Here is a 140723-nt window from a genome sequence, read left to right on the forward strand (position 1 = left end):
AACACTTTAAGGTCATGAGCTTAAGCACAATTTGTTCTGTACTTCAATCATGATGTATCTGTGTATAACAATATTTAAAGAGTATATTGGTGGATTATCATTATTATCTCATTACAATGTTATATTGCATTTTCCCGTCACACATAGCATGTCTAAAAATGTATTCCTTTCAACATAATAGCCTTTATTTGCTTTTTTAAATATTTGAAGTGGTGTTTATTCTCCTTTCCTATTTTCTCCACAATTTTTAAAGATCATAAATTATGCAATGCGACATACACAGTAATAAAAAAAATCAGTGAGGGTCATATCTTTTTCACAGCACTGTGCTTGCTGTGTGGATCAGTTGTGTTGCTGTCACATAGCTTCAGTCTCTGGGCCAGGGGTCACTGTCTGTGAGAAGTTTGGTGTGTTCCTGCCTTGTGTCCAGTGAATCCAGGCAGGCTCTGGGTACACTATGATACAGAAGATGAATGAATAATGAGATTGTATGCTTCTTAATGTCTTTCTGCAGCTATTAAGCTTTTTAATTAGGAGCCAAAACTTGAATTAAGAAAGGGGAAGGCCAAATTATATATATATATATATATATATATATATAAAATACAGAACCTTCCAAAATTTAAAGGAGCAATCTGTAATATTGACACCAAACATTTAAACTATAATACAGTTTCACAACTGGAGAGAGCCCTAAGCCTCCTCCATCTCCTGGCCAGATGTAAAGCTCTACCAGGTTGCCAGTTTGAAGAAAAGTGAACGAACAAGCAAGAGACAAGTTTAAAATCTTTGAACTGTAATAGCTCAGAAGAATGTGCCATAACCAACATATTTACACAAAAAAATTGTTCACAATTTCACTAAATCGTTTATCTACGCAAGAGAAAAAAAAGTGAATGAACAGACACCATTTCCTTGCATTTATAACCCTTTACTGTCCAAATCCACCTTAATATTTCGACTACAAGGTCGGTGTTACTTATTGATTTTGCCTTCCACCAAAAATGTCATTCAGGAGGCAGAACTTTGCTTTTTATTCACAATTTTCATAGTCAACCATTTGCTTACATGTGTTCGTTTACGAGTCTTTATTGGTGTTATTCACCATCTTCTTAAATTCTCTGTTCCACCTTAAGAGCCGAAACTAGCTTTATAGATGTAGAATTTTTTTGAAGCCACTGTTATTCTAGTTTATCAGTTTAAAACACACAAACCAATAGTATGTGCTGTCACTAAACATTTACCTAAGTGAAAGGCAAAAATTGAAAAAGCCCCTGCAGTTTTCGCTGCATTTACAAGTATTTACTGTCTAAACCACCTTAAATTTTTTTGATTAGACAAGGCTGGTGTTATTTTCCCTTCAACCATAAATGTCATTTTAGGAGGTAGATCCTTGCTTCTTATTCATAATTTTCATATTCAAGTGTTTAGTTTCACCTTAAATTGGTCAATTTAAGAGTGTTATTCTCCAGCTTCTTATTGAAGCTAGCAATAGGTTTATGAACAAATCTTGTTTTGAAACACTTCTTATTTCCAATTTCATCCATTTAAAACACACAACTTTCAAGTGAGTAAAACATTTACCTACTAGGGAAATGCTTATAAGTGAATGTGTGTGTGTCTGTGTTGCCCTGTGAAGGACTGGCGCCCCCTCCAGGGTGTATTCCCGCCTTGCGCCCAATGATTCCAGGTAGGCTCTGGACCCACCGCGACCCTAAATTGGATAAGCGGTTACAGATAATGGATGGATGGATGGATGGAAATGCTTATATTTGCTGTGTACTACTAAGATTGATTTCTCCATAGAGGATCACAGGAGCTCTGCTCCGGACTGTACTTCTCAAAGAGAATATACTGTTTCAGCAATGCTACAAGCGGCAGCAGTGTTTTAGCTTTGATTATTTCCTTAACCTATGTGAGCACACACTGGACATTTTATGATTAAAAACAGTAAATATTTTACACATTGCTCCTTTAAGCTATGTAAACCTGTTTTTGCACCAGAACTGTCACCATAAGACAAACAGCACTTATAGGAACACTATATAATAGTTTTACCTTAACATTATAGCTTCAGTATCATTGTGATGCTTCACTGACCTGTAATAGTGAGCCTCTTCCGTTGCTACTCTGGGCTCAGCACTGCAGAAACTGTTTTTAACTATTGTAGCAGGGTATGACCCCCTCTTTAGCATCATGAAAGGGTTCTTCAGGTTGATGGAGAATGTTGTTTATAGCACCTTTTAGAAAAAGGCTCTGCATGGCACCAAAAACGGATCCTCTATTACAGTGTCAAGCTTGTTACAACACAAGAACCGTTTTTGGTGCCATACAGAACCCTCTATAGCACATTCTCCATCATCTTAATCAAGCCAAAGGTTCTTTCGTGGTTCTACATAGAACCATTTCCTTTACCAAAGAACCATTGTAGGACCATCATTTTTAAGTGTATATTTTTCTGTGACATAAAAGTAGGATCTGGACGCCTATCAGTGTGACGTCACTCAGGATTACATAAGCGGGCAGAGGTGCACCTACAATCAAAGCTATTGGGAATGCGTGGAAGGTGGGCGCGCTGGAGTCAGAGACATGACGCTGAAGCTGGTGTACCGGGGCATGCTCGTGCACTCCACGCGCGACACACCGCTGGAGATCCTGAAGGATTACTTGCTGGGGGTCGACAGCAAGGGGAAGGTACGTGAGGAAATAAATAAACCAAAAAGCCTTATGCTTAAGTTTTTTGGCAAACCTGGTCCCATGACAGGTTGATATTTTAAGTGTGCTTTAAGGAGAATTATTATTTTTTAAATATATCTATAAACATATGGCACCTTTTACAGTTTCTGTATGTCATCGCCAACGGTTACCAAACATGTTAAACTGAACACATGTAGAGAATGGCTGTAGAAAGCCGTCGTCGTTTTATTTCAAATAAGAAAAGCAAAGATTTTGCGTTTTCTTTCCCTGTATGAACTTAAATTCACGTTGACCACTTTTGTATGTTAATAATATTCTAATAATCGTTTTCCTGCAATGTTTTTCTTAACACTGGTGGGTTTGGGCTTTGTTTAAAAAATAAAAAATAAAGTAAACAAAAAAAAAAAACTAAAATCTATGTTCAAGTGATATTTTTATGTGCCTACAAGAAACAGTGGTGTTAGGGACTAGTTTTACCCCCTAAAGCTACACTAGATTCTCTTTTCTAGAAGAAATGGTTAAAATGGTAAAAATCTGTAGTTAAACTACAATTTGATAGAACTGTGTTTCCTGTTGATTTCTGTTGTGGACTATGGCCAGGAACTTTTTACACACTTTTTATTTCTTGTAAGGAAAAAAACGTATCCGACATTTTAATTAAGTTGAAGACATGTTAGGAGCAAGCCAGTAATAAACTAGAGGTCTTCATTTCCAGGAGGAAACGCTATATGTTTCGCCGCTTATCTCCCCGTGCCCCGTCGTTCCTCGCAACCGAATCTTAAAAGCATAAAAAGACGGCCGATACATTTTGAATGCCACCTTTAAAACATCCACCTTAAGAACCCCACAATTGTATTGAGACGTCCACCTTCAAAAATGGCCACTTGAAATAAATAATAACATGTTCAAAACACAGCCAGTATATTTTGAACGCCGTGTTTTAAAAAAATTCCACCTTAAGAAACCCATTCTTTAATTCTGCGCTCTGAAAATACGTTTGCCTATCCCAGCTAACAAAATGACGTCTTGAGCACGTCCTTTAAAGTTGAAAGGACGTCAGAAAATGACATTATATGAACGTTATTTTGTAAGGTCCCAGAAACCGTTCAGAACGTCCCCAGCACCTCATAAAACTGCGGTTAAGCCAGCCGCCGTTTGAGAAAACACGGTTAAACTAGCCGCACGTCAGATTTCAGTGCGCGTATACTAGTGACAGAGCGGTAATACTCAATGCGCGTGAAGACCTGAGCTTATGCCCTTCATTTTAAAGAAAGTAACAGCATTTAACCGGTTTATATATTGGTCATTTCTAGTAAGTAGTCCAAACAATCAACAGATATCAGTTCAGAGTTTAGTACACTATGTAACTATGAAGTATGAAGTGATTTTACTGTATAGTTTTTATGTAAATGACATTCAAAATCCCAATAATTATCCATTGTTTTTAATGTTAACTCAAGTTTACTGCTTTATAAAATGGTTATTTTGAATAAGTAGTCCACACAACCAATATATATCAATTTAGTGTTTGCCATACTATGTACCTATAAAATATGAAGTGATTTTACTGTATAGTTTGTATGTAAATGACATTCAAATTCCCCATAATTGTCCATTGTTTTTTAACATGAGGTTCACATGTCACATTTAACATCAGGTTCACTGCTTTATAATATAGTCATTTCTAACAAGTAGTCCACACAACCAACAGATATCAGTTCAGAGTGTACCACACTATGTATCTATGAAATATGAAGTGATTTTACTGTATAGTTTTTGAGTAAATGATATTCAAAATCCCTATAATTGTCCATTGTTTTTTTAACATGAGTCAAGTTCACAGCTTTATAATATGGTAATTTCTAATAAGTAGTCCATACAATCAACGGATATCAGTTCAGAGTGTACCACACTATGTACCTATAAAATATGAAGTGATTTTACTGTAATTTTTTTTCTGTAAATGACATTCAAAATGTCCCATAATTGTCCATTGTTTTTGAACACGAGTCAAGTTCAATGTTTTATAATATGGTTATTTCTAACAAGTAGTCCATAAAACCAACAGATATCAGTTCAGAGTGTACCACACTATGTATCTATGACATATGAAGTGATTTTACAGTATAGTTTTTGAGTGAATGACATTCAAAATCACAATAATTCTCCATTGTTCTTAATGATGATATAAAGCAGTGGACTTGACTCATGTTAAAAAACAATGGACAATTATGGGAATTTTGAATGTCATTTACTCAAAAACTATACAGTAAAATCACTTCACAATTTATAGGTACATAGTGTGGTACACTCTGAACTGATATCTGTTGGTTTTATGGACTACTTATTAGAAATAACCATATTATAAAGCAGTGAACCTGACTCAGGTAAAAAAAACAATGGACAATTATAGGGATTTTGAATGTCATTTACATAAAAACTATACAGTAAAATCATCTCATACTTCATAGATACATAGTGTAGTAAACCCTGAACTGATATCTGTTGATTGTTTGGACTACTTACTAGAAATGACCAACATATAAACCGGTTAAATGCCGTTACTTTTGCTTTAAAATGAAGGGCATGAGCTCAAGTCTTCACGCTCCTTGAGTATTACCGGTTTGTCACTAGTATACGCGCACTAAAATTTGACGTGCGGCTAGTTTAACCGTGTTTTCTCAAACGGCGGCTGGCTTAACCGCAGTCTCATACTACCACGTCTATAGGACATCCTCATAATGGCTTTAAAGTTGTGAATAGGTGTAAAGATAACGTTATATGGACGTTATTATTTTAGGGTCCCAGAAACCGTTCAGAGGATGTCTTTTCTGACGTCCTCACGTTTCAACAACGTCCCCAGCACTCATAAAACCACGTCTATAAGACGTCCTCAGAATTGCTTGAAAGGATTGTACGTCTTTTTATTTTGAAGGACGCTTTTATATGGAAACTTAAATTCACATTTGTAAAATAAATACATTTTAGAAAATAGAAATTACTTTTCTAAATACATTATCATTAAAGTGACAGTAATTGTTTAATCAATAATGAAAATTATTATTGAAAATGATTATTTCAGTAATGAAACATTACACATGACCACATTTTGTGTGGCTATCTAAATTATATTGTGCTATAAAGTTACCCAACAGACAGAATGCATGTCTAAAAAAATTAAAGCTCCACATTTTTTTGTAAATTGTACAAATTACACAACATGTTATGAGTCACCTTGCATGTTATTTTTTCTTGTATGTTCTTTAAGGGTTATTTTAATAAATATACAGACTCAAATTTCAGTCATCTCTTCAGTAAAGTTAATATTGAAAACAAACACACATAAAAAAAAAAAATTGTATTTAATATTTATTGATGTCATGTTTTAAATTTATTTTCACATTTTAATGCTTTATAGGGCTGGGTGATATGGACAATTATCTCGATATATATATATAACTGAATGATGTATGATCTATTTACCACCGAGCCCTGCTTTACTGTACTTTACAGATGTTGTTGCTCATGTCCTCCAGCAGTCATTTGTCCGCCTGAAGTGATCTATTGGCAAAATTAAATACAAATTAAAATAATCAAAACAAACAATCCAACACAAAACTAATACAGAACAGATTTCAAAGATCAGCAGTAGGAGCTAGAACCTGAGATTATTATGTAACTAATTCTGCCAGCCAGAACATCTGCCTAATGCTGTAAATGTAAATTTATACAGTGCTCTGCAAACGTTTAGGCATCTAAGATAAAAATAAATTAAATAATTTAAATTAATGCATTCTCAGTGAGCATGGTGCTTGTATAAAGTTATGTATAATTACAGTAAATACAAAAAAATAATAATATAAAACAAATAAGAAATATAAGATCTTTTTTTTCTATAAAGTTGTAGGTGTGAGTGAGTTTGAAGAACAATGTTTTGTTCAGATTCTACTTGATTGTGTCAGGATTCTCTGGGGCGCACTGACGTAGGCGGACGCACACGCTGAAACACAAATGACTTTATTTAAACAAAAAGATAGAGACAGAGACTTGATAACATAACCGACTTGGCACGATACAAAGAACGAATGACCGACAAAGGGAAGTGAAGGAAGGGGACTTAAATACAAAACACAGACAAGACGCACCTGAGACAGATAATGAGGGGGCAGGGTAACAAATGAGACAAACGAGGAGGTGGAACAAAGGCGGGACTAGAACAACAACAAAACAGAGCCATGTGCTGAAAGAGGACATGGCCGAGAAAACAGACATGACAAGACGAGGGCGTGACAGATGCCCCCCCCGAACGCGCAACTCCCGTGGCGCGTACACCTAAACCCCCCAGGAGCTGGAACAGGAGAGGGCATGGAAAACAAGACAAACTAGGACAAGACAAGGAACAATTAGGAGACAGGACTCAGGACAAGACAGGAACAGACATAGGAACTGGGGACACGACAGGACCGGATATATGAGACGGGACACGGGACATGACAGGAGACTGACAAAGGGGGGCAACAGGAGACTGAACAAGAGACTGGAACCGACTGGACAGGACGGGAGTGGACACATGAGACTTGACTGGAGACTGGGGTTGTATATTAGACAGGAACTGTGACAAGACTGGGGACTGAACAGGTTTGGGGACAGAAGACTGGACATGGGCAGGTGAAAGGACAGGGGACTGGAATGGAGACAAGACAGGTGACTGAACACTGGACGGATACGGGGACTGGACATGAGGCAGGACAGGTGACAGGACTGGGTGCTGGGAATGGATGGGAGTAGAGACTGGTGACGAGACAGGGGACTGGACAGGAGACGGGACTTGAGACAGGACAGAGGGCTGAAACTGGGACTGAACAGGAGACGGGACTTGAGACAGGACAGAGGGTTGAAACGAGGACTGGACTGGAGAAGAGACAGGTGACAAGACACTAGAATGCAACGGGGACTGGACATGAGACAGGACAGAGGGTTGAAATGGGGCCTGGACAGGACTAATAGAGGACTGGACAGGACTTGACAGGGGAACAGGGACGAGTTCCAGTTCCTGCACACACCTACAATATATGTGAGAGAAACAAAACAAAGTTGTTATTAATAACATAAATATTACACATCACCCTAGAGCATGGTTAAGAAACAGCTATATGAAACACTACAGAAACCATAATTTTAAGTGCAAGATATATAGAAGCAACAGAAGACTTGCTATGTCCCAATTCTATTGTAAACAAGTCTATCCCAGCTAGCAAGGTAGACCTGGGCCAATTCTGGCTCAGGCTCGGAACTGTTGGCTGGCTGCCGTCTCGGTGTGAATGCGGCACACCGCGTCTGGCCCAATTCTGGCTGCACGTTGGCACTGTCGGCTGGCGAGGCGATTGCCATTGCAGTTAGCACACTACACTGATCAGAGCATTTTATTAAATACTGCGTATTAATCGTATATGGCCCACATGTAAAAAGAAAAGAACATAACTGGAAACTGTCTGGAAAACGATGTAAAAAATGTTAAATAAATATAATCATTATTTTATGATGTTAAATGCCATACAGTTATATGTAAGCTGTTAATATTGTAATAATTTAGAATATTGATGTAAAAACGGCGGCATGGTGGTGCAGCAGGTAGTGTCACAGTCACACAGCTCCAGGGACCTGAAGGTTGTGGGTTCGATTCCCGCTCCGGGTGACTGTCTGTGAGGAGTTGGTGTGTTCTCCCCGTGTCTGTGTGGGTTTCCTCCGGGTGCTCCGGTTTCCTCCCACGGTGGATTGGTGACTCCAAAGTGTCTGTAGGTGTGAGTGAATGTGTGTGTCTGTGTTGCCCTGTGAAGGACTAGCGCCCCCTCCAGGGTGTATTCCCCGCCTTGCACCAAATGATTCCAGGTAGGCTCTGGACCCACCGCGACCCTGAACTGGATAAGCGGATAATGTATGAATGATGTAATGACTGGGAGACGAACGACAGAAATGATTATGATAGATAGGGTTAATAAAGAGACAGTGCCGTGCTGAAGGGAGGAAATTGTTATTTAGGTTTTTGAAAACAGAAGGTGGCAGAAGCGAATAGCTGTAAAAACACTGAAGAAGAAGACAATGAAGATTCACACTCTTTTCTGTGACAGCGGCGCAAGCAGCTCTCACCGGCCTCAGGGTCCAGCTTCATCCCGTAAATATTTCAATTTAACCTTATATTTTTGGATACATAAGTATTTTGGTATCACCCAAATGTAGTTAACATCATTAATGTTATGTACAATATTCTATAAACTGCTATACGCTACATACATAATATTGAAGTTTTTTTTTTCTAATGACAAACTTTAGCTAACCTGTTTAACTCTAGCTAGCTCTTTTTTTTCCTCTGACATAGAATACATTTAAATGACATGACAATCGCTCATACGTGAGTTATTTTAATTTGAGTAATTATGTGGTTTGATGGCGTATTTTATAAGATGATGTGAGCATTTTTGTGGGGTTTTTATGACACAGAACCGCATACCTCAGTATAAGAATAAAACTGCTGAAACATGTTAAGAAGTCATAAGGTACTAGCTAAGTAGGTTAAAATACATTCTCAATTCTGGTATTGGTGTAATGTAATGTTTTAAATATATAATTCCACATACACTAATTCTTTGTTAGGGAGTAGCAGAAGGAGGTTAAATTGAAAACGATAGAAGCCTATTTACTGAGAGAAAAAAATAAAAGCATCTGAAGTAGTTTTTTTTTGGAGCTGTGAAGTTAGTTAAATTTTTCAAAATTAACTATGAACATGAACTAATTCATTTTCTTTATGTAATTATGTAAAGATGGTGTCATGCCCTCGTCTCGTCATGTCTGTTTTCTCTATCTCAGCACATGGCTTTGTTTTGTTGTCGTTCATGCCCCGACTTTGTTCCGCCTCCTTGTCTTTACCCTCGTTATCCGTTTCAGGTGTTTCTCGTTTGTTGTTGTATTTAAGCCCCGTTGTCTCACGTCCTCTTGTCGAACATTTCACCTCTGTTTCGTCGTGTTCCTAGTCATGTTGTTTCTGGTTCTCGTTCTTTGTACTGTGTCAAGTCAGTCCGCCCCCCACGTCCCTAACAGAATGTTCGACCAAACTAAGGACGCAGCTAGCACAAAGACTCTGTTTGACAGGGCGATGGAGTGGAGTAGCCGGCTCCAGCTCATGCCTGGCGCAGTTCCGTATCCCCTATCGGAAAAGTCAACCCGTGAATCGAGTAATTGCGCCAGTGCGAGTCGAAGGAGTCGGCGTAAGAAACGTGCTGGAGTCACCCCCTCGATGGTGGATTACCCCCTCAATTCCGGGGAAATTTTAGTGAGGCTAACAGGGGCGCACCTCTGGGGGATCCATGGATAAAGAAATCCCTTAAGAGTGCACCCATCAGACCCCCTAAACCCTTAACAGCTGCAGGGCCCCCTGCCTCCGTGGACGTTGCTGCAGGGCCCCCTGCCTCCGTGGACGTTGCTGCAGGGCCCCCTGCCTCCGTGGACGTTGCTGCAGGGCCCCCTGCCTCCGTGGACGTTGCTGCAGGGCCCCCTGCCTCCGTGGACGTCGCTGCAGGGCTCCCTGCCTCCGTGGACGTTGCTGCAGGGCCTCCTGCCTTCGTGGATGTTGCTGCAGGGTCCCCTGTTCCCAAGCACCTCTCTGCACTCCCTCCTGACCTCCAGGAGAAGCTTATAAGCCTCATGGCACGTCTGGAGGTCTCCTTGAAGGCGGCATCCGACGCTCCTGTCTCGGTGAACGCGGCTTCCACAGCCGCTCCTGTCTCCGTGAACGCGGCGCCCACCGCTCCTGTCTCCGTGAACTTGGCGCCTCCAGCCGCTCCTGTCCTCGTGAAAGTGGCGCCTCCAGCCGCTCCTGTCCTCGTGAAAGCGGCGCCTCCAGCCGCTCCTGTCCTCGTGAAAGCCGCGCCTCCAGCCGCTCCTGTCCTCGTGAAAGCGGCACCTCCAGCCGCTTCTGTCCTCGTGAAAGCGGCGCCTCCAGCCGCTCCTGTCCTCGTGAAGGCAACTCCCTCAGCCGCACATGCCCCAGAGAAGGCGGCTTCCTCAGCCGCACATGCCCCAGAGAAGGCGGCTTCCTCAGCCGCACATGCCCCAGAGAAGGCGGCTTCCTCAGCCGCACATGCCCCAGAGAAGGCGGCTTCCTCAGCTGCACATGCCCCAGAGAAGGAGGTTTCTACGGCCGTTTCTGCCCCTGTGACTGTGGCCGTTTCTGCCCCTGTGACTGTGGCTACGGCCGTTTCTGCTCCCGTGACTGTGGCCCCGGCCGCTCTTGGTCGTGTCCATGGGACGACCCCAAGGACTTCGGGGCCGATACCCAGAACTGTGCCCAGGCTGGTTCCTCAGACTTCCCCTCAGACATTTGCCAGTCCTGGGCACCCCCATGTTATTTTGGTTCCCCTGTCTGTCCCTGTCCTAGTTCCTGTCTCTCTCCTTGTCTCTGTACCCATGTCTGCATTTGTCTCTGTCCCAGTCCCTGTCACTGTGTTCATTTCTGTCCCCGTAAATGTTCTGGTCCCTGTTCCCTTGTCAAGTCCTGTCCATTCCCTTTTGCAACCCTCTGTCCGGTCTCCTGTCCAGTCCCAGCACCCAGCCTCTGTCCAGTCACATACCCCTGTCCAATCTTCTGTCTCCGGTTCTGTCCTGTCCTCAGTTATGTCCACTTTTTTTGTCACCAGTCTTTGCTCCTGTTCGGTCCCAGCACCCAGCCCCAGTCCAGTTACCTGTCTTGTCCCAGGTCCAGTCTCATGTCTCTGCTCCTGTGCTGCCTCAGTCCCCGTTTCAACCCTCTGTCCTGTCTCAAGTCCCGTCTCCTGTCCAGTCCCCGTTTCAACCCTCTGTCCTGTCTCAAGTCCCATCTTCTGTCCGTTCCCAGCACCCAGTCCTGTCACCTGTCCTGCCTCATGGCCAGTCCCCGTATCCGCCCAGTGTTCAGTCACCTGTTTTGCCTCCGTTCCAGTCCCCTGTCCTGTCTTCTGTCCAGTCCTTGTTCCCTTCCAGTGCCTTGTCCAATGTTAAGCACCCCGTCCAGTCTCATTTGTCCACTCCCATCCAGTCTCATGTAACCACTCCCGTTCAGTCTAGTCCTTTCCAGCCCCAGGTCCCGTCCCCTGTTAGTCCAGTCTTCTGTCCTCGCTCAAGTTCTGTCTCCAGTCCATTCTCTTCGTTTCAGTGCTTTGCCACCCGTCTATAGTTCTTTCGTGTCTCCGTTTCTAGTTTCTTCACTGGTTGCTCCCCTTTGTGAGTCTTCTGTTCTGTCTAGAGTCTAGTCTTTTGTCTCCAGCTCCATTTCCTGTGTCTGTTCCCGTCCTGTCCTGAGTCCTGTCTCCCACGGTTCCTTGTCTTAGTCTGTCTTGTTTTCCGTGCTCCCTCCTGTGCCTGCTTCTGGGGGGTCTAGGTTACGCACCCCAGGAGTTGCGCATTCAGGAGGGGGCATCTGTCACGCCCTCGTCTCGTCATGTCTGTTTTCTCTATCTCAGCACATGGCTTTGTTTTGTTGTCGTTCATGCCCCGCCTTTGTTCCGCCTCCTTGTTTTAACCCTCGTTATCCATTTCAGGTGTTTCTTGTTTGTTGTTGTATTTAAGCCCCCTTGTCTCACGCCCTCTTGTCGAACATTGCACCTTTGTTTCGTCGTGTTCCCAGTCAGGTCATGTCGTTTTGTGTCATTCTCGTTCTCGTTCTCCTAGATTCCAGTTCCCAGTCTCGTTGTTGTGCTTACTTTGTTTAGTGTTATCTAGTCAGTCTGTCTCTGCAGTTTCCCCGTGTCTAGTTTAGCCTGCTTGGCTCCCTGTTTGTTTTCCTTCTGTTAATGTTTCTTTGTTTTGTTATTATTCGTTATTAAAGTTTGTTGTGTTTTAGCGAGTGCATCCGCCTCAGTCAGTCCGCACCCTTCGAGCCTAACAGATGGACTGCAGTAACAAAACTAGTGGGGCAGTGAAAAATGCAGGTGGCAGGGAGAAAAGCAGATAGGAGGTTAATTTAAGTTATTTAGGTGAGATCTTTAGCATCAGTTGTAGCATAATCGTTTGTATAATCGTTCGTACTATAACCTGATAATCTTTTACATTTGAAGTTCTGTAGTTAATGAATTTGCATGCATAAGCAGTTTTACACTTTTTCGTTAAATATTTTAATATAATTTTAAAGAAAATATATTGAAGAGAACAGAACATATATATATATATGTTTAATTATAGAGCTGGAATTCAACAAGGAGTACAACTGAGGTGACTACACTTGAGTTTCTTTCACTACACTGCACGTCCTGAAGGCCCCTGTTGTCCAGGCTGCCAGAGATGAGGATACGGCTGATATTTCCATCATTGTTGAGGGCAGTGAGGTATTGACAAAGTGTGACAACACAGCAGAGGCTTGCAAACTGTTGATGAAACTTATGTATGCCATGAATAAGTGTTAAATGTGTACTTCCACACATTTGAGGAAACTCAAATAAATTTAAAGTACCCTAATTTATGTACTCCGCTAAGACCATATAACAAAACGCTTAAAAATCCAAAAATATTTCACCAGTAGGTTTGGAAAAGTAATTTAAAGCGTTTTGTTATATGGCCTTAGTGGAGTACATAAATTACATATTTTTAAAGAAAAGTCTGAATGTAAATGGCAGTTCTTAGGGTGTAAAACCAATTATTTCTTTGAAAAACAATATTTAATTGCATTTAGGAAATCATGACACTGCCAATTTCAAGTTTCAGTGCCAGTTACAAATGTATTTTCTATTTATTGATTTTATGTACTGTTTGTATACATTGCAATTACTGTATATTTACATTGTTTCAAGGTTGTATGAAAGGCATACTTACTAATATTACATTGTCAGATATGTTGTCATTGTGGTGGTACACTAAATTGTACATATTTGTACATTTAATTAGGGAACATAATTATATTATAATTGTATAATTATAATGTATAATTGTATGTATAATTTAATATAATAATGAAATATTACAAGCATGTATCTCTCCCTCTGGAGAAGAGAATGCAATGTATCTTTAAGGAACAAAACTGGACTTTTAAACACTTGTACCTTTAGTGACCAATAATGTACCTTTTTTCTGAGAGTGTAAGTTATTTAATAAAGCAATAATTTCACCATGAACCTGATTCTAACTTTTTCTGAGGGAAGGGAGGGTGGTGGTGGGGGTCGGTTGTTGGGGCTGGAGGGGGGGTGTATTAACTATTACAACTGACAATGAGCCAGATCTGGGCAGAGACTGGCACTTATGGCTTATGGCGTGCTTCTGGCTAAAACTTGGCCGAGACAATGCAGACTCTGCATGCCGGCAACGGCCCGAGTGTTTTTGTTCTGGCGTGTGTGATTCGGCCCTAGTGTGGGCCGCTACAATTTGGACATGATTTAGAAACACTGTATCATGCAATGTCTACAAAAGGCAATAAAATAAATAAATGTATACATAAATAAAATTACTTTAGTGATAATATAAAAAGCAACAACGTACCTATATAAAACTAATATGCTGAAATCTACAGTATATTTTTCTATATATTGAGAACACCTGTAAGCATACTGACTCTGAAAATAATTTTGCCAAGAAGAGCTTTTTATTTACTTTTTAATTTCATTAGCCCAAGTCTATTTTAATACATGTAAAGTATGACTACTCAGGTAATGTTGGTTTCATATTTGCATATTCAGATTTCTTTCTTCATTAGTTCTCAAATGGTGCATGCAAATGAGTTAATACTTGCAAAGTATTGTTTTTGGGATCCAAGACAAACAACTACAACTCAGTTTATGTCAGAAATGTTTGCCATTTAAAAAACATGAAATAAATTGTTTTCTATGGGCTGCCATCTCCGCGAGAGCTAAGGGACCATTTACAAGCTACATTACACTGTAAAAACGAAGGTGATGAACCACACACATGACATACACTACATCTCTTACGTTGGTAAGAATAAATTAAGTAATAAATTAATAAGTTTTTAAGAATAAATTTCAATAGTATTTGATTACTTAATGATATTGTTTCTAAACAAGTTGTATTTGATCAAGTACCACCCACATGACATACTATACCTCTTATTTAGGTAAATTTAAACATTGCTGGCCCATGGTGATGAGTTTTTGAGTATAAATTTCAATAGTATTTGATCATTTGATGATATTGTTTCTAAACAAGTTGTATTTAATCAAGTACAACCCACATGACATACTACACCTCTTATTTTGGTCATTTTAACCATTACTGGCCCATGGTGATGAGTTTTTGAGAATAAATTTCAATAGCTTTGGAACCTTTGATGATATTGTTTCTAAACAAGTTGTATTTAATCAAGTGTCACCCACATGACCTACTACATCTCTTATTTTGGTCAATTTAACCATTACTGGCCCATGGTGATAGATTTTTCATTATAAATTTCAATAGTTTCTGAACCTTTGGAATTTTCATTGCAAAACAAGTTGTATTTGATCAAGTGCCACCCACATGACATACTACACCTCTTATTTTGATCAATTTAACCATTACTGGCCCATGGTGATTGATTTTTCATTACAAATTTCAATAGCTTTGGAAGCTTTGACGATGGCAGCAGCCCATAGAAAACAATATATTTCGTGTTTTTTAAATGGCAAACATTTCTGACATGAACTGAGTTGTAACTGTTTGTCTTGGATCCCAAAAACAATACATTGCAAGTATTAACTTATTTCCATGCACCGTTTGAGAACTATTGAAGAAAGAAATCTGAATATGCAAATATGAAACCAACTTTACCAGAGTACAGTCATACTACTCCGGTAAAGTTGGTTTCATATTCGCATATTCATACTTCCTTGTGCTAAACAAGCTTGTTTTTACAAACTCTGTATTAACACAATATGATTGAGGATGTGTAAATTTGAAAGTAATATTCAAGCAAATTCAGTTGGTTCTCAGACGTCTGCTTGCTAGCTGTTTCTTTCAGTAAATTCTTAAATAAATAGTTTTAGCAGGCGACATATCAAACAATGTTAAATGTGGAAAGTTTTATTTTAAATGGCGAATGTTAAAACTGCAGTACTGAATTATGTACAAGAGAAAACTGGAACGCTTACCATTGCAACTTGATGTAACCACTGAGTTGGGAATTACTGCACCTAGCAAATATTTTTTTTAATCAAAATACTTGTGAGCTTGAAAACAAACACTGATTTCTATAAAACCGCAAAAATAAACGTATTATTATTATTATTATTATTATTATTGTTATTATTATCTGTATGCAGGGGTTACTTTTTCCAGTTGAATGAAGGGTCCTGGTTTAGTATAAAATAATAATAATAATAATAATAAAAATGTATAGAACCATAAAACACAATATGAAAAAAAAAGAAATAATGAACAATAACGTCATGTTATAACTAGCATGGGACCATATATGTACATTGCTCAATGTACCATGAATGACTTTCTATAATGTCATGTTATAACCAGCAAAGGACCATATATGTACATTGCCCATTATATACCCTGAATGTCATTCTTATAACGTCATGTTATAACCAGCAGAGGACCATATATGTACATTGCTCAATGTCACCTCAATGTTATTCTATAATGTCATGTTATAACCAGCAGAGGACCACATATGTACGTTGCTCAATGTACCCTGAATGTTGTTCTTATAACGTCATGTTATAACCAGCAGAGGACCACATATGTACGTTGCTCAATGTACCCTGAATGTTGCCAAAACCCTCTTAGTGCCAAACAAAACTTCATAACTCAAAAAATGTATTTTCAGACAATGTCAAGTTTACATGTGTTAGAAAGAGGAAATTTCTGTACCATTTCAAATATAAATAAAGTCTGTAGGTGAAAGTATAAGGAAGTTATGGCTAAATGTTCTGCTAAAAATTGAATATCGAAAAACTGTCAAGCATATTCATTTCAATGAATTCCTATGGGAGCGTATGCACCCTCCAAACAAATGTTGAGCCACTCCGAAAACACATTGAACTCTAAGGGAGCCAAAACCCTCCCTAGTGCCAAACAAAAAAATCATAACTCAAAAACTGTATTTTGAAAAGTCTCGAGGTGAATGTATAAAGAACTTATGGTGAAACGTTTGGCTGAAAAGCGAAAAAATGGTTTTTAGGAAGAAAAGTTAGAGTCTGATGACATCACGCACTCTAGCCATCCCCCATTCAAATGAATGGAGAGATTTTCAAAGACGGATAAAACGGGACGAAAGAGTGCAGGAGGTCCGGTGCGCCCGGGTCCGACCATCTGAAATCTCATATCCGTAGCTTGAAAATTGACAAGAGTTAGAGCAATTTGAAAATTAATTCCATAGAAATGACCGGGGAAAAACGGAGCAAAAAAAGATTTTCCTGGTAGAGCAGAGTCAATAACTCGAAAACTGTGGGACTAATTAGAGGAATCACGGAATAATAATAATAATAAGAAGAAGAACAATATATTGCGCTGCAGCAGGCGCAACATAATTAGGGTAAGACTCCACAAAATATTAGTGATGCTGTGTGTGTGTGTGTGTGTGTGTGCGTGTTTTTACAAATCTCGCTCGCCTTTATTTTTATGTTGACTCTAATTTAATGCTGTTACAACTTAAATAAAAATGTTAATTTAATAAACTGAGGGTTAGGGTTAGGATGATTTGTCATTTTTTAAGGAATGAATACACAAATAATTGGGGCCACAATAATTTTTTTAATGTATCCAACTTGAGAATTACATGTAAAAATATATATCATAAATTCTAAGTGTAGTGATTTTTGGGGTTTGTTTTGTTACATCACAGGCTTTGAAGAATTTCCATCTGAGCCACAATTAGTCCTCAGTACATTTTCTATTTACCAAAAAATATAAACTGCAGAGTACAACTGCTACTTACACTAAACTGTTTTGTATACATTAATTACTTTATTGTTAGATACTTATTAGATAAGAGATTAAAAAAGATTAAAAAAGAACTTTAACAATAATTTTCATAAAGGTAATTGAAATGCCACAGAAAAACAAATCAGTAGACATCAGAGAATTGTTGTAAATTTTATTGCAATGGGAACATTTCTCACACTGCACAGTGCAGCTCTCTTTTGCTGAATATGCTTCTGTATTTTCCCACTGTTGTGTGTAGGGGATGTGATGCATTGTCTGTAATGGTGAGCACTTTACAGAGTGTCCGTTTTTCTGACCTCCAATGTGTCTAGTTTGACACCTACAACAGAGCAAGCATTTGTATCAGTTTGTCCGCTTGATTCACTGCATTTTGTTAATGCTGTTGCCCCAGCACACAACAGCACAGAATACTACGGCCTAGTGAGATGCTTTCTTGGCTGCAGCTAGTTGAAGATGTACAAAAGGGTTCCACACAGTTTCTCAGCACATAGATTTCTAGTCCTGCAGCTTCTGGTTTCTTTAGCTTCTTTCTTCACTTGGTTAGCAGTAAATGTTTGCGACATGCTGATCCTCTCCCAGCAATTGTCCAACATCTAGGGTAAAGTTTCCCAGGCATCTATCAGCTGTTACTACAGTATATCTGAGCTAACTGCCTACTGATACCCCTGTTTAAAGAATAGACTTAGGATGAGAACAAACATTTGGCCATAGTGTGTATTTTCCCAGACTTTTCCCAAGTCCAAATATATGATGGCTGGTAAATCCCTCACAGCACTGTTTGGTTTGCACTTTGGTAGACCTTTGTGTAAAAACTATGACCTCAGCACAGTAAAAGGGATTTGTCTGAGTATGAATGGGAAAATATTTATTTGAACATGACATCAGCAAAATGGCTGCCAATGTAAAGATTTGGCTGAGACTTTAGTCTGTCGTCACAGTGTCTTTGTTCACCTATCAGGAACAACAGTGGAATGTCTTTGAACTTTAAGATGCCTTAGACAGCAGTTTCAATATATTCTTTACTGGTCACTGCAGTGGAGTTTTAACTGAATGGGATGAATATTTGTGTTGAATCTCATCATTTAGAATTATAGGTCAGTGTATAAGAGTAGGTTAATATCTTGGATTTATTAATGTAATGTCAGTATTAACATGTCAAAGGTTTGTGGTTATACGTAATTGTGGTCAGTCCATTTATTTAATAACTGCAATGCTTATTAATCACTGCTGTCTGGCAGGTTTACAGAAGAAAGCAAAATATTTATTGTGTTGAATGTAAACTTTATCTTTAGATATTTTGGAGCATTTAAGTAGGTCCATTAATCATTAAAGTAGTTACAAACCCCTGACTGGGCAAGAACCCTACACTACACCTCACAGGTCCAAAAACACTCCAAATAATACACTCACCTTAGCATTCATTGTCCTCCATAATTCAAATCTGGCCAATGCGGTATGTTAATATGCAAATATATTAAGTGACATAAAAAATAGCCAGTTTCCTTTGCCTTGTCATATCACTCTCTTTCTCTCTCTCTCTCTCTCTCTCTCTCTCTCTCTCTCTCTCTGTCTGTCTGCCTGAAAGATTGCCTTTATTGAGAAAGGTGAGAATGTGGAGGGTCTCTCCAAGGAATGGGGGTTCCACACCTCTGATGTCATACAGCTTGAGCAGCAGTGAGTAACGCAATCTCTTCAAGAAAAAAAAGTATACAGAGTCCTGTGCAAAAAAGTTGGCACCTGATATGTTAAACACATTGCTGTCCAAAGAGACACATGCAACTACAAAATATTCCTTTAATAGAAGGAAAAAAACATTTTAACTTTTAATGTAATTCAATGTAATCCAATTTAATTCTAAGTAATTTTGTTAATTGTAGTTTACTAATGATTTACAAATATACAAAAATTGAGAGATATGTAGAGTGAAAAAATATAAACAGATTTTTTTCTGAAAGTATTGACATTTTTAAAAAATGTAATTAAAAACAAAAGTTTGTACTCATTCTTTTGAATTTTAACTGGCAAAGAAACAATTTCCAAACTTTTACTGAACATCTTGATTGTATTTTTCCAGTATGAATACATTTTATATTTGATCCAATAGCATTTTGTTTGCCACTGTTTGTTGTCACCATTTCTTTTATTTACACTTTTTATTTATTTTGGAACTGAGAGTGACACACTGTTACAGTTTTGCCAGTGGGGGTTGGTACAGCCTTAGTCACCAGGGAGACCAGTGTGGATATACAGTTGTTGAAGAATGGTATGGCTGTAAAGCTGGCTTGGAGGGGACTGGGTCTTGGACGCCAGACTTTACTGATGAACATTCCGGAGGTGTCGTGGGCTTAATTCAGTGAAACACTGATGAGGGGAGGTGCCTACCTGATGACCCCTGTGAAGAGTTATGTACAGTGGCTAGGTTTGATACAAAAGGGCTCTGTCCAATGAGTAACCTTCTGTTTAAGGTGTAGCTGGTTGCTGATAGGATCATAAATGGCCATATCTTCCATATTGGTTTGGGTTAGGATTTAATTGGCCAAAGAATACAGGAATGTTGTAGGTGCAGGTAGGAAAAGAGTGGGGTAGGATATTTACATCTTAATCAGTGTATAATTATTAGAACTTCATAATTACTAAACATGTTAAAAATTACTGTCACGCCCTCGTCTCGTCATGTCTGTTTTCTCTATCTCAGCACATGGCTTTGTTTTGTTGTCATTCATGCCCCGCCTTTGTTCCGCCTCCTTGTCTTTACCCTCGTTACCCGTTTCAGGTGTTTCTCGTTTGTTGTTGTTGTATTTAAGCCCCCTTGTCTCACGCCCTCTTGTCGAACATTGCACCTTTGTTTCGTCGTGTTCCCAGTCAGGTCATGTCATTTTGTGTCATTCTCGTTCTCCTAGATTCCAGTTCCCAGTCTCGTTGTTGTGCTCGAGCCTAACAATTACATTAAAAATACTTGGAATGACACTTCATAACGATGTATTACAAAAACTAAACAAATATTTAGATTGTTATGTCAACACAATGTAATTTACTTCATGTACATGACCAGTGATATCTAAAAATTCTTCACACGGGTTTTCATTATTTTTGATTATTGATTATTATAATTTTTATGTTATATATGGCACCTTTGAAGATTACTCACTCAGTCACATCTAACAGAAATTATCTCAGGGGGTGCAAAGAGATGGTGTTCTTGTCAAACCCTTTGCTTAGGTCTCGAAAACCATTGAAAAGACTTGTATACATGTCTCTTTAGTGAGTTCCTGATGCCAGGGTTGGTGGACACACACATCCATGCCTCTCAGTACAGTTACTCTGGCACTGCTCTGGATCTACCACTTCTGGACTGGCTCAACACCTACACATTCCCTGTGGAGTCCAAATACAAAGACCTGGACTTTGCCAAGGATGTCTACACAAAAGTAGTGGTTAGTAGCAATTACATAAGTACTTATAGTGATCCCAGTAAACAATTAGCCGTTGATTCAAAGTTGAAATAACGTAATGACTGCCACCCAATCAACGTTCTCATAAGGTTGAAAATGAAAGTTGAAAAGACGTCCAAACACATACATTGAAAAGACGACTATTAGACGTATTTTGGACGTCCATTGACGTTATTAATTGGTCCCGAAATAAATTACTTGTATAAAACGCGTTTTGGACGTCCACTGACGTTATCAATTGGTCACCACTTAATTAACTTATTAAGATGGATTTTGGTCCATTGACGTTTAAAATATGTCCTTGACGGACAGACTACTTTTAGACCTATTTTGAACGTCCAGGGACATTCCTTGTTTACTGGGATAGTCCTATTAAATAAAAATGTGAAAAATAACATGTTTAATGTGGAATGATGACTACTTGTTTTACCTGATCAGTATAAGGTAGGTGATTCTCACTAAGTGGCCACTAATCAGATATACAATGCTGGTGTCTGATACAGTGTCCATTGAGTGGAAGTATAAACAGTTTTTTATGTAATGGCCAGAGAAAGTAATATTTTTATTACACATACCTCTTGCTCATTTTTTAAATTTTTTATAGAGAAGAACTCTTTGCAATGGCACCACAACAGCGTGTTACTTTGCCACTATACACACAGATGCCTCACTGCTACTTGGACAAATAGCAGGTAACTTCCAGACAAACACACAAAAGTTTTAACCTTTAACCCTTTGGAGACTATCCATTGAGTAACAGTGCATTTTCATGTTTGATTTGTTACGAAAGACGCACCAGTGCTTGTACTTTTGTCCAGGAGAGAACTGTCATTTAAGCTGAACTGTCTTTTAATCTGTTAGATCTTGGATGTTCAACCAATATGACCAAAAATGTGTAACCCCTGTATAATGAGTACATTCAGCTACTTGAATATGCACACCCTTTGAATATAAATATTAATTGTATACATAGAGTTTATATACTCTCCATAGGAAAGCACTGCAAAAACACTCTGGAGCAGCAAATGGGCCCAAGGCTACCTTGCTTAATGCCATGAGTCCACCTTTGTGGTATAAAACCCTCCCTCAATAGGCTGTTGAGCCATGGAACTTAAACACTCTTGATTGCTGGAGCTCTATCCAAAACATTTACGAATGAAATATCAACAAATCAAATATCAATACCGAACTCACTATTGTTCTCATGGCAGAATGATATCAAATGCTCACAACACATAGCACAGTGTTTTCCTAGAAGAGTAGAAGAACTGCAAAAATTGCAAGCAGTTTATATATCAGTCTGCTATTAAAAAAACACCACATTAAAATGGATTTGAAAAAAAAAGGATTAAAAATGAGAAAAAAAAGAACTTTTTTTCCTATTCCGCAGATGAATTTGGGCAGAGAGCTCTTGTGGGTAAAGTCTGCATGGACTGCAACAGTATGGTACCATACTATAAAGAGACACCGGAGGAGTCCATGGATGAGACAGTTCGGTTTGTTTTATTTGGATGATTCAGGGAATGGTTATGTGGTATTGGCTGGACAGTAACATCCATAGATATTGTGGTATAGTATATATAACACTACTGCCCTCCACATAGCAGAGTGGGATTCAATTCCCTGCTCAGACAGGAACGCCATGTTATACTAGTAAGAGTCAGTGGGCAAGACTAGATTTGCCTGCATCTGTAACATGACTGAAATTATAAGTCAAACTGAAAATAAGTCAAACAGTGTAAATGTAAAAAGTAGATGTTTATATATACTATAGAAGAATAGAAGGTGGCAAAACCAATAGACTTATCAGCTAACGCTGATGACAACAACACTAAGAGTTCAACCTTCCAAAATTTGAAAGCAGCTGCAGTTGATTATTTTTTTATCTATAAAACCAGCTTAGAAACAAAAATGCCTCTGTTGACATAGCAACAAGCTTTTTGCAGCAAAACAACACCAATTCTGCTAAGACAACTAAGTAATTGAGTTACATTTAGAAAAATATAAAAGTGTGAATCTGGAATAATTTTTCACAAAAGTCATTGCCTTACTTATATAAGATGAATATACACACGTTCTACTTGAACCTCTTTAACCATACTAAAGGGGGACATAATTTGCGGATCTGGAGACTACCAAACCACAAATTGTTGAAGAAGTTAATCCAGTCCATTTTTGTGGTTTGCCCAAGTCAGTAACCAAACTTACAGGAACATTACAGTAGTGCTGTGTTGTTTAGTCCTTGTAAAATTATATCAATGCATGTCATGAATGTTTCATTAAAACCCCAGGGAATTGTGTTAACTTGTGGAAAAAGGTATACTATGTCCTATATATATATATACATATTGCAATTTTTGCAGTGATATTTGGGATCATACTTAAATATTAATTAATGAATTATAATGTGTCGATTTTATTTTCAAAAGGCTACCACTTAAAAGTCAAATATTTCCATCAAATTCCATTGCTCACATTACTTTCCTTGCTTTTACAGATTCATACATGAGTTACTCAAGAAAGAGGTAAAGTACCAGACTGCTGTTGTTGAGCTCATCAAACATTAATTGTCCAAATTATGTTTGACATATTTGAATGGTTGACACCTTCTTTGTTCAATAAACCCGTTATTTCAAATATCAGTCCGGAAGGGGAAAACACTCAACAGAAAAATATAATACTGTAGTGTCCTTAGCAATTAGTTTTTTACCCACTAGACTCTGGCCAATAGCACCGCGGTTCCTGCCTTCATTTGACTGCAGTAGAAAATGATAAACAACTCCGGTTGTCAGTTGGCTTAACAGAATGTAATTAACAATGAAAAATGTGGAAGTGTTCCATTCCAGCATTGTGGTGGCTGAATTTCATACCAGATCCAATGTAAAATCAAAGGCATTTAAGATATATAATATATAATAAATATTTTAACATCTTTAATGGGATTTACTTTTCCATTTATTTTTACTTCAGTAGACATAGAAAATGAAAAAAGGTCTCCAGTATTTTAATTTTAAATACAAACTAGAAAGACCAATTGATGGAACCTACAACATGCTAGGGGTGAGGGGGATGTAGGCTTAAAATAAACACACTAAGCAGGGCGCATGTCCAAAATGGTTGAAAACTGCTGTTGTAGATGCTCTATAGACCTGTAGATGCTTTATTCAGACCTATTGAACTTTATTTACTTGGTTACAAAATGAGATTATTAACCATAATAAGTAGTCTCACATTGTGTAATTAGAACCTTTTATGCATTACTTAACTTCTGTAATCTCCAAAAGCACTTTTATAATACATTTCTTAGTAGACATCTGAGCTTGTGTCATTTTATAATTAAGCCATAATACACAAGAGGGGGTGTGCTATAATATTAGATATTGGTATATTCCATAAGCAATAGTAGTGTTTCAGCTTTTAACAAGCTGAGGAGTCCAAAGATTTACAAGGAAAATGTCCAGAGTAAAGAATTATACATTTTTAGAGTACCACAGGGTACAATACCAGCAATTTCCAAAAATTCTATATTCTTATAGAGAAAACCTGCATATTTCTTGGTTCCTATGGTATTACAATGACAAAAAAGGGACATAACTACTTGCTGAGGTTAAAACAAAAGCCACTTTACTTTATTATACTCTCATCTGCTACATTGTAAACCAAAATTTAAGTCCAATGTTTTTTAGTTTGTGTGTGTGTGTGTGTGTGTGTGCGTATGAGACAGTATGCTAATGTGAAGCCGGTGGTAACCCCTCGCTTTGCTGTTTCCTGTTCCTCCTCACTGCTCTACACCCTAGGAGAGATTGCCAAAAACAATAACCTGCACATTCAGGTATGTCACACAAATGCTTACTTCATTCTCAATGACAACTGCTTTCAGTACATCCATCCATTATCTTTAAGCGCTTATCCAATTTAGGGTCGCGGGGGGTCCAGAGCCTACCTGGAATCATCGGGCGCAAGGCGGGAATACACCCTGGAGGCACACACACATTCACTCACACACACACTCACACCTACGGACACTTTCGAGTCGCCAATCCACCTGCAACGTGTGTTTTTGGACTGTGGGAGGAAACCGGAGCACCCGGAGGAAACCCACGCGGACACGGGGAGAACACACCGACTCCTCACAGACAGTCACCCGGAGCTGGAATCGAACCCACAACCTCCAGGCCCCTGGAGCTGTGTGACTGCGACACTACCTGCTGCGCCACCATGCCGCGCTTTCAGTACACTTAATTATTTATTTTAAACAGGCAGGGGTTGCACAAAATTGCAAATTTTGTGTACATATAAAATATATCATAATTACATTTAGGTGGCACGGTGGCGCAGCAGGTAAGGACCTAGAGGTTGTGGGTTCGATTCCCACTCCGGGTGACTGTCTGTGAGGAGTGTGGTGTGTTCTCCCTGTGTCTGCGTGGGTTTCCTCCGGGTGACTGTCTGTGAGGAGTTGGTGTGTTCTCCCCGTGTCCGCGTGGGTTTCCCCCGGGTGCTCCGGTTTCCTCCCACAGTCCAAAAACACATGTTGGTAGGTGGATTGGCGACTCAAAAGTGTCTGTAGGCCTTGCGCCCAATGATTCCAGGTAGGCTCTGGACCCACCGCGACCCTGAACTGGGTTACAGATAATGAATGAATGAATAATTATATTTATTAGTATTACTGAGATTTCACGTTGATCAGGAAAACCAGATGCAGCCAACCTCTAAAACTAACCTTTGGAATTGTGGAAAAGTGTTTAATCAGATTTTTTTGGAACCGAAATTGAAAGTCTCCTCAACAAAACGAAAGCAGTATTAAAATCTAACAATATGAAAATATTAAATTTATTCTGCACATTAACTCCTTTGCATGGAAAATGAATATGTTATATTTCTGCTAGTGTTGCAAGGTACCATTTTCTCAGCTTTCGACAGTCACATTTGATTCTTCACCCACACAATGCACTTAAACAAATATAATTAGGTACCATAGTGCTGTTTTGTTTCCAGAGCCACATCAGTGAAAACAAAGAAGAGGTCAAACTGGTGCAGCAGCTTTTTCCAGACTGCAGATCCTACACAGATGTTTACCTCAAGCATGACTTGCTCACGGACAAGGTGACCAGTGTCTGATCATTCCAACAAAGTGATTCAGTGACAAAAAAAACTTAGAGATACATTTTACACTGAATAATGGCATTTCACAGACACTTTTATTCAGAGGCACTTACAATTTTATCGTGTTACAGAGGTTGATCAGTGTATTGTTAGGAGTCCAATAGCTTTTATTGGCACAGGATGGTAAATTTTACTAGGTGCGTAACTGAACCCTAGTCTTATGCATAGAAGTAGTATTATTACATACAACCAACCATATACTTTTTCCACACATCTAAAGTATAAGAGCTTGTTTCAGTCATAGAGGTTTCCCTCTACTCTTGCTCCTGCTTGTTACCATTGAAGACCATGTTTAAGCACAGCTTTATCCATTTTGTTGCCTTTTCTGCAGCTAATGTTAACACACTACAGACTAGTGACATGTACCTTTTCTTTGTGATTATAAGGGGCTCTGGCAATTTTTAAACTGTGATTAGTTAGACCCTGACGACTACTGTGCCTTGCACACGGTGGTTGCTGAGGAAGTTAAATGATAATCTAAGGTTGGCTAGGCTAAAAGTTAAACCAATTAAGAGTTAAAATGATTCCTATACTACTGGAGAGACCAGTGAAGAGTGTAGGTAAAAGTGCAGCACTAAATGATACCGACCAAGGTGTGGGAATAAAGGCTGATTTGGTGAAGGCTATTAATAGCAAAGATAGATCATGTCTGGCAGGGAAGTTGAATTTGTGGTGTCTGCAGTCTGGCTTACTGCTTCTGAGCTGAGGTGAGGGAACACGGGTGGCAGGCACATGAGATAGGTGTTAGGGGATTTGTAGCCAAGTCTGCCACATCCATGCTTGTGCAGTTTGGCATTAGGGCCTGGAAACTAAGGGCAGCTGTGAACGAGTTATCAGAAACAGCTGAAAGGCCTAGTCAGTGGTTGTGGATATATATATATATATAACAACTCAGGATATGAAGTGTTCTTTGGCTTCTAATAATTTTTTTAATAATATAGGACAACAATGCAAAAAAAGAGAAAATTCTAAGCTTTAATTCAAGTGCCTTTATTTGGAGGGAAGAAAAAGCACACATTAAGAAATAAATCTTTTGAATGATATTATTAGTACTTTGTACAACCTCCTTTTGCCAACAAGACAGCATTTAATCTTCTAGAACTTTTCAAAAGATGTGAGAATACAGAAATACAGATCTTCCACCATTCCACTTGTGGAACAACCTCTCTAAATTGTCCAGAGTTCTGGGTCTTCTCCTATGCACTCTCCTCTTCAGCTCACCCCACAGGTTTTCTATTGGGTTGAGGTCTGGGGACTGATATGGCCATGAGAGGAGCTTGATTTTGTGCCTTGAGAACCATTTTTGAGTAGATTTGGCCACATGTTTAGAGTCATTATCTTGCTGAAAGACCCAGTGACAACCCATCTTCAGCTTTCGGGCAGAGGCCACCAGATTCTGATTCAAAATGTCCTGATATTTCAAACAGTTCATGATCCCATGTAACCTTACAAGGTTCCCAGGTCCTTTGGAGGAGAAACAGGCCCACAGCATCACCCATCCTCCCCCAAACTTAATAGTGGGCATGAGGTGTTTTTCTGCGTAATCATCCTTGGTGTCACGCCAGACCCACTTAGAGTGTTTGTTGCCAAAAAGCTCTATCTTGGTCACATCTGACCAAAGCACACGGTCCCAGTTAAAATCCCAGTACCACTTGGCAAACTCCACCTGTTTACGCTTATGAATATAACTCAGAAAAAGCTTTCTCCGTGCATGCCTCCCAAACAGTTTGTTGTCATGTAGATGGCACCTGATGGTTGTTTGGGAGACCTCATAACCCCAAGATGCTACCATTTGATTCAATTCTCTTACTGTGAGCTTTGGAGAACTTTTTTACTTCTCTTACCATCCTTCTCACTGTGCGTGGTGGCAAGATACACTTGAGTCCTCTTCCAGGCTTGTTTGTCCCAATTCCAGATGTTTTGAAATTTTTGATGATTGCTCTGACTGTAGATAAGGGCATCTGCAGGTTAGTGGCTATTTTCTTGCTGCCATTGCCTCGTTTATGAAGGTAGACACATATCTGCCTTACTTGAATAGTGTGTTCTCTTGTCTTTCCCATGTTTAAGAGTGAGTAAGAGAAATAGGCCTCTGTGTAACACCATATTTATACCCCAGTGAAACAGGAAGTGATGAATTACTAATTAAAGGTTCCTAGATACTTTGATCCACTTTATACATCCATCCATTATCTGTAACCGCTTATCCAATTTAGGGTCGCGGGGGGTCCAGAGCCTACCTGGAATCATTGGGTGCAAGGCGGGAATACACCCTGGAGGGGGCGCCAGTCCTTCACAGGGCAACACAGACACACACACATTCACTCACACACTCACACCTACGGACACTTTTGAGTCGCCAATCCACCTGCAACGTGTGTTTTTGGACTGTGGGAGGAAACCGGAGCACCCGGAGGAAACTCACGCGAACACGGGGAGAACACACCAACTCCTCACAGACAGTCACCTGGAGCGGGAATCGAACCCACAACCTCCAGGTTCCTAAAGCTGTGTGACTGCGACACTACCTGCTGCGCCACCGTGCCACCCCCACTTTGTACACTACAGCAGAAATGACATAAATGGTTCAAATACATTTATTTCCAAGAAATTGTTAAGGGTGCCAATAATTGTGGAACAGGCAATTTTATGGGAAATAATTATTTCTTAGTCAGGATTTTTTTTTCCACTTGATTTGAAGGTTGATTTTTTTCTAAATTTTTTTCAGAGTGAGATTATGCTTCTGCAATAAATAATTAATTTATTTTAAGGATTTTAACAAATTTTAACTAGTGATGGCAATAATTATGGAGGGCGCTGTATATATATATATAATGAGTGAGTTTGAAGAACTGTGTTTTGTTCAGATTCTCTTTAATCGCATGAATTTGTTAAACCAACAGCACACATTATTTAAAATCATTATTTAGTAATCGCTAAAACTAGGTATTGGATGATAACCTTAAATAATAACATGGACTGCCACGAGAAAAGTTAAACCAACACATTCACACACAGAATATAACACTTACTGGAATAATGTTAATTGCATTTGATTTTTTGTTGATTGTTTAGCAAATAAACACTTACTGCTCAGATAAATAGGTTTTTAATAATCATAATCTCTGGTGCCTAAAACATTTGCACAGTACTGTATGTCCTTATTATTCTCTTAGAATAGAGGCCGTTATGTATACTTTATCTTAATGTCTAATAATGATGGTTATGTTTGGCAGACGGTGATGGCTCATGGTTGCTACCTCACAGACGAGGAACTTGAGATTTTCCATGAAAAAGGAGCAGCGATCTCTCACTGTCCCAGGAGTAACATCTCGTATGTGCAGCATTTTCCTCAACCTAAACAGATAGATTTGAATCTATGCTAGTGTTGACATAGGTCAATATACTGCACAGATACACTGTATTTCCCAAGGTCTGCAGACAATCCATGTACTTAGTGAATTAAGCTGCTTTAATGTGTGCCCACTGATCTCCACAAAAAAGCATGAAATGAAAGGGGACATTCAGGAGCAGATGCACATGAGCTTAATCCCACAATGCTCAATGCCAGGCATTGGCTGGATGAGTGAACTAGTTCTCTAACGAGATAGCGCTTCAAGCATCTAGAATAAAGCCTTTCCTAGAAGAGTAGACATTGTTAAAGCAGCAATGATGTGCAAATTTATACCCGTTTCCAATAATTCCAGGAGAAAGTTTGAATGAGCTTGTGCCCATATATTAATATATTATACATAACACATAATTACATTTCTATCTTGTGTGTTTTAAAACAATGAATGATGGGCATTTGTCTGACAGTGTGAAAGCCTAGAGTGAGCATTTTACACACTAATATTATGATCGCGTGAATTCATCCTTTTTTTTTTCCTGTTATTACATTCATTGGTAATGATTTCAGCACCACTGGTGACATTAAAGGTTTTGTTGCTTTTCAAAGTAAACTTTATTTATAATAATCACTGCATATTTCTGCAAATGTCATTAGTAGTTATTTGCAGAGTGAAATTTGTTGTTATTTGCAAACTTTAACCTATTTGTATTAAAATATAAACATAAGCACAATAATTTGCATTAGTGGGCAGCACGGTGGCGCAACAGGTAATGTCCCTGTCACAGGGTTGTAGGTTTGAGTGCTTGTTTGTGAGGAGTTTGGTGTGTTCTCCCTGTCTCTGTATGGGTTTCCTCTGGGTGCTCAGGTTTCTTCCCAAAGTCAAATACACTTGTAGGTAGGTAGATTGACTACTCAAATGTATCCATAGGTATGAGTGTGTGAGTGAATGTGTGGTACCTTATGATGGGATGGTGCCCTGTTCAGGGTGTGTTCCACTTTGCAGCCAGTCATTCTGAGTAGGCACAGGACCCACCGCATTTCCCCGAACTGGATTGTGGTTATAGACAATGAATGAATGATTTACAGTGCATTTATATATTAAATAAACAACAGTTGTGCCTTAAATTATATAGAGGTTTAGTCTCTATGAAAGACGTGCGCTTATTTTCACTTAGAAAATCAAACAAACGTCATGTGACCAGAGAAAGGTTTGCAAATAAGTGCACAGTTATATTGATCTGTAATAGATATTAAAGGACAGTTTGAAAAGGACAGAAAACTTCTGATGTATTACGTAGCTATCTCTCTCTGTCTCGCTCTCTCTCTCCAGCTTGGCCAGCGGTATGCTAAATGTTCGTAAAGTTCTAAACAACAACGTGAAGTTAGGCTTGGGCACAGGTGAGTCCTGGTACTTCATGTGTCCACTAGGACACTGCAAACCCCCAGCATAACATCTTTGTCAAACAATACATTAAGAAAGTATTTGAGTTGTCTAAACATCAGCCCTGTCATCAAGAGATTGCCTGTTAGATTCCCAGTAATGCTACTGTCATCCACTAGCATAGTTTGCTCTTTTTCTGGGTGTGTAGGATGGCCTTCCTCTCCCCCTGTCAGCTAACGTAAAGAACAGTTGCTTTCTCATCCAAGCATGTTAAGCTGACCATTGACATCTTTGTGGCAGTTAGAATAGTCCCTAACAAGGTTTTAATGTTTTATCCTTGCTACAGATGTAGCAGGAGGATACTCCCCCTCCGTGCTAGATGCCCTTCGTAGAGCTATGGACACATCCAAGTTCCTGAGCATGCAGGATGCTCAACTTCAGACCCTTACCTTTGAGGAAGCCTTTCGTCTGGCTACGCTAGGGGGCAGTGAAGGTAAGGCCCTTATGCTTTCTTATATGTGACTTCCAGTCATGCCTTGACAACACTTTATTGCTACATCAAACACCAACTCTGCTTTGAATTTGTTGTAGTGTGCTTACAACAAAATAAAACATCCGTAACAGGCAATCACACTGAGGCAACGAATAGACGTAAGACACAAAATAAAATACTAAACACATAATACAATACACAAAACGCACAATTTCAAGTTGTTTTGCGACGATAAATTTACACATTACTTCATTTAAGTAACCATAGTTCTAACCAATCAAGTTACTTTACCCACATCTGTTAAACTTCAGTTATATCTATAAATTGTTTGGCAATTACTACCATAATTCCTATATTATTAAATTGATTTTCTTTGCGAATGTTAAATGAGAGTAACCAATGTTACTTCAAGCTTCCAAAGAGCCAGAGAAGGCAATGCTCGGGAAATACTATTTTGCACGCCTAATGACTTGATCTATTGATTCCCTTACACTTGCAGCACTCTCACTAGATGATCAGACAGGAAACTTTGAAGTGGGGAAGGACTTTGATGCTCTGCGAGTCAACATGTCTGTTCCTGGTGGTCCGGTTGATGTGTTTCCTGGACAAGGGCCCAAGGTTTGACACTTTCCTGAACATTGCTCCCATAAATGTTGCTCTTTACAGTATCTTCATGGTATTGTTGATTTTCTAAGTGAAAACATGTTCTAGGGGGGAGTAAACGTAAATGTGACAGTTTCTTTATTTGCTTTAACATACTGTGAAAAAACACCAACATAACATTTGCCATAACCTTCGTACCAGCCTGATTTTATGAGGATATTTCCCAATATTTGAATTGCTTATCTAGTACAAGTGATCCTTACATACAAATCAGGTACAGTATAATGTGGATGAATTAGAGAAACAGGTTTCAGTGTGTTCAAACTGTGTTCAGTTATTAGTCTTTCGGCTTCAGTTGATGTTTGAGTGCTGCAATGAATCTCATACATTAGTCTAACATACTGACACTGTGAATGACCTTGTGCCTCCAAAATGTATTACAGATTTTTCTGTTAATAATTCTTTACTCTGGTACTAAAGAAATCATAATGTGTTTCCATGTGTTTTCAGATCATTTTGGAGAAATTTCTCAACCTGGGTGAGAGACTTGTATTTTGTTCAGTTGCCTGCTGTATAGGCCACCAGTGGTTTCTCTGTATCCATGCACCACACTGAGTCCATCCATCCATCCATCCATTATCTGTAACCGCTTATCCAATTCTAGGGTCGCGGGGGGTCCAGAGCCTACCTGGAATCACTGGGCGCAAGGCAGGAATACACCCTGGAGGGGACGCCAGTCCTTCACAGGGCAACACAGACACACACACACTCACACCTACGGACACTTTCGAGTCTCCAATCCACCTGCCAACGTGTGTTTTTGGACTGTGGGAGGAAACCGGAGCACCCGGAGGAAACCCACGCGAACACGGGGAGAACACACCAACTCCTCACAGACAGTCACCCGGAGCTGGAATCGAGCCCAACCACACTGAGTTATCTGCATAAATATGTATTTGCCTATACACTACTCTATTGTTATTATCTGTAATTTAGTAAATTGATAGTTTTTACTTAGATGTTCTGAATTAGTCTATAGGCCATGTCTAGAATTCACATACAAAGAAAGATAACTGTTTCATATAAAAACCCAACAATGTTATTTTAATGTCGTACCAGTCATTAACAATAATGTGTATGTGACATTTTTGCAGGTGATGATCGCAACATTGTTGAGGTTTTTGTGGCTGGAAGAAAAGTGGTGCCATTTACAGAACTATAGTCATTCTTTTTGAATCCTAAGAAAACCAGGCAATAACGACACACACCAGGAGCTCAGAAATGGTGATCCACAGGATGTAGCACTGGGAACTGATACAGCTGTATGAAAAAGTTTGGTCAAACGATATATAAGATGCCATGACTTGCCCAAGCCATTTGGTATTTTTCCAGTGCCAATTTAAAATAAGTCTACACTCATAAATGTTTATATATGGTTTATTAATGGTAATGAATTATGGAATTAATACATTAATAGTGATAGTGAATAGTAATAGTGATAACGCATAGATAGACAGGGCACCAGAGACCTGTTTTTGCAGGATAGTGAACCCACATCCATATACACTTTTAAACCTCAGATCTTGCCAGATACTGACCATACTTTGTCTTCTCTATCAGTCAGCATGTATCCTGTTAGCACACATTTGTACACCAGGGGGTCCCGCCCTCGGCTGCCACCCAATCCACATTGCACCAGACTCGGATTACTACCTCTAAGCCTGGCCGGACACCACGAATAAAAGTCTGACCACCAGGCCCTCACCGAGGAGCCCCTCCCGCAGTCCTGGCTCCAGGGTGGGTTCTCAGTAACCCTACTCTGGGCAAGGGAAACTGTGTCCTTGTTGTTCGTTTCATCTGGGTCTTATGGATAACTTTTTATCTGGCCCATTACCTAGAACCAATTTTCCTTGGGAGACCCTACCAGGGACTGTTGCCCCTGACAACATAGCCCCTAGGCTCACATAGGCACACAGACCCCTCCACCACGTTAAGGCGGTGATCCAGAGAAGGGCTGTTTATTAAATAACCCTTTAATAAACAGGCATTTAAACCCTTATAAGCCTTTATCTTTGTAATCTTATTTTAAAAGTGATACCAATTTGCCAATGTGTTAAATTCAGCAAATAAACAGTACATGCATATTAAAATATACATGTTTACAGGATAGCACAAACGTCTGCATACGGTCTCAGGCAGTTTGAATGTTAATGTTTCTATCTGCAATGCTTTTATAGGGTTTTAATGATCATGTTCCTGATTTCCAGTTTTACTGTAGCCTCACTGTAATGACATATGATACTACAACTAATTATATTTTATTACTAAATTTCAAGATTAAAGTAGCACTTTAATCACTTTGTTTTGTATTCCAAGTCCATTTGTTTAAAGGCGGAATGATCAGATATGTTTTATTTCCTAACTTGGTGATAGATGGGGTACGAAAACCATTGAGAGTTCTAGTATATGCTCGATGACAACAATAAATATGCTAAGGCAGTTGCTTAAAATGCTTTTGCCTGTATACACACCCACTGTTTATGGTCTCTGCTTGTCTGTTCGTGCTGTGTATGACAACCGTCTATGAGCTTTTTTCTCTCTGTCTTTCAATGTACCAGACTGCCATATGCAGGTGGCACACATTGATGCATTTTGTAAGATTGAGTTTTCTAATGCACGTCACAGAATCGCCAATAGGTGGAGCTATGATCCTGTTTATCTAAGCTTGAATGAGACTGCAATGCTGAGTAATTCTAAACCAGACACGAAGACTGTAAACGCTTGGGCGGCTGGTTTACTTAAATTGAGCTTGCCTTGGGAGGCTATTTTTGGCACATACTATGGAAAAAGGCAGACGTTCGCTATTATTTTTCATCTGTGGTTTTTGCATTGGACTTTTTCTGTTTGTGGACAGTTAAAATGTAATCACACAAAGCACCTTTAGTGTACCCCCCCCCCCACCACCACCACCACATCCACACACACACACACAAGACTGACTCACTCACAAATACACACACAGTGCTAACAATCCTGCTTTGTGTTCTCAGCCAGGCAGGTCTGTCTTGTGGAGCTAGCAAGTGGCAGCTGATTCCGCTATACTCTGTAATTACCCAACAGCTCTAGCAAGTCACGCTATGGCACAGTGGAGGTTACAAAGCAACAAGAAACCATGTGTATTACCAAGGGGACATGGTATGTTTATGGTAGCATTCAATGCTTTCATAAGAGTTTTTCAGTCTTGCTAAAGGTGAATTTAGATTTAGCATTTAGAGACTTCTGTAAGCCAAAATATTTTCTACTTTACCTTTTTTTTTTCTCTGTCCCCTTTGCTTATTACAAATCGAACGTCTTAATCAACGTTTCAAACTCTTGGTCTGTAGCACAAATGACTTAGTGGTCGTAACCACATCACTCCTAGGCTTTTTCAAAACAGACAGGCAGGTTTAAACAAAGATTCCACAAAAAGACCTTCCATTGACTGACAGGAGTAACTGACTGATATGTCTCTAGATGAAACAGTAGGTTGGGCTTCATATTTCCACAGGTTCTCATCTGTGCACGTGTCAAAAAGCCCCACGTGCCAAGCTTTGTACTGATGACAGAAGTACTGGCAGGAATGCCATTGCTTTCCAGACATGTCCATCCTTGCATGTCTACTACCACTCTATTTCCTGCATTTATATCATACACATTTGGTGGCTCCACCTGCCCTGACATTTTTATCTACAACCTGATGAAATTCTACTCAAGTGCAAACTCAGAAACATGTTTGGAATTCGAACCTGTAACCCAACAATATACTGTTTCATCCTTATCCAAACATGGCTCCCACCAAGCAGATGGCAAAAAAAGTATAAACTCAAGGCACATAGTGACATTAAAAGCCATTATCAGATAATCGATAAACAAAATATGGGAACAGCCAGCCATAGTTTCATCAGCCAGTGTCTTCACACAATATTGTGAATTAACTCCACATATTATCCTGTATTACTTTCATGTTGGACTTGTGGAATGCCAGGGAGCTCACTGCCAACAAGAGTGACTCCTACATGCCAGAAAGGAAAAAAAACACTTTTAGGGATTATAAACTATGGAAGAAGAAAGAAAGGGGAAAAACAAACCAATATAATTCAAGCTCATGTCTGAAAAACTGAGGCCACTGTGAAATTTGTAACAATATAACATCCAATAAAATAAGGTAATAAAATATCATAATCACTTATAAGGGAAACCCATTACCCATTACTTTGAGATTCATATTAGTGTATTTATTGCCGTTTCACGTTTATTAATCACATGAAGGGTCCTGGTATCACATCAAGCCAGAGCTATGAGTAATTTAGCTCTAATATTCCTCGATCACCTCATCAGGGACTTGATGATTAGTTGATGAGATGAATCAGACATGACAAAGGAAAAGTGTGTATTTCTATGACGCTCCTAAACCATAGTTTTATAGGTTTTTACTTGTAGAAGAGAGAGGAAACTGAGGTATTTACTTACATGGGGATCATAAACTTCATATTACTTATACCTTAGACATGTGTTTTTCCCTCACAGGAAAACTATGTGTTCTGGTGTTCTCACGTGAGTCGGGTGTGTAATGTATGTCAGGGGCCCGGCGGCAATGCTGAGTTGTTAGGGTGTGCTTGAGAGAGAGAGAGAGAGAGAGAGAGAGAGAGAGAGAGAGAGAGAGAGAGAGAGAGAGAGAGAGAGAGAGAGAGAGAGAGAGAGGTGGAAACAGAAAGCAGAAAGATTTCCAGAGCTGGTGTAAAAGCTCTGGATCTTGGTCTTAATACCAATACTGGTGCATATACCACAAACATTATAAACCTCTTAAGAATTACATTGTCCTTTTAGAATGAACTGTTGTGTAAATGTTGAACATAAAGCTCAATGACTGCAAAAAAGTTATGGGGGTCAGTGTTTCTCATTCCTATAAGAAACTTCTAAGAATGAAACTACTGGTCTCCAGAGGAACATGAGCTGTTACTGTAAAGAAAATCACATTTAATTACAAGTAAAGAGGTGGGGCAAGGGGGTAGAGAGGGTGGGACCTGACTCGAATTAAACTGAGCGAGACAGATGAGAGACCGAGAGGGAGATGTGGCAAAAGGGTGGAGAGGTAGTGAAAATAAATTGGGGGAACCCAAGAGATAAGTGAGTGCATGTGTATGTATATGTGTGTATGTTTGTGTGTGTTTTTGTGCAGATGTCAGTACCCAGATTGCAATGCCTGTGAGAACATGTGGAGCTAATACAGTTTTACTTAAACACAACACAATGTATGAAGCACACATCCCAAAAACATGGCACATATGTTGATGAACGTTCCATTTTTGGGGGGGGTTTGACATTATTGGGGGGAACCCCTGCTGATTAAAGATTCAAAATTGCATATAAAACATACATATTAAACAGAATGTGATATGGAATCAACAGTGCTGTGTTGTTACTGAGTCATGGCATCAGTGTCAGAGTCATTTCAAATGACACATTTATTCAACATCATTGTTGATAACTAGTCATATACACAGTTGTCAAAGAAGCAACCCAATTAGGAGCAATTACTCTCACTGAAATACAGTTGCCTGCCCAGAGGGTGAATGTTCTCAACTAATGAATATCAGCTGTGGCCTGCTAAATGTGTGGGGCTCTGTGAATAGTTGCTCAACAGGCACAAAGATGGTAACAAACAGGCATTGATGCTGGTATGAGGTAAATATTGCACAAATGCTGTCTATGATAAATAATTAAATTGATTCAAAGCCTAGTCCTGCATTTTCATGCTCGGATGCTAGAGATTAGTTTCCTTCCAAAATCTAGAAACTCAAAACACCCTAATGCATCAACACCTCACTGCTATTTAATATATTTCTGAAAGTACTATGTATAGAGACATACCTATGCATAATAACACTCCCATGTCCCAGTTGTCTGTTCCTAAAAATAGAAGAAAAGGCAAATAGTATGCAAACATGTTCTGAAGGTAGAGGTACAAAACCACATCTTCAGAGGCAACTATTGGAGGAACCTTACCCTGACATGCAAAGACGTTCACAGGGGTCATTAACTTCAGAGCTGCCATAACATAGAATGATATTTGAGGAGAACATCTGAGAAAAATAGCATTAAGAGTGAGTCCTGCCTGCAATGTGTAAACAGGAGTCGGTGAGATACTGATGGATCCTAAGAGTACAAAGTAAACTTGTTGGCAGATGACACTTTTCAGAACTCACCGTCTTATGCTTTCATATGAAATCCTGGAGGGTGAGCCAGTACACCCCAACAAGTGCCAGTATCAGTAAGCAAAACACACAGGTAACAGGCTGGAACTAGTTCAACCAGGTATATTTTTGAACCCTCTGTCCAGGTCTTGCCTAGTCTCCATCTTTCTGTTTCACACATACACCTGACCATTCCTTTCTGCAGAAGTGTAGAGGATCTCAGCATGTGGCTACACCACTTCAGAAGGATTTAAAACAGTGGAGTCCCACACTGCTGTATTAAAATCCTGGTTAAGTGCAAACCCCCCTGGGGTATTATGAAACACGTGAAAATTTAGCTGCCTCACAAGACACCTAAAGACAGATAACATACGTGGAATGGTACAGGAGGTATGATTTCTGCGAAAGAAAAATGCCTACACGTGCAGGCAGGTTAAGGACAAATATAAGACAAAAACACTTTGTCATTTTCTTGTGATTATCGTCACCAACGTGCCATTTTTGAGGTATTGGTACAATGAGTGGTTCCGTGAAAACAGCAAAGAAATTATATTATTTTTATATATGTGTAGCAATGAAGCAATAAAACTGGAGAGGCATAAGCAAAGGGAGAGGATTCCATACTGAGACACACACAGCAAGGACACCATGCAGGGACTGTTGGATACAATGGATACATTTTCATCTTTTTAAAATACTGATCCATAAGACCAGACTGCAAAAAGTTCTGACCATGCATTCCTGCTTCCAGCCTCCCACTTGGATATTACCAACGTCTTGTTTATGGTATTGGTGCATAAAACTGTGAAAAGTTCCAAAACTGCAAATCCCTTGAAGACAACAGGCATTTCACCAATGTTTGGGTGCAGATTTTTTTGACAATTTTTTCATCCATTAAAGCAAACTATTATAAATATATTTTGGCTGTAAAGATGATGATACCATGTTCTAATGTATATTATCAGGGCTTCACATAGTCCTAAATCAGAAATGTTGATCAACCCAAATAAATAAAACAAGCACAGCAGCATGTCAGGGTCAAGAAAAAAACCCATTTGACATATGGTTAAAACAGAAAGTATTTCCCATTTTTATGCTGCCATTTTGCATGTTATATCTTGTTACAGCCCTATGGGCAAATTTTGCAAATGATTTAATAGGATTTAAAACTTTGTACAGTGGTTATTCGTTTTTTTAATTTATACCTTTTCCAGGGTGGCGCTTATTTCTGCAGTCTCACAAGACACAACTGTACCATTTCACCAGTGAAACGAAGCAGACAAAAGGAATTGTTCCAAATTGACTAACATAGAGTACAGACTTGACCGAAGTATCTAAAAAAATGGCAGTAAAATAAAATGGCAGTTTTAAATCATCTTTCAATGACCAATTGCATTTCCACCATCAGTGAGGTACTCCTTTCTATCAAATGCTGTGGGTGGGAGACTGGAATGGATTTTGTTCAAGGCATAGTGAGAAAACTTTTTTGTAAGGTTACTATTAGTATCCCCTTCCAGACTGGAAAGTGTTAAAATTTTTCAAGTTAAGGATAGTTGCATATTATCTGTGCTGCCCAAGTTCAGACCCTTTAGCACTATGCAAATAAAGCTGCAACAAGTCCTTCCCAATATCACACCCACAGCATTTTATAGCCTGTAGTGGACAGTGAGACTGCAGAAGCAAACAGGGTTGTGACTACATTCAATTAGGCAAATCTGGAGCATGAGGAAATGCAAATGAGATGAGAGCTTGTTATTTTGTTTTTAATATATAAGGATTAAACATTTAAGACCATGTCAATTTGGATTTTTCTTTTATTTATTTAAATAATCAAAGTGTCAAAACTTTGCCTTTTCATTTTGACTTTAGCAGCAGTTGTACACCGAAAAATGACATTACATATTTTTATTTTAATTATGTCATTTTTTTCGTTAATTTATTGTTTATTGTTTACCACTTATAAGGATTAAGGTTGTGGTGGATCTGGAGTCTACCCCGAATCACTGGGCATAAGGCAGGAATACACCTTGCACAGAAATCCAGAGCACCACACTCACCTATGGATACGTTCCTATGGTCAATCCACCTATCAAACATGTATTCTTAGACTGTGGGAGGAAACCCACGAAGACACGGGGAGAACACACCAAAGCCCTCAAGACAGTGACCCCAGGCTCGAACCAACAACACTAGTACCTGTTGAACCACTGTGCATGCACAGGGGAAATGCATTTTATACCTACCCGAATTATCATTTTCAAATTCGCATTTGAATTTGAATTAAGTCTGGAATACGCTGCCATAGCTGTATTCTGCTTACCACAAAATTAAAAGCAACTGAGTATTGCTGCTGCGTTATTCGTCATAGGAGGTGAAGCGGATTTCTTTTTTTGTCCCTGCACAGGAAAACCGTGGATTGCTCACATCTACGCCCCGCCCCGGACGTCGCGTGACCAATAGCAATACTCCTCCGCATGGTGACGTCACACATCCCGCCCCTTACTAAAGAAGGAAACAAACAGACTGAAAGAAGAGAAGAGCGCAGAGAGAGAGAGAGAGAAAAGGGACGAGACAAGAGGGAATAAATTTATCGCTATCGTCGACACAAAGCCCTTGGAACAGAACAATCGCCCTCCACCAAAACACGGGCTTTAACTCTCTTTAATCGACGCATTTAGACGTTAAAGATTCTCTGAGGTGAGTGTCGACGACGAATACAATGTTTTAATCCTTATTTAAAAAAAGGATGGATGTGAATGTCAAAGATAATATAGATTAACGACCTTTACGATGCTGCGTTACCATTGCCCAAAACAGACAGTACAAATACACTGAGTAGATTTGATCTTGAGGCTAATTTTTTGCTATAGCTCATGACATTTTTCGACGGGGTGGTTCCTTTTATAAGCTGGTAAACAAAGTCTCTCCAACTTGTCAGCAGCACCATCACAAGCCCATGAACGTGACTTGCCTGGGCGAAGACCTGAGAAGGACAGGCGGCTCCAGCCTATAAACCTACCTTTTAAACCAGTTTAGGTGACTTATTTCTTCTCTAAGTACTTCTATTTAATGGCTTTGTCTTAAAAGTATCCGCGTTATTATCCGGTTCTTCTTTAAAACCGTCCCGTGTTTTTAGCTTTTAGAGACCGAAAATGCGGCATGTTGAACATTTCGTAAAGATGTTTATCTCACACTAAGGGTCGCCTTTTGTTTTGGACTGTTCAGGACAAACAAAACGTTAGGCCATTTGTTTTTTTTCCGTTATAAGCAATGTAGCAGTTTATCCACCCAGAGAACCCCCAAGCTAGCTTGACGAGACTAGCTTTTTGTTCGATGACATTATTCACTTTAACAGTTTGCCAGGTCGTGTTATAACACAGGACATTGTTTTTTCTTTTCTGAGGCGAAGAGGAAGTCGATGTAGCTATTGGCTATCAACGCTTAGACAAAGAAAATAAGGACGAAACTAACCTTGTATGGCTATGCTAGCGACACTCAACCTTTATGCTTTTAGATAGACTGTGCGTGGTGACTACATTGGATTTTACACCTACTGTTATAAGACTATACATTCGTAGTCTTATGGTTAGGTCGATTGGCCTTTCTGACCAAGACAAGTTAAGCTAGACTGGTTAGAAACATTTGTGTCACTTTTAACGACCTAACTTTGAGTTTTGTGTTGAACTTATTATGGATATTTCGGAATTTATATTTCTTCCACAACTTTATAGTTTAATCGTAATATGTAGAGTGGTCTTTTAGTCCAAGCTTAAACAAACTACTCACTCATTTGTTTTTAACAGTTTTTAACTTGCCATATCAGAAGTATTTTAGATTAGTAGAGGGCTGGAAGGCTTTCCATTTGGATGAGTAAGAAGTAGCTTGTTTGCTAACGTTATCTTCCGCTTCGACCAGTTTGTCCTGTAAATAAAGTCACGTAAATATCACCAGGTTGTGTTATTCGACAACTTAGTTTAATTTTCATACTTGTGGGGTTATTTTATATTCGGAGTCGAAGCTTTTCTCTTAAATATCCGATTCTCGTCCTACAAAAAGTTGCCTCACTTTGAGAAAACCGTTAGAGTCGTTTGTTCGTGTCACGCGTGGAAGCTCGCGTGAACTTTTCTTTGTGAACGTGGCACGCGCGACACAGAGTCCCCTTGTTCACTAACGGTTCCATACAATAATTAGCTCACACACACACACACCAAAGGTATGTGGACAACTGCTGCAACTTTTAACAAGCCACTGCAAAACTGTAGCTACATTTTCCTATTTCCATTTTTATATTGCCATAATTGATAACGCCTTAAAGCGTTATCAGCATGAGACAGATGCTTATAATATGCCTGGTGTTTGATGTGTAGATTTTTTTTACTTAACTGTCACCGCTGACGTGTTTACATTTTTGTAATAATATGTCCAAATATATTGTTGATATGTATTCACCAACATAATTTCCTCCATGCTTTGCTTTACGCTATCCTTAGTGCAATCTGGTTGGAATTTATCCTCAAGCCTTTCTCCACAGAGAAAAATCAGTTTTCTGTTGTGCTTTTGTGATTTCATCCAAAAACAGCTTTTATTAAATACTGTGTGATGTAACCTTAGAAAAGCATTAGCAACAGTTAAATGGTGCTCTGGCAGTATTTGTGACCACAGAACATACACACAAAGGGGATTGGTGTTCATGTTAGACATTGGTACTTGACTTATCACGTTTGGGTCAAATGTGAAACGAGCAGAGACTCGTGTTTCCAGCACCCCCTCATATTACCTCAGCTGTGAAGCAACACACTTCTTAAGCTGCATTCCTGTTTTTTTTATAAACAGAGGTGGGTAGAGAAGTATAAAACCACACTCGGTGAAAGGTCTTGTTACCTTGGGTTGTTGTCATTGAAACAATGACTCAAGTAGAAGCATTTGTGACAAAAACAACCCAACACACCAACTGATCCCAAACGTATTGGCTGGAACACAATCATTCCAGCAGTTCGAAAGTCCAAAGCAGGGGGGATTTATGCCCCTCTAGATGATACATGGCATTGGGCATGGTCACAATGCTCTTATGTGCAGGTTTGCTTAAGTCGCACATTCTGTTAGTCTGTTTTCTGTTTTTCTTTGTTGGTCTGTTTTTTTTCTTTCCACAATGTGTCATGTAATATTCCATGTTGTTTTATTATACCTTTAATTATAACAATTAATGGTTTACACTGTTAAAAATGATCCTAGTCATTCTCCACTACATATTCCAGAATTTGATTATAACCAGAACTTACCCAACTTCTTCTCCTTTACTTTTTCTGAATGGCACGTCATATCAACAGCAATGGCCCAGGAGACCAATCAGAGTCCAGTTCCTATCCTGTGCACTACGGGATGTGGTTTCTATGGCAACCCCAGGACGAATGGGATGTGTTCTGTGTGCTATAAGGAGCACCTGAGTAGACAGCAAAGTAGTGACCGCAGTCCTGTCAGCCCTCTGGGTAAGCCAAGACCCCCATGGGTCAGCTCAAATTTGCTGTACATTTGGGTGGAATTTTTTAAGATTTTCCAAGCACATTATATAACAAGTAAGAGTATTAGAATGTAGAAATAAACCTACAAAATATTTAATTTGGACTTTGGGCACAGACTTGTTCAGACTTATTTGCTGTTTTTGCAGCCACATTGTATTGTACCTATATCGTAGTGCTTTTGATTTTATGACAGTAGCAATCAGAATTGACAGCTGCTGCAATACAGTTTCTTTATAAATATTAGGTTAAGAAGAAAACAAAATCATTTGTAGTGTTGTGATATGAAATGTTTCACCGTAGAGAAACATAATCAGAATTGTTCACATTGGTGATGGTAAGAAGATACCTGAGGAGGGTAATGCCCCTAAAATACCTCTCAAAAACTCTTTGGCATGAAGTGATTTAAATCCCATTTATGGTGCAGTACATTGTAAGGCAAAATAGTCCCTAAAGTAAACTTATTTTTGTAGATGTATTATATTTTACTATTTTATACTAACTCAGATTTACTGGTGGTTGTCAGGAGTAAATAAAATAATTCTGTTGTAGACATGATGTTGTCTAGTTCCATTCACTACAAAGGTAAAAAAAAGTCAGGTTCTTTTCAACAGACAATTTCAAACCTATCCATTCTGAATAATGTTGTTTATATCGCAGTAATTGTAAGTTATATAGAAATCAAATTCCTTTTTTGTACCTACACAGTAATATTGCGTCTCTTCTGTTTCAGACAAAGTCCATAACAGAATTATTCAACAATACGAAAGCCGCAGCGCTCCTAAAATTCCTGTCAGTAATGAAACTTAAGGAACACACATGACAAACTTAAATAGATGGCAGCCTTACATACATAAATGAAACGGTATTAGAAAATTAATCGCATCTTACTACCTTTTTTTGCCATGAATGTGGCCCTATGGGCAGATATGGCGTTAAATACTAACTAACTAAATAACTGGCTAATTCTTTTGTTGTGGCGAAGTGCCACTGTCCTGATTTGAGTGTGAGATGCAGTCCGGCTGTTAGTTCTGCTGTTTTGGAGCAATGTTTTTGAGTGATTTCTCTGGGGTTTTTTTTTTTTTGGAACAGCAGGCAGTCCCTCTTCGGAGGCCTCGGCTATGCAGAGATTAGAAGCCAGTCTAAACAAAACAGAACCATCACCTCCAGCTAGCACAGAGTCAATGAGAGAGTAAGTTATGCTTCTTTCTAATACAACTTGGTGCAAAATTCTGAAGAAAATCCCCAATCTGTTATAAAGCACTTAAATATTTAATCTATGAGAGTAAGGTTCACCCCAACTTCAGATATCAAAAATTCCAGTTTGTGTCTATCCTTTCACTGTGAGAAGTCAGTATTGGTCTGAAAGCATGTGGAGTTGCTCAGGGTTAACGGGTTCCCTAAAGTTTGTTCACTCTTTTTAAAGGGAAGATAAACACAGAGAAGCAGAACCTCAATCTCCCCCATAAACATATGGAAATACCTTCGGAATAGCTCTGTGAACTCAGTATGTGCATCGTTTATATGCAATGCTTGAAAATAGGATGATATTCATCATTTCTTCTTCCTCTTCCAGAGTCTTTCTGTGATTTCAGAGACAAAAACATCTCAGACCTAATGTGCAGGTCCACTATGTTAAAAATTGCTGCAGTTTGTTTTCCTCCAAAAATATTGGATGCTATGAGAATATTTGTTTATTTATCTGGGACAATGCACATAAATCAGCATTTCAGTTTCCACATCATAATTAGCTAATTTAATAAGCTAATTTACATCTGAAGTCAGCCTTAAGGCTGAACTTTGAATAAGTGCAAAAAAAAGGAAATATCTCTCACAATGGTAAAGGAAGCATCCTGCAAGTGATGCAACCTGTGATAAATCTAAAGAGTTGACACACATTCTGAAAAATGTACAATTTTACTTAGTGCTTTGACTGAGTACCTGGAATATATAATGTTATAATCATGTGTAGTTGGTTCTGTCTCCTCAAAACCAGTGCAGTTGAATAACCACCTTCAGATTGATGTATGATAATGCATGTGTGTTATTTATTTATTTATTTTACATCTGTTTTTGAAGATAAACATAAATTGAACTTTTTAAACCTAGGAAGCAAGTACACCTTTAATATTTGTTGAGTACAGAAAATAGAAATTAGTGGAGTACATTAAAATAAATGAAAAGAGAATAAGAATACAAAATATACAAATTTATACGCACAAATTATTTAAAACAATCAGCTAATGGGCGTTATATTGTTATGTAGTGGACTTGTACTGAAAATTGAGTGGCTAAATATTGAATTGAAAGGACACACCAGTTTGTCTTTAATCTGTGTTATTTAGGTTTATACGGCACTTGGCAGATGTTATCCGGAGATTTAAAGTTCTAATGATGTTACAGTTTTAGGTAAAGATAGCACTGAAACAGTTTCCTGCTTTGAAGGCAGTGGATTATATAGATATTCACATATGTAAACAGACAGGGAGAAATGTGGCACTGCTGATGGCTGATCATACAAAGGATGGTAAAATGTCCAACATCACACAAGTCATGGTTATGTAATGAAGTTTTAGTTCTGTTACAGTCATATTTGGGTCAGGTAATTGTCCTGTTATATGGTCCATTTAGTGTCCTGTTATGTTTCAATAGTGATGTTATTGTCATGTTCTAGTAAGCTAATAATCCTGTCATACAGTCATTTTAATGTCCTGTTATTGTCATGATATGGCAAGGAGCCATTGGTACGGGTGTGTGTGGAACTCAGCAGAAGTGTAAGACTTTGTGTCATTCTTACAGAAGCATGCCCATGGCCTCGTTGCCTGTAACACAACAGATGACAGAGATGAGCATCTCCAGAGAGGAGAAGAGTCCCCAGAAGTCTCCCACACCAGACTCTGTGGAACCAGGTAATTACAAGCCACTTCACTTTCCTTCTTCAGAGATACTGTCATTGTAAGACTGATTGCTGTAATATTACCCAAGTTTAAATTGGCTCTGGATTCTTCCAGGAAAGTAGACAAAGTAGAATGAAAACATCTCGATCAGAGAATTCCACTAAATTTTGATCTTGTCTGTGTTATTCAGGGGTTGACATGTAAAAACAGTCATTCAGCGTGGTTTAGTGCTTCAGTTAGAATTGTTCACAGGGGTGATGTATGGAACCAGACATCTGAAAAATGTCTGTTTTTCTGCTGTTTAGTTTGTCTTTCAGTCTGTACGTCTTTATTCTCTCTCTCTCTCTCTCTCTCTCTCTCTCTCTCATTCTTATTTTCATGTGTGGGTGTGTAAGGTCTGTGGTGGGCTGTGGTTTTGTGATATAACAGTCATCATTCTCTCAGCTCTGTGGGTTAAACTTCAGTCTGTTTTGTCTCCAAGGCGCAATGAACTCAAACACAGACTCAACCAATGTGAACTGAATTTCAGATGAAAGACAAATGATTAAAGGGAATCTTCAGCCCAGTCAAGGTGTGTGTATTGTGGAATTAATATTGTTTCTGCACTTCCTGTCTCTGCAGTGGTGACCCAACCTACTTCCTCCTACTTGCCAGTGACAGGAGCTCAGGTCAGCGATGACGGAAAGAGTCCAGACACATCCAAACCCAAAAAGAACCGCTGCTTCACCTGCCGCAAGAGGGTGGGATTGACAGGTAAGGGTCCTCCATGTTCTTTGTTAGTCAGGAGTAAGGAGTGTGGATATTTTAGAGATCATAATATTGGATTTTCTTAAAAGAACTTGCTGCAGTTAACAGATTGTACTGGAAAGACTTAAGACTAGCTATTGCAGCATTGTGACCTTAGGCTCATGTGCAGCTTTCGTGATCCAGACGAAATAATCCAACATTAGTACCTGACCTAATTGATGATTTGTTGGCTGAATGCCATCAAATCCTCACCCCAGTTGTTCAGTAAGAAACATCTAGTTTAAAAATTTCCTAGTAGATTAGAAGTTGTTACTGCTGCAAAATGTAGGACAAACAGAAAAAGTTCAACATTGATGTTGGACAAGTGGCTTTTATATATTTTTCACTATTATGTGTATGCTTTCATAACCTTACAATATGTTATGTGTCTTGCCCAGGTTTTGACTGCAGATGTGGCAACCTTTTCTGCGGGATCCACAGGTATTCGGACAAACACAACTGCACATATGACTACAAGGCGGAAGCAGCTGCCAAGATCCGCAAGGAGAACCCCGTGGTGGTAGCAGACAAAATCCAGAGAATATAAACTCATTCATCTTCAAAGGGAGAGGGAGGGAAGGATAGAGGGACAAAGAATCATATGTGCCCGGAAGACAAGGAGAGGAGAAGAAAACAGCAATCCGCCAACATGAATAATAGACTTTTTCTATCACAACCCTAACTAAAGGTGGGGCTTGTAGGGAGGGGGGAGGGCACTGTCCAATGTGAGGATGATGCATGAATGATACTTGGTCTTACATCTTTATTAATTTTTTTTCCCTTTCAATGCGCTCTCTTATCTACAGTGGCATTTTAAGGGCAGTAGTATAATCTTAATTAACATATTTTGAGAATAAACCTAGTATTTCAAAAACAGAGGCAGTATGTGTAAAATTAAATAATATCATCTGGGAGGAATTGTATTTCGAAAATTTAAAAATATTATTATGGAAAATTGTTTATAGTATTTCAACTGTAAAGTCGTAAATGTCCAAACATGCTATTATTTCCAGACAAAAATCACAGTATTCACTAACATTCATTTGTTAAAATTCAAAATACTTTTACTGGAAAAACTTTTATGATTTTATTATTGAAATATAAAAATAAGACTTTATTCTCAAAATATTACTTTATATTTTAAATTAGTTTGTCCTTAAAATGCTGTCATAATTCTCTGCTACAGTGTGTGTGCTTGTCCACATATTTTTTAAAAATCTGTTTCCTAAAGCGTAGATCAGGACACCTTTCAGGAAATTGTTCTCTTTATTTTTGTTTGTTTGTTGTTTCAGCACATGACGCTTTGTGCCAAAATGTGGCCATATATCGTAGTGTAGCATGGGTGTGGACAGGCATTCGTTCAAACGTATGTACTCCAACATTGTGCCACATTTTCACACTTGGTATTTCTGCAAAAGGGGGTACTGTCCCAAATCCGTTAAGTTCTTGTTTGGGATCTATAGGCTGTTAATATATATCTTTTTTTTTTTTTACTTTTTTTTCTTGGTGTTTCACACAGCTTGAGGTCACAATGCTAGGCTATCAGTCCACCATTTATTTATTTATTTTTTCTGTATAATTTCCGTACTGTGAACATGCTACTGTGATGTCCCACCATTTTCTTTTTCCACTGGAAAAAGGTTTAGTGGTCAGAATCCTCCTATTCAGCACATCCTTTACACTTGTTCTTGTTTTCACCTGGATTTTGTTTGCAGCCACAGTCTTCTGGTCTTTTTGCAAAGGTAGGATACTATGGGGTTTTGTTTTTTGGTTTTGTATTTTTTTTTCTTTTATTCTTTTGAGTGGAGTTAGTTGTTTGATTATTCGAGTGTGTATGAGAGTGTATGACAGGGAGAAAGAGTGTGTGTTTTGGCTGAAAACAGAAAACCTAAATTTCGGAAGGGAAAAGTTTTCAGTGGGGAGGAGGAATAATGTAATTTTAATGTGGAACGACTGCAATGTTTTCTCTTAAACAACAAAGCTATTCATATGTGTTGTGTTCACAAAAAAAAAATAGAATCTATACCCAAACACTTAATTCAGGCTAACACTTGGCTAGTTGCCTGAAGTACATATAGTGTGTTATTTGCATTGTGATTTGTGTTTTTTTTTTTTTTTTAATCCATTGTTTTTCACATGCAATGTTCAGAATGACACACTTGTGAAAACAGTACATGATTTGAGCCTCAAAGAATATAAGTAAATGTTTTGAGTGCCTCCGTATTTACAAAACATTCTTTCCCACATTTTTATCAACATGGCATTTCAAACAGCATTAATGTATTTCTACTGAGTTCCTTCTACTGACATTGGAGATGCATATTTTTTTAGATGGAATTATTATCATTAATTATAGTTAATATAATAATATCACCCCTTAACAATTGCATTACCCCACCTCCCAGGGTAAAACCAGTCCACCCGAATATTACTTCATCCAGTCCTTGTTTAACTTTTGAAACTCTGCAGTAGTATCAGCGATTTTGTGAATGATTGTGAATGAATACTTTTTTTTTGGGCAAGAAACCAATACCCAAATCCATTTGTATGTGCAGTTAGGTAGGTGTGTGTGTGTGTCTGGGAGTGAACAAGAAGATTATGTATTTGTTTGAGTTTTAAATTTCAGCTATTAGTTATATGCAAATTTGTACAAAAATAATTCCTACCATGTTCATATTTATGTCTTGCATTTAATCCTTTTACCTGGCATTAAAGCAAAATAGTATTGTAAATAAAACAAAAATGTACAGAAGGAAAAGAGACTGCTGCTGTGTTTAGTAATGCCCCTTATGCGTTTTCTTGCACAAAGCGGTCTGACCTAATAGAGGCTTTTGCCATTTGAGCCTGACTGACATTTGTTGATGCATTCATGCGTCTTTTACTGGTTTGAGTACCAAAGTGAGGTTTAACTCCTTGATTTTTATCTTCATTTATATTTACATCAATATGTTCATACTCAGAGGAAAAATGTTGCCTTCCAAAGAAAAAATGTTTATCTCCATTTTTGTCTCTATTTTAGTTAACTACATCAATTCAACACAACAGCTGTCCAAATAGAAATGCTCAAATCAGTGTGGAATATATATTTACCATGACATTTATAGAGAGTTAAGGCTTTTAATTCTGTTATAAAGTAACTATTTTGGAGACATTTTTACAGCGATTTACGTCATTTAAAAAAAAACACACACAGGGCAATACCCACAGGACTGATAATGGCAATGGTGGTTTTAGCTTCATTGTCACTCTGAACGAATGTACTTTAACCCCCCGACCCCTTATTAGCTGTTTTGAAAGAGGGGGAAAAAATGGACAGGAAAAAGTCGCAAGGAAGTAATATCAGCCAAAAGCTCCTGTTGTTTGACAAATTTATAGATACACAAACAGTCGGAAAAATATTTAAACATGATTTATCCGCTGAATCAAATCATGATGTATAGTTAACCGGTAAACAATGGCAAGTTCTGTCTAAGTACAAAGTGTGCACAAATGAAGACAAGTTTTGACTTGAGTTGATCCAGACCCTCAGACATTTTGGAGTCAAATAATTGATTTGGGAGTCGACCCCATCATTGTTAAAGACATTTACTTTGACTTTTATCTGTAGAGAACAAAAGCTGCTGGTCAGCAAGATGGCTTTGGAACCATAATCTGAAAATAATTTAGGCTATTTCAGAGCAATATCTGCCCTATGTTGTACAATTGTGAGGAATAAAGAGGTTTTTATTTTTATTTTTATGATAGAAATAGAGTTGACTCGATGTTTTATACCCATAATCATGCAGCATAGTGGTAGTAGTTACTGCTGTGGAAGATAGTCTTCTTTTTGCTGTCTCTAAAATGATTTCAGAGTATGGATCCAGAGCTGTACTAATGGGTTTGGCAACACAGAAATTAGCAGCCTGATTGAATGTGCCTTGAGTTGCTCTGACAACAGCCCCAGAAAACATTTTCATTTTGGATAATGGTTCTATTTTCATTCAAAACTTAAAGAAGGATTAATTGCTTACCATTTTGTTTTCTAATTTCAAAACGAAAATCGACTGGCTAAAAAAATGACCCAGTACGCAGAATTCCATGCCACCCTAGACACCTGCCCATGTCTCCCATGACTGCCTCCTTAGCAAAATAGGCTTGCCTTGTTCTGTTAAATAAAATTCATACATTTTCAGAGACATGTTTGCCACCATATATTGCCCCCCCCCCTTTTCAGACAAGGCCCAGTTTTGACCTTTGTTCTATCCATGTTAAGTTAGGCCCCTTCTTAAACAAGTCAGTTCTATGTTTTCTAACCACTGACTGTTTAAGAGTTGTCGACTCACCCATGAGATCATTATAAATGCCATTTCACAGCCTTGGCCATATGTGCAGTGTGACTAAAGGCTGAGTATTCACTCACAACGACAAACTTGTTTGTGTTAACACGTCCCGTGCCCCCCACCACCACCCCCTCCCTGGTGGCCAGCTAAGCTAACAGACCAAGCTACAGCAGACACACACTGAAATTTGTGATGGTATATTCTTGTAAACTTTAAGGTAAATCATTTTTATTTCTTTTTGTCTTGTGTAACTACTTCATTTTCACAAGGGTAGCCATGGGACCAGAGCCTGCCCAGAATCAATGTCTTACAAAGATTGTTGCTTATATATCGCTGCCTGCAAATTCTTGCTTTCAGAGACCAGCTTATGAATTTTGGGAGGGTGCCATGCCCCCAGTGAACCTCCTTTTAGGGCTTTAGACGATAAGCATTCCGAAATCCTGGTTCAGGAGAAGTCTTGCCCTGCACACATTCATTTTCCCAGCTCTAACACACCTGATCCTATTTAGGAAGGATTAGCTGGACCCAACTAGTAAAAGCTTCAAAAAACACCAAATTTACAAACATAGCTAAAGTGCATTGCATAGCTAATAGGAGGCTAGTATTCTGGAATGTCCCTTTGAAACCGCAACATTTGATTTAGACTTTTACCATTTGCCGTTTAGCTTTTATTTCTAGTTAGCCACAATATCCTTAACATTATACATTGTAAGAAACCACTAATCTGGTTTGATGAGGCACATAAGAGCAGGGAAAATTCTCAGATTTTGCAGGCAGGAGTCCTCCAAGACAGTGGCTGATGTACTTTCGCTTTATAGCCACATTTGCCTTAATCCACCACATTATAATGTGGTGAACCTCATGAAGATTCCTGAAGGTCAAGCAAACGTTTTTGTCAATCACAGAAAAGCATCTGCCCTGAGTGATTGACTCATGTGTCCAGCACCTGTTCAGTGTCCTGGTGCGTATATATGCAATATAGGTCTATAGGCAGCTGCCTTGGCTGTTGTCAGGAAGGGTGACAAGGAATTAGCTTGGTTGACAATGCTAGCCTGACCTAGCAACAGCTGGAGAGGTGCGTGTGTGTATGTGTGTTAGAGAGAGAGAGTGAGTGAGTGAGAGAGAGAAGGAGAGAGACATCCCTCTTGCTAAGAAGTGACAACAGGTGTTGATTTCACACTCCAGGGCCCTAACACTTCTACTGCTGTCCTCTTTGCTTGCCATGTTGTTATAGGCCTGCTGTTTAGCATGGTTCCTTAAAGCAAGCCCTAGACTAGTTCTGTTTGTCATGTGAAATGGAATTAGATTTAGATTTGTCCCAGGTGAGCTGGTCTTGGGTCAGTGAGAAAAGGAACTGGCAGATCTGTGTCAGTCTGACAATGTTCCTGTTCCTCTTGCTGCTTTCTGTGTCAGAGTCTGGGTCGATCTCTCTTTCTCTGTTGGAGTTTGTCTGGAGGGGGTTGGGTGTATTAAGCCTGCCTGAGCTGCTGACATCACAGTGGCAGATGAATGGCCCATAAAGCAGAAAAGCCTGAGCTGACCTAGGGTCAGCTTCCTTCTATTTTTCTGTCTTGTTGCCCTAAAACAATTGTTAGTGAGGTGGGGACACTTGAAATGTCAAAAGGTTATTAGATTTTGCAACTGTATTTTGTACAAAAGCTGGAGAAAAATAATGTCAGTTTAAAATACTGTGAGAATCTCAGAGAATGACCTTATTCCATTTCTTTTCTTTCCAGTCAAAATAATTAGGTATGTGTTATGCAACTTTTAAGGGATATTTTTGAAGAGATTTTATTTAAAATCACCTTATTTCATAAAGAAAAGGAATGCTGAAGGAAGCCTCCTGAAAAGAAAGGAAAAACATTCTGAAATTGTTTATATATATATATAAATATATATTTATTATTTTTTTTTAAATCAAATATATTTTACAGCCGTTTTCCTGGAAAGTAAATAAAGAGATCTCTGCCTTTTGGAAAGCATATGATTAGGTCAGATTTTCACAAAGACCCCAACAAGAACTGAACCCATCAGACTAGTTGATATGTCACCTGGGTGTGTCCAGTTGTTGACCTAAGGTCAGTTTTTGGGGCTAATAATCATAGCTTCACATTCTGTAAGGTGCCTAGGGCCCTTTACTAGGAGTCATTCACAGTTTGGTATGAAATGGCTTATTGTAGAAAAACATACTCCCTTCCTCTCCCTCCCAGCGCCCAGCAAACAGCTAGCCAACATAAGTGTTGTTAGCCTAAGTTTGAAAAGAAGCTATGGAGTTTCACATGCTGCAAGCAAAGATAGACTGGAAGGTCAGCTCACAGATGGTCAAAGTTATTGGGCAATAAACACATAAGCAGACCAGTGAAATGTGAGTAATTGTGAGAACCATAACCAAGAATTGAGGGATGTACATGATTCAGCTGGTAAGTGGTTCTCTCACACATCATTGCTAACTTTATCTTTGTTACTAAGTTCATGAGATAGACGTAGGTTCTATTGGCCATGTCTGACCTCTGGAGTCAAGTGAGGAGAGGAGATTGAGGGTTAAATTCAGGAGATGTGAATAGGGACACAGTACAGTCCCATTAAGCTGTTTATTCTGGAAACATTTTCTAAGAATACATCAAATGTTTTTATTTTTGAAAAACACTATAATTCACTGTTAATTTGATCATGGACGATCAGTGTACATTCACCACACTTACAAAATTTTTCCATTTGGACTGCTGTCAATTGTAGTGTTAAAGTAACAAAAGTTGAATTAAATAGAAATTTCCAGAATTTAACGGTGGTTTAATCCATCATTAAATCATTAAATCTGCAAAAATTATTTTAAAAATGGTCAGTGTGATCAAACTGGTGAAAGTTGGGTAAAGCTGGTGTATTTCTAGTGACATAACTTGTACGTTCATGCTGGTTGACAAGAATTTCAGTTTCAAAAACTCAATTTGTGCTTGTTCTACTGGAGTGTGCTGGATTTTTTAGCAGTGAAATGTTAAGGATTAAGATAAAATTGTCAAGTGGTTAGAGGGAGATAACAAGCAACCATTACTTACAGAAGACACTGGATAACATCAGCCAGACCCTGGTACAAAAATAATGGCCTGTGGTTGCAAAGGTATATATTTTTTTTTTACAACAAACTCAACTCAACCTGTGAATAGCCCAGTGTTCATAAGTGTGTCTGCTCTTGAAGGTTTGGGTGGGGAGATGGTTATCTGTTCACATGGCCTGGAGTAAAGCTCTTGTACACTGCCTTTGTGTGTGTGTGTGTGTGTGTGTGTATGTCTGTGAGCTCCGCCGTTGTTAGAGGAAGTTCACGGTGTGGGTCAGATTAGAGGAGGGGTGGGATTACAGCAGATTTGGGAACTCCATTGACTCACAGGGGCGGAGAGACTGCACAGATTAAAGACTTTTATCTCTTGGTGACATCAGGCACAGTGGCATTATAGTGTGTGAGGGTGTGTGTGTGTGTGTGTGTGTGTGTGTGTGCTCAACAGTGTGCCCTTATGTGCTAATCGCAGCTCTTTGTTTGTATGCTTTCATGTGGGTGATAACTCCTTGTGGTCAAATTAATTTCCCAAATATGATAGACATATTTCAAATTTGTATAATGTGGAGAGACCCAGAATTATGGGGGTTGGGGTGGATGGATGACCATTGGCTCTGTGGAAAGAGGGCAACATGACAGTTTATAAATTCAATTTATAAAATGAAATAAATTCAAGCTTTATAAATGAATTACATATAAATTGCCAAACAGAGCCACCGCAGAACAGAACTGATGGATCTGAGACATCACTGTGTGATTGGTCTACATAAGATCACATTTATAGTATGAGGAAGATGGAGTCTAACACTTAACTGGCCTTACTGCCTGAGTGGACAGGATGGACCCACTTCTCCCATAATCACAGGCACAATATTGGCCAGTGTAAGCTAGTATCAGTATCTAACTGATATAAAGAGTGTTGAGCTTTACAGTGGTGCTGCATTAGCAGCAGTTAAACAAAATCCCCTTTTTTCCCCTTGGAGATATATGTGCTCCTCACATTTCCATGTTGGTGGGATAGTGTGTGATTGAAGGAGCCTTTGGTAACTAGTGAAATTTGTGACAAATAAATACGGGAAAAAATTGGGTAAAAATAAAATGAAAAAAGAATTATGGCAGTTATCTTGTTTCTCGTTTTGTCTTTTTGGTTTCTTATAATTATTGGTCTTATTTTGATATCACAAAATGCTATATATGAATGTACTCATACAGAAGGCAGTAGAAACAACCCACAAAGTCAAGAATACAAAATTAGCATACAATTTGTGCCCCATTTGTGTGGTCCACTCAGGAAAGTCCCAGGAACACACACATCTACTCATCGCTGATTCATCAGATCTGTGACTCAGAGAGACAGGGAGAGAGAAACTGAGAGAGACTTAGAGGTGTGTGCAAGAGTAAAAAGACAAAAGATGTGGGACAGAGAGGCTGAAAGGCAGAGAGAAAGAGAGAATAAAAGTCTATGGGAGAGATAGAGAGATAGAGAACGAGTGTGTGTGTGTGTGAGAAAGAGAGAGAGAGAGAACGAGACAGTGAGAGTGAGAGCGGAAGTGTGGAAACAGGGTGTAATTCAGGAGCCCATTGTGATGTCACTGGGCCATCACTGGCCCCGCCCCTCTCTCATGTGCTCCTGAGGCCCCGCCCCCTCACATGCACTGTGCTCCTGCAAGGCTTTCTTTTGTCATTCGCTCTCGTGTTTAGACACAATCCTTCGCTCTCTTCCCACCCTCTCCCTATGTCTAGCTCCCTCCTCCTCCTCTCCCTCCCTTTTCCTCTCTCTATCCATCAGTATGTTGTGAGCTTGCACACTGTTTTCCCATCTTTGAGAGACTCTGTTTTTTATGTTTTGTTTTTTTTTCTCCCGGTGCTGTTTGCATCTCCCTTTCAATTTGCTTAGCATACAGCCATGTAGCAATACTATAAATCACTATGTAAAAGGCTGCTTATGCTAGCAAAGCTGACAATAAAACAGTTAAGAACATAAGCCTACACAGAGGCATTAAAGAAGTGTAGCATACCTGTTATGAGTAAGTAGCCACTTCTTTAGCTAAACTAATAAGGGCGGCATGGTGGTGCAACAGGTACTGTTGCTCTCAGGGTCCTGGGGTTGTGGATTCGAGCCCTGCTCCGGGTGACTGTCAGGGAGGAGTATGATGTGTTCTCCTCGTGCCCGCGTAGGTCCCCTCGGGGTGTTCCGCCATGAGTCCAGTGATTCCAAGTAGGCTCTGGACCCAGTGTGACCCTGAATTTGATAAGTGGATTTCATTCAATGAATGAATGAATAATAAGATCATAAACAGAAAGGGCAATGATGACCTGTTGCTTGCCAAGTTGTGAGGTCACATCTACATTTCAAAATTTATAATCTTGACGACTAGTTAAACTATATCGCCAACAGTGGACAACTATTCATTCAATATTTATTTTCATATTAAGGGTATCAATAAAGGTTTTAGTTTGGTGTGTTCTCCCCACGTCCGCATGGGTGCTCCAGTTCCCTCCCACAGTCCAAAAACACACATTGGTAGGTGGATTCACGACTCAAAAGTATCCATAGGTGTGAATGTGTGTTGCCCTGTGAAGGACTGGTGCCCCCTCCAGGGTTCGGACCCTCCGTGACCCTGAACTGGATAAGCGGTTACAGACAATGAAAGAGGAATAAAGATTGTGACTCACTCTACTGAAGGCTCGAAAGTAGATGTTGGAATATTGCTGCTGGCATGTCGTTACATTCAGCCATATAAACATTAGTGGGGTCGGGGACTAATGTTGAATGATTAATTCTGGCACTCAAGCTCATCCCAAAATACTGGATGGAGGCCCATCACTCCAGGAAATGCAGTTACATTGCTCAACACTACCTCTCTAGCCTGCACTTGGCATTGAATATGGTGACATTAAAGCTGAAACAGGGTGTAATTATTTATTTGTTTAGGCTTTTAAAGGAGATTACACAAATTGTGCACACACATATTAGTTAACTCCTGTGTCCACTATGTGTGTCCAGTAGCTAAAAACCACTGAATATGAGTCAGCAGTCTATCTGATTCACATCCAGACACATGAGAGTATAAGCCCATACTCATGCAGACTTCTGTGATTTATTATGCAGTGGAATATATCTCAGTATGACGGATGGTCTTTGTTCACAGGTAGTGTTAATTCACAGGTAGTGTATTCATCACCGTGTGCCCTACAGGTACGTCCTCTTTTTGTCATTGCTCAATACTGACACCTGGCGGTTATAACACATACTGCATAGCATTCATGTTAAATTTTTTCCCCCTAAATGTTATTTTTAAATTAAAAAGCTCTTATTCATTAGCGTGTTATGAAAAATCCAGTACTACACTCAAATAAGACTACACTTACAAAGGTTTATAAATGGCTAGAATTTGTTTATTGCATGGTTATTAACAAGGATATAAACACATTAAAGATCATTAATTGTCATTGTCACAGAGATAGAAAGAGCAATATACTTTTAGTCTAGTAGTGAAAGTATCAGAGAACTTACTGAAAAATGTCAAGAATAAAAGAATAAGCTAGGACCTGAAAAAGTGAATGTAGTCATATCATATGTTAAGGTATAAACCATATTATCATCCATCCATCCATCCATCCATTATCTGTAAACGCTGATCCAATTCAGGGTCGCGGTAGGGCCAGAACCTACCCGGAATCATTGGGCACAAGGCAGGAACACACCCTGGAGGGGGCGCCAGTCCTTCACAGGGCAACACACACACACACATTTAATCACACCTGTGGACACTTTTGAGTCACCAATCCACCTACCAATGTGTATTTTTGGACTGTGGGAGGAAACTGGAGCACCCGGAGGAAACCCACATGGACACAGGGAGAACACACCAACTCCTCACAGACAGTCACCCGGAGGAAACCCACATGGACACAGGGAGAACACACCAACTCCTCACAGACAGTCACCCGGAGGAAACCCACATGGACACAGGGAGAACACACCAAACTCCTCAGACAGTCGCCAGGAGCGGGACTCGAACCCACAACCTCCAGGTCCCTGGAGCTGTGTGACTGCAACACTACCTGCTGCTGCGCCACCATGCCGCCAAGAGAGGACATCTATGTAAAAATAAAAAATCTAAAATAAAACACATCTCAACAGCAGAATCAGAGGAGAATTTTCCAGAATAGGCCGTTCTAAGATTCAATTTATGGGACTTTTGGTATCACATAAAATAAGATTACACATATAAAGGTCTGCCCCCTCCAGGGTGTATTCCCGCCTTGCGCCCAATGATTCCAGGTAGGCTCTGGACCCACCGCGACCCTGAATTGGATAAGCGGTTACAGATAATGAATGAAAGCCCTCCCTTTTGAGTCTTTGTCCTCATGTCAATACTTTAACACTTTAACTCAGTACCATGTGCAATACATTCACAAGTAACCATTATAACTTGGGTGGCATAGTGACACAATAGGTAGTGTCGCTGTCACACAGCTTCAGGGTCCTGGGGTTGTGCGTTTGAGCCCTGTTCTGGGTGACTGCCTGTGAGGAGTTTGGTAGGTTCTCCCTGTGTCTGCGTGGGTTTCCTCCCGCAGGGCAAAAACACACATTGGTAGGTGGATTGACTACTCAAAAGTGTCCATAGGTGTGAGTGTGTGTCGCCCTGTGGAAGACAGGCGCCCCCTCCAGGGTGTGTTATCTCCTTGTGCCCAGTGATTCCGGGTAGACTCCGGACACACCGCTACCCTGAACTGGATAAGCGGTTACAGACAACAAAAGAAGAGATTAATTACAATTTGAGTTTCCAGCTTCTTTATGGTTCACCATTGTGGCCATAGTTCAGTTGTGGATGATCTAGTGCATATGAACTTATGACAAGCATTGCCTACAGAGGCATAGGCTCCCCAGCATTGGGCTGTGGTGCAGCGGAACTGTGTTAACTGCAGTGATAAAGCACAGTTCTATCTTCTCGGATGAGTTATAGTGCCAGAACCAACTTTTAACAGGGTGAATAAAACGTCTGGTTACATAATATATATAGAAAAGCCTCTCTGAATTGAATAGAATTTGCATTTTTCCCCTCTTTAGTTTTTCACTTCACTTGCAGTTCCATACACTGCAGTCCCACTGCACTAAATCAGTCTCTCCATTCTCTTCTCCTGAGGGGATTCCACTGAATCCTTTTATGAAGCTTTCAGGCAAAATGTGTCAAGTCTTAGTCAAGATGCCCCATCTGAATTGTGTGTGGGCTTTAGAGAAGGTTTCTTAGCAGAAGCCTATACATATTTGGGATGCTATGCAAAATGTAAATGAAACAGAATGAGATAATGTACAAATAATTTAAACTTTACAAACACACACACAAACACACTATATAGCTATGGACTCGTGTAAACAAGTACAGATCAGCATAAATCCGTAAAGACTAATATTAAACATCTATACCTTAGACCAACTTAGACCAGCACTAACCTGCACAGACTAGCACAGACCACCTTAGATTAGCTTAGACCAGTTTATGCATTGCATTTATGCATCCATTTTATCCACTATCAAATAATTGTGGCTTTTAGCAAACTGCATAGCTATGTTATCATACAAACTTCACACACTATTGCTTTCCTTATTATTATGCTGTATTTTTATGTATTTTGCTAATATTACACATGTATCAAAAATAATACATATATAATATTACAAATTATACCCCTTTGTGCACTTTAATTAATATTATAGAGTTACATGTGTGAGCTAATTAACCACCAAGCCTTTTTTCACCCTTGTTTTCTATAGAACCCCATTAGAACATGAGCTCATCATCTTTTCTTGCTGGTGGTCCAGCATCCCCCGTCCACTTTCTCTTCAAAAAAAAAAAGAGAGTCATAACTCTGTTGAATAATTGAAGAGAGAGAAATTGAGGGGTTCTAGGGTTTCCACTGCTTATTGTTCCCAGGCCAGAGTCTCAATGGAGGTAAAAAGTGAACTCGTCATGCTCATTACTCAGCACCGGCCGAGCATGTACTGGCCTGGGTATCGTCCACTGGGCTGTCACACACTCACACACACACACACACACACATAATGCCTAAGCACCATGCCGAGAGAGAAGCTCATCGCGTCAGAGAGTGAAGGTGTGTGGTAATTATTATCATAGTTACCTTGAGCTTGTTTGTTTTTCTTTACATCTTCTTAAATTGATGAACAATAACAGATTAATCATTCACTTATTCACACTGAATATTAGTGTGAATGTTTGTTTGAGGTGACAATGCATGGTCACCACTTATTACTGTGAATAATGCTTTTTTTTTTTTTAAATATGTATATTAAAGAATTATAATTGTACCCTGGTTACTAACTTTATCCTGGATGTTAACTGTTTTGAAATATATTTCTGTATACTCATTATATTAGGACTTAATTTTATAGTAATAACATTGGGGTTTTAATTTGCACATTACATTTATTAATGCTCCTCTCTGGATATTTATTTTATTAGAACTAATTTCTACAGCTTTTTTCAGCCATTTTAGAATCATTAATACCTGTAGTCATCATTCTGACAACATGTCATATTACGATCATTGGACACATTTGAGTTTGGAAATACTGGCACTGGACACTTTAAAATACTAAACCTCTGGACAGTATTATATTTATATATGGCAGTTGTTTGTTGTGGAGGCCTGACTTTCTATACCCTTTGACCTTGGTGAGGTGTAACAGTGCAGAGAATTGAGGTCATTAAAGCTGCTCTGTGCGTACTGTCTGACACCGGTTCAGTTGTAATGACCTCTACAGCACACAGGCTTCCTATTACAGTGGGTACAAAGGGTCCAGCAACATTTCCAAGCTGAATAGAGACTATTTAACACCACTCTCTTCAGGAACACAAAGTAATATAAGAGTCTTTAGAAGTTCTCACTTCCACGCTATCATCTGTTACAATATATGGCCAAAGGTCATGGGCACCTTCTCATCCAGAAGTTCTATGGAAATTTAGGGCATTCATAGGGAGTCTTTTTCCTTCAAGGAATGCTTTAAATGTAAACATTGGAACATTGCTGTGTCAGTTTGATGGCATTCAGTGTTGGTTCATTGGTTCTGGCATACAACACTCCAGAGAACACAGTTCAGTTCCGCTGTTCTACAACTCAAACCCTGGTTGTTTTATAGCCCTCTAGCCTATATTTGTCATTGAACATAGTGCCATTTAGTTTCAGTTTTATATGGATATCTATGCTTTTTTTTTCATTAAAATCTAATGAACTGGATTTTTGCAGCTGTTACGCTCTGTGGTAAACATTCCCACCCGATATGTTTTGTCCTACATTAACTGTCCCTGTATCGTCTGAATTATGAGTTTGTTTAGGAGTTAAAATGTTAAAGCACAAAAATAAGTCTATTATTAAAAACCCACACACTTGGTTACAATTGTATAAAAATGTATTCGAAGATATGCCACACAATAAGCTTTAGCCAACGTTATATGGAAATGCAGTTTAATATGCTGCTCCCACAGAACTGTGAGGGAATATCCGTTTGACCATGGCAAATCAAACAGCCTGTGGTGTTGAGTGAATGAGGGGATGTAAACATATTGCTAACTATGACTGGTTCTTTGATGAACCTGATATTACATATCATCACTGTCCAATGAATAACTTGTATCTCCGTTACATTATTGCACATTTCATCATAGAGAATTCAAGCACTTCTACTATAAACTTCTGATATGTGGATTATGTCAACTACAGAATGGCAACCCTTCTGAATGTTTAAATGTGTGTTTTTATTATTGTTACTTTATATAATTTTATTTTATCATTACAGTCAGCATTGAGGTGGATGATGGTAAGTCATGTTACTTTTGTATGGTGTCAACGGGAAATCCAGTTTTGTTCTGTGTTTGCTACTTTAAAAGAACAAAGTTTTTGACGATACTAAAAAGACCCACACCCAGCACTGTTCAAAACAGAATGCAGTGAAGGGTGGTGACACTACAGAAGACAACACACCAAAACCACAAAACCATTCACTATATGCACAGAATAACTCATAAAAACATACCCATAAACTACATTACAATTACCACTAAATAAGCAACAACAACAAACAACAGCAACATCCTTTTAGCTCATGGCTAGAGCTGCCAATGTGTGGAGACTGTGGTGGACACTACTGTATTAATCATATTCATACAAGTATAAATAGAACTTCCTTTGTAAATTGACTTCCAGGTAAATTACATTCTGTAGTTCAACTCTTGTGTTTTTCTGTAACCATTTATCAGCGGTCAGTTTCTGACCAGAGAGACACTCTTTTTTAGTTTGGGTGTGATTTTTGGGTGTGACACCAGCTCAGTCTAGCACTTACACTAACACAGGAAACTCAACTCAAGCAAACAACATTTCGATACACTGTGACCACCACTTGCAACACACACACCTATATATGAACAAATGTATGCAGTTGCATTGGATACAGCTACAGGTTAACAAGTTAATTTTTTCTTCAAAGATCTGAACACTCAAAGGACCACCACAGATCAGGACAGAGCAGGATCTTAAGTGGGAAAAAGGGCACTCTTCATCCCACGGCTCTCATACTACACTATCCACCCAGTACTTTCATTCCATAATCAAACAGTCTGTTCATAACAGACCCTTTGTTCAAGTTCTACTGGCTTTACTTTCACCCTTATAATGTTGTTAAGCGTATGTAAGGAGTCACAACACAGAGCAGCCAATCGGAATGTAGTTATTTGTTAAAGCTTTACGTTCAATATATAGTTACACATATAATTAATGCAGTTTAATAGTGTGTTAAACTTTTAAAATCTCTATCATGTGCCTGATCTGAACTGCAAGGACAGGTCAAATCTGAGAATGGTTGACAGTGGCATTGCCATGGCCACCGTGGTGGCACGGTGGCTTAGTGGTTAGTACGTTCGCCTCCCAGCTCTGGGATCTTGGGTTCAAGTCCCATCTGGGTGGAGTTTCCATGTTCTCCCTGTGTCTGAGTAGGTTTCCTCCGGGGGCTCCGGTTTCCTCCCACAGTCCAAAAACATGAAGGGTAGGTGAATTGGCTTCTCTTAAAACTGTCCTGGTGTGTGAGTGTGTATGTGAATGAATGTGTGTGAGCCTAGATATGGATTGGCACTCTGTCCTGGGTTAAACCCTAGTGTCCGATGCAGTCCTCCAGGTGGACGGTTCCTGGTCGAGAGTACGCTGTGCGCGTTTGGCTGCCGCTTCTCACCAGTGTGTGTGGATTGAGTGTTCTGAGCAGTGTGGATTGTAAAAGCGTCCTTGGGTGTCTAGAAATGTACATACATACAAACAAAGTGGTGTCAATATAGGGAAGCTAGCCCAGTTAGCTTGGGTTTGGGTGCCCCTACAGCGGACAAGAGCTGAGAGGTAACTGGCAATGATACTGAAGCCTAGGATGTGTAGACCACACGCACACACACACACACACACACACACTCAGGCTTGAATACTTGAGTACATAGGCTTGAATATAGGCACAAACCCCTAATTGTGGGGCTAAGCATTTTGGCAAACTAACAGATAATTACAATGCTCTCCAGGTGCGTGAGTTTTATTATCATAATTTTTATTTTTATTATCAGAATTAATTAAAAATGAATTAAACATGTTCAAAATCATGCACATATGTTATAAACTATATGGCAAAAACTTAACCACAGCTCATTCAACATTTCTTCTTAATTCTTAAAGGTAATTTTTAGTAAGTTGCTTCAGTGACACCTTTGCCCTTCTGCAGAGGTTTTAAGGTTGATGTCGAACATTACTGTTCCCATGGGGAAATGTAGTATATAGGCGATTTATGTACATATAAACCATATATTTGTATGATATACACAATCTACACAGAAAACTACTATATTTCTGTAGGAAATGAAGGCGAATTCAACCTGTTCTATGTGGAAATGGATAGAGACTCAGAAAATGAAAGACAAAAAATGGAGAGAGAAAACAGAAGTAGAGAACGAGGAAAAAAAGGAAAGAAGAGAGAGAGAAAGACAGAGAGAGGAGGTGCCCAGCGGTCAAGAACGAGGTCAGAGGGGCAGCTGGAACAGTCCCGAAATGGAGGACCAGAAAAGAGAGTGAGAATGAAGGATGGACGAACAGAGGGAGAGACAGAGGAGGTCACAAAAAAGAAAAAGAACAACAAGAATGAGAGAGCAAAGAAGCTTGGGCAGGAAGAAGAAGAGGAGGATAAAGAGGTAGAAGAGGAAGAACATAAGAAGAAGAAAAAGAAACAGATTAAGAAAGCAAAGGACAAAGATAAGAATGGAAAGAAGCTTAAGAAAGATGATGCAAAAGTGAAAGAGAAAAAGAACAAGAAGACTGAAGCAATGTAAGTTATTTCATTTGAAATTAGTATCTTGCCACATTCAAAGTTGTTGTTAATAATAATCATTACCTTTACTAAATAAAGACCTTATTTAGTATATTGTTTTATGTATGTTTATGAAAGATTTATGGGAACAATAAGCCATTTCTATGTGATACAATTACAATATAGTTATGTTTTCATAATAAACTTAACTTCTTAACTTTCTATAGTATTTTTACAATACTATATTTTATTACAATTAAAATACTAATCCAATTTCCAGAAAAGCAATGATATGCAAATCATAATTAATTTACAATACTGAGACTGAGAAATTGTATTTATATATATATATATATATATATATATATATATATATATATATATATATATATATATATATATATATATATATATATATATATATATATATATATATATATATATATTTTACTAATATATATATATTAGTGGGCGGCACGGTGGCACAGCCACACAGCTCCAGGGACCTGGAGGTTGTGGGTTCGATTCCCGCTCCGGGTGACTGTCTGTGAGGAGTTGGTGTGTTCTCCCTGTGTCCGCGTGGGTTTCCTCCGTGGGCTCGGGTTTCCTCCCACAGTCCAAAAACACATGTTGGTAGGTGGATTGGCGACTCAAAAGTGTCCGCAGGTGTGAGTGAATGTGTGTCTGTGTTGCCCTGTGAAGGACTGGCGCCCCCTCCAGGGTGTATTCCCGCCTTGCGCCCAATGATTCCAGGTAGGCTCTGGACCCACCGCGACCCTGAATTGGATAAGCGGTTACAGACAATGAATGAATATATATATATATATATACTGTATATGTTTTTTGGAAAATATATGAAAATATATGAAAATATGTTTGATGCCAGCAACACGTCACAAAAAATTTGGGAGAGGGCAACAAAGACTTAAAAAACAAAGACTTGTAGCATTAAACACTACAAAAAACCCAGATAAATTTAAATGGCAACAGGTCAGTGAAAACAACAGGGTTTAAAACAAGCATCTCAGAGAAGCTGTCTTTGTGAGGTCAAAATTAAATAAAGCTAAATTTTAGATGCAAATTCCTATTCGGTCATTGTTAGATTTCTTAATCATCTTATTTATTTCACTGTATTTGTAGCTCTGAGTCAGAAGCATCATCAGAAGAGGAGGAAGCTGAGGAAGAGGAGTGTGGAGAAAGAAATAATGAAGAGTTTGTAGTGGGCTCTCTAAGTGCGGAGGAGCTGGAGAGGCTGAAGGAAGCAGTGGATGAGAGGAAGAAGCTTAGCACCACACTGAGAGGAAAACCCTGGCCCATGCGCAAGAAACTGCCCACCCTCAGGTAAAGCACACACACACACACAGGTCTAAAGCTTAAGGTCACAATGCTCATGGACCACACAGTACTGGAACTGTGCTCTTTAAGCTGGAATTATGTTTGTAATCCAAAACCTATCCAACATCAGAACCATACTTGGTTTATTTGAATGAATGCCATCAAATTCTCAAAGAATTGTTCCATCACCTTATGTAAAGCCTGCTCAGAAAATATGACACATCTGCCCAGAACAGATGACACATGATCCAAGATGGCAGCAGCCTGATCTCTTTGATTGTGAGGTCTGTGTTTTTTTTTTTCATGTTTTAAGGGATATTTAGGGTTGAATATGGGATATACAGGTGCTGATCATAAAATTAGAATATCATGAAAAAGTTGTGTATAAGCAATATGGATAACTGTACCCTGGAGAGGATTGTGAAGCAAAACCCATTCAAAAATATGGGGAGACAAACAAAGACTGGACTGCAACTGGAGTTTCATGGGATTCAGCTGTCGCATTCCTTGTGTCAAGCCACTTTTGAACAAGAGACAGTGTCACAAGTGTCTTGCTTCCAAAAAGGACTGGACTGCTGCTGAGTGGTCGAAATTTATGTTCTTTGATGAAAGTAAATTTTGCATTTCCTTTAGAAATCAAGGTCCCAGAGTCTGGAGGAAGAGAGGAGAGGTACAGAATCGTTGCTTGAGGTCCAGTGTAAATGCTCCACAGTCAGTGATGGTTTGGGGTGCCATATCATCTGCGGGTGTTGGTCCACTATGATTTCTGAGGTCCAAGGTCAACACAGCCGTCTACCAGGAAGTTTTAGAGCGCTTCATGCTTCCTGCTGCTGACCAACTTTATGGAGATGCAGATTTCATTTTCCAACAGGACTTGGCACCTGTACACAGTGCCAAAGCTACCAGTACCTTGTTTAAGGACAATGGTATCCCTGTCCTTAATTGGCCAGCAAACTCACCTGACCTTAACCCCACAGAAAATATATGGGGTATTGTGAAGAGGAAGATGCAGTACGCCAGACCCAACAATGCAGAAGAGCTGAAGGCCCTGTCTGGACTGTCAGAGCAACCTGGGCTCTCATAACACCTGAGCAGTGCCAGAGACAGTTCGACTCCATGCCACGCCACATTGCTGCAGTAATTCAGGCAAAAGGTGCCCCAACTAAGTGATGAGTCCTCTACATGCTCATACCTTTCATGTTTATAGTTTTCAGTTGGCCAGCATTTCTAAAAATCCTTTTTTTTGTATTGGTCTTAAGTAATATTCTAACTTTCTGAGATACTGAATTTGGGGTTTTCATTAGTTGTCAGTTATAATCATCAAAATAAAACAAATAAACTCTTGAAATATATCACTCTGTGTGTAATGAATGAGTATAATATAGAAGTTTCACTTCCATCCATCCCTTATCCACCGCTTATCTGGGTCCAGGTCGCGGGGGGAAGCAGTCGAAGCAAATAAACCCAGACCTCCCTCTCCCCAGCCACCGCCTCCAGCTCCTCCGGGGGTATACCGAGGCGTTCCAAGGCCAGTCAAGACATGTAGTCTCTCCAGTGTGTTCTTGGTCTGCCCTGGGGCCTCCTCCCCGTTGGACATGCCCGGAACACCTCACCAGGAAGGCGTCCAGGAGGCATCCGGACCAGATGCCCGAACCACCTCAACTGGCTCCTCTCAACATGGGGGAGCAGCATCCAAGCTCCTAACCCTGTCTCTAAGGGAGAGTCCAGACACCCTGTGGAGAAAACTCATTTCAGCCGCTTGTACCCGTGATCTCGTTCTTTCGGTCACTAAATCAAGCGCGTTACCATAGGTGAGGGTTGGGACGTAGATTGAACGGTAAATCGAGAGCTTTGCTTTTCTGCTCAGCTCTCTTTTCACCACAACGGACCGGTACAGAGCCCGCATTACTGCTGACCCTACCGATCCGCCTGTCAATCTCACGCTCCATCTTTCCCTCACTCGTGAACAAGACCCTGAGGTATTTAAACTCCTCCACTTGAGGCAGGATCTCACTTCCAACCTGGAGAGAGCACTCCATAGTTTTCCGACTGAGTACCATGGACTCGGACTTGGAGTTGCTGATCCTCATCCCTACCGCTTCACACTCGGCTGCAAACTGGTCCAGCACGAGCTGGAGGTCCCGGCTCGATGAAGCCAACAAGACCACATCATCCACAAAAAGCAGACATGGAATCCTGAGACCACCAAACCAGACACCCTCCGCCACTTGGCAACGCCGAGAAATTCTGTCCATAAAAATTATGAACAGAACCACTGACAACGGGCAGCCCTGACGGAGTCCAACTCCGACTTGAAACCAGTCGGACTTACTGCCAGCCATACGAACCAGACTCCTGCTCTGTACAGGGACTGGATAGCTCGTAGCAAAGAGCCCAGTACCCCATACTCCCCGAGCACCCCCCACAGAATACCCCGAGGGACACGGTCGAATGCCTTCTCCAGATCCACAAAACACATGTAGACTGGTTGAGCAAACTCCCATGCACCCTCCAGGATCCTAGCGAGGGTAAAGAGCTGGTCCTGTGTTCCACGACCGGGGCGGAATCTGCATTGTTCCTCCTGGATCCAAGGTTCAACTATCAGTCGGACTCTCTTCTCCAGTACCCCCGCATAGACCTTACCGGGGAGGCTGAGGAGTGTGATCCCCCTATAGCTGAAACACACCCTCCGATCCCCCTTTTTAAAAAGGGGAACCACCACCCCAGTCTGCCAGTCCAGAAGCACTGCCCCCGATGTCCACACAAAGACGTGTCAGCCAGGACAGCCCCACAACATCCAGAGCCTTGAGGAACCCGGGGCGAACTTCATTCACTCCCGGGGTCCTACCACCAATGAGTTTCCCTACCACCTTGGCCACCTCGGCCACCTCAGCCCCAGTGATACACGAGCCTTGCAGCCACAACCTTGCAGCCACAGCTCCGTTCAGCCGCCTCAACAATGGAGGTCCGGAACATGGCCCACTCGGACTCAATGTCACCAGCCTCCCCCGGGATGCAGTCGAAGCTCTACCGGATGTGGGAGTTGAAGATCTATCTGACAGGTTCCTCTGCCAAACGTTCCCAGCAAACCCTCAGCACACGTTTGGGCCTGCCAGGTCTGTCCAGCATCCTCCCCCGCCATCTGATCCAACTCACCACAAGGTGGTGATCAGTTGACAGCTCAGCGCCCCTCTTCACCCGAGTGTCCAGAACATATGGCCGCAGGTCAGATGATACGACTCTAAAGTCAATCATCGAAATGCGGCTTAGGGTATCCTGATGCCAGTTGTACTTATGGACACTCTTATGCTCGAACATGGTGTTCGTAATGGACAAACTGTGATGGGCACAGAAATCCAATAATTGAAAACCATTTGGGTTCAGATCAGCGGGGCCGTTCCTCCCAATCACGCCCCTCCAGGTCTCACTGTCATTACCCACATGAGCGTTGGAGTCCCCAGAATGAGTGTTCTCCAGCATCCCCTCTAGGGTCCCCAAGAAGGCATGGTACTCTAAATTGCTGTTCGGTGCATAAGCACAAACAACAGTCAGAGCCCTTTCCCCAACCTGAAGGCGCAGGGAAATTACCCTCTCGTCCACTTGGGTAAACCCCAACGTACAGGCGCTAAGTCGGGGGGCTATGAGTAAGCCCACTCCTGCCTTATGCCTCTCACCCTGGGCAACTCTAAAGTGAAAGAGCATCCAGCCCCTCTCAAGGAGACCAGAGCCCATACTGTGTGTTGAGGTGAGCCCAACTATATCTAGCTGGTACCTCTCAACCTCGTGCACCAGCTCAGGCTCTTTTCCCACCAGAGAGGTTACATTCCATGTTCCAAAAGCCAGTTTCAGTAACCAAGGATCAGAATGCCAGGGCCCCCGACACCCGATCCACAATGCACCAGACCCGGATTACTACCTCTTCCACAGGTGGTGGGCCCATGGGAGAGTGGACCCATATAACTCCTTCGGGCTAAGCCTGGCCGGACCCCATGAGTGAAAGTCCAGCCACCAGGCACTCGCCAAGGAGCCCCTCCCCCAGGCCTGGCTCCAGGGTGAGGCCCTGGTAACCCTACTCCAGGCAAGGGAGGCTGTGTCTGTGTTCTTGACTTATTCATCCTTGTCTTTATGGGTCACTCTTTGTCTGGCCCATCACCTAGGACAAATTTGCCTTGGGAGACCCTACCAGAGGCTATTGCCCCCGACAACATAGCTCCTAGGCTCACGCAGGCACGCAAACCCCTCCACCACATTAAGGTGGTGATCCAAGGAGGATGTTTCACTTTTTGAATAGAATTACTGAAATAAATAAACTTTTTCATGATATTCTAATTTTATTACCAGCACCTGTATATGATTGATTATTGGATAATCTTCAAGTACTTTCTGGTTTTAAAACCTCTGCCATATCTGGGACTTACTTTGAAGATCCACTTTGAATCAGCTGCCGCAGGATTGCTTGAGGCCTAGCCATTTTTTAAAGTTTTTCTTTAACTGAACTTATTTTGAAGATACATTTTGAATCGGTTGTTCCAGGATAACTTTATCTACTAGCTTTGCAGTAGCCATTTACTGCTAGCTAAGCAGTAGCTGGCCCCCAGAAACTGGCCTCCATCAGGCTGTTAGCTTCCAGTCCTGCAGCATCCAAATACTAGGTTCCATCTCTGCAGTAGCCAATTTTCACCAGACTAGCAGCCTCCAGCTCTACATTAGCTGGCTCCATAGGGTACTAGACTCCATCAGGTGTGCATTTGCCAGCCTTCACCAGGTATGTAGCCCCAGCTCTGCAGCAGCAGACCTTCATCAGGCTACCACCCTTTAACCCTACAGCAGCCGGATTCCACCAAACTACCAGCCCTCATTTCTGCTGAAGCCAGCCATCACCCGGCCATCAGCCCCCAGCTTTACTGCAGTCAGACCTCACCACGTTACCAGCTTCCAACTGTTCTGCTAGTTCATACCAGGCTACAAGCAGCAATTGGCTTCCATCAGTCAGTGCTGACTGGTCTTGCAAGTGATAACCTCCCTGCTGGACACAGTGACCTTCAAGTAATATTCTCTCCCTCTAAATTCCATATAGGGATGATACACTTCTCCCTGGCTTTGTTTGTAGCTACTGCTACTGTCTGGGACTTCAGCATGTCTAGTGTAGTGTGCACACCATGGAAGTTGTACTCTACTCTGATCGTTCTAAACCTTTCAACAGCTGCTTTGTTCAGCAAGCCAGTCAGACAAGCGCCGTCTTTTTCTTATGTGAACTCTTTTAAATATGTCGATTGGTTGTGCCTTGTGAGCATGTTTGCTTTAGAGTCTAACTTTGTTCTATCAGAAAGGTCTCTTGCCCAACTTGCAACTATGTCATGCTGCAAAAGGGCATCAGCCAGCAATCATGATGAAATTAGGAAGCGTTGCCTGCTGTTATTTCTACATACTGTTATTTCTTACACACTAACCCTGGTCCTGATATTGTTACATGTAACACCCCCACTGAGTTTAAAGGTCAGGGCTAGGTGTAATCCATTTGAATATTCAAGCTACCAAAGGTTGATATGATGTGCATTTGGGCCAAATCAACTGATGCAGATGTCATTGTTTTGTCTGAAACATGGCTCATTAAATCATTTTCTGACAATGGCATCTCTATTCAGGGATACAATGTCTTCAGGACTGACCGTCCCAAGAAAGGGGGCAGAGTTGTGATTTATTGCAAATCTAAATTCAATGTGAAAGTCTTGCAGTCTAAATCAATTTGTAAACAGCTCGAGTTCCTTGCTATTAATCTTGAGGTGTTAGCTGGGTTTTCTTTCACTGTGGTGGGTTGCTATAGACTGCCATCAGCTGTTGCTGAGGCACTCATCACTTTGATTAAGTTGTTAGCTGACCTGAATTATAGTGAAATAATTTTGACCGGTGAGCTAAATTGGGATTGGTTAAAATCTTCATCTGATGCTTTCAAGGATGTCTGTGTTACACTTAACTTCACACAGCTCATTGAGAGTCCCACACATCCCAATCATCTAAAATTTTCAGACAAATCTTCACTAATCGACTTGTTCTTGACTAATGCCCCTCACAAGTACTCTTCGACAGGTATTTTCGCATCATATATAAGTGAGAATTGTATGATTGATGCAGTCAGAAATTTACATTTACATTTACATTTATGCATTTGGCAGACGCTTTTATCCAAAGCGACTTACAAAAGAGGATCTAACATTCGAACTACAGCACAAATTATACAAAATACCTTACATTAAGTGCAATATGCCAGGAAGTAATAAGTGCATTAAAGAAAGACATTCAGTGCAAAAGATACTCTCGGAAGAGCTGGGTTTTCAATGATTTCTTGAATGAAGAGAGGGTTTCTGTTGCTCTGATAGTGCTTGGAAGCTCGTTCCACCAGCGTGGTACCAGAGATGAGAATAGCCTCAACTGACCTGTACGGGGGGTTGGTCGTGTTAGTAGGCGCTCCTTTGAGGAACGGAGAGGGCGGGCGCTAACGTATGGTTTTAAGAGTCTATTGAGGTAGATGGGAGCAGAACCAGTGAATACTCTGAAGGCCATCATTAGTGATTTGAATTTGATGCGAGCAGCTAAGGGTAGCCAATGCAGCTCAACTAATAGGGGCGTGACATGTGCTCTTTTTGGTTGGTTGAAGACCAGGCGTGCTGCCGCATTCTGGATCATCTGTAGCGGTCTCACAGCACAGGCCGGAAGACCTGTCAGGAGGGCGTTGCAATAGTCTAGACGGGAGATTACTAACGTCTAAACGAGGAGCTGTGTTGTATGTTGAGTTAGGTATGGCCTAATCTTCCTTATGTTGAATAGGGAGAAGCGGCACGATCGAGCTACAGCGGTAACGTGATCTGCGAAGGTCAGCTGGTCATCAACCATGACACCTAGGTTTCTTACAACCTTGGTGGGAGACACTGATAGGGACCCTAGCTTGATGCTGATGTTGTGGAGAATAGCTTGCTTGGCTGGGAGGACCAGTAGTTCAGTTTTGGATAAATTCAATTGGAGGTGATGTTCCTTCATCCATGTAGATATGTCAGAGAGACAGTCAGAGATTCGAGTTGCCACTGAAGTGTCTCCTGGAGGAAAGGATAAATAAAGCTGTGTGTCATCTGCATAGCAGTGATAGGAGAAGCCGTGCGAATGTATGATTGGGCCTAGAGAGGTAGTGTACAAGGCAAAGAGGAGGGGTCCCAGCACCGAGCCTTGGGGCACACCTGTGGTGAGGTGGTGTCGCGCTGATGTTTGTCCAAGCCATGACACACTGAAGGATCGTCCAGTGAGATAAGACTCAAACCAGGAGAGTGTATTGTTCTTGAAGCCTATCTCAGTGAGTTTGTTTAGTAAGATGCAAAGAATGCAAAGAAATGCAAAGGTGCCTAAAACTAAACCCCGTTTTGTGATTAAATGCAACATAAAGGCATTTGTTGAGCAGGGATTCTTTCATGATTTGTGTGACTATGATTGAGAACATACTGAATTATGCAATGATGTACAGATAGAATGGGAGTTCTTCTATAAAGGTTTCTCTTCCCTTGTAGATAAACATGCTCCCTTCCATAGGTATAAAGTCAAAGGGAGAGATAATGGTTTATGCCTGAGTTATCTGACCTCTTGTGAAATAGGAATCTTGCATGGGCTACAGCCAGAAAAACCAGGTCTGAGGCTGATTGGCTCATTTTCAGGCAACCCAGAAATCGTTTCACTTTCCTGATAAAAAAAAAAAAAGCCAAATTTGATTTTCACCTCTCTGCAACAATGGAAAATTTAAATGGTCCCAAGAAATTTTGTAAGGTGGTTAAATCTATTTCAGAAAAAAAAACCTAGTCAAAAAATTAAAGCTGAAATTGTTTTTGCTTTACATGCTTTACATTTATTGTCAAGAAAAAGCTGTTTGCTGCTACATTTCTTCCTGCATTGGATTATTGTGACCTTATTTATATGCACGCCCCTATAACTTGTCTGCAATCTCTGGACTTGGTGTACCATGGTGCCTTGAGGTTTGCCACAGGTTGCAAAGCCTTCACTCACCACTGCACTTAATATGGCATGAGTTGAGTGGCCCTCATTGGCTGCACGTCACCTCTCACGTTTGCATATTTTCATATGTAAAGCCATCCTAGGCCATCTCCCTCAATATTTATGTGGTTATATCTCAAGAACCCAGAGTACTTACTCCCTACGTTCTAATGATTGTTATATGCTTAATCTTCCCAAAGTTCGCACCGATTTCAGTAAGCACTCTTTATTATTGTATGTATGTATTTTTCAGCCACTGCTTGGAACTCCCTGCAGAGCGCTCTGAAACTGAAAGAATTCATTTCTCTTGGAAAATTCAGAAAAAGGGAATTAGAATCAGCCTCTTATCGGTTCTACTCTTGTTTTGTATGACATTTTATTATTCAACCCTACTGATCCAACTAGATTGTCATTTTTCTATACTTTTGTTGTTTGATTTGGTGTTTTATGGTGTAATTGTAAATTGTCTGTTTTAAGTTTGGAAACTAATGCTTTAGGCTGCTGTCTTGGCCAGGCTTCCCTTGACAAAGAAATCATTGTGTCTAAATGGGACTGACCTGGTTAAATAAAGGCTAAAAAAAAAAAGATGCTGGTTACAAAATGCCCAGTGACGTTAAATAATAATTGGCTATATACTGTAATATTGTAATGCTAAAATTGAGTATGTTTTTTTTTTTTTTCGTCCTCCATGTTTTAGAGAGTGTCAGGCATTTGTTGAGAAGTATGAGGGTGCTTTGGGGAAAGGCCGTGGGAGGAAACTCTATGCCTACAAGGTTATGATGAGGAAGGTGAGAGTTTTACACACCTATGAGTGCAAATGAACTTACTAACACTGATCTACTGAAATGCTGAAAATGTCCTAAATGGCAAAACAGACAGGCTTTGTAGTACAGAAGAAATAAAACAGGAATACAGGAATTATACAGAGACAACATTACAGAAAGTAATATTGGACTACAGAAGAATATAATAGAGTAACGAAGGATAATGCAGACAGTGCAGTCTGTGGAATACCAGAAATATTGCAGAAGTACAGACATATATTTCAGAAAGTATTTGGAGCACAGAAAAATATTGCAGAAATACTTTGAAAGATCAGAACATATTTTTGAACAATATGATGCTCACAGACCAAAGACCCCCAAGAAATGTCTAGAGAACAAGTTCATCAGGATCATGTTCTGGTGGGCTTAGACTGTCTGGTCTTTTTTTTTTTTTTAATAATAATATAATACATTTTTATTTGAAAGCGCCTTTCAAGAGACCCAAGGACCCTGTACAATAAAATAATAAAAATAAAAAAGTTAAAAAAGTAAATAAAAGGTAAATGCACATACAAACATAAAATAACCATAGAGACATATACATAGTATCATCCATATGCCAGTTTAAAAAGATGAGTTTTGAGTCTGGTTTTAAAAACATCTACAGATGAACAAGCTCGCAGTTCATCAGGAAGACTATTCCACAGCTTTGGACCCGCAACACAAAATGCTCTATTTCCAATGGTGCTTAGCTTAAAATGCAGGACCTCAAGCAAATGGAGGCTTGAGGACCAAAAAGTATGCACGGGAGAGTATGGTTGAAGTAAACTACCTAGATAAGAAGGGGCAAGTTCATGCAAGGATTTAAACACCAACACAAGGAATTTGGACTGTATACGAAACTTCACTGGAAGCCAATGAAGACGACTTAGGACTGAAGTAATATGCTCCCAAGATCTTGTATGGGTCAGCACCCTAGCAGCAGAATTCTACACATACTGCAACCTGCTCAAAGCCCGAACAGGGAGGCCACACAACAGAGCATTGCAGTAGTCGAGTCTGGAAGTTACAAATGCATGGACTATGGTCTCGGCAGCAGTAAAAGAGAGAAAAGGGCAAATCCTAGAAATATTTTTAAGATGGTAGAAGGCTGTCCTACATGTGTTGTTAATATGTGATTCAAATGATAATGTAGAATCAAAAGTTACTCCAAGATTTCTCACTAGTGTTGAGGTAGAGACAACAAAACCAGGGATACAAACAGTAGTGTCACTAAGCCTCCTGACTGTTGCAGGAGAAGCAATTATGATGGCTTCAGATTTTTTATTATTTAAGCTCAGGAAGTTCTCGATCATCCAAGCCCTCACATCGGTTAAGCATTTCAGCAAGGCACTAGGTGGCAAGCTGAGAGAAGGTTTTGTACAAATATATATCTGGACATCATAAGCAAAACAGTGAAACTGCAGCCCATGATGTCTAATGATGTCACCAAGAGGAAGGATGTACAAAATAAAAAGCAGGGGCCCAAGAACAGAGCCCTGGGGGACACCATGTGACAAGGAGCAGGTGTCAGATCGAAAACTTCCCATTGAAGCAAACTACTGCCTACCAGAAAGATACGATTGAAACCAAGCTAATGCAGTACCAGTTACACCAACCATGTTTTTGAGCCGAGTAAGTTAAAGGCTATGACACACTGTATCAAATGCTGCAGTAAGGTCCAATAGTACAAGAAGACTCAGCAGTCCTTGATCAGCTGACATCAGCAAGTCATTGACAACCCTAACAAGAGCAGTTTCAGTGCTGTGATTCCTCCTAAAACCTGATTGGAAGACCTCAAACAGATCACATGATTGAATATGTTCTGTTAACTGAGCAGCTACTGTTCGCTCCAACAGTTTAGCAAGTAAAGGAAGATTAGAGATGGGCCTATAATTTGCTATAATTTGATCTAAGCCAGGCTTCTTGAGAACAGTGAAGCATTGATAATTTTGGTAATAAAAGAACAGATAAATGGAGAACAGGCTTTCACCTGCTGTGTAGAAAAAGGGTCTAATTGACATGAAGTTGCCCTTGAGAAATTAATAATCTGTGAAACAAGATTGATGTTGACTGTTGATTTACAGTATTGAAGGTGGAAAAATAGCCGCTGCTGAACTGAGGAGATAGTTGTGGAATGTTTAGCCTGGTTGCAGAGGGCTGGAACTGAGAGTAAATTGTAAGTATTTTAGGATTGAAAAACTCCATGAACCGAGAGCAGAGTTCAGCTGAAGGAACCATAGAGAAATTTTTCACAGGGCTCAATAGCTTATTAACAGTAGAATAGAGAGCTCTAGGGTTACTGTGGGCACCATGAATAACATCAGAATAATAGAGTGTTTTAGCTTCCTGTAGATTCTTATAAAACAAGACATGATCACTGTAAGCAAGGGCAGGCACAGTCAGGCCAGTTCTGTTTGAGAGCCGTGCAAGCTGACAACCAGCAGCTTTCAGCTTGCGCAGCTCAGCATTGTACCAGGGAGCAGGCTGAGAAAATGTAACCAAGCGTGTTCCTAGAGTTGCCAGGTGGTTTAAAATATGTGACAATGTTTCGTCATAGTGGGTCACTAGCAAATCAGGATCTAAGCAATCAGGTACCGGGCTCTGACTGAGCATCTCCATAACAGCAGGAGGACTGATATTTTTAACGCTCCGGAATGTAAACTGGCGTGATTGATGTTGCCCTCGCTGTTGACATGATAGTGGAAAGTCAAAGAACACAGCTTTATGGTCAGATACACACAGATCAATGCCTCTCACATTAAACGGGGTTTTACCCATAGTGCAAAGAATGTCTAAGGTGTGGCTCTTGTTATGTGCAAGAAAATCAACGTGCTGAGAAATATCAAAGCTCTGTAAAACATTAAGAAATTCTTTAGCAAACAAACAGTTACCAGAATTGATATGAATATTAAAGTCACCAAGCAGTAACAAATACAGAATACACAGGAATAAGTGTGGAGATTAGCTCAGAAAACTCTGCCATAAAAACCGGTGAGGTTTTTGGGGGACGATAGATAAGCAGAACCAATACAGGTTTAACAGCAGAGACCAACAGCGCCAAACACTCAAACGATGCCATATTTGGGATTAAAACTGTTTTAACTTTGAGGCCAGGGCTGTACACCACTGCAAGTCCTCCTCCTCGTCTAGTTAAACGAGGTTTATCCATGTATTGATAATGTGGAGGCAGTCTGATTGAGCGCGAAAAACTCATTGAGCGCGAAAAACTCATTGGGTCGCTGCCAGGTTTCCGTGAGACAGAGCAGGTCAATGTCATGTTCCTGGATAGTATCTGCGACAAACGTTGCCTTATTATTTAAGGAACGAACATTAAACAGAGCACATTTAAGATTATGATCAGTGCTCGGAGCGTGTAGAGATGTTGTAGACACCTAACACAGGTTCCGGTTATTTGCGTGATCAGTTGAGCCTGTCGTCGCCTGGGAAGATTTATGGCGACATGTTGACCACAGCGAGGGAATATTGTTGGGGTGCTGATAGTAGTTATAAGTCCGACCAAGACCCCGATGACAATATTTAGGTCAACGCAAAATACCAAGGTGACGATGGATCAATAGAGGACCAGGAGTTTTACACTGTGCATTTCGGAGCGTAAAAAGTTCACCAAAAGAGTACCTTATCCTCCTTGTCGTCATGATAAGGCCACAATGGAAGTTGCAGTCATAACAGCCCAGTAGAAGCCAGAGAAATAAACCCGAAATAATCCATATAGCACGGGCAACACAGGTGCTCTCGCGGCAGATGTTAAGCACAGTTACGGACGCTAAACTCTAAGAGAGCTCAGAGCCACAAGGAGAAATCCACAAGGCTCATATTACAGTAAATCCAGTAAAAAGTTCAATACAGTGTGTTGGGTTCCGCAGCACTTTTGCACACAGCGGGCAGAAAAACCGAATACAAACTTTAAAACTTTATCACCGGGGGAGAAGCGGCAGCCAAACGCGCCAGTGTATCTCTCGCAACCCGGAAGCACATTTTTGCAAGAATGTGCATATATATTTGAGCACAAGTACAATTAATCATAAAGAATATGTTGTTTATAAGAAATATTGCTCTGCTGAAACTAATAGTAATACTAATTAGTTAAACTAATTAGTTACTATTAACCTTTCAGAAAAGAGGCCAAATGCTATATTTACTCAATCATTAGATAGGTTTAACTTGCCAATAGGAATTTACAACATGTCTACCACACATTTTGGTTTAATTAAACAAATAAAATAAAATAAAATATATAAATATATATTTTAGGGCATTTTATTCACAAACAAAACAAACAAAACTAAAAATAAATAGATAAAAAAACAACTAACTAGACTGTTACAAGTTTTTCAGGTTAGAGTAAATGTTTTGAAAAAACAGAAAAAGGTGCAAAAAAATTAAAAATAAAAATAATAGTAATAATACATTGAAAATGTTAGTAATAAACTCAAGAAAAGTAAAATTACTAACTCCTTATTATTCTTGGAGACACTGAAATCTTGCATAAAATTAAATAATAATTCCATTTTCCATTATCTGGATGCAAACCCTTTGATGAAAACAAAAAAGTAAATTCAAAGAGTATTTTTTTTAAGTGTAGGAATAATACATGAAGAAATATAATTTAGTATTATAATGAGTGAGATATAATAGTTTTTGTTGTGGATATTCTTTTTATTATAAATTCATTCTTGAAATTAGGAATTTATTCTGGATATATATTTTCAGAAATTCATACTAGATATTAATACTAATAGCTATTTACTAAAGATATTAAATTACTTTTCTGTTTATTCTAAATATTAAGTTTATTAGGAATTCATTAGGTGTTAAGTTTCTTTCTGGACCATAAAGTTACTTGGGGAAATATACTTCAGTTTTATGTGGGTCATTTTATATTCCATTTTTAGCATGATTTATTTAGTATAAATATTTCTAGAAGTGAATGTTCTTAAAATAGAGACGGAATGTTTCAAATTCTGTGCTCCTGTGTGCTTCAGAAATGGATGAAGTTTCAGAGAGATTTTGAGAATTTCAAGACGGCCTGCATACCATGGGAGATGAAGATTAAGGAAATTGAAAGTATGTGAAAGATTTTTCATTCCTTTTTTAACTCTGATTAGCAGGCAGCATACTATCCAGAAGTGGCTCATATTATATATATATATATATATATATATATATATATATATATATATATATATATATATATATATATATATATATATATAATTTATTATTATCTTTATTGTTATTACTGCTCCCAAACACATACAGAATCATAAAACATAAATAACAGAGTAAATTTAAAACAAAAGGTACAGTACAGATACATAAACATGGACTAGGGTACAGAGATGTGATGAGGAAATGGCGAGAGAAATGTGGGAGGCAGATTAAGTTTGGTTTGGGTTATATGTAAGTGAGAACAGGTAAGTTTTAATTATAGAGATAAGTGGATTGTCTACATGAAGGTGGGTGAGAATTTTAAAGATATGGGGTAATTCTGGAGAAAGCTCAGTTAAGCCTGAAGGTTAGATAAGGAGACAGCTAGAAGACCTGCCGAAGAGAACCTGACATTAAGACTGGGCTTATAACACAAAAGGAGATCAGACAGGTAAGAAGGAGTGAGGGTGCTGAGGGCCTTGAATGTGAGCTATGGAATTTCAGTACATTTTTGCAGGTTGAATACTCAATGTTTTAATGCATTTTTCTCTCTGTGAAATATTCAGGTCATTTTGGATCATCAGTGGCCTCCTACTTCTTGTTTCTCCGATGGATGTATGGCATTAACATGATTCTCTTTGGCCTAACCTTTGGTCTCGTCATGGTTCCAGAGGTGAGAAGTTTCAAGGTCAAGCGAATTCAAATTCAAGTGAAATACTGCTTTAACATGTGTCGCTGTGGCAGCCAAACCTAACAGGCATGTGGGCCATCACAAATGATTCTGAACTGAAATGTCTTGGGCCTGGGAAGTTGTCATCACTGCCCTATATCCCAAAAGCCATACCAGGCAGTTAGAAACTCACTTACTGCACTTATTCTTCACTTCTGAAGAATATCTTTATATTTGATCTGAATATTCTTTGAGAAAGAAATGTAGTAAAATGTAGAATGTATGCAGTAAAATGGTGAACATGTAGCATGCTAAAGCAGCTCAAACAGAAGGAGATAGCTGATGAGATAAATGGCTAACATTTAGCATTTTATACTAACTTGACCCAGCAGTTGCATCACTGCTTCTGAAACGACAGTCAACTGCACTGCCCATTGTGGTCAAAGCTAGTGTTGCATGGTAATTTTTAGCCAATATGCTCCTCAGCCAGCATAAATGTGTTAAGTCTCTGATTGACAGATATTCATACACTGCCCAAACATCAGCTAAGACAAGCAAAAGGTGGCACTATATGCCATGAAATACCAACATTATTATCCCTAATGAAATCGTTTTGAGCCTGGAAACAATGACCAGAGAAAACTACCCAGAATTAGCCACTACAAGGATAGATAAGAAGCAAGAGAACTAATCAGTAACACACAATAACAAACTAAAATAACATGTCTCTCTCTTTGCAGGCATTGATGGGACGGCCATATGGGAGCATTCCCAGAAAAACTGTCCCCAGAGAAGAACAGGCCAGTGCCATGGACTTTGCTGTCCTATGGGACTTTGGGGTGAGATACTAGGTACTTCTAGTATTTGGAGAAAAATAAAAAAACGTACTCATGTTCAGTACAATGCTAAAGCATCCAATTGTTTTGCTAACAGTTGTGTTTTTAATCAGTGAATAGCAACATTCAGAGGAAAGGGCATATTATATTCCTTAGCATTAGTGTCTATTTAGAAGTAATTTCTCTTTTGCAGGGTTATGCCAAGTATTCTGTCCTTTTCTATGGCTACTACAACAACCAGCGTGCCATCGGCTGGCTCAAGTTCCGCATGCCCCTGTCCTACTTCTTGGTTGGGGTGGGCACAGTCGCCTACAGTTACATGGTAGTCATTAGAACGTGAGTTCCTTTTTAGAACCTCTTATTTATAAATAAACACAATACAAAACTTCAAAACCTACCATTATGTGCACAGTATTTGGGGATATATTTTTTTAAGTTTCTACAAGTGCGCTATCCAAATAAATTGTTAATAATATTTGACATGCACTAATACTACTAGCTTGAGGATGCGGAAATTCTAAGCAAACAAGAGTGCAAAAACTAAAACTGAAAATATTGTTAGGAAAACTGACAGGCGGCATCATCATTGGATGTGTCTGCAATTAGAAATGTGAGAATCAGGAAATGCAACCAAGTTCTAGGAATGAACTGAACTTGTGAAAATACATCTGTGCAAAGCGAAAACCTGAAACCTTGAAAAATGGAAGCTCTGCTAAAAGCAAGAGTGGACATAGTAAATACTGAAAAATAGTGTTCTTTTCTATGAATATAAAGGCTGTTTTGACAATTAAATGATGGTCTCTTTTTGCAGAATACTGTAGTTTGTCTTGGTTATAGTAGCAGACTGGACAAGCTAAACTCTAGTTTGCAAGAGGGTTTCTTTCCTGGGTCAAGAGGGTAACTTTCCGGAATCACGTTTGGACCTTTCTGCCTTAGACATGTTTAAACATGATGTGTTAAATCATTATTTTAAATTATTACTTAAAATCCATATCACTCAGGAAATTTATGAATCATTTTGGGCAGTTCTTCATTCTAAAACCTGAAGATCTGTACTGATTGATCTGTATTGAGTCCCACTTTTACACTTCACATATATTCTATACAGTATGGCACGCAATGCCAAAGAAGATGGTGGAGGTGATGACACCAGCTTTAATTTCAGCTGGAAAATATTCACCAGTTGGGATTATCTGATTGGAAACCCAGAGACAGCTGACAACAAGTTTGCCTCCATCACCACAAGCTTCAAGGTATGTTTAATGTACTTGAGATCTACCAGTGTGCAAAGCACCCACTTGTAATTGGGGTGGGGGGTCCCAATGTCCTATTAGTATTGCAAAATATAAATTTAGATCGATACCGCATACTCAGAGCATAACATAACTAGATAAAATGTATCATACACCAAGTTTCACACAAAAACAATGCCACCACCTTGTCATTACATATGAGAACCACAGTCCATAAGGCAGACACTATATATTTGTAGCTCTGTATTCCCATATTTTAGTGAGGAGCTAAAGCAGAAGAAAAGTGTTTTGAGGCTCAATGTGAAAATAACTTTGATTGTCAGAAGCAAAAATATAGTCAGCTTCTAGGAACTTGTCTCTGCAAGACAACACAATCTGCAGCATACTTTGCAGAAGAGCACAGCCAGGTATACCTAGTCAGTCCTGTGGTTTGAACCAGTTTTCCACTTGATAACTCACCTCTTCTACTACATCAGCTTTAGGGCTGATGTTCAAATCACCTGGGAGGAACACTCCTACTCTTTTGCACACAATGTGCTTTGTCTTCATTTCAAACATCTTTTTTTGTCATCAGGAGGCCATTGTTGAGGAGCAGGAAAGCAGAAAAGATGACAACATCCACTTGACACGATTTCTCCGTGTTTTGGCCAACTTCCTGGTCCTGTGCTGCCTGGCTGGAAGTGGGTATCTAATCTACTTTGTGGTCCGCCGCTCTCAGAAGTTTGCTCTAGAGGGTCTGGACAACTATGGCTGGTGGGAGAGAAACGAAGTAAAGAAAGGTCCTCCGTTACCAAGACAGTGTCCATAGCAGCTGCAGACACTGAAACAGATCTGGAGATCTAATTCCAAACCTGTGCGTTCCAGGTGAATATGGTGATGTCTCTGCTGGGGATGTTTTGTCCAATGCTGTTTGATGTAATCAGCACTCTGGAGAATTATCATCCTCGCATCGCCCTGCAGTGGCAGCTGGGTCGCATCTTCGCTCTCTTTCTGGGAAACCTTTACACCTTCATCATAGCCCTCATGGACCAGATTAACCTTAAGGTGAGTACTCACTTAAATATCAAGCCTCTAAACTAGGCCTAAGTGAGGCAAACAAATTAAAAAAATTAATTCAAATAAATGTTGAATATGAATGTGCATTTGTTTAACACAATAAACTAAAATTTACTTTTCCATATTATCTGTCTTTTCCATAATATCCAAAGTAAAATCACACAGCTCTGCTCTCTGGTCTACAGTGGTACAGGGAAACAAATTGGTGTTTTAGTTGAAACCCCAGTGTCTTTGTGGCCCACAGTTACATGATCACTGTTTTTCTGAGCAAGGCTCCCTTCCAGTATCAGTGGCTTGCAGTACTCATGTTTTCATGTTTTGATATTTCCAAATAATCTACAGTAATGCAAGACCTTCATTAATTCATTTTCTGTAACCGCTTTATCCTGTTAAGGGTCATGGTGGGTCCATAGCACAAAGCAGGAACCCATCCTGGTTTGAATCCTGTGTGTTTGAACCCAGAACCCTGGAGCTGACACTAACTGTTGCGCTACTCTGTCACCCATAATTCCAGACAGTCTGGCTTTTTGTTTGTTTGTTGGTTTAACAGAGGGCAGAAGAGGAGGTAGTGAAGTTTAACATGACCATATGGCAGGCCAGCCTCTTTAATGGAACCCTACCAGAGAACTCTACAGCTCCTCCTGTCACAGTGGACCCTGCAGACGTGCCCAGGGGCCCTTGCTGGGAGAGTATGGTGGGACAGGTACTTATGTTACTAAGCTTTATTATTTTTTTAGTACAGCAGTTCAGCCAAAAAATTAAATAAACATGATTTAATAATTATTTCAACTTATCCCATCAAACACCAGATATCACACGAACTTTGTTGTTTGGGCTAAATCTGATTGGTCTATCATGGCCATTATTTAGCCCAAAAATAGACATTGAGATTTCAGTTTGGTCAGTCTGATTTGGTCCAGGGGCGGCACGGTGGCGCAGCAGGTAGGTGTCGCAGTCACACAGCTCCAGGGGCCTGGAGGTTGTGGGTTCGATTCCCGCTCCGGGTGACTGTCTGTGAGGAGTTGGTGTGTTCTCCCCGTGTCCGCGTGGGTTTCCTCCGGGTGCTCCGGTTTCCTCCCACAGTCCAAAAACACACGTTGCAGGTGGATTGGCGACTCGAAAGTGTCCGTAGGTGTGAATGTGTGTGTGTCTGTGTGTGTGTCTGGTTTGCTCTGTGAAGGACTGGCGTCACCTCCAGGGTGTATTCCTGCCTTGCGCCCGATGATTCCAGGTAGGCTCTGGACCCCCCGCGACCCTAAATTGGATAAGCGGTTACAGATAATGGATGGATGGATGATTTGGTCCAAATTTAGCCCAGAGGTATTTTTACACACCATTTACCACATTTTCAACCAATATTAGACATAGAGGCCTCTTGCTTAGCCTCTGGTCAATTAAGCTAATATCTGTCAGTTCAAAATTGAGCAAAATGGTACCTAAATCATTACACTCTTCTCTCTGTGTTTTAAACAACCTCACACTGGATTTAAAATTCCAGCCTGGAGCCTGGATCAAACGTCTGGATCTGAACACCTATGATTTCGAGTTTTAACTGTTTACTGTTATTGGTGTAGATTAGTTAGTTCAAGTCAGCTATCAAACCCCAACTGTTGAATAATGACCAGATGTGTTTAACATGTGATCCATCCCAATTCCTTTCACAAAGGAGTTTGTCCGGCTGATAATATCAGACACCATGACCACCTACATTACACTGTTTATTGGAGACTTCCTCAGAGCCGTCCTTGTGCGTTTCCTCAACAACTGCTGGTGCTGGGACCTGGAGTATGGATTTGTGAGTATCTGTTCTTGAGGTATCAGAAGTTTGTGGACACCTGCTGTGACATTTCTTCTACAGTGAAGTTAATAGTTTGTCCCCTTGGCTATAGTAACTTTATACTAGACCTCAGAACTTTGATGTAATGATTTGATGGCAGTCAAATAACATGGTCAGCTACAGATGTTGGATGATTAGTTGTGGATTACAAATGATATAGAATGGTGCTCCATCCATGGATATTCCTCTAACAGACAACTGGCATTGAGGTAGTGACATGTGTATTTGCTCCAGAGCATCCCATTTCATTTCACGTTTTTTTCTATGGAGATTATAGAAGCTGTGCTGTCCACAGCCAGTGGACCTGAAAGTACCAGAATTGACTAAATATCAGGGGGTTCCACAAACCTGTGACTCTACAATGTAAAACCTCTAAACCTCACCCCTGGATCTGCTGTAATGCCAAAAATTGTTTTTTTAGCCATCCTATTCAGAGTTTGACGTGAGTGGGAATGTACTGGGCCTCATATTCAACCAAGGCATGATCTGGTAAGGTTTCATTATTTCTTTGTCACTTTACATTACTCCACTGTATATGTACAAACCCAATGTCCAACTGAATGAATGTAGATTATATTTTTTCCAAATTTGATGCCTAAACAATGTACCGATATGCTACTTCACCTTTTATTTTAATTTGAGAACTGAAAACACAAAATATTAGAAAAAACTGATCCAGATTTAAGCAATTAAACAATGAAACAGTTCAGTTACACAATTGTTCTGGGACTTTATTGTTTTATTTTTCCTTTTGATATTTACTTACGCAGATATCCATAGATTTCATGAAATCCATAGATTGCGAAACATCTAAAATCCCAGCAACACCCATCCATCCATCCATTATCTGTAACCGCTTATCCAATTCAGGGTCGCGGGGGGTCCAGAGCCTACCTGGAATCATCGGGCGCAAGGCGGGAATACACCCTGGAGGGGACGCCAGTCCTTCACAGGGCAACACAGACACACACACATTCACTCACACACTCACACCTACGGACACTTTCGAGTCACCAATCCACCTGCAACGTGTGTTTTTGGACTGTGGGAGGAAACCGGAGCACCCGGAGGAAACCCACGCGGACACGGGGAGAACACATCCCAGCAACAGTGCATTGCTATTAAACTGGTGGGTTATTCACTGATGATTTTTTTGTATCAGTCTCGACACGTCATCACACATAACCAAAAACGCTTTTGCTAGATGCTGATTTTATATGACTGCATGATCATATCACATGTTTAAGAGTATTTTGGGAGAATTTTTAAACAATTCTAGACGGAAATATCAATAGTCCAAAGTTTGCAGGCATCTATTTAAGAAAGACAATGAATTTGATTATGTTAAACATACAAATAAAATACAAATACAAATTGAATTTGCCAATCATTTCAATAATTTTTCTTTTTCATTTCACAAAGGCCATGAAATTAGGTTTGTATAAGTGTATAATATTGTTCTTTCAGGATGGGAGCATTCTATGCCCCGTGTCTGCCAGCTCTGAATGTCCTTCGGCTGCATGTGTCCATGTATCTGCAGTGCTGGGCTGTCATGTGCTGTAATGTGCCTCAGGAGCGTGTCTTCAAAGCCTCTGGCTCCAACAACTTCTACATGGCCATGCTGCTGGTCATCCTGTTCCTGTCCACACTTCCAGCCATCTACACTATTGTCTCCATCCCTCCGTCTTTTGACTGTGGACCATTCAGGTACAGAACAGAGACCAGCTTCCACATCAGTGTTAAGATCATCACAGGTTTACACCCCAGTGATGGCCCCAGCCATCTGTTTCCAAGTGTCCAGGAGAGGAAAATTTAACATAACTAGAAAATGAATATTTGTCAACTAACATAAAGGTGGCTTGACAAGCTGATAGTATTTAAAGATGATGATTACGACTGTAATCAAAAAACACTTTATAAAATTCAGAAGATGTTTCAACACCATTTGCTAGCTCTGCAGTCTGTTTATGTGATGGAAACCAGTCTAATGTAGTTACAACATTCCTATCACAAATCAGTCTCTAGTTTCTCCAGAACTGAACATTCATTCATTATCTGTAACTGCTTACCAGTTCAGGGTCGCAGTGGGTCTGGAGCCTACTCGGAATCATTGGGCACAAGGCAGGAATACACCCTGGAGGGGGCAACACACACACACACACACACACACACGAGTCACTCTTGAGTTTTGGAACCCAGAGGAAACCCACGCAGACACAGGGAGAACACACCAAACTCCTAACAGACAGTCACCCGGAGCGGGACTTGAACCCACAACCTCCAGGTCCCTGGAGCTGTGTGACTTTGACACTACCTGCTGCGCCACCATGACACACCAGAACTGAACGAACCACCCTCAATTACTTTGTTTTCAGCTAAAACATTTAATTACATATTTAAAAACAATTTCAAATTTAAACTAAAAGCAAATATTCTGCTTTAATAGAAGACATTAAACATTATTTTTCATTATATAGTTCAAAGCCTGACTTGAATTCATTCTGTTCTAGTATTAGTTTGGGATTAAAGTTTGGGACAACAGATTAAATGCTAAATTAAAAAGAAGTGGTGGCAGCCCAAAATAATACAGTGAATAGGGCACAGATTAGGACACAGATTTACAGATAAATGTAAATATAAAAAGTCATTGTGCTACGGTTGCAGTGGGAAAACCCGGATGTTTGACGTGATTCAGGAGACTCTGGAGACGGATTTCCCAGCCTGGTTTGGAAAAGTTTTCAGCTATGCCTCCAACCCAGGACTTGTCCTGCCCTTCCTGCTGCTCATGGTGTGAGTATCAATCCAGTTTAAAGACACTGTTTTACCAAGAAGAACACATAGATGGCTCAGGAAATGTAATGATGATCCTCCTAAAATTGCTCAGGATAAGTAGAATGAGATTAAAATGAGATTTTGTTTGTTGTTTAAAGCTTCAAAAGAGAGAATTATAAAAGGCATAATTATACTGCTGTCTAGTGGCCTGAGTTGATTAGAAATTCTGTGCTAAACCTACTTTGCACATGGCTGCCCTCATATGGGCTGCCCTATGTAGTACATAAACACACTGGTTTATTTAGTGACTTCAAATATAAACAAATAAATAAATAAATACAGATTTTCATTAAAAAAAAAAAAAAAACTCTTGTATTTGGTGGTGAAATGGCTGAAAGCTCCTTTATGAAGTTGTCTTGATATTTCAAACCATGAGATAAATAACTGTGATGTGTATATATAAGCCATATTTTCCTTGTCGTTTCAGTCTTGCCATATATTACCTCCATTCCACGTCTAAGACATACAAACAGGCCAATCTGGAACTGAAGAAGAAACTACAGACTGTGAGTTGAAAGGCAAAGCTACATTGAGCATGTCATTACTTAAGTTGTCCAGTAGGGGGAAGCATCACTTTAGTTTGAGCTCAATTTTCAAGTTCAAGTTCAAGTTCAAGAAGTTTATTGTCATTTCAGCAGTATACAGTGTTTACAGTACACAGTGAAATGAAATAGCGTTCCTCCAGGACCAAGGTGCTACATAAAACAATACACAACATTAAAGTGTGACTACTGTAAAGCTAGTGCAACATGAAACAGTGCACACGCATTAAAGTGCAAAGGACATAGAACACAAAACAATACACAACATTAAAGTGCAACTAGTACAAATCTAGTGCAACATAAAACAGTGCACACACATTAAAGTGCAAAAGATATGGCTAAGAAAAATACAAAACAATGTCCCTACAGTACAATACAATACAATGTAATACAAGACAAGGCAAAAACCATAAGTACGGAGGGGGTGAGGGAGAGAGACACTGCAATTTAAAGTGTATTTGTGCTGTAAACGGTAACTGGATGTAAACATGATGTAAACCGGATATGTGAAAACAGTACACTCATTTACAGTCCAACAGACCAGTGTTTGTGTGAAGTGTGTGTGCTTCTTTCAGTCCAGTCTCAGTCTCTAGGTGTTTAGGAGTCTGATAGCATGTGGAAAGAAGCTGTTACGGAGTCTGGATGTGAGGGCTCGAATGCTTCGATACCTTTTTCCAGACGGCAGTAGGTTGAAGAGTGTGTGTGAAGGGTGTGTTTGATCTCCCACAATGCTGAGTGCTTTGCGGGTGTAGCGAGTGGTGTAGATGTCTGTGATGGAGGGAAGAGACACACCGATAATCTTCTCAGCTGTCCTCACGATCCGCTGGAGGGACTTGCGATCTGCCCCAGTGCAGTTTCCAAACCAGACAGAGATGCAGCTGGTCATGATGCTCATGATGCTCATGAGATACAAAGTACATTTTGAGAGTTGGGCTTTTACTGATATCACGTAAAATCAGGATCACGTTATTCAAAATAGCTGAAAAAGAGTATAGGGAATCTAAAAATAAATAACTGTCATTGATACACACGAGACATTGCTGTTAACTACGCTGTCTTTTTGTATGAACAGCAAAACGAGGAGAATAAGAAGAAGAATAAACTGGCAGCTCAGAAAGCAGCTGATGATCTGGAGCAGGCAAAGAACATAGCTGCCGCTGTGCAGCTGGAAAAACAAATCAATAACAATTCATCAGGGAAAGGTGATTTTGAGTGTGCAACCTTTTTTTTTAAGCATTTGCTCTCTTACTTTTAATATACGAAATAGCCTAAGTTATCCTTCCAGTATAACATTAAAATCAAATCAAATGTATTTGTATAGCGCTTTTTACAACTGATGTTTTCACAAAGCATCTTCACAGAATTCCAGTAAAGACAGAAGTTTTAACATGAACTGTAAAAATGTAAAGAATGTAAAGATGTAAAAATCCTCAGGACATCAAGCCAAGGGAAAAACTCCCTCTGAGCTGAGGAAGAAACCTTGGGAGGAACCAAGTTTCACAAGGGGGGACCCATCCTCCTCAGGTCAATCTACCTACAAATTATTGACAAAAATAAAAGGACCCTATACATCACATAGGTCTGCTGTTATGCTCACGTGTACTGATACAATCATAGAATATGTATATAATGATGATGGTTATATTATTAATATTACTCTTATTAATAGTATTAGTCAAATTAAATAGTTAGGAATCCATGAAAATTTCAATGTAGGGTCGGCAGCTAGTCCAAGGCTAGAGCATGGGCAGTTGGTCTGAAGTGGGGAGCAGGAGCTCGACAGCCATCCAGTCAGCGTCCAGCGGGACAGGCGGGCTGTCGTCCACAAAAAGGTAGACGCATGGAATTAGTTTTGATTTGTTTGGGTGTATGTAAAACAGAGAATGTGTACATTTCCAGAGAGATCCAGCAGATCTGACTATAACAGCTCTAACTAAAAAGAGAGAACCAGAAGGACACACAGACAACGGAGCATCATTTGCATTTCTCTGCTATATCAGAATGACCTATAATTCCAAACTTCCTTACGTTTTACATCTAATCTGTTTTTGATTGACTCTCCCTAGAGAAAGACAGCAGAAACAGCAGACAGAGTGGTAGTCACCTCTCTCCAGCAGTCCAGGATTACCGTGGCAAACGTGTGTCCCACCCTTCCAATAGACCCCCTGGACCCCGAGCCAACCAAATGCCAGGACATTTACAAGGACATCCTGGACACACAGCGCCTAGAAAACAGGACAGATCACAGTCAAGTAGGAACTGACTACATACATCTAATCTTTGTGGAGACTTTACAAGAAAGTTACCATAGAATCACTTTCCTTGATCACTAACAAACTCTGCTGTTGGAGATGCAAGATCTCAGAGGGTTACAGAGAACTGCAATGTTGATGATCAGCCGAGTCAGTGGTTGATGTCTGAGGATTGCTTCATTATTTCTATAGCTATAATGCTAAGTAGTTTAGCAGCATATGTATTCAGGTGTTTTCACAAAGGTCTGTACCAAGTTTAAAGTTTTTTCATTATTTGATCTGGTAAGTTTTGACTACAAATTGTAGTTTAGTTATTGGACTAAAGAACTTTCCATGATATACCTACATACTCGTCATCACCTACATGGGCTGTGTCTCCCCATACTTGACACTGATTTGATACTGGTTTGTATAGGGTCTGACCTCAGTGAATGGTCAGGCAGGTAGCTGGAAAAAATGAATAGACAGAGCACTACTACCTGCCACGCAAACTGATTGCACTTAATGTTGTATCCGAAACACACTGGACTTTACTTTCTCGACTATTCAGTGCCCTTCTATTGAAGGTGCGTTTTTTAACACCTTATTTAGTGTGTGGTTTCTACACAGTGGGGAAATTGTTTACATTTCAGCTTTTATGACACAAAAACCTGGCAGCAAAGATAACTTTGTCAAATCTCTGTGATGTATACTGTGATTTCTTATACCGTACTAGTCAGTCATAAACATTACAGATGTTCCCTACTTTCCCAGGTAAATGTTGTTTACTGGATGACCACAGCCTGTCTCAACTTCCTGCAATTAGTCCAAAAGTCCAAATCCAAAAATGCACATGAACAAGCCCATGTTTAATCCAGACTGTTAACACCTCTTATGTTCAGACCAAATTTTGGACTTTTGGTCTAGACATTGGTCCTAGGCACATTTACATCTGCTATTTTGGTTTAGGGGAGCGGCTTTGGAAGAAAAGCTGAATGTTGGTGGTGGAACTGTTTTGGTTGTATTTTCAACTGGCTTAGATGCTCTTTCCTACAAAACCACCTACTCAAGCTTTAAGTGAATGACTTATTGTCAGTGCTAGTTCAGTAACAATTTTGTTATTACTTTTTTAGTTATTTTAGTCACTTTTTAGTTATATTAGTAATTGAGATTTTCCTGAATAAAATAACACCACTCAAAGTTTCTCTCTTATTTTTTATTGGATTGCACTTTCTTTCATTCAAAAGATCATCTTGTTGAACTCATCTCAAACAAGCTTGGTGATACGAGTATATATTGACTGATTGATTGATTCGCTATCATTATTTATACAGCCATTCCATTCAACACTCAATCAACTCACACTGAGGAGAAGCAGCAGTCAAACGTGCATAGCATCCTCTCAACCAGTAACAATCATTCACCTGGAGGACTGCCCCAGACAGAGTGGCAATCCATATCTGGGCAAACACACATACAGACATTCATTCACATACACACTATTTCACTCACACCAGGACAGGTTTTGATCCAGTCCTTTAACCCACCTTTGGAAATCACCACAAATACATTAAGGATTCCAGCCAAAATATTCCAATGTGTATCCAACAGTGGCGAAGAACCACTTTCGCAAATGCAGCTTACTCAAGTATCTACTTAATTAATAATAATGTGGGCATCTAACCTACAGATAACACTGCCTTTCTCACTCTGACAGACATAATATTACAGGTACTCCTCTAACTGTACAGTATCCACTGGACAAATCCCAACCATAAGAACACAGAACCTAGTACACAGACACATTATTAAAATGAACACGCTTGGATTTGATGGACGTGTCAGTTTTGGTACGGTGCCATGTAGAATCACTAGTCATTATTATTATTATTATTATTATGGTAAATACAAATGCTTGATTATTTCCCCTCTGATAAATGGCAATCCTATATCCCTTTTGTCCTATTAATGCTTTTCTGACATGAACCATGAGGTCAAGGGTTTGATTTCCGCTGATGATGCATTTCCATTGCCATTGTGGCCTTCAGTAAAAGCATTTAACCTCTGTGTGTTTGATATCAGTGAGATGCTTTGGAAAAACGACTTAACACTAATTCTAGGGCCACAGCAACCTTACTGTTTAGCTGTAGGAACTCAACAGGAATTTTGGTGGCTGCAGGTAGGAAGAGTGTGTGAAGCTCTAATGGATTGGCATAGGATATTTTACATCTTGTCTTGTGTATGGTTATAATTGCTACACAACTATTACTTTACTATTACTACTACTACAACTATTAATAATGATAATAATAATAGGACTCTGAAACCATTCGCAGGCTGTTAGGTTTTTTGGCATGTCTATCTCATGACTTGGGTATTCCATTGCTTTTTAAACTCTAAACTGACCAGACTCTTATGTTGGTGAAAAGGAATGACTGCTCAAGTTACACAGCGTCTTAAAACTGAGGAAAAAAAGGACAAACAAACATGTAAATAACATATTGATAGAACACCAAGGTCTTCTGTATGCGTTTAATCATAGAAATCTATGTCACGCCTTTACCCTGTGTTGTATTGTTGTATGTTTGTTTCCTCACCGTGTGCTCAGTTAACACATGGCTCTGTTTGTTTTGTTCTTGTCTCTGCCCTAGCTCTGCCTTAGTCCCAACTCCATCTCTGCCCTCTCATTAGTGTTTCCAAGTATTCCTCGTTTGTCCTGTGTATTTATACCCCTTTCTTTGCAGTGCTCCCTTCTCTGGTCTTGTATGTAGATATTTGTTTCTGCTTCTTACTCATGTCGACACCGTTTCACGGCTGTTCCCTGTCTGTTTCTGTCCTAGTTTGTTTCTGTTAGCTCTGTTCAGTTTATTCTAGTTTGTGTTTTTGCCTCCTTGCCTGTTTGTTCTTTCTGTTGGTTTTGTTAATAAATCATTCCTTGGGTGAACATCCGCCTCTCCATCCTTCCCTGCCCAGCCGTGACATCTATTTCTCTTCTTTTATTTATTTGCAATTATGTAATAATTTACATAATCTTTTAAAGTGTAATTATACAATTACACTGACATATGATATTATAATAAGTTAACACATTCTCTATCAACAGAGTCCAAAGTGTTTCATGTAAATGCAATCTTAATAATATGATTGTGTGCAAAATAATAACTGTTCCTCTAATCATAATAAATAGTCAATTAATCTTCTCAACTTACAAACACATGCAGTATATCAAAATATTTTGCCTTAAAATGAGTCAATTCAAATGTATCCACTGTGGACACAGATATTCAATTGTGCACACATACAGTATTTATCTCTACATTACAGTATAATCTCTACATAAAAGTATGAATTCATACAACATACTTGAATCAGCACATGAGCTTGAGGTTGCGCATGCTTAGTTGGCAGGAGGAATTATAAATCCGCCGCAGCGTTGGTCTGTGGAACAATGGAACTGCATTTTCTGGAGTGATGGCACTCCATCCAATACTCTGAATCTCAGAATTATCCAACATCAGTACCTGGCTTCACTAATGCCATCAAATCCACACAACAGTCTTACAACAATTACTGTAAACTCTTCCCTGAAGAATATAGGCTGTTACTACAGAAAACAAAGACAAACTCCTGATCAATACCCTTGATTTCATAAAAAATATTGGATGAGGAGGTGTCCAAAAACATTTGGCTATATAGAGTAAGTCCCTTCAGTTCAGTAGTACAATGTGTGTCAGTCAGTGCTTTATCAAGCCACTCAGATCAGGAAATGAAACGGTCTGTGACAGATTGGGGTCTTGGTTTACCTCAGTGCTATGCCTCAGCATCTCTGTGCCGTTAGCTGAGTTTCCTCTGGACAAACTTTATGCTCCCATAATCCACTAAACCTCTGTTTAGTAAGGTCAAAGTTGTAGACCTACGCCGTGTCTGAAAACTTCTGAACACCTACTCATTCATCGTTTCTTGTGAAATCAAGAATATAGAAAAATGGGGCATATCATTATGCTCTGCAGCAAGTGTTGGATATAGAGATATAAAGCCACCCGCAAACATAAACTAAACTGCATTCTGTGGAGTTACAGTACACTAATGGGATCACTTATTATAAGAAAAAATGTTGGAGGAACAGGGATGTCTATATACTTTTGGCCATACGATTTTGGACACTTGCTCATCCAAAATGTCTTCTGAAATAAAAGATATTTTATAGGTAAAAGCCTGTACTCTTCAGGGAAAAGCATTAGTGATAGTGAATTGTGTTCCATTACTCAAGAGAATGCAGTACCCCTGCTCCAAAGCCCAATGCTGTTTAGACCTCTCTAGCTGCATAGCATCAAACATGATGACTTTAGTCTCACTGCAGCAGCCATATACTGTCAGATGTGTGTAAAAACTTGGTAACTAACTAGCTGAATTGGGGAAAATTAGATTAAATTGTTTTTAATCAGTTAAGATTTAAAAAAAGCTGAGTATTATATATAATTATATTATACTAGATTTTATTGAGTCCTAACATATTATCTTCAATTCTGTTAAACCAAATCGCCCATAAAGCTGCAGAGACTGAATATAGTTCCATCCCTAGATTTTAAAGCTATTTTTAAAGCAAGAGCAAGTAGTATTTTTTTCCCTTAGAATTACAGCTTCAAAGTCAATGTTATGATTCTCTGACCTGGAATAATGAGAATAGAGCCTCTGTTGTTGCTATTCCGGGCTCAGCCCTGCAGAAACTGGACTATGTTACTTTTGGAAGAGGGTAGGAAACCCCGCCCCCCACCCTGCTGTTGATTTCAGGACAGTGCTCTAAAAGTGAACTACACTCTGCAGCTGTAGGTTTAGCCCCGGAGCAAAAATACCAAATCTTACCTAGGGTTCCTTTAAATGCCCCAGGTTTTTTTTCCATGCAGTGGTCTGCTGTCTGAAATGGACTCCCCATTCTCCAGGTGTCCAGTGTCCTGCACACAGATCCGTTTCCCCCTGCCAGAGATTTGCATGCAAAGATATGAACTTACTAATTGTCCTGTGGCCCCCAGTAAGGTATGCATGGGGCTGTATCATACTTATCATTGAGTGTCCATTAAGTGTCAAAATGAATGGGTTATAATACCCATTCCCTCTGTTAAAGGGGTCTAAATATGTAGACATGGCTGGCTATGGCTCTGCATCAATTTCATGCAATCTTGACATTTATTCATTGGAGACTTGGCGCACTAGTCTCATTAACATTGCAGGATCTCATGCAAAATGCAAGCCGCATTAACTATTAATCCAAGACATTTGAGATTTTGTTCATTTGTTCATTTAAATAAGACCTGGGTCCACTGAGAGCTGCCACTCTCCCTGGGTTCAGTTAGTCACATTGAAATATACTATATATCCTACATTTCTTAGGAAATCAAAGGTATTAATAAGTAGTTGGTCCCTCTGCTGCAGTAGCTGTCTCTGCCCTTCTGGGAAAGACTTGGATTAGAACATTGCTATGAGGATTTGATGACATCCAGCAACAACGATGCCCCAGATGTACAAGATGGAGCTCCAACATTTCAGAAAACGTAGTTCCACTGCTCCACAGCTCAATGATTTTGTGCTTTGTGTCTCTCTAGCTAACATCTGCCATTTGGTTTGGAGACCATCAGCTTCCATTCAATTCCATTTGGCAGGGCTTTTTAAGATTGTGTAGCTGAATGCCTGTGTCTGCAAAGTGTGCAAGTTATAGTAGCTGGATTTACTTGTTGTAAGGGGTGTAAACTTTGCTGTAAGCATCAGTTCGCCCATAACTCTCAGATATTTTGGGATGTTGCCATAGTGCTATTCAGATAATTAATACAATGTAACTAATAACAACCAATGACAATATCACAATATCATTGTCTTTGTGTAATTTGCAGCACTGTGCATGAATTTGTTTTTGGGAGATATTTTGGATGACTTTAGATATCAATTACTCACAGAATGAATGGCAATGATAAACACACTGATCTATCATAACATTATGACCACCTCTTGTTGTCAGCTCCACTGACCACACAGGAACATTTTGTAGCTCTACAATTAGAGACTGCAGTCCACCAACACAACCTGCAGCGACAGATGAGCTATTTTCTCTGACTTTACATCTACAATGTGGACCAATGAAGTAGGTGTGTCTAACAGAGTGGACAGTGAGTGCACAGTGTTTAAAAACGTCAGTGGCAGTGCTGTGTCTGATCTACTCAGACCAGCACAACACACACTAACACATCACTACCATGTCAGTGTCACTGCAGTGCTAAGAGTGATCCACCGCGCAAACCATACCTGTTCTCTAGTGGTCCTGACCATTGAAAAACAGGGTGAAAGGGGGAAAATAAAGTATACAGGGCAACAAATGGACTACACTCTATAATTGTAAAATTACAAAGTCCTCCTGTATGGCCAGTGAAACTCAGAAAAAGGACAGTGAGTGTAGAAACAAGGAGGTGATCATGATGTTATGGTTGATCTGTCTGTGCATGTGTTGGATATTTCTCTATATATAAAATCCAAAACTAGATATACAGAGAAAATGGGATGCCTAAAAATATGCAAGACCTTGTGTAACACCAACAATATCCTAATTAGATACACACAGTGCTTAAAATCTTAATTGATCTAATTAATCTATTCTACCATTTGGGAAAAACCGAAAGCAAATTTCATGACAAGAAAGAAAGTAATTATTGAACACACATTTGATGTATAATTAATTTTTTGTTGTAAGATTCAGATGTCCGGAACTGTAAACTGAATGTCAGCTAGTGTTGGTTGTTTCCTCAAGCTTCTGCTAAAAGTGCTTTATCATGGAGTGTCTGAGTTTCAGAAAACAGAAACATGAGTCCAAGGACACACAATGATGAGCTTTCCGAGAAAGAGAGCCATAATTCCTGAGACAGGCTGCCGTGATGACTCTACAACCCGAGTCTGGTGTCCGGTTTCTGCTACATTATTCATGATGCCATGATATGTCCACATAAGCGGACATGTGTCTGACTAAATAAAGAAACATCCAAAAATCAGACATTCCATCAAAAGGTCAAAACAAAAAACAGTGGTAGCTCTAGAATGTTTAGCAGAATGTATTTGTGTACTTAAGCTTACAGGTGTTCATTTTGTTTTATGTACCACTGTGGTGTGTATTCACAGTTAATTGAAAAGTGTAGACTAAATGTAAATGTAATTTTTAAGCAATGTCATAGTTCTGGAATACAGCCTTCTCACTTGTCACTGATAGTAAGCATTTAAAGTCAGTACTGCAATCCAAATTCAAAACACTGGAGATGGTTGTCTGTCCCCTCCTTTTCCTCTTCACCCAGATTTTAAGATCTTGGGGGTTACTGGTTTGAGGAAAACTGAACCTACACAAACGAGTGTTGGAAGAGTTCAAGACATTTGGACCTTCATAGCAAAGAAGGCTGTGCCATCACCAACATGTTTGCACAGAAAATTGTGCATCAATTCATTAAAACATCTACCTACACTAATGAAAGGCAAAAACTTGAACAAGCCGCCAGCATTTGTCCTGTATTTACCAGCTTCGCATTTGACTTTCCATGTCCACCTTAAATGATTCACTAGATGAGGCTGATGTTATATTCCTTATTGATTTCCCCTCCAACTTAAATGTCATTTTAGGAGGCAGACGTCTGCTTGTTAGTTGCAGTTTTCACATTCAAATGATTAGTACCACCCTAAATCAGTGAGTTCATGATACTAATGTTGCTGCTGTTTACCAGCATTTTATTTCATTTTTCTGTTCCACTTTTAACAAGAGATTATGCAAGCCTCAAGTTTGCTTTTGAAACACAACACTTATACCTCACTTTTTCATGTAAAGCACACAATCCACAGAGTTTACACATTTTAATCATGTTATGATTTATTACAATAAATGGTGTTACAGATTGCTTCTTTAATGGATCTACTGATGTGGAATTTCTAGTCCAATATGAAAAATTCTGGCTGATACCTTTAATTTAAACTACTTATTCATTCATTCATTCATTGCCTATAATCGCTTATCCAGTTCAGGGTTGTGGTGGGTCCACAGCCTACCCAGAATCATTGAGCACAATGCAGGAATAAACCCTGGAGGGCCTTCACAGGGCAACACACACACACACACACACTGAACGTGTATGCAGAACTTCCCTAATGAAAAGACATTCAGCATGTATGAAGAACATACAATGACCAACAAGTGAGTTAAAAATTTCTGCATTCTACTTTAAATTCTAATCTGTTCATCTGGTCTTGACTCTGACACAACGTGTCTTGGTCTTGGTTAATAAGCCTCTGCTCTGCTCTTGTCTACAAAACACCTAATTACAGAATTTATTTTACATCTTCATAATCTACTTGTTTAGATGAATGCTATAAAATGATTTAAACTTTTCTCACTTTCAGGGAACATTTCTAAGGCAATACTTCCAGAACCACAATAGAATGTTAAATTGTTGGTGCTAATGAGGTGGATGTCATATTCTAAGAATGTCGTAACTTCAATATTAAGAAACCTGGACAGATTATTGTTGAGGGAACATTCCAAAGTAATGTCCCCAACAACCAAAATAGAACATTATGGGAATGTTCTAAGAACATAATTTTGCAACATTCTAAAAACTTTCCAAGGAAACATATTTGTAACTTAAGAAAAACATTCTGGGAACGTTAAGAAAAAACTGGACAAATTAATGTTGAAGGAACATTTCAGTGCAATGTTCCCACAACCAAAATGGAACATTAGGGGAATATTCTGAGAATGTAATTTTGCTAGCTGGGCTGCTAACGATGTATCAGTGTATGTGTATCAATGTATGAAATGTGGCAATTTCTGCTTATGATAGTCACCATATGATCTAAAATTGGAACTCTTACTGTTCACGTTCTATTTGTCCTTTACTATTATTTTATATTTTCTATCTCTCCTTAAAAAAAAAAAGAAAATAAAGTTATTAACAAAGGGACTGATTAAAAAAGGCCAAAAGAGTTTTGGCATTCAGTGCTAAATAAGGTGGGGTGGGGGTGGGGGGTGTTTTTATTGAAATGCATTTTATTATACATGTTCCTATGCATTTTTTGTTTCCACCGACTGTTTAAATGTATGTAAAGCATTCGAGTATTCTGAAATAATAAATGTTAAAGGGTTAATTAAGGTTGTTAATTATCCTGTTGATTAACTTGCCAGATCAAATTATCTCATTTAAACTAACACTAGGTAAGAATTAGCTTTTTTTGTGTCCTGCTTTTCCCCTACAGTTACTGAGTATAATATACATTTACAGCATTGTCATGAAATCAAATCAAAAGCCTCCTCACAACCTCAACCCCATCTCTTCTAACAAACTGAATGAACGGCAGCAGGGAGGGACAACAGCACCAGTCTCAGTTTACTATAATTCCCTGTGTCCTTAGACCCCTGGATCTGCCACCTTTATCTGTGGAGGAGCATTAACTACCAAAAGCTAAACTAAACAAATGAGTTTTTAGCCTAGATTTGAAGATTGCAACTGTGTCTGAGAACTGAACATTTTCTGGATCATTGTTCCAGAGTTAGGGGGCTTTATAAAAATGCTCTTCCCCCAGCTGAGGCCTTCTGAATTCTGAGAACTATTAAAAATTCAGTACTCTGTGATCTGAGTAATCGTGGAGGCTCATAATAGGAAAAAGTACAGTGGAACCTCTACTTACGAACTTTATCCGTTCCGTGAACGAACCAAGTCCTCTATTCCCGGGACAAGTATTCTTTTTGGGACCTAAAAACTTTGATGATGTTGTTGAAAAGTGAGCAGAAGGTGCCAGGGGTACAGTGTTCAACGGGTCAGAGAGTTGAGAGATGAATTGGGACACACTCATGCTGCTTCAGCGCTGTAGGTCCTCCATTCAACGCGGTGAGCAGCTCAGTGTTTTCCTGGAGCCTCAAACAGAATTGTGTTGAACGTTGTTAAGGTCATATTTATCATAGTCTCTTTATGTTTGTTGAATGTTTCTGTGACACAGCCTTTTGTTTTCTACTGTATATTTAACCGTTATTGTGTGTCCCTATAAGCGAGGTGTTACTCAAAATAAAAGAGGCAGTGAATTTGTTACAGCACCGTTTTATCCGTCTGACCATTATAGAAATGTAAGTCAGTAATAAATATCTAGTTCCCAGCGATCCCTTGTTCCTTTATCCAGTACAGATTACTTAGTGGATAAAATGTTAAGGTGCTTGGTTTTCGAAATATTTAAATACTTAAATGTTAACATGTTATCTTGTTTTCTGGTAAACTTGCGTTTATGTATTAAATATTTTCACTGTGTTTTGGGGTATGTTTTTTCTGGTATGGCGACCCCCTGTCATAACACAAGCACAGAAACATTCCCTTGGGCGCAGGGAGAACACAAGAGCAGTGAGTTGGTGCACTCTCTTGACTGTCCTCGCACAAGGTGGGTTTTTTATTCACGCAAGTGTATTTTCCCATTTGTGAGAGCACTGTTTGTTGCCTGATGTGGTTTTTCCTCACACAAAATTATTTTCTCTGCTCACGAGAACACTTTTAATTGGATCCGATGCCGTAGATCAGGCTGCTTCTCTTAAACACGGCCTATGGCAAGCTGTTTTATCATTAAATAGCTTTCGTCTGACTATCTTTAATTAAATACTGGATATCTACAACAGAGTTTTGACTAGTAACAATTATATTTTGACTAGTCAGAGTGACAGTTTGAAACATCTGCATTTTCAATCGGACTAGAAAGAACAGTAATTGAAGATATCTACAATTTTATTTTGACTAGTCAAAATGTCTTTTAATATATCTCTAACAATGTCAGCAATCATCTGATAAGTCATACATCCTGAATTAGTATTAAAGATATCTCAAATTAGAATTTGACTATTCAAAATTACATTTTCAGATATCTGAATTTTACAGTCATTACGTGCATTAGTCAACCCATGTGCCGCCATAGTTGCCAGGTGTGTTCACTTTAACAGATTTTGGGCTTATTTTTCTGTAAGTCTCTTACAAATATTAGTTGCAGGTTACGTTTTCCATCCCTACCCTTCCCCACATACATCAAAACTAATCCTAATAACACCAGCCGATGCTCCATCAATGAGAAATGTTCATAAGTTTATTTACATGTCAGGTACTGGGGGAAATACAGAAAAAATCTACAACGCTTCATATTCAGATTTTCTGTTCCACATTAAACTGTGCGGCAATTGCATTCTGTCGCTAATAGATGACAACATATGAACATGACTTCTATACCATGGAAATATTAGACGTTTGGCTTATTATCTTGGACATTATCGTCATAGATGAAGCCCAAAAGGCAATTACACTTTAGAAACAAGCTCAAAAAACATCTCACAACTACCAATATTTATACCAAATATAAGTAACTTTACTGAAAATTTAAAACCAAAATACCCTATAACATGCAGACCTGGCAACTTTTACATGGCGCGAAAATGTGATGTCAGCTATGTTTTGACTGGTCAATAATTTAGGATATCTACCCATTCTGACCCATTCTATTATAATTTAAGATATCAGAAATACAAATGTCGAATAAGTTGAAGTATGCCAAGAATTTAAATCTTACTAGTAAGATTTCAATTGTCACTAGTGAAAATTTAATTTCTGATATCAGGAATTTAATATTTACTAGTAAAAATGTTATTCTTGATATCAGAAATTGAACTTTTTACTGACTTAAATTTTTGATATCAATTATTATATTGTTACTAGTGAAAATAAAATTTTGCATATCAAGAATTTATTTTTTACTAGTAAAAATGTTTCCCCTATTAAATTGAATGGGGTAACCCTTGAATTATCACTAGTAAGAATAAAAAATGTTTTTGTTGATATCAGAAATTTAATTTAAGTAATTTTTTTCATTTTTACTAGTGAAAATTAAATTTCAGGACCCACCGCAAGCCTGAACTGGATAAGCCGTTACAGATAATGAATGAATGAATGAATATCAAGAATTTAATTTTTACTAGTAAATAACTACTAAAAATAACTTTTTTACTAGTAATCATTGAATTTTCACATGTGCAAATTGAATTCTTTATATCAAGAAAAAATTATTAAAAGTTAAAACGGCTTGCCATATTAAACCTATATGTAATTTATTTTGAAGATATCTCAAAAAGAATTCTGACTAGTCAAAAATACAATTTTGTATATCTAACTTAGTTTTGACTAGTCATTACTTTCATCCAAGATATCTATAGTTTAATTTCAGATATCTACACTTTAGTTTCAGATATCTTAAAATATATTTAAGATATCCTTAATATAGAGGGAATTTAAGATATCTTTAATTGGAATTAAGTCAGAACAAAAGGCAAGATATCTCTCATTTATGTTTTGACTAGTCATAATTTGATTGTACTGTGACCCTGAAATGGAAAAGCGGAAAAGTTGATGATAATTTAATTGTAGATATAGGAAACTAAAGTAAGATGATGATTAATTTCAGATACCTTGAATTGGAGCTTCCATTGAACTCAATGGTAAATTTGATGTTATTTACACTAGTAAAAATGTAATTAAAGATATCTCATTTTGTTATTTCGCCTAGTCAAAATATAATTAGAGATATCTTAATTTAGAATTGTGTCTAATTATAAATAAATTGCAGATATCTGTAATGTAAATCCAGTTGCACGATTTAATGTTAAAACTGCTTGCCATAAACGGCCAATAAATAAACCCTCCTAAGTGCGGAACTGTTCCCAACTTGCACTCAGTGATTCTGGGTAGGCTCCAGACCCACTGTGTCCCTGAACTGGATTAACATTTACAGACAATGAATGAATGAACGCACAAAACTGAAAACATTCTAGTTAATGTTATAATGTTATTTTTCTAGTAAAATCTTTCCTTGTAAATTTTATTTGAGTAATGTGCGCATATATATTGTAGGATGTCCTTGTTATGGACTGTCCACAGGTTCTGTCCCATTATTTTTACTTGAGACATCCCCTCAGTCCCTCCAGCTTTGGATATGGATCTCCAGGGCAATATCAATGGCCGTAGTCAAGGAGATATCTGATGCTCTGCACCTGTTGCACACGGAAGCTGGACGCTGCTCAAGTACTTTGTACTGGACACCTTCAGTAGCAGAAAACTCAATTGGAATTCATTGACTACAGCCAGCAGAAGAACCATCAAAATGCCTCGCAAGAAAAGTGATATCGCAATAACTATGGATGATGGTGAGTAATCCATCATAAAAATGTATAGCTTAATTTTTATAATGATTTGTTTGAATAAGTGAGCAGTATTTGAAAAACAAACTGATAACTACTTTGTATTTGAGAATTTTCCAACCCTTCCACTTATGTAAAGTACATTTACTTAAGTACATGTACTTCTGCATTTTCAAATACTACTATTCAGGTACATTACTGAACAAAGAATTGAATATAAGCTTGTGGATTTCCTAGGTGTGTACCTTTGTAATTGGTCACCACCAATATTTTGAAGCATTATCATTACTTTATTTAAAAAAAAAAAAAAAGAATTCCAATAAACCTAAACACAGTAGACATGTACACATTTCAGTTCCAGTACTACTAGATGCTGGATTTATTCAGTAGCACTCCTACTGAATACTCCTCCAGCTTTAGAAGTTGCTCAATACTGTAATATTTGTATGGGCTACTAATCTTTGTATTTATATTTTACTTAAGTAATAATTCTTTTACTTGAATATGGACTTAGGTTAACCTGCCTGACTTTGCGTGTTAGTCTTCTTTGTAGATGTTAGTCTGTAGACATTTTTTGGACTGGCAAAAAGCAGTTTTGGCTTTTTGTACTGTTTTTTTTATTTTTTTATTATGCTTTTTGCATAATTTGAAAACACCAGCTGACATTTATATTGAGTGAATATTTCAAAATCTACAGGCAAACTGAAATTAACTTAACTTCCAGTACATTAACTTCCATTATAAGTGAGGAATATTTTTTTTCTTTTTACTGTAAAGTTTATATCATATATTTTGACTATGTTCAAGCAGTAACAGCATTCATGATTCCTGAATTTAGTTTTTTTTTTAAGTTGACAGTTTTCAAAATGTATCACCTATAAAACCTTGTAACAGTATCTTTTGTATATTTTTAAAAGTCATTTTACACCAGCCTGCTTTTACATTAAACAGCATTTTATGATGAAAAGAAAAACATTTTCATGTAAAAGCAAAACTTCATTTGCTTTTACACTGTAGCAAATAATTCTTATTATCAAAATGTAAGATTCTCTATACAATGTTTAAAAACTCTACACGCTGTGAAAACACTATATATTCTTTACATTTGGAGATTTGTAATACAACTGGGAGTAGGACCACACCCATTTTCTACCCTGCTAGATTTACTTTGATCAATCATTATCTTATGTTGCACCACTAACTACAGATTTCCAAATTGCCTCTAGAAACAACACAAACACAAGAACTCTGCATTAGAAATGGAATGAAAAATACTTCTATGCCTCAGCATCTGCAAAAGACCCTCAGATCACTATGTGCAATACCAAGCATAGTGTCAACATAAAAATTTTTTGGAGGAGGAATAATTGTCTGGACTGTTGTTTAGGCTATACTCCTCATTACTTGTGAAAGATAATAAGAAAGTCATTTTAGACAATTATATGCTTCCAAATCTGTGGCCACAGTTTGTGTAAGGTTCTTTTATTATTCCAGCATGACTGTCACCCTGTACAAAAAGACACAGTGTGGGGAGTTTTGTTAACAAGAACTCCAGTTGTTTCACAGAGCCTGGTTTACTCATCCAACATCAGTGCCTGTTGATTGATTGACACACAAATCTGCAGAGACATCATAAGTGGATCTTTAGATATTCAGACTATATATATGGCTATATGTAACATTTTATGGTGTGTATTTGTGTGTGCTTGTTTTTTGCAGTTGGAATGGAGTTTGATGGTGAGTATGACAGTGAAAATGATGGTAAGTCCCATGGAAAAATTAGATCATATTTTATTATAAAAGAGCTTAACTGGCTTTGAACTGACTTGCTTTTAAGTACATTTCTTGTTTGCAGTATAGGGTGCATGGAGTGAATGGAGTGTGATGCAGTTTACTAGGCATTATGTGTGTACATTAAAGCAATGATATGGTGGATAAAAATCTCCCACATATTTCAGATTTATTAAATAAGCTAATGAGAAACAATTTATGTCCATTATATACTTCTATCATATTCAGTACTTAGTATTTTTGGTACCTAGTGCAAAATTGCCATTGGTATACATTTCCTTCTTTTAATTCATTCTAGTTAAGTGTCTCAAATACATGTTGAATGTATATTTTTCTGTATCTCCAAAGTTCAATATAAGTAGCTGGTAGCAAATATGTTTCAAATCCAATTAATCCCAAATACTTCTGAAAGCACCAGCAACTCTGGAATGTTTCTTGTTTTATATCTATTTACCTTTTGTGTTTTTGTTTAAATCTGAAGTGAGGTTGGAGCTTGATTTCCTCCCAGAAACTAAACATTTATGTACTGTTTATATTTGGGAACAGTTTTGTTAGTTGTTTGCATATATTTTCAACTCTAGTTGTGGAAAAGTACTTATTTTCGTTTGACTTTCCTCTTCAGCACACAAATGGATTATCTTATATATCTTATATTAGAAATGAGTAAAGAAAATGTATCCCTTGTACGCAGATTTTTTTCACTGGACCTAAAAGAATGAAGGCGTCTAGATAGCAAAGCAAGTTTGAACCAAATGTGGCAAATCTGCAGTTCTCTTTTGGCCTACATTTGGCCTTGAATGACAGTGTCAGGGTGAGCCTGGTTTCCTTAACTCAGGCCCAGGTCCATCTTTTATGAGCTAAATATCAGGTGTGGTGTGGAACAAATCTATATCTATATAAAAATATATCTATATCTGTATAAAGATATACACAGACTATATAAGGTATAATACAGACTACACATGTATTCCCTGTGGATGTTTAGGGATCTCTAACAAGAGAGCGAGAGGTGGGAGAAAGCCCAGAGCAGCCGGACGTGGAAAGAAGGCCAAACAACCAGAGAGTGATGAGGAGGAAGACGATGAGGAAGAACAAGTTCCTCGTAAACCAAAAAGCAGGACAAAGAAAAAGAAAAATGACAGCGGGGAGGAGAGTGAAGATGAGCGTCCCCGCGGCAGGGCAAAAGTGGCCAGTAGGAAGAAGGCCGCCGCAAAAGCAGAGGAATCAGACCAAGACAGCGAGGAAGAAAAAAGGAAAAATAAGAAAGGAAAAGCTGCAAGCAAAAAGGAGAAAGAGGAAGAGAACAACAAGGAGAAGGGCAACAAAAAAGGAGGTGGAAAAGGAGGGAAAGATAAGGGCGATGACAAGAAGAAGAAAAAGAAAGAGGATAGCAGGTGCAGTATTCTGTAGGCTTGCTCTTCTCTGAGTCTCTTTGTAGCTGTTCATTAATGGACTGCTTTAGTTCTAATTCAGGTGCAGTTTCCAAATGAGAGTTTCTCAAATATCATTCAGTGTAAGGGATCATGTATATTTTATGGTGTTGCAGTGTCCATGGAGAAAGATGTTTACAAATGAGTTTATTTCTGTGTTGTTTATACATTTCTTTTTGTATTACTGACCTTCATAAAATCAAGGGGAAGGGGAGGGAGGAAGTGGTTTCCAAAATGTACACAGTGCAGTGTCTGCAGTTCTGAGCCTGGAGTAGCAAAGACAGAGGCTCTATTCTCACTATTACAGGTCAGTGGAGCATTACAATGACATTGACGTTTTAGTTTTAAGATAAAAATATACAGACAAGTATTCCCTTGAATTTAAGGGCCTCCATTAAGTACATCGAAACTAGGGCATATAACTTCAATCAGCGATTCAAACTTGTATCACCATGGTGCTGAGTACTTAAAACCTGTAAACCATTCTCAGGGCTCTCAACCTTAAGGGCAACATTATCGATGCTTTATTTAAATAAAGCAACTATATTTAAATCTATGTTCAGTGCACCCAGTTTACGCATTCAAAACAATACTCGCTTGAATCTATGTGGCCCAATCCGGGTGACTGTCTGCGAAGGGTTTGGTGTGTTCTCCCAGTTTCTGTGTGGGTTTTCTTCGGGTGCTCCGGTTTCCTCCCACGGTCCAAAAACACATGTTGGTAGATGGATTGGTGACTCAAAAATTTGAATAGGTGTTAGTGTGTCGCCCTGTGAAGGACTGGCGCCCCCTCCGAGGTATGTTCCTGCCTTCTACGCAATAATTCCAGGTAGGCTCCAAACCCACCACGACCCTTAACTGGATACGCAGCTGCAGACAATGAGTGAATGAATGAATGTATACACTAATCAGCCAAAATATAAAAATTTATTTTTTGTATGTAGTCATTCTCCATTTTGTCAACACCACCTCCCATTACCTGCCCTTTGTAGTTCTACAGTTCCAGACTGCAGGCCATCTATTGCTCTGTATATTTTTTAATCTATTCTTCAGGCCAGGACCCACATTGGACTACCATATAGCAGATGTTATTTTGCTTGTAGATCATTCTCACGGCTGTAGTGATACTAAGGTTGTGGTAGTGTCTTAGTGTGTGTCATGCTAGTAGTAGTGGATCAGACACAACTGTGCTGCTGAGGTTTTACTGGAGTACTGAATAATACAGCAGCACTGTTGTGTTTTATCCGCTTATACCAGCATAGTAAGCGTCTTGGCCATTGAAGAAAAGCTTGAAAGTGGGCAAATAACATATGCAGAGCAAGATGAACTGCAGTCTTTAACCGTAGATGAGTATGTAATAGTACAGAAGCTGATAAAATGGACGAGTGTCAAAACAAGGTTATTTTAATATTTCTGCTGATTGTTGTAAATTATGTTTTATCAAAATAACAGATTTTATCACCTTGGGTTTAACTACCTCAAAGCAATACCTCCTGGGATCAAGCACCCTTCTCAGGGCACTTAAACTAAGGGGTAAATTTAGACTACATCATAGTTGTGCCCCAAACACATATCTGAGATAAAGTGCTAACTTCAAGGGTTACAATTTTAAGATAATGATATTTTCACTGATTTTTATAGGTTTCTTTTTGTAGTATTGTGCTAACAAACTCAAACCAATAGCCATAACTTTCTCCAATAGCCATTATATGCTCACACACTGGGCAGCTAAGACTCATGTCATGTGATATCATACATACCATAGTCAATAAATAATTGGACAGTGACTTATATTTTTGTCTTTGGCAGTGTAGTTTAGTACTTTGAATTCAGAATAAAACAATATTGGGATACCATTGAGACTGTCAGTTTTACATCTGGACTGGGGGAAACATGAAGGAGTCTCAGCCCCTTTTATATAGTACCCTAAGTATCTGTATAATCAGTTCCTTTATGGCCAACTCTAAGTAGGAAAAAAATTACCATCATGTTATTTACTATAAAATCACTACCCAGATACTTACATACTATGTGGTATTAAGGAGTCAATTTTAAGATAACTCATATACCTCATTTTAAATGTGGCTACCTCAAGACCAGAATAATATGCCAATATTTTACAAACCTTGCATTTATTGCAAATATAATGTTATACTGTTGTACAAATCACTTGAAAATACAGTGTACTGTAATCTAATGGAAATAAGCCAATTTAATGTGCTTTAGTCATTACTTTTCGAGGACAAAATTTGGCATCTTCCATCACAGATGTCCAGTGGTGGCAGTTCTTTTGCATTTGTTTTGAGACTACAGAGCCACTACTTAGCTGAAGTCATGTTGTAACTCTCTATAACACTATTAAAATTGCTATGTGCACAACCATCAAATCTCAGCTTCTGAAAAATATGGTTTTGTTTTTGGAGTTATGTGTTTCTGTTATTTGCCTGATTAACTGAGCATAGTTCTTCTTTAATTGAATGTTGATCCAGTTTTACAGTAAATCTGAAAGTGCTGTCTTAACTGCAATAAGACTTGATTTTAATCATTGTTTGACTGGCTTTTTACCCTGCTTGTTTGCTGTGGATTCTGCCTTTGGACTCTTATTTGCATGTCTTTGCCTTTTGCCTTCCATTGGAAGATTTGGAAGTGCTGACCTAATCTGGATTGCCTGAATTTTCAGCCTACACTCACTGAACTGTTAATCAACTACGAGCTTTCTGTATCCTCCAAAATGCGCACCATCATCAGTAGTCATCAAAAGTCAACAATAACTTCATATGGACTATGGTTTTGTGACTTTGATTTTCCTCTCTGGCAGCTCATCCTCATCCAATGAGTCAGACGCTGAGTCTTTGTCAGAAGGAGAAATGACTCGTCTGAAAGAGGAAGTGGAAGAGAAGAAGAAGATGATCGCCACACTTCGGAACAAACCATGGCGAATGAAGAGAAGACTCCGAAACTTAAAGTAAAATGGCTTCTCCTCTTACCTTTTCTATGCTTGTTGGATACCTGTGCCATCGACACTGTGCAGGATGTTGCATTTGCCTTTGTAATCCTTATAAACCCTAACTAGTATGGCATGTGTTGCTGTTGTTTTTTATGGGTTGTTATGATTGATTAAAGCTTTCTGTAGATGATACAGTACCTCCTCATTGAAGTGTTCTGCCTCTCTGCTTTCAAAACTCCTTTGTGATCTCCCAATCTAGGGTTGCTAATCTTAGCATAAAGTCATATTGATACTACCTACAGCCAAAACATTATACTGTTTTAGACAATGAAAAACCCTAACCACACTATGCCAAAGAGCAAACATTCCACATTGAAGTAGTAGTGTATCAAGAGAGAGGTGAAGCATACTTTTGGAAATCAGTAACGAGATTTATTTAGCAAGAATCCTACAGAAATCACCATCATCTAAACTTAACCAGACTGTAGTAGAAACTGAACCTCCAGGAACTGGCTTGGCTGAGTGACTGTGCCCTTGAATCCCTTACTCAGTGGCCTTGAAGTGAACCCTTACCTCAGACAGTCCCAGGCGCCAAGAGATTGGACAAGTGCCCTTAAGCAGTAGTAGATATACAGACTGCCCAAGAATACAATGATACCCTGTGAAGAATGTAGAGCTCCTAGGGTTTGTGTTCACTGCTCTGAGAGTAGGTTGTAGGATAAGGACTGTATCCCTAGAATGAGTAGATGGAAACCTGGCGAGGCAATCACTTGATTGGCTGGGTAACTAAAAGGAACTCCTAGGCAGCTTGACCACTGCAGGAAAGCATTGATAGAGGTGCCAGTAATTCTTTGGATACATAGGTTGTGCATTACTGGTTTACATAGTGGAGTGCTAGCTGCTTGAGCAAGCTAACTTTGGCTAAGTACTTTGCAAGAATTCTTGCTGACTTGCCTGGCATCTTGTGGGACAAGTGTTGAGCCACAGATGTGTTTGTCCAAAATATACTTATAATTAAAATTTTGGCTTATAAATATTATCAAACACATCTGACAGCCCTTTTGCAAGTTCCTAGCTTTACTGACAATGCACATAATATATCTTTTACCAAGCCTTATGTTAAATGTGTTTTGTCCTAGTCTCATATCATCAGTAAATTAATTTGTTCCTTCATTTTCTATTCAACTGCCCATAAATTTCACATTAATGATCAACTCAGGAGTTAATTAATTAGTGGAAGTTTTCTGTTACAGGAGGTGGAATGTGATATTCCTGGAGTGATGTCATCCTTTGTGTTTAAACCACTGTGCTACTATCTGAATCAGAAGCTGTAGTCCTTAAGAAAGTCCAATGTATGTCTTTCTGTCTCCTCTGTGTCTTGTGTGTACTAATTTTAGCTTTAGCACTAAGAGGTTTATGAACAGGGGTACCACTGCTGTATTCAATGCTTCCATATCAGATAACACTTTGAACAATCAACAAATTAGCCCTAAACTCACTGGTAAAATGGGCAGCTTTGTAATACAGTTGCAAGAAGGGGCACACTCTTAGTTTTACCCCAAAATAATCTCCTGATTTTAATAGCTGAATGCAATACCACTGCTTCACAACACATCGTTGTTGGGTTTTGTGTCTCTCTAGCCAATGCTGGGCACTGTGACAATGTTCAGGTGCTCAAAAGCATGTTGTTTTTTTATGATTCACTGTTTTATTACCTTCCATTTTCATACATATTGCAAAATATAGAAGTATAAGTGTCAATGAAATAATATCTTAATAACCCCTTCCCACAACCCCACTTCCCCACTGGAGTCAGTGTAACATTAAGGCATACAAAAGAAAGGAAACAGGGCATGTCTGTTTTCCAACGTGCTTGTAATTTTTATACAATTATTATTATTATTATTATTATTATTATAATTATACAATTCCCATGTACTGTTCCCAACATATATTTCCAGGTAAAAGATTAAACTAAATTGAGTCTTGCCACTCCAGAAGCCTCAGGAATCTTTTAGATAGTCCAAATATTTTCCCCACTTCCTGCAATATATATCTAATTGCTCCATCATCCTATATGACAACTTCTCATATGCTGCCAATTTAATCAGCTCTGTAGCCCAATCCTGAAATGATAGTGATCCCACTGTTCTTAAGCCGCTTAATATAATTTGTCTCCCAATCATTAAGCTGGTTTGAATCCAACCTTTTAACTATTTGTCCTGAATATTCAAGACTGAGGAGTCACCTAATATAAACATCCTAGGACATAAGGGGTTTTGACAACCCAGGATATCACATATATATTCATATACCCCAGTCCAAAATTCCTGTATTCTATGGCAATGCCAGAAATCATGAATTAAATCCCCTTCATCATTCTGACATTGCCAGCATTTTGCCAAGTTTATTAAACCTAATCTATACAAATTGTAAGGGGTCCGATAAAAACGCTGAATAATTTGAAATTGGATAAGGCGCACCCTAACATTTCTTGACGCTAATTTACAACTTGAAATATGCCTTCCCAAACTTTCTTATCTAATAATAAATTTAAATCCTTTTCCCATATTTTTTTGGTGCCACATCAATTCGGTTATCCAGGTTCTCTACCAGTATGGAATAATATGCTGAGGACTCATGACCTCTATCATAAATCTGAATTACTTTGGATAATATCTCATTAGGTGGTGGACTATGTTGGTTAACGCTAATCATACCCCTAAGTAAATTTAAACAGTCTCCAAAATTGCTATCTCGGGATACCAAATTGATTAAGCAACTCATCAAAGGACTTGATGAATTGCCTGCCTGAGCGTAGAGATTATTTAGTGTATGAATGCCTCATTCCAGCCACTCAAATCCATACAAAAGGAGCTTGGCCTATACATAACTTGGGATTAAGTCAGATAGTGAGTAACTGTTTAAAAATGGATCTATTTTAACCCTCTTCGTCACTTTGAACCAAAGTGTAAGTGAGAAATATTGGGGTACGATTTGGCTTTAGGTGGTAATTTACTACATAAAAAAAGCAGAAGTGGACGCAGAGCTAAAATTGAGCATTCTATATTATATCAGTGTGGAGCAGTCTCTGGGGGAGGGCCCAGTGTGCCAAGTGTCTTAGGTTAAATGCATAATAATAATACAACAATTTTGATAACCACCCCCCTCCACCAGTTTTTGAAGTTTTCCTAGCTTTAGCCGTGGTTGTTTGTTATTCCAAATAAAATTTAGTTATTTTATCAAATTCCTTAAAATACTCGATTGTGGTCAATTGTATGGGTAAGGATTGTAATATATAATTAGATAATTTTAGAATACTAATCATTTTCAAAACATTCACCTTTCCCACCATAGATAATCGGCCACCACCTGTCCACATCACAACCTATTTATCTCATTAATCTGTCAAAATGAACTCTAATCAAATCCTCTATTTGCGGAGGGAAAAGGATGCACAAATATTGGATGTCCTGTTGAGGACACCTGGATAAAAGGTGGATACTGGGCAATAAGCTGTTAGGGGGAGAGCTTCTGATTTATTTCAATTCACCTTGTATCCTGAGAAGGTAGATTATGCTTTAATAATCTTAAATAAGCTAGGCACTGATCTATCTGGTTCTGAAACAAACAACAAAATATTGTCTACATATAACATTAATTTATGTATATCACTACCTGGAGAGACCTCCGGAAAATCTTTATCTTTTCTAATGGCCATAGCTAATGGTTCCAGCACCAGGCAAAACAATAATGGGGAGAGTGGTGATCCTTGTCGCATTCCTCTACCTAAGGAAAAGTAGGCTGAGATAAAACCATTAGTTTGGACGGCTGCTTGTGTTCTATTATACAATAGTCGTAGCCATCCTATAAAAGTTTCCCCAAATCTATATATTTCTAAGATTTTAAACAAATAATTCCACACAATCAAATGCCTTTTCCACTTTCAATGAGATTGCTGCTACTGGTGTTTGAAAATCTATCACCAAAAGCCATCATTAAGGTATCAGGTAATTCTCCCCTCTCAAAAGCTTCTATAAACATATCTCATAGAAGTGGGATCAGCTCTGATGAATAATTCCCAAAAAACTCTCCCGTGAATCCATCTGGTCCCGGGGCTTTCCCCTTGGGTAAATTCTTAATTACATCAGCAATCTCCTCTTTTATATCAAAATCCAACTCATCCTTTTGTTCTGACGTAAGCTTTCGTAGTTATAATGAACCTAAAAACTGTATCATTTCCTCCTCATCAGGATCTGAGGCTGATGAATGGAGATTAAGACAAAATTCTTTACATTCGTTATTAATATCAGTAGTATCAGTCAAAATGGGACCTCCCTGGGATTTAATAGCGGTGATAACAAAAGACGTTTCCTTCTGCTTTACATATCTAGCAAGCCACCTCCCTGCCTTATCTCCCGACTCAAAGTGTCTCTCTCTAAACAGAGAAAAGGCCCCCTGTTCAGCTAAGATATCATTATACTGGTACTTCAAACATGTCAACTCTCTCAGCCTTATCGATGACATTTGTCCCAATTCCAGCACTAGTTGTTTAATTTTATCTTCCAGAGCTGGTATTTTTTGCATCTTTGAGATTTCTTATTATATGCAGCCAATTGAATACTAAAGCCTTTCAAAACAGCCTTGAGAGCTTCCCACACAACTCTGGCCATGGCCACTGATGTTCTATTATCCTGCAAATATAATTTAATTTGTGACCTCAGTCTCTGTCTAAACACAGGCTCTTGAATAAGGGAGAAATTAAGGCACCATCTACAGGATAATTTTCTCACATTCTGAAGAGTCAGATCTAAAGTGACCCAGGCATGATCAGAAACCAAAATACTACCAATAATGCAATTAGAGGCAGCCGAAATTGTAACGCCCTCGTCACGTCATGTCTGTTTCCTCTGCACATGGCTTTGTTTTGTTGTTGTTCCTGTCTCCGCCCTAGCCCCACCTTAGTCCTGCCTCTGTCTCATTATTGTCTCCAGGTGTTCCTCGTTTGCCTTGTTCTTATATAGTCCCTTTGTTTCAGTGCTCCCTTGTCTGGTGTTGTGTGCGTAGATGTGTGTTACTCCCTTTTGTGTGTCTCACATGTCTACCCCAGTTCATGGCTGTCTACTTTCTGTCTCTGGTGAATTCTTAGTTTAGTCTTATCTAGTTTCTGTGTATCTACCCGTGTTTATTTTGAGTCTATCTATGTTTAAATAAACTTCCTTGCGTTTACGTCCGTCTCCTCGTCCTCCCTGCATGGCCATGACAGAACACCAGACCCACACTATGGACGTAGCAAGGAATCCGTTTGCTCGGTGTGCAATTAGACGTACTCCTTTCAGTTCGGGTCCTGGTACTCCACTGGGGTATGTAGCGGAGGCTAAGAGGTCCTCCACACCCCGCAAACAACGGAGTCGGCGGAAGCATCAGGCTGGAGCCCCCCCCTCGCCAGTGAACTACCCCCTCAAGTCCGGGGAGAATTTTGGGGGGGCGCTGAGGGTTGGTATTGTTAGCCTCAAGCCTCAGGGCAAAGGCGGTGAGGCTAACAGGGGCGCATTTCGTGAGGATCCTTGTTCAGGGGACATCTGGGATTTCCTCATGAATGCGCCCATTGGACCTCTCGAACCCTCAACAGCTCCAGCACGAGCCGTGCGAGTAGCCCAAGCCCAGGTCTCCAAGGCCGATTCCGGAGGACTTCACACTCCAGATCCAGCTCCTCTCCTCGTGAACGCGGCGCAGCAAGCCGCTCCTCTCAGCGTGAAAGCGGCGCAGCCAGCCGCTCCTCTCTTCGTGAACGCGGCGCAGCCAGCCGCTCCTCTCTTCGTGAACGCGGCGCAGCCAGCCGCTCCTCTCAGCGTGAAAGCGGCGCAGCCAGCCGCTCCTCTCTTCGTGAAAGCGGCGCAGCCAGCCGCTCCTCTCTTCGTGAACACGGCGCAGCCAGCCGCTCCTCTCAGCGTGAAAGCGGCGCAGCCAGCCGCTCCTCTCTTCATGAACGCGGCGCAGCCAGCCGCTCCTCTCAGCGTGAAAGCGGCGCAGCCAGCCGCTCCTCTCAGCGTGAAAGCGGCGCAGCCAGCCGCTCCTCTCAGCGTGAAAGCGGCGCAGCCAGCCGCTCCTCTCAGCGTGAAAGCGGCGCAGCCAGCTGCTCCTCTCAGCGTGACAGCGGCGCAGCCAGCCGCTCCTCTCTTCGTGAACGCGGCGCAGCCAGCCGCTCCTCTCTTCGTGAACGCGGCGCAGCCAGCCGCTCCTCTCAACGTGAAAGCTGCGCAGCCAGCCGCTCCTCTCAGCGTGAAAGCGGCGCAGCCAGCCGCTCCTGTCTTCGTAAGCGCGACGCCCGCCTCTCCTGCCTTCGTGGACGACGTCGCAGACTCCTCAGTCTCCGTGGGTGACGACGTCGCAGTCTCTCCTGCCTCCGTGGACGTCGTCGCTGCAGGTTCCCCTGCCTCCGTGGACGACGTCGTTGCAGGTTCCCCTGCCTCCGTGGACGACGTCGTTGCAGGTTCCCCTGTCTCCGTGGACGTCGTCGCAGGGTCTCCAGTCTCCATGAGTGCGGCTCCCTCAGCCGCTCCTCTGCTCGTGAAAGCGGCCCAGCCGGCCACTCCTCTGCTCGAGAAGGCGGCCCAGCCGGCCGTTTCTGCCCCCGAGAGTGTTGCTACGGCCGTGTCTGCCCCGGTGACTGTAGATACGGCCGCTTCCGGTCGCACCTGTAAGACGGCCCCAAGGACTTCGGGGCCAATTCCCAGAACTGTGCCCAGGCTGGTTCCTCGGACTGCCCCACAGACACTCGCCAGTCCTGGGCACCCCCCTGTTATATTGGTTCCCCTGTCTGTCCCTGTCCTGATTCCTGTCTCTGTGCTTGTCCCTGTACCCGTATCTGCTTTCATTTCGATTCCTGTCCCCGTTACCGTGTTCGTGTCCGTCCCTGTGAATGTCCTGGTACCTGTTCCCCTGCTTAGTCCGGTCCAGTTTTACAAATGTAAAACCCTCAAGTGAGCAAGCCAGGGGCGACAGTGGCAAGGAAAAACTCCCCCAGCTGAGGAAGAAACCTTGGGAGGAACCAAGGCTCACAAGGGGTGAGCCATCCTCCTCTGGTCAATCTACTGGTGATAATAGTTAGTAGTCCGTGAGAACTTCAGTGTAGGGACAGCTTCAAGGCACTTGGTGGTTGCTGGAGCGTGGGCAGCTGGTCTGAAGCGTGGAGGAGGATCTCGACAGTCATCCATCAGTGTCCAGACAGACAGGTGGGCAGTCGTTTACTCGGAAAGATGTAAAGGGATGGAATTAGTTTTGAACTGTTTTGTGTTTGTAAAGTAGAAAATATGAAAATTTCCAGAGTGTGGCTAATGACTCCGGCAGATCTGACTATGACAGCTTTAACTAAAAGGAGAGAACCAGGAGGACACACAGACACGGGAGCATCCTGAAACACTGGCATCACAGGCGAGAAGCGGCGGGACGACAGCACCAGCGTCTCAGTATACTATAATTCCCTGTGTCCATGGACCCCCCAGATCTGCCACCTTTATCTATTGGGGAGCATTAGCTACCAAATGATGAACTAAACAAATGAGTTTTTAGCCTACATTTGAAGATTGCGACTGTGTCTGAGTCCCGAACATTTTCTGGAAGATCATTCCAGAGTTGGGGGGCTTTATAAGAAAAGGCTCTTCCCCCAGCTGAGGCCTTCTGAATTCTGGGAACATTTAAAAATCCAGTATTCTGTGATCTGAGTGAACGTGGAGGCTCATAATAGGAAATTGTATCTTGAAGATATTCAGGAGCAAGCCCATGTAGAGCTTTATATGTTAATAACAAAATTTTGTAGTCAATGCGGAATTTAACAGGCAGCCAATGAAGTGATGATAAAACTGGGCTGATATGTTCAAATTTTCTAGTTTTAGTGAGGACCCTAGCTGCAGCATTTTGAACTAGTTGAAGTTTTCTTAAATTGCTGCTGGTGCATCCTGACAGTAGTGCGTTACAGTAGTCAAGCCTTGAAGTAATAAAGGCATGTACTAATGTTTCTGCGTCCTGGAGGGATAAGGCATTTCTAATCTTAGCAATATTGCGAAGATGTAAAAAAGCTGTCCTAGTGATACTACCTATGTGTTGATCAAATGATAAATCCGGGTCAATTATGACACCAAGATTTTTTGCTGCTGAACCAGGTTTAACTGGAAAGTTAGCTAGATTTAAAATTAAATCTGATAATTTATTTCTTGTCACTTTTGGACCCAAAAGCAGGACCTCTGTTTTGTTGCTGTTTAGAAGGAGGAAGTTACGCAACATCCAGCCTTTCACGTCTTTTACACAGTCCTCTATTTTCTTTAATCTGTGTTTGTCATCGGGCTTGGCTGAAACATACAATTGTGTGTCGTCTGCGTAACAGTGAAAGTTAATGTCATGGTTTCTTATAACTGTGCCTAGCGGTAACATGTACAATGTAAATAATAATGGTCCTAAAATAGAGCCTTGTGGAATTCCAAATCTTACTTTTGAATAATTTGAATTTAGATTGTTTACTTTTACGAATTGATAACGTTCCGTTAAGTAAGATTTGAACCATAATAGGGCTGTCCCTGTGATTCCAATCATGTTTTCTAACCTTTCTATGAGAATATTGTGGTCTATTGTATCGAAGGCTGCGCTTAGGTCAAGAAGCACCAACAGGGATACGTGGCCTTGATCAGAGGCAAGAAGAAGATCATTTGTTATCTTGACTAGAGCTGTCTCTGTACTATGATGTTGCCTGAATCCAGATTGGAATTTTTCATATATATGATTCTTATGTAGATATGAACTAAGTTGTTGGGCCACAGCTCTTTCTAAGATCTTAGACAGAAATGGCAAATTAGAAATAGGCCTGTAATTAGACAGTGTACTAGCATCAAGATTTGGTTTCTTGATCATAGGTTTAATAACTGCTAGTTTAAAAGCTTTGGGTACATGGCCCAGACTAAGCGATGAGTTTACTATAGTTAAAAGAGGATCAATAATAGCTGGTAGTACTTCTTTGAGCAACTTTGTGGGAATTGCATCAAGTGTGCAAGTTGTACAGTTTGCGGAGGTGATAATCTTCTCTAGTTCTAATTGTGGGAGTGGGTAAAAGGTTTCAAGTCTTTCTTTTACAGTTATATTATGTTTTATTTCATTCACATTGGGTGGCAGCCAGGATGGATTTGATCCTGTGGCTAGAATTTCCGCTCTAGTTTTCGTAATGTTTGTTTTAAAGTACGGGTCTTATCGTTATACCACGGTGCGAGCTTTTTCTGTCTTATACTTTTATGTTTAAGTGGTGCTACCTTTTCTAAAGTAGATCGACAGGTATTTTCTAGGTAATCAGTTAGTACATCTAGGTCCATTGGGTCTGATGGAGTTGGAACTGGGGTCGATAGTTCTGGTAGGTTTTCTATAAATTGTAGGGCGGTAGATGGTTTTATTATACGCCTTGTAGAATAGCGAGGGTTCTTACATATATTATGGATAAAACGTAGCTCATATGAAATTAAGTAATGATCGGAGATTGCTGAGGATTGCGGTAAGATATTAATTTTGTCAATGTTAAGACCTAGTGTCAGAACTAAGTCTAAAGTGTGGCTGCAGTAGTGTGTAGGCCCTGTTACATTTTGAGTAATACCAATAGAGTCTAAGATTGAGGTAAATGCCTTTTTTAGTGGGTCACTTTCCTTCTCAAAATGGATATTGAAATCTCCTACAATTATAACTTTATGATTGCACACTGCTAGGTTTGTAGCAAAATCGCTGAATTCTTTCAGAAATTGTAAGTAAGGCCCTGGTGGTCTGTAAATGTTGCATAATAAAAATGCGTCCTTTTTTGTGACCGGATTTGTAATAATAGTGGAGAGAACCTCAAAAGAAGAGAAGGTGTCACATTGTTTAAGACTAATTTCTAGGGTATTTTGGTAAATTACACATACTCCACCTCCTTTGCCTGATATTCTTGGGCTATGTGCATAATTATAGCCTAGGGGGGTGGCTTTATTTAGTGCTAAATATTCATTTGGTTTAACCCACGTTTCCGTGAGACAGAAAACATTGAATTTATGATCACTTATAATATCATTTACGATGAGTGCTTTTGAGTTTAGTGATCTTATGTTGAGTAACCCAAATTTTAGTTCTGAGGTGTTGCTGCTAGGTGTTGTGTATGATTTAATATTGATTAGGTTGCTGAAACAGGCTGATTTTGTTTTTCTACTTTTACATTTAGTTCGGGGGAAAGACACAGTCTCAATACAGTTGAACCTGGGTGACGCCTCAAGACAGTTCGCAGACGGTCGGTTTAGCCTGTCTGTCTGCGGCCTGGTCCCGGCTCTGGATTGTCAGTAGCTATCTACACTACTCTGCTGACTAACTAAAAGACTATGTGCTATACTGCAAGAAAGTAAGGCAGCACCCTCCCGCGTGGGGTGGATACCATCCCTACCTATAAGACCAGGCTTGCCCTCAAAACGTAACCAATTGTCTATAAAGCCCACTTGATTTTCGGAACACCACTTGGACATCCAGCAGTTTAACGCCCAAAGTCTGCTGTAAGCTTCGTCGCCACGCCGCATTGGTATGGGGCCAGAGCAGATTACGGCATCGGACATCGTCTGGGCCAGTTTAATCACCTCTGTAATATTACCCTTAGTTACCTCAGACTGCCGCAGACGAATATCATTGGCCCCTACATGAATGACTACCCTCGAATATCTCCTATTAGCTAACAGTCTAAGGTTGCCACTAATATCCGGCGCTCTGGCTCCCGATAAACAGCTAACTGTTACTGCCGGCACCCCTAAAGGAGTAGCTAATTTCACGTGCCGAACAATAGAGTCTCCTATAACCAGAGCACTCTTAACAGGCTCCTCAGCGGGTGCTTCGCTGAGCAGGGCAAACCTGTTTGACACGCGAATCGGAGGAGCGTGGTGTCCCGGTGGGCTAGCTTTGGCCTCAGCGTTAGCATCAGCCTTAGCTTTCCGGCTATGACGCCGAGACGTCACCCATTCACCCCGCTGTGAGGGCTCTAACGCCGGAGTCGTGGGGGTGCTAACTCTCCCTAAGGCACCCGGAGTTGCTAACACTGAATCTCGCTGTTTATCCCTCAACAATAATAAGCTCTGGATGCGCACTTCTAACTGGTCCACTTTATCCACCAGAGAGCTAACTAGCTGACACTTAGTACAAATACAACCACTATCTTTATCGCTAGAGGTGGAAAAGGGCGTTAAACTAAACATGCCACACTCTGAGCAGGCAAAACAGCCAGTAGTAGCCATGGAATTGCAGGTACTTACCGCTTTTAGTGAATTTTAGTAACTTACACCAAGAACGTTACTCCAGGGTCCGGTGGCAGTTTTAGTGCCTCTGTAATGAATTTTCCTGCGGAGACAATCTAAAAGATAGATCTATGGATGGTTAGTAGGTTATAAAAACAGATATAAATATAGAAATAACAATGGAAACGAGTAAACAGGAAAACCCGAGCGATCAAAACAGCTTCCAAGCGGGTACAGAAACAGCCAAACGGGTTGCCAGATGGCCTGCCGTTCACACGGCAAACACTGTGTCACGGCAAACACTGTGTCCCCTTTTAGTCCTGTCCAGGCCCCTTTCCAAGCACATACTCATGTCCAGTCCCCTTTGCAACCCTCTGTTCTATCTCAGTCCCCGTTCAGTGTTCAGTCTAGTCCTTTCCTGTCTCATGTTCAATCCTCTGTCCGGTCTCCAGTTCAGTCCCGTCACCCAGTCCTGTCACCGGTCCTGCCTCAGGTCCAGCACCCTGTCCAGTCACGTGTGTCTGCCCCTGCCTTGTCTCCTGTCCTCTCACGATTCCCGTCCCCTGTTTCTAGTTCTGTCCAGCGTCCGTTACTGTCTAGTTCCTGGTCCCCAGCTTCATTTCCTGTGTCTGTTCCCGTCCTGTCCTAAGTCTCCCACGATTCCTTGTCTTAGTCTGTTTTGTTTTCCGTGCTCCCTCCTGCGCCAGCTTCTGGGGGGTGTAGGTTACGCGCCCCGGGAGTTGCGCGTTCAGGAGGGGGCATCTGTAACGCCCTCGTCACGTCATGTCTGTTTCCTCTGCACATGGCTTTGTTTTGTTGTTGTTCCTGTCTCCGCCCTAGCCCCACCTTAGTCCTGCCTCTGTCTCATTATTGTCTCCAGGTGTTCCTCGTTTGCCTTGTTCTTATATAGTCCCTTTGTTTCAGTGCTCCCTTGTCTGGTGTTGTGTGCGTAGATGTGTGTTACTCCCTTTTGTGTGTCTCACATGTCTACCCCAGTTCATGGCTGTCTACTTTCTGTCTCTGGTGAATTCTTAGTTTAGTCTTATCTAGTTTCTGTGTATCTACCCGTGTTTATTTTGAGTCTATCTATGTTTAAATAAACTTCCTTGCGTTTACGTCCGTCTCCTCGTCCTCCCTGCATGGCCATGACAGAAATCAGCGACTTTTTTCAGATATTTAAATAAAAATCTGTCCACGAGTGTTTTGTGAACTGTTGAAAAAAAAAAAAAAAAGGAATAGTCTTTTCTTGAAGGATTCAATAAACACCAAATATCCATAAGCCCTTGCATTTTACATATCCGCTGTTCCATTAGCATAGCTTACAGTCCAGCACTGGATCCATCACCAGATTAAAATCCCCTCCTGTAATGATATCTTGAGTACCCAAGGTTGATATTTTCCCCTTGAGATCGTCTCTATTGGGAGCATATATATTCAAAATAATAATATTTTGTCCTTTTATTTCTGCTAAAATAATAAGCATTCTTTCCTCCTAATGTTTTATTAGTTTATGACATTTGAACTGTAATTGTTTAAGTGTTGCTACTCCCCTACTATTACTTGATCCTGCACTATAAAACACCTGTCCAACCCAGCCTCGACTTAACTTTTGAGATTCTCCAGAGGATAAATGAGTCTCCTGAAGAAACACTACGTCATATTTCTTACGTCCCAACAATGCTAATACTTTCTTCCATTTTATATAGTTCCCCAAACCTTTAACATTATTACCACATTATATACATTCTGATATACATACTTTTGACCCTATATACTCAAATATGGCCATATTATTCCAATAATTGTGCACATATTCCAAGCCCTGTGAAAACCCACACATAATAAACAACTTAAGACTGACCAGATGAAAACCGTAGTTGTCTAGGAAGTGAGTTTTCACTACGTTTTTGAACACAGCCTACTTAACAACCAATCAAATAAAAGCATCCGTTCCCTACAGCAACACAGAGACTAGCACGCCATGCCTATTTAGGTGCAGGGAAGAGAGCACTGATGCAACAGTGGAATATATATTTATTTAAAGGTGAATGAATATGTGGTAGTGCATTTTCTTGAAAAACTGGCACAATAGGCATCCTGAGAAGGATGATTAATTTTCTTTGACAGAAAGTAAAATAAGAGAACAATCCCGGGAAAACCAGTACGTGTGGCAACACAACTCATCACTGGCTCCAGTGCCATTTGAACCATCTTGATCTGTAGCTGCATCTGGGCCTTGCGACCATTATGTCAGCTTATATTGCCACAAGCTGAAATTTTCAATTGTTTTGACATCTTGCATAGTGCACATATTAGGAGCGAGGTGAACCCCCAAAACTCCACTGGCAAACTATGTAATTAACAGGATAATATAAATCAAGTGCTCTTCTCTATGCTGCCATCTCTCTCTGTGCCAATGGGTGAGGGATCAATAGGATTAGACTGGACAAAAACTGCTGAACAGTTTCCAGAAGTTAATTTTTCTAGGGTGACCATACGTCCTCTTTTTCTCAGACATATCCTCTTTTTGAGACATTTCTAAATCGCTAAAACTTTCATTTCCCTGAACACCCCACCTTTTTTGCTCACCAGCTTTGGGTTGTCTTGCAAACGCCCTTCATGCAAGCATTGGTCAAATAGCATATCAGCCTCAGCACCAAAGCAAGAGCCAAAAGCTAGATAAAAGCTAGATTATTTTAAACAGTAGCTGTTTATGTATTGAAGTTCAAGAGTATAGCTGCAGTTACACATTTGCCAAATTTTTACACCCCTACTTATATGCATATCTCCGATGCTACCAATTTTATGAAACTACTCCACCCAGGAAGCAAAACACACCTCAGTGTACAGGTGTTTGTCTGCCCTATGCATATGTTGAAAACCAAGATATGGTCACTCTATTTCTAGAGAATTTCAAAGATGTTAATTGTAATGTGAAGACGACTTTTAAAGCTAACATTCTGTGTGGATGTTTGTCAGGGAGGCCCAGGATTTTGTGGAAAAGTTTGAAGGTGCTTTGGGCAAAGGGAAAGGAAGGAAGCTCTATGCTTTCAAAGTCATGATGACCAAGGTACAGCATTAAATTACCCATATCACACTACAATCTATTACAAACCACAGAAAGACTGGCAGAATATTTTATGTTTAAATTCAGTGCCATGTATTTGTTCACTTTTTTCCAGAAATTGATCAAGTTCAATCGAGACTTTGAGAACTTCAAGACGGCCTGCATTCCATGGGAGAGGAAAATTAAAGAAGTAGAAAGTTAGTTTAGCTTGTTTCTTTTATGACATTTGTATCTTGTATCTAAATTGACGTTTGCATTACGGTTCTGAATTTGTGAAAAATGGCACTGACCTGTAGTTTTCTCCTTCTCATTTTAAGGCCACTTTGGCTCTTCTGTAGCCTCCTACTTCATCTTCCTCAGGTGGATGTATGGCCTCAACCTAGTTCTCTTTGGTTTTGTGTTTGGCCTTGTTGTCATCCCTGAGGTATATATGTAGTATATAATAGGTTGGAACTCTTGAATATAAATAGACACAGATGTAGATATGAGTAATGTGTTAATTGAAAACTCTGTTTTATATTTGTCTGTAAAGTTTGATCCTCTATCTGTCTGTCTGTATCTATCTACCTTTCTATCGATCAAGGTTCTGATGGGTTTACCTTATGGCTCCATGGCCAGAAAAACTGTCCCTAGAGATGAGCAGGCAACTGCCATGGACTTCTCTGTCCTTTTTGAATTTGGAGTGAGGAATGACATCAATTGTTTCTGTCAGTTTTTGTGAAAATATTTTTCTGAATAATCAAATGCTGAAATTCAAATACTAACATTTTTGTCTTTTCAAAAAAGGGTTACTGCAAATACTCCGTTCTCTTTTATGGGTTTTACAACAACCAGAATACAATTGGATTACTCAAGTTCCGCCTGCCACTTTCATACTTCCTGGTTGGAATAGGAGTCTTTGGATATAGCCTGATGGTAGTGATTAGGACGTAAGTTCTTCTGAATGTGGTTAAAGGTGGGGCTAGAAAATACCTTAATCATACAACACTGGTTGGAAAAGTCATTTATCACAAGACGTTGCAAAAGCAACCATCTGTTTTAATTACATACTAAATCACTGGAAATCCATGTGGTATAAACAAATCCTGACTGCTAGTCTAACTACTAATCTATAGGCTTTTAAAAATGACAAACTATCATTAGTGCAAGGTTTCCTCAACTCCATTGCTTTTAGAGCTGGACAAAATCATAATTGTGTATTCTTTGACAGTATGGCAAGGAATGCTAATGAAGGAGGTGATGGTGCAGACGAAAGTGAGTTCACCTTCTGCTGGAAACTCTTCACTAGCTGGGATTACCTTATTGGAAACCCAGAAACAGCTGACAACAAATATGCTTCCATTACAACTAGCTTCAAGGTTGGTCCCACAAAACCACATAACTATACGCTTATTAAAACAACTTCTTAAATGCTCCATGCCTACAATGACCACGAGGAGTAACTAGTGCAAAATGCTTCCCTTGCCCTAACATCCCTAATGGATTTCATGAATAGATTGAGAGTAATTTTTTGATAAACTGCTCCCTGAGTGCTAAGGTGGTTGGAAGCCTGCTGCACAGTGTGTGTGTGAAGACTTGCTCACTAGTGAGTGTTTGTTTGTTCACTACCATGGATGGGTCGAATGCATAGAAGAATTTTCTTTAAAGGGATCAATAAAGGTGTTCCTTCTTCTTCTTCTTTATCTGGAAGCCTTTAAACTAGTGGCCAACCGAAGATCTTCCACTTGAAATCTACTACTTTCCTACAGAATTGTTAGGTAAGGGACAGGGCAGACCATGGAAAGTAATGTTACTTTAGTAACATTAAAGTTACTAAAGTACTTTAAAGTTACTAAAGTAGTAGTTACTAAAGTAATTACTTTAGTAACATTACTTTCCATGGTCTGCCCTGTCCCTTACCTAACAATTCTACATCTAATCTGGGTAAACAAGAGCCCCTGAAGAAGTTCAGTTGCTGGGGCAGGTGAGGAAAATTGTGGTTAGTACTAGACCAGGGGTCGGCAACCCGCAGCTCCAGAGCCACGTGCAGTTCTTTGATCCCTCTGTCATGCCCTCGTCCTGTCATGTCTGTTTTCCCGGCTATGTGCTCGCTCTCAGCACATGGCTCTGTTTGTTGTTGCCCTAGTCCCGCCTTTGTTCCGCCTCCTCGTCTGTGTCTCATTTGTTACCCTGCCCCCTTGTTATCTGTTCAGGTGTATCTTGTCTGTGTCTTGTATTTAAGTTCCCTTGTGTCTCTCCTGTTTGTCTGATATTTCACCTTTGTTTGTTCCTAAGTCATGTCGTGTTGTTTATCTCCCGCTTCTAGTCAGGTCGTTATTGTTTCCTAGTCTTGTCGTTTTGTGTATTTCCTGTTCCTAGTCATGTCGTGCTGTTTCTTCCCATTCCAAGTCAAGTCGTTTTGTTTACTATCCTAGTCTTGTTGTTTCCACTGTTGCCTGTCTTTGTTTTGTTATATCTTTTGTTAAATTAAACTCACTGTGTTTTAGCAAGTGCGTCCGCCTCCGTCAAACCGCCCTGTGATCCCTGACACCCTCTGATGCGGGTATTTAATGAGTATTTAATTAAAATGTATTTTATTTTAGTTTGTTCATTTTCAAAATGTAATTCTATGAAAATTATGGCGATCTTGTAACATCTAAAATATTCATTCATTCATTATTTGTAACTGCTTATCTAATTCAGGGTCGCGGTGGGTCCAGAGCCTACCTGGAATCATTGCGCACAAGGCGGGAATACACCCTGGAGGGGGCGCCAGTCCTTCACAGGGCAACACAGAAACACACACACACACACACACACATTCACTCACACCTACGGACACTTTTGAGTCGCCAATCCAGCTGCAACGGGTGTTTTTGGACTGTGGGAGGAAACCCATGCGGACACGGGGAGAACACACCAACTCCTCACAGACAGTCACCCGGAGCGGGAATTGAACCCCAACCTAGCTGCTGCGCCACCGTGCTGCCCATCTAAAATATTTTAATATTTAAAATATTTTGTTGCTCTTAATACACGTCACAACTTCCAACGTGCGACACCTGCCAGTGTGCGGTTTCTTGAACTTTTTGACAACTGACTGCACGGCGCCAGTAAAAGGATGACAGCACGCAGAGAGAGGACAGCATTTTTGTTTGCTGCCAGTGGATAATTTAAGTTCGGCGTTTTTTTTCCCCCATTACTACAAGGACTCAAATAGACATTGAGTATTTTACTTAACCGTCAACCCAACGTCTTTTTTTCGGAGTTAAACATGTTTTGTTGCATGCAGAAATGTTATTTCATTGTCCTGCAGTCGTTCATTAATTTCATAAATGTAACACAGTATAGTTTGTTTATACATAGCACAAAGGCAAAAAAAAAACCCTGTTATATGCAGTGTTATTTCATGTAAAATTTCAAAAGGATTTTGTGGATCCCAGTGTTTTCTTTACTGTGTGAAATGGGTCCAAATGGCTCTTTGAGTGTTAAAGGTTGCCGACCCCTGTACTAGACTTTACAGTAAGTTTGGTCTGTAGGACCAGGATTGGTAGCTTTGGTTTTACAAGTTTTATGTACCTTTTACCTCTGATCCTGTGCATTTCAGGAATCCATAGTGGATGAACAAGAAAATCAGAAGGATGAGAATGTTCACCTGAGGAGGTTTCTCCGTGTCCTCGCTAATGTACTGATCTTAAGCAGTCTGGGAGGCAGTGGCTATCTCATCTACTTTGTAGTGAAAAGATCACAAGACTATGCTAAAATGGAAAGCAGCCAATTATCCTGGTATCAAAAAAATGAGGTAACTTATTTATGGTTGCTTTTGCTCTAAATGTTACTTCTGACACCTTGAATGATGTTTGATGTTAAGAAACTGCTAACAATGTTATGTTTGATATTTAAGCATTTTAAGAACCCATGTTTCTAAAACATTCAGTGTTAACATGACTATATCATGAAAATGCTTAAGATTTGCATAGAGCATATAATGCTTCCTCTCCTATGCTAACACACTCTAAATTAATTCCCCTAAACCAAAACTATTTTTGTGTTCATATGGCAAATTTGAGATGACCAGGTAATGACAAAATGCTTCAAATATACTCAAAAATAATAGCCAGGTGTAGAAGTAGACATTAGACAATTTGGGTCCAGAAGGTTATTTGGGTCCATTAAGGACCAATATTAGGTAGTCAAATATAGGCCAAGAAAGCACATCCCACATTATTACACTACCAGTGCCAGCTTGATTACTTGAAAGCAGAGAAGGTCATACGATTAATGCTGTTTAAAGTTGTAAAAATCTGCAGAAAATATAATGTCACTTGACCAGGCAACATTTACCCAAAGCTTAGCTGTCTAGTTTTGGTGAGCATTTGCCCATTACAATTTCATATTGACTGAAAGGAGTCTAATCAGAGCTAGACCGCCCTATACACTCACTACGCATGTTGCATAGGGCCCCGCAAATTAACGAAGGCCCCCTCATCTTAAGTTAGGAAGAATTTGTGTATCATCAGAAAAAGAAGAGAAACTATTCTTTAGGAACTGAAAAGAGGAAAACAAAAGACTCCATGAGACTGATCTGCAGGAACAGCAATCATGTAAAGCTGTGACTGTTCTGCTCGAGGTTGTATTGTTAATAAATAATAGTCTACGAACATAGCCACTGGAATATATTTAGAGATGGGATGCACTGCACAGCTACTCTCCAAAACCTTAAAAGCCTTGCAGCGTCACCGTACCATGAACCAAACTTTGAAGCAGAAGAGTGAAAAGTAAACATATATTGATGTTTTTATACTGTCTAGTAATTGTTTAATCTTCCCCAAACACGCCAGTACAGTGTACAAGTTGCGTACAATTTCATTCCACCTTAAAAAGTGACATTTCCAAGTACAAAGTTGAGTTCTTTGAAATTTCAGTTCCACCTTAAATGCTGCTGCAATTTTCAAACAATAACACTAACACCACCATATTTGACATTTTTGTTACACCTTAAACAGTGAAGCAGTTGCAGGTACCTGGACAAAACTACTGCATAATTTAAGGTGACTCAAAGCTGCAAGCTAAAGTATAAACAGTTACATTTGCTTCTTTTTCTTTTATTCCACCTTAAGGACTGCAGTTGTTACAGAATCAGATAAATGCTGACTTGAGGGCTGATCACAAAGTTCATTCATTCATTATCTGTAACCGCTTATCCAGTTCAGGGTCGCGGTGGGTCCAGAGCCTACCTGGAGTCATTGGGCGCAAGGCAGGAATACACCCTGGAGGGGGAGCCAGTCCTTCACAGGGCAACACACACACACACACACACACCTATGGACAATCCACCTACCAACGTGTGTTTTTGGACCATGGGAGGAAACCGGAGCACCCGGAGGAAACCCACGCGGACACAGGGAGAACACACCAACTCCTCACAGACAGTCACCCGGAGCGGGAATCCAACCCACAACCTCCAGGTCCCTGGAGCTGTGTGATCTGCTGTGCCACCGTGCGGTCCTTGATCACAAAGTTAATTATGTTAAAACCGTTTATATATTGTTTTTTGAATAAGTATTTTTTTTTTACACCTCATTTTGTTCTGTATATTGCTGGCTGTTAATTCCTAAGCCAAAAAAGGAGGAAGAATACTAGTGGACAGTCAGATGCAACCAGAGCTGTCACTAGATATTAATAATTAGGGGGGCTAAGCTTTAAACAGGGGGGTCTGGGGTAGTTGCCTCGTAGAAGTAAATTTCTTTGACGAGATACAGAAAGCCACAAGGAGCTGCTGCCTTTCTGAAAGAATATTTTGAATATCCATCTACAGGTAGAAAAACAACAATTAACTCATTATCTACAGGTATCTGTAAAGTATACAGTCATAACGTCAGGAAATAACATAAACATCAGTTCAGTCTGCACTAAGTACTGCAGTGTTTAATGCATGAACATTTTTACTGTCTTTTTTAGCAGGCTTACTTTGCATTCATCAATAATCAGGTTTCCTCTGCTAGCTTGATGCTATTTCAACTTGTGCATTAGTGGGTTTTCAATTTGGTTAATTAAAGACTGTATCAGGTATTCAATAAATGATTTTCTTTATTTAAATTAAAATAATGAATGCAGGGGCCGGGTGACTACGGAGCTATATTAGGGTCAAAAGTTTTGTTCATTTGAAAAAAAAAAAAATCTGAAACTGAAAGTTCAGATCTTGATTGAACTTTGACACATTGTATTCAAAATTAAAATAAGTGTAGGATGATTTTTAGTTTAAATAGAATTTTGATTCAATTATTGAATTTTTTCTTTTTTTGACAAAATAATTTATTTTCATTTTTCACTTTCCTGTATATTTTGATATTTGAAATCTTATTTTTCAGTTGCGGTCACATCTTATTTTAATTTTTCAGATCCTTTTTTTCACTTTCGGATCCTTGTTTTTCAGTTTCAGATTTTTGGACCCGATCTCGCGTGGAAGGTGGGACATCAGTGGAGAGAGGCGTAGTATAATGACTGACAGTATAGCAATGAAGGACCTTCCTCACTGTTGACTATGAGAAATATCACTGAACACTCACATTATACGTAATATTCAGTGTAAAACATTGACTTTAGTGACAAAGTCCTTTATAGTGAGCTCTTTTAGACAACATTCGGCACCAAGTGCAGTAAAAGAGCTATAAACTCTCTCGGAGTGCATAGTTCCACAGCTACACTTTAGTTTCCTAGCACTTTGCTGGCGATGGCGTCCAATCCATCAGAACAAGCTGCAGCGACCTGGTAACAAATCTGAATAAGCTCCTTATTTTCTTGGTTCTTAGTCTGACGTTCCGTTCCACCTTAAATTGTGTTTAAATTAAACTGGTCTACGCATATTTTAGTGTGCAAATATAGGATGATTCCATATTTTACTGGACGCTTGGCAACACTACGTGTGCGAATTCTGTCAAGAAAGCAATACAGACCTATAGCCAGCAGCTACAAGGAGAGATTTGGAATTGGTTAAATCAACACATTCACACACTAAATGTCATTATTTACTGTAATAATTTTACTTCTGTAAATATTTCAGCGAATATACTCACTGCTGAGATAAACAGCTATTTCAAATGTGCCTATTTGCACAGTACTATTAATCTGTGGTTCTCAATCCTGGTCCTAGTGGACCACTACCATGCATGTTGTTGTTTTCTTCTCAGTCTATCACCTCCACTTCAATATCAGGTGTTATTCATTAGCTCATCAGCTGTGTCAGGTGTGTTCAAATACATATCTCTGCAGACCACATAGACCAGCAAGTTGGAGAGATATATACAGTAAATAGGTAACTACCAGCATTTGTGAGGTTAGGGTTAGGTTTAGGGTTAGGTTGTACCTCCCACTTGACAGTTGTCATCCCTCAGGTGGAGTTTGTGATGTCGCTCCTGGGCTTGGTCTGTCCTCCCTTGTTTGAGACCATCGCAGAGTTGGAGGATTATCACCCCCGTATTGCTCTGAAGTGGCAGCTGGGTCGCATCTTTGCCCTCTTTCTGGGAAACCTTTACACCTTCCTGTTCGCTCTGATTGATGATGTCAATGAAAAGGTATGGCTAATATAACTTTATTTTTGAATATACATTTTCCCCTTTCAATAATTTATATTTTAACCTGTCAAAGCCAACTTATCAAAGCCATGTAAAAATCTTGTTATTTTTATTCTCTTTGCATTTTTTTTACAATGCTACTCCTCCTAGGGTTTTCAAATTACTTTGCTTTTGCTTTTTGGAGCAATCCGACTCAAAGGATTCTTTCTTGTGCAAAGTAATGCAGAGTGCAGTTTTCGTATAGAGCTCGTTCAAACATAACATGGTACTCTCATTGTAAAGACAACACTCTCACTCTGACAATACACACAGTCTCATACACATAGAGCCTAATACATAGGAATAACAGCCTAAGGCACCGACTTAAAGAAGCTCCAGACAAATGTGGAATGTGAAATTCCAGCAGCAGTTTATTGAACATGTTATTCTAAATGTAATGGTAAGACTTTTTAAGATGGCAGGGTTTTTGAAGGTGTCCGTTTATATGACGGGGTCATCTACTTTAGGTGGAAGTCAAAATAAAATTGATAAGTCAAATTTTACATACCTTTAGTATATGCGGTGATTAAAAAACACTGCTCTAAGGAACGCAGATCCCTTGTTCCACGTCCTAATGCTGAAGGGCCTTATTCTCCTGTAGCCAACAATTAGCACTGAGCATGAAGACCTTGGATTAAGTGTACATGCTCCAGATTGCCCTATTTCTTTTGTGCTATGTTGATTCACTGATTATAAGGTGTATAACATTGGTGTATACCAATGTTTGCAATAACTATTATCATGTGTGCAAAATATATATGTATATTTAAATGCATTTTTTTAATCAACTGACTTGTTTGTTTGTTTAAATTGCTTGCCTCACATTTACAGCTGGAGAAGGAGAAGGTGATCAAGAATGAAACCCTCTGGGCTCTTAACGAGTACTACGCAAACTACACGCGGTACCATAATGTCACAGAGAACATACCACCACCTGATATAGCCCCAGCTGACATTATAAGAGGTCCCTGCTGGGAGACTGAAGTGGGCATTGTGGGTATTATCATCACTAATTCCATGTTTTTAATTTACACATTAAACAAAAGCACACATTTAACATGACAGGTCATTTGACTCTTAGCCAAATACACACCATGAAGCCAAAATATATGTAAATAAATATATCAAGTTTGAACATTTTTTGTTGACCAAGGGGCACACAGGTTATTGTTTATTTACATGTTTTATTTAATTGTTTATTTATTTTTATGCATGTGCTACAAGGTGTTTTATCGTTTCGTAACTTCAAATATTAGGGCTTAGCATCAAGTGACCTGTAAAAATGGCCTAAAAATCCTTTGACCAGTAGGTACTTAAGGTGTATCTATTGGCTTCATATAAAGTACAAAGCTCTAAACTAAATCTGTACCTAAAGAGGTCTTTCAAGGGAAAAATACCAAGTCCTTTCTGACACTATTTTCACAATTTGATATTTAAACATATTTCATAGCCTCATATTACAAAACTTGCAATCAAAGACCTTGATTACAGTATATATTATTTGAATATAACTGCTTTTGAAAGAAAATAATGAATCTCCAAAATAGTCATTTTATAGAAGGAAAAACCTTAACCTTCAATGGAAGTCAATGTAAATGTCTTCTAGACATTATAGTAATTTTGGAGCATTTCTGTTGGTCCATTCACCTTGAAACTTGACACAATGACAAGGACAGCTCCTTCACAATGGAGATACATGTTTTCCTTTGGGCAGCAAGAAACAAAACATTTTGTGTGCAAATTATGAATATGTGATTGATATTTTATGATTAAAATATTATATCTTAATTTCTGTTGCTTTGTTAAGGAGTTTGTGAAGCTGACGGTGTCAGATATTGAGGTGACATATTTGACCATACTTATTGGAGACTTCATGAGAGCTCTAATCGTACGATTTCTCAACTACTGCTGGTGTTGGGACCTAGAAGCTGGCTTTGTGAGTCCTTAGTATTCTTAACAATGATAATATTCAGTGTAACTGAACATAACATAAATGACAAATACACTAATTATTATTAGAACCTACAGAATAAGAACTTACAACTCTCTGTATAGACCAATGAAACTGTGTTTTTATTTTGTAGCTGGCGTCATGCCCATATTAAGAACTCCAGATCTATGCTTCATTTTGTATTACACAAGTGCCTCTTCATTAATGGTCACATTCTGACAACATGGCCATTTTTGTCTCAGAATATTTGGGTGGTGGATATCTCTAAACCTTGTCATTACACTGCCACTGTCTGATATATTTAACTCTTCCGTGATCATGTCAGTATTAACTGCCAAATAATATCTTGTCAAGAGTAGCCAGGAGATTTTTCAGAGGATAATCCACCACCACACGAGAGGGGAAGGTCAAAATAGTAAAAAACAGGAGTTTCTATGAATAATGAATATATGGATTTCCTAAAGAGAGAGAGAGAACGAGTGTTTGGGTCCATCCTTTCACTGTAAGAAGACAACAGTATGGAGGTTTTAATGAAGTTTGGACACACTCAATTCAGTTAAAATTCAGAAAACTCAATTGGAGATGGCACAAATGTCTCAACAGGTAACTATATATATATATAAAATGGCATTGACCCAATCAAAAAGAAATCACAAGTCTGATCTCTGGAAGTGGTGCTACAGCATTCCAAAAGCTGAGAGTCTGAGAGTATGGCTGGCCCTCCCCTTTAGCTAACAGAACAGAACTTTACAAGTAGTTTTCTCCTCCAAGGTAGTTAAGACGCACAATAACATAGTTTAGTACAAACAGTTGAGAAACAAAAATAGTTAGTATAGAACACTTAAGCCCTTAATCATCTACAACCCCAAAAAAGCTCTGCAAACAATGTAAATGTATCCTTCTGTAGTATGTTTCATAACACAATTGTAGAATACTATACTCTGTTTACTGTTCTGTACTGATGCCCTGAGTACACACAATACTGCATTTCTTTACAGCTAACTGAATGCCCTGACAGCTGGCCTGACACACAATACTTAACAACCAGGGCAACACAAAGACACACTACACCAGCCAGGTTACTTAATTACAGAGAGAGAGAGAGAGAGAGAGAGAGAGAGAGAGAGAGAGAGAGAGAGAGAGAGAGAGAGAGAGAGAGAGAATGCCAAATATCTTTTTTGCACAACACTTATACTGTTTATTATCTTATAGTGCTTTTCTGAGATGCTATTCCAGCATAAAAAATGTGTGTGACATATTTTTGTCAACTGTAACTTATTAACATAAATCTGTTTATTTTGCAGCCCTCATACGGGGAGTTTGATATCAGTGGAAATGTACTTGGGCTCATATTCAACCAGGGAATGATATGGTGAGAGCAAGAAATTTTATCTAAAATGACAGTAATTAAATCAAGGCATTCACATTAATTTCTTACCTAATCTTTCAAATCACCCAGGACATTTTGTGTGTGCAGTTTGGTCATTTATAGGCGATGTTTATCATTTTTTTTTAAATAAAACTCAGAAGTTTCCTCATTATTTGCTAGCTATCCAGTATATTTGTACACTGGAAACCGGTCTGATGTGTTTGTGAAACCCTAGTGTCTGTAAAGTAGCAAAAAAATAATAATAATAATAATAATGTAGCTTGGTCAGGCATAGGTTTTCTACAGACTGCTACAAAACTTGTAGTTAAACTTTGTAAAAAAATGAGCTTCTGTGGTAATTCAGACAGTGAATAAAAACTTACAGAGAAGTTAAATTCAGCCATGTAAAAACAGCAGTTGTTTTTCTCTTCAAACATACTGTTCCACATTACAAGACACAGAGCTTCTGAACATAAATCAATCAGAGAGAACTGCAGGTTCCCACAATCAAACCTCCATATGGTGGACCCACTCTAAGAAATATAAGCTGATTTATTCAGGGAATTTTTCTCATCTGAGTAGCAATTTATAGAAAATAATTAGCTAAATATATAATCACATTCATAAATACTGTTTGCTATGTTTTGATAGTAGGAATGACTTGTTGCTTCTTTGATATTTCTTAATAATTTGAGACAGTTTGGAACAAGCATTTTGTACAGTCTTCATTTCTGCAATTTAAGGTTTTAAGCTATATTTGCCCACTAGCTCCAAAAACTAAGGAACAAGACTGCATAAATTACTTAATATAATATAATATATAATAAAATAGTATTTTTGCTTTGTATTCCTCTAAATGTGAATGAATAAATGCTACTATATTTGTGTTTGTGTATGTTTCAGGATGGGTAGCTTCTATGCTCCAGGCCTGGTGGGAATCAATATTCTGCGTCTGGTGTCTTCCATGTACTTCCAGGTCTGGGCTGTGATGAGCAGCAATGTTCCTCACGAGCGAGTGTTCAAGGCCTCACGCTCCAACAACTTCTACATGGGCATCCTGCTGCTCGTTCTTTTCCTCAGTCTGATGCCTGTGGTTTACACTATGATGACCATGTCCCCCTCTTTTGACTGCGGACCCTTCAGGTCAAACATTCATATGTTAATTGTATTCACTTCCTGAGCTAATAAAGCTAATAAAGCTAAACAAGCTAATTACCAGTGGTATAGTAGTTCATAAAGAAACCCTTTTTAACAACCATATACTTGACTGAATTTGTTATTTGATTCTGTTTAAAGGTAGCTAAAGCTAAAGTAATGCAAATGCAATGATTGTCATAAGACATGTAGCCATTACTGTTTGTAGCAGGCTCCTTGAGTAAATTATTTCAAATATTGACTGATTGATTGATTGTTCACAGCGGGAGAGAAAAGATGTACGATGTTGTCATTGAAACTATTCAGAACCTTCCAGCATTTATGGCCAATATCTTCACTTATGCCTCCAACCCTGGACTCATAATCTCCATTGTGCTTCTCATGGTGTGAGTATTCAGTATCCCCTTTGCTTGGTGTGTGTATAAGCCTGGATGTGTTCTAGCATAATTACTATACAATAAGTATCAACAGCATAATTATCAAATTAACAAAGTTAAACTGGCAGTGTGTTGTAAAAAACTACTGTGTCTACAGCAAAGCTTGACTATGCCTATGAGAAATCTCTCTCTCTTGTAACAAAGCTTAATTAAAGTATGATAGTTACACAACAGTGAGTAATTTGCTAATCAACTGAAAGTTTTTAAATGTAAATATGCACAAAGCTGTTGTACTGTACACTCATGTCATTTGTTTGAATTATATCACCTTCTTATTTAAATAGTAATCTAACTCAAAGTCTCCTTTTCAATTCAAAATCCAAGCACCACTACTTTAAATAAGATAAAATGGCACTTGGAACACATCATTAATCTCTGTACATGGGGTGCTCAAGGCAATTGTTTTTTTTACCATATTCCTCTATCAAATAATGTACTGAACACTGATGGGTAGTGAGGCATGATGATTAGCAATGGAGCAGGCCTACCTCACTATATGGCCTTGAGAAGCTGTGTTTGTGAAGCTCCATGTATTGAAGTGATGTACAGACAGTGCCTTTTATGCATTTTTTAAAATGTATATATTTATTCATTTATTTTTACAGATTAGCCATTTACTACCTGAATACTGTCTCAAAGGGATACCAGCAAGCTAACCTGGACCTGAAGAGAAAGATGCAAATGGTGTGTAATTTCTTAATTAAAATCTTAATTAATCTAGCCTATGATCTGTAGCCAGGAATGAAAAGACGTGGGAAGATTAGGACACAAACAGTTTTTAAATAAATGGTCTTTAAAAAAGGTATTTGGGGAAAGAACATTTAATTTTATATTACCTATGCATATATGCAATAATAGTCTACATAACATTCGATATGTATAGCAATAGAACATATCGGCACAAAATATTTAAAATTTTAATGTTTATGGAAGGATAAAGGCATCTTTTATTATTTACGTCAGAAGACTAGTTGCAATGATATGTCAAAACTGTTATAACCTAAAGATATGTTAGCAAGCAGTTATGCAAATCATGTTACACTTGCCTAAGATTATACTGTAATCTATTAAAATAGACAGTAATTACATATGGCTAAAATATTAGCAGCCACCATGTTGTCTATATTTAGTATGTCACCATTTTTATCAAAGCAAATTCAGACACCAAGCATGACATCAACTTTAAAGAAATTTTCACTGACATTTCTCATAGTCAGTAGACTTACAGCATTCTCTTGAAATTTCCAGTCAAGTTTCCTGTCTCGTTTCTTTCAGCAAAGAGATGAGGAGAAGAACCGCAGGAACAATAAAGACAGTACCAACCAAGTCATGAAAGATCTGGAGGATCTTCTGCCAAACAAATCTCTGATTCCACCACCAACTGAAGAGCAACCAGGTCATATACCCAATTATTTTAAGTAAAACACTTAATTTTTTTTCCAGTAATATGGGAATTTTTTATGTGTTCTTTTGTTGTTTTAAAACATTTATATGTGTATCAAATGTGCACCTTGTCGCAAATTTAAGTCAGGACCTAACCAAGGTACTGAGACAACATTGGTCCATTTTTAAACACCTACAAATGTACACAAATGTTTGTTTGCTTTTGAATTTCAGAGAATCCAGTGAGCCAAGCCCCCACTGGTAAATCTCCAAAGGTGACAGGGAAAGCTGGGACAGCAGCCAGTGCGAGAGGAGTAAACCTTCAGAGGGATGTGTCATTGGCTGCTGCAAATCCCAGAGCACCTGTGACCCGTCCCCCAGGCCCAAGGGGTCCTGGACCACTGCCAGGGGCAGGGAGAGGATTACCTCCTGGACCGGGACGTGGAAGAGGAAGAGGACGTGGAGGACCTCCACCAATGAGATAAAGTCCATAGGCACAAAGAGACTGTGAAAAAAGACACTGCAGGGACAAAAACATTGTGGTAATCTAGAGAACAAATGAAATCATGTTTGTTTTCCATTCCAAAATCAAAATACTACTACCAGTAAGATGAATGTTTATTTGTACATAGTTTACAGAGAAAAAAAAGTTTACTGTTGTATAGTATGTATATTAATTAATAAAGGCCATAGGCTTCAAAGTTTGTATTTACATTTGTTTGTAGCTGGGAAAAAAATTAAGTAAATGGGAATTGTTTGTATGAATAAAGTATGTTGTATGTCTTTTTTTTTTTTTTTAAATAATTGTCAATGACTATGCCATTTCCGCTTATCCAGAGCAGCTTGCAATTTTCTACTGTTATAAAACTGTCACTGTGGTGGTAACCTCAAGGGTACATATCCTGTACCCCTCATTGAGTTATAATTGTAGATTTAAAAAAGTTGTGTTGATATCATGCGGCTTATCAATGTTGTTTTATTTAACACAGTTCTATAATGAAATCTTACATAAATTCAGAGACCTAACTCCTGAACAGTAATGGGGTGCACTCCAAACAAAAAAAGGCATCCAATTAATGTTCAAGACGTGGAGCTGGCAATATATTAGTAGTTGTCCCTCAGCATACAGAAAAACCATGCCTGTGTGCCAATGTGTGGAGGCAAAATGTTGTCATTCTCTGCCTGTGTCAAGTCAGAGTAGCAACAGTGTCAGTGGACACTCCTCATCGAAGCATAAGCAATAAAAGCAGGTGTTGTCCATCAGTCAGGACGGTAGAAAAAGCAGGCTTACTCAGTTATGGAA

General features: G+C 39.4%; 4 protein-coding genes across 8 annotated transcripts; all 4 read left to right on the forward strand.

Moving 5' to 3' along the window:
- Window positions 1–2622: 2622 nt before the first annotated feature.
- Window positions 2623–34539, forward strand: LOC136677244 (guanine deaminase-like). Of its 2 annotated transcripts, XM_066654728.1 has the most exons (14): window positions 2624–2694; window positions 19190–19278; window positions 20867–21038; window positions 21661–21748; window positions 22447–22552; window positions 23554–23581; window positions 24781–24888; window positions 26052–26159; window positions 29453–29550; window positions 30899–30966; window positions 31296–31442; window positions 31942–32060; window positions 32556–32583; window positions 33200–34539. In XM_066654728.1, the coding sequence occupies exons 3-14, from the start codon at window positions 20877–20879 to the stop codon at window positions 33265–33267; spliced, it is 1128 nt and encodes a 375-aa protein (XP_066510825.1). In that variant the 5' UTR covers window positions 2624–2694; window positions 19190–19278; window positions 20867–20876; the 3' UTR covers window positions 33268–34539. The 2 variants fall into 2 exon arrangements, with proteins under 2 accessions (XP_066510824.1, XP_066510825.1); XM_066654727.1 differs by lacking the exon at window positions 33200–34539 and having other exon boundaries at window positions 2623–2694; window positions 32556–32985.
- Window positions 34540–40838: 6299 nt separating this feature from the next.
- On the forward strand, window positions 40839–50224 carry LOC136677245 (AN1-type zinc finger protein 5-like). Of its 3 annotated transcripts, none has more exons than XM_066654729.1 (6): window positions 40839–40975; window positions 43606–43764; window positions 44887–44986; window positions 46594–46703; window positions 47313–47444; window positions 47876–50224. In XM_066654729.1, exons 2-6 carry the CDS (start codon window positions 43608–43610, stop codon window positions 48022–48024), a joined length of 648 nt encoding a protein of 215 aa, XP_066510826.1. In that variant the 5' UTR covers window positions 40839–40975; window positions 43606–43607; the 3' UTR covers window positions 48025–50224. The 3 variants fall into 3 exon arrangements, with proteins under 3 accessions (XP_066510826.1, XP_066510828.1, XP_066510827.1); XM_066654731.1 differs by having other exon boundaries at window positions 44890–44986; XM_066654730.1 differs by lacking the exon at window positions 40839–40975 and adding an exon at window positions 41226–41314.
- Window positions 50225–60928: 10704 nt separating this feature from the next.
- Window positions 60929–91829, forward strand: LOC136676548 (transmembrane channel-like protein 1). Its single transcript, XM_066653640.1, has 20 exons — window positions 60929–60965; window positions 62668–62688; window positions 64752–65217; window positions 66340–66540; window positions 75263–75353; window positions 80375–80456; window positions 81107–81213; window positions 81951–82049; window positions 82240–82382; window positions 83155–83299; window positions 83874–84068; window positions 84164–84343; window positions 84906–85058; window positions 86022–86150; window positions 86614–86681; window positions 87660–87899; window positions 88857–88982; window positions 89452–89530; window positions 90639–90768; window positions 91633–91829. Exons 1-20 carry the CDS (start codon window positions 60929–60931, stop codon window positions 91827–91829), a joined length of 2889 nt encoding a protein of 962 aa, XP_066509737.1.
- A 13159-nt stretch (window positions 91830–104988) lies between these two features.
- Window positions 104989–139905, forward strand: LOC136676833 (transmembrane channel-like protein 2-B). Of its 2 annotated transcripts, none has more exons than XM_066654082.1 (20): window positions 104989–105031; window positions 106745–106786; window positions 107802–108210; window positions 111062–111208; window positions 125446–125536; window positions 125649–125730; window positions 125851–125957; window positions 126117–126215; window positions 126320–126462; window positions 126744–126891; window positions 129120–129314; window positions 132907–133086; window positions 133957–134118; window positions 134933–135061; window positions 136381–136448; window positions 137349–137588; window positions 137864–137986; window positions 138643–138721; window positions 139313–139433; window positions 139655–139905. In XM_066654082.1, the coding sequence occupies exons 1-20, from the start codon at window positions 104989–104991 to the stop codon at window positions 139903–139905; spliced, it is 2859 nt and encodes a 952-aa protein (XP_066510179.1). The 2 variants fall into 2 exon arrangements, with proteins under 2 accessions (XP_066510179.1, XP_066510180.1); XM_066654083.1 differs by having other exon boundaries at window positions 139664–139905.
- The last annotated feature ends 818 nt before the right edge of the window (window positions 139906–140723 follow it).

This window comes from Hoplias malabaricus, chromosome X2 (genome assembly GCF_029633855.1).
Source record: "Hoplias malabaricus isolate fHopMal1 chromosome X2, fHopMal1.hap1, whole genome shotgun sequence".
Taxonomy (NCBI): domain Eukaryota; kingdom Metazoa; phylum Chordata; class Actinopteri; order Characiformes; family Erythrinidae; genus Hoplias; species Hoplias malabaricus.

What these genes read in the sequence shown, in the direction of transcription:
- LOC136677244 (XM_066654727.1), top strand. Translation starts at nt 20,877, where the DNA reads ATGCCAGGGTTGGTGGACACACACATCCATGCCTCTCAGTACAGTTAC. An exon ending in ATGAGTTACTCAAGAAAGAG is followed by an intron (nt 23,582 to 24,780) that starts GTAAAGTACCAG and finishes CGTATGAGACAG; the next exon opens with TATGCTAATGTGAAGCCGGT. An exon ending in ATGACTTGCTCACGGACAAG is followed by an intron (nt 26,160 to 29,452) that starts GTGACCAGTGTC and finishes TATGTTTGGCAG; the next exon opens with ACGGTGATGGCTCATGGTTG.
- LOC136677245 (XM_066654729.1), top strand. Translation starts at nt 43,608, where the DNA reads ATGGCCCAGGAGACCAATCAGAGTCCAGTTCCTATCCTGTGCACTACG. An exon ending in CAGTCCTGTCAGCCCTCTGG is followed by an intron (nt 43,765 to 44,886) that starts GTAAGCCAAGAC and finishes TTTTTGGAACAG; the next exon opens with CAGGCAGTCCCTCTTCGGAG. An exon ending in ACCAGACTCTGTGGAACCAG is followed by an intron (nt 46,704 to 47,312) that starts GTAATTACAAGC and finishes CTGTCTCTGCAG; the next exon opens with TGGTGACCCAACCTACTTCC.
- LOC136676548 (XM_066653640.1), top strand. Translation starts at nt 60,929, where the DNA reads ATGCCGAGAGAGAAGCTCATCGCGTCAGAGAGTGAAG. An exon ending in AACAAGAAGACTGAAGCAAT is followed by an intron (nt 65,218 to 66,339) that starts GTAAGTTATTTC and finishes CTGTATTTGTAG; the next exon opens with CTCTGAGTCAGAAGCATCAT. An exon ending in TGGACCAGATTAACCTTAAG is followed by an intron (nt 84,344 to 84,905) that starts GTGAGTACTCAC and finishes TTGGTTTAACAG; the next exon opens with AGGGCAGAAGAGGAGGTAGT.
- LOC136676833 (XM_066654082.1), top strand. Translation starts at nt 104,989, where the DNA reads ATGCCTCGCAAGAAAAGTGATATCGCAATAACTATGGATGATG. An exon ending in AGAAGACTCCGAAACTTAAA is followed by an intron (nt 111,209 to 125,445) that starts GTAAAATGGCTT and finishes GATGTTTGTCAG; the next exon opens with GGAGGCCCAGGATTTTGTGG. An exon ending in TGAAGAGAAAGATGCAAATG is followed by an intron (nt 138,722 to 139,312) that starts GTGTGTAATTTC and finishes CGTTTCTTTCAG; the next exon opens with CAAAGAGATGAGGAGAAGAA.